Genomic DNA, 144,179 nt, shown 5'->3' on the forward strand with positions numbered 1-144,179 from the left:
TGAGAGCACAGATCAACCGATTGGAATGATTCATTTGATTTCTATTGATAAGGAGACCTGCTGATTATTTTTTGGCAAAGGCAGATCCAGCCGTTTAGAAGATACCGGACAAAAAGTGTCAAAAATGACAGTTTAGTTTTTGAGAGAACGGGGCGTCCGATTTAAATAATTCAAAAAACGTTTTATTTGTACAAAATATTTGTCTGTGTTTGTGTGTGTGTTCGGATACAAATTTTCTTCGATGTCTTCGGGAACACGGTTCAACCGATTTGAATGATTTAAAAAGCATTCGGTTCTTATTGATGAGGAAGCGTGCTGATTAGTTTTTGGCAAAGGCAGATCTAGCCTTTTCGAAGATACGGGGCCAAAAGTGCCAAAAACTCGGTTAACTCGGTTTTGAAGAGAACGGAGCGTCGGATTTCAATAATTTGAAAAACATTTTACTTGTATTGACAATATGAAGAACTGAATAAATTTTTGGAAAGGCAGGTCTAGCCGTTGTGAAGATCTAGTAAAAAAATGCTATTTGGCGGTTAAAAACTATCATTAGACATACGCACATCAAATTATTAGATATTTCATAGAGATTTTAATAATAGGTATAAATTTTGTTCACATTTCTATGGGTTTCGTGTCAATGTTTATTCGTTTACTGCGATACAGCGCTTACGCGCTTCAATTTGCCCTTCTCTAAAACAGCTATGCAGCGTCATTGTTATAAAAAAAAGTTCAAAGTTTAAAAAAATCAATATAAAAACAAAAAAATTTTTTCAAAAAAAAATTTATTTTCAAAAATTTCAAAATTCTCAAAAACCTATTTTTTTTTCAAATACTATTAATTTTTTTAAATATTTTATTGTATTTTAATTTCTCTACGGGAAGTTTCAGCAATTTGCATTAAGGCACGATGCCAGGCACCACTAGTTTATTATTACTGATCAGAAGTTGCAATAACCATGACCTTGTCGAAACAAATTAACATTACAATTTCGTTCATAATTTTCTGCAAGACAGGATTCTCTCTGTCAAACGGGTTGAGCGTCAATAACACAGTGACACAGAATGTCGCGGTAAGATAGGTTACGCATAACATGTGCCTGCGTAATATTGAATTGAGAGAGAGCTGGGAGTTTGAGTAAGCACAAGATTTTTAGAGATGTATTTTATTTTATAAGAATGAAGAATGCATTACAAAACCTTTATTTAATGAGATTTTTGTATTGTGTTTATAATTTTAATAACTGCTTCTTTAGATTCATCCATCAGTTTATTTTTGCATGCTACCTTTAAATACCAATTTATATAAAAATATAAATTATTTCACTATTTCAAAATTATAATATTAGTAAAAATGAATTAAACTAGTTATGCACGTCATTGTGTCTTAAGGCTAATTGCTAGAACTTTTCATACAGTAATTAAACATTTGAGGAATGAAAATAATTGTTAATCAATAAAAAAAATATTATTAAGTAATAACAATTATTGTAAATTTTTTCAAATAAGTTATTATAAATACTGTAATATTCATTATTCCTATTTCATAGACAGAAAATAAGAGCTTATAAATTAGACCACTACGATTATATATATGTTTACGAGAACTCAAACGATTTTGAATGAAGAATCTCATCTCATATGTCTAAGGGGGCGTCCATTAATCATTTTTTTAGGGAGAGGGGGGTGCTTGACAAAAAATCACAAAATATCACGTGGGGGGAGGGAGGGGTATAGTAGGATATCACGTGTATTTATTTTTAACTGTTTTTTTTAAATCAAACATTTTCAAAAAAAAAACACAATTTTTTTTCAAAAAAAAAATCACATATTTTACAGGTTTATCAGGTAACTAAAAGTACACGTGATGTTTGGTGGGGGAGGGGGGGGTAATTTTTAATATTACCATGTATCACCTAGGGGGACGGGGGGTCCAAAAATCCTTAAAAACTCGCTCACGTGATTAATGGACGCCTCCTAACGAAAGAATAATAAACTGAATTGCAACGATAACATCATTTGTTTCAAGCAAATAAGTGATCTTTAAAATGTTTGAATTTTAATACTTTATATTTTTTAGAATATTAAAATCCAAATCATTTTTGATATTTTAAATATTAAAAAATAAAGATAAATACTTAAATATCAAAAAAAAAATTTTTTTTGAAACCGCTAGCTATGCCTTCCTGATCAAAAACTGATCATTTCTACACATTTCATTTTCAACACAAGCAAAATGTTTTTTGAATCATTCTAATCGTATACTTCGTTCTTCAAAACTGCTATTTTTTTCTGAACATTTTTTCAAAATAATTACTTTATAACATTTCATAATACACTCATCTATAAAGTATTTTTGTAGTGGTAAAAAACTATCTAAAATTTAGTAACTTTGAAATCTTCTTCAAATATCAGCAAAAATTAAATAATATGCACTATTTCGCATTAACATAATATTTGTAAACTTGATGAAAGAACTAATTTCATTTAAAGAATAAAATTGTTAAAAAAATATGTGTCTACAATTTATATATACAAATATATTAATAAATTAATAAATATTTAAAAATCATGTATAAATTTATTAATTGTTAACATTTCGGATCTGTATACATTCTACCTAAAAATATAATATACTGAAAAATATCTAAATAAATGGATTACAATAATAAAATATATAAATGAAAGAATAAAAATATAGCATATAATAGAAAAAATAAAATTTTTAATAAATGTCGGTACTGAAAAAAATTATATATTTCTTTACCTAGTGACACTATAGAAGGAAACCTAGTGACTACAATTATTTTTTCTGATGAGATTATATTAGATATTTTTCTAATAGCGATATGAATATATATATATATATATATATATATATATATATATATATATGTAGCGGGTTGCCAACACGCATAGCGGCTTGTCAACACGCATCACATGTCTCTGGACAGATTGGCCCATATAGTGACAGCACTGAGAAAAACAAAAGGAAATTCAAGTGTCAGATCGGACACGGTTTTTGTTTCTCCCTAGTCGAACTTGCCAAAATGTATAATTTTCAAAACCTTTCTTTTTCTATTATAAATAAGAAAATACCAATCACATTTTATTAACGATAAATATGACAACACATAGTGTCGTGGATATTAATCATACATAAAATAAACCAAATATAAATAATATTTTATGGAATTTATCATTGTCTATCATTTTGGTATTTAATATGGACCACAACTTCCATATTACGCATAGCGGCTTGTCAACACGCATCACATGTCTCTGGACAGATTGGCCCATATAGTGACAGCACTGAGAAAAACAAAAGGAAATTCAAGTGTCAGATCGGACACGGTTTTTGTTTCTCCCTAGTCGAACTTGCCAAAATGTATAATTTTCAAAACCTTTCTTTTTCTATTATAAATAAGAAAATACCAATCACATTTTATTAACGATAAATATGACAACACATAGTGTCGTGGATATTAATCATACATAAAATAAACCAAATATAAATAATATTTTATGGAATTTATTATTACTACAATTTGGATAATATTGGTATTAATATGGAGGACTACTACACCTCCATATTTGATGTAGCGGGTTGCCAACACGCATAACGGCTTGTCAACACGCATCACATGTCTCTGGACAGATTGGCCCATATAGTGACAGCACTGAGAAAAACAAAAGGAAATTCAAGTGTCAGATCGGACACGGTTTTTGTTTCTCCCTAGTCGAACTTGCCAAAATGTATAATTTTCAAAACCTTTCTTTTCTATTATAAATAAGAAAATACCAATAACGTTTTATTAATGATCAGTATGACAACACATAGTGTCGTGGATATTAATCATATATAAAATAAACTAAATAGAAATAATATTTTATGGAATTTATTATTACTACAATTTGCACAATATTGGTATTAATTACGGAGCACCACTACACTTCTATATTTTGGTGACCCCGAGAGTGAACTAGTAACACACATACAAGAAGGTAAGAAGATCAAGACATATTTTGAAGTAGCACAAAAAAAAAAAAAAAATTGAAGTCTCAAGAATTACTAAGAAAAGAATTTTTAAAAATATAAATAATTATTATAAATGGCTCACAACCGCCATAACTAGAAGAACATTCTAATCCTACAACTGAGACTCCGACCACGCACTTCAAGATCAACAATAACACGTGCTCAATAAATCACTTATTATCATGGTAAATAAGTCGATAATAAGCACCATGGCAACAGACAGGGAGCAAACAATTTGGCAACCGCCACATACACTCAACCGCTAACTCACCAGCGAAGGGCCACATACACTCAACCGCTAACTCACCAGCGAAGGGCCACATACAATCAACCGCTAACTCACCAGCGAAGGGCCACATACAATCAACCGCTAACTCACCAGCGAAGGGCCACATACAATCAACCGCTAACTCACCAGCGAAGGGCCACATACAATCAACCGCTAACTCACCAGCGAAGGGCCACATACAATCAACCGCTAACTCACCAGCGAAGGGCCACATACAATCAACCGCTAACTCACCAGCGAAGGGCCACATACAATCAACCGCTAACTCACCAGCGAAGGGCCACATACAATCAACCGCTAACTCACCAGCGAAGTGTCAAATATACTCAGCCGCTAACTCACCAGCGAAGGGCCACATCTACTCAACCGCTAACTCACCAGCGAAGGGCCACGTAAGCAATCAACAAACTCAACAAGCCAACACGGCAATTTATCACACAATCTCAACCAAAAGAAATTTACAAGGAAGTTCAAGAATGGCAGTCAGAGATGCGAAACAATCTTTTTCATTAGGGCGGAGTGATGTAGCGGGTTGCCAACACGCATAGCGGCTTGTCAACACGCATCACATGTCTCTGGACAGATTGGCCCATATAGTGACAGCACTGAGAAAAACAAAAGGAAATTCAAGTGTCAGATCGGACACGGTTTTTGTTTCTCCCTAGTCGAACTTGCCAAAATGTATAATTTTCAAAACCTTTCTTTTTCTATTATAAATAAGAAAATACCAATCACATTTTATTAACGATAAATATGACAACACATAGTGTCGTGGATATTAATCATACATAAAATAAACCAAATATAAATAATATTTTATGGAATTTATTATTACTACAATTTGGATAATATTGGTATTAATATGGAGGACTACTACACCTCCATATATATTGTCTTGCGTTTCCATTATTTTAATAAATTCTATATCAGCCCTCCCACTGAAACGATAATCGAATCACTTGCATTTTCTTTGGATCTCCGCAACAGTCGTTCGGCTAGAAGCGAACGCGCATGTAAGGACGAAATAACAGGTTCTACTGCTGATTTCGACCTTACAAACAACAAATAGTAAATTGTCAGCGACGCAGAATATATTTCTAATGTCTAACATCAAAAACAAAATTTATTCGTCAACTAAAATGGTAATAAAATAAGTAGAAGGCGGTAGATATATCGATTGGTTTGTAATATTTACTGTCAGGTTTCGACAAATGCGAATTGACAAACACTAATAAAAATTGATATTTATGGACTTATTCTTGGTCACACAAGGAAAAAAACATACTGACTTCATTCAAAATGTTACTATAAGTGCAATAGTAAGGTGACCATATTTTTTAGGTCAAAACCGGGTGGGAAACTTGTAGTTGCGAAACAGGGGTACGGGGGAAGGGGGTAGCTAATTTCCGAAAAATTGAAAATGGAAGACGAAAAGTACTAATTTTCGTAAAATTGCAAATAAAAGTCTAAAACTCTCAATGTGAGGTGCTATTTTAACACCTTGGTATTTTGCATTCGAAAAGTTTCCCTTTCATAACCAATGAAATAACCTTATATGAAATATAAGCATACTCGTTGTTTACATATTTTTCAGATATTTGATGGATTACTGTAACTTTACTATCAAGTAATTGCAAAAATACAGTTTAAACCTATATTTTTTTAAAAAAAAAAACGGAAATATCCGGGACAAAAGAACAAAATCCGCGATAAACATTGTTTTTAGAAAAACCCAGAACACAAGGTGAAAATCCAGGACTGTCCCGGCCAAACCGAGACAAATGGTCACCTTAGTAATAGCTATTCTTGGTTAGTGATTTATGTTACATGATACTAACAAGGAAACTTCAGGTTTAACTTTTTTGATGAAACTTTTCATGGTGCTCGAGTTGATAGTCGAATCGAACACCTTAAAATATTATAGGCCTGTGAGAAGTAGTTGAATTATAAAAATTAATTAAAGCTTTGGAGATAACATTAAGCAGTTCAAAACAATAGGTACTAAAGCCGTGCACTTATAGATAAGTATGCCGTAAGTGTACCTAACGTTATGTTGACTTTTGGAGGTTAGTTTTCAGCAGTATCAAAATTTTAAATAAACGCTCGTATAAACACCATATGTAGTGTTTTTCGGCCATTTTGCGACTGCCAACACATTGAGAGACAAACTCAAGAAAATATGATTTATCAAACAAAACAAAAGAAAAAACAAATCTTGAACACCACTTAAGACTGATAACATAACATGACTAAGTTAGCCGAGAATAGGCCATAAATTTCATCTTATCGAATATGTTCGATTTTAAACTTTATATTTCAAAATTACATGAATAATAAATAAATAATTTACATTCATTTATAATTAAAGTCAACGATATTTTAATCCATCATAGATTGGCATATTTCAGCATAATGTCTTTCAACACATTTACTGACGTCGTTATAATTTTTATGATAGGTAATAAAATAGAAATGTTCAAATTCAGATGTTTTGAGAGTTTTATTTACGTAAGTTTGTAAAATGTAGATTTTATTAACTCGTTCGCATATCGGTCTGATAACGTTAGTTAATTTCAATTATTAGAAAATTGTGAACAATGTGAATTCGTTAATACAAAATATATGTGCAAACCATGGTGTATTATGTTCTGAGAATTCTTTGCATTTTTTTCTGTGAGTATTATTTTTATGTATATGCTTCTCTCACATTAATTGGATGACGTTTATAGATTGAATCTTAATCAAACAACTTAATTCAACTCAAAAATATTCCTAAATAGTCTTTTTATTGAAAAAATATATTACAAACTTGCTCTTGTTCTCCATTATGTTAATGATTGACGCAATAGCTAATGTTCAATGGTACACAATATTTTTTTTATGAAAGTCACGATGATATTTCGATCCTATTGCCACTAATGATTTTAGACATAACATTTATGGGAATATTATGATTACCTTGTTCTGCATACTGTAATTAACACTATGCTTTATATAAGCTATGTAATTTTCATAATTGTGGAATACATTAAACCTAAACCGAGTGCATGTGTAAAAGAACCTTGATCAAAAAAGTTCATTATGTATTAATAGGATTTTCCATCCATAGAAATTAACACACGCGCTTATATAAGGAGTTTCTGGTCATATTTTTTATGTCCTTTTTAAATAACTTTTGATGGAAAATAAAATTATTATCCCAAATTTGATCTAAGCCTAATAACTGAGTATATTCTGTTCTGGGTTTGCAAATAAGTGAATTATAAAATTTTCATATATTTATGATAATAACTGCCATAATGTGTAATGGTTTCGATTGAACGTATAGGTATTGTAAATTTATTACCCATAAGGTTCAAGTAAATTACATTCGTGTATGTTAAATTTATTGGTTTGAACTTTCGAATACATAATTTTATTTATATATTATTCTATGTCAATATGCTGTCGAAATAGTCATTATGATCCATAACGGTCAATTGTGGTTTTCAAATCGTATGCACATTTACGGATTGCTTAACTTTCTAAACGGAGTACCTAAAATATAAATTACCACTAATATATATATATATATATATATATATATATATATAACAGAGTGTCCCAGAACTCAACATCAAACCCAAACGTTGACTGTTACTATCATGAATACAATTAGAAAAAAAGTCATGCAATTTGTAAATTAGGGGCGTTTACGTTCAGGTTAAACTGTGGCGACATTTGGTTACTATGGTTTATTTTTATTTAATTAAACTCTGGATTCGTAACCCTAAATGTCATTTCTAGGACCACAGCCCAAATAATAACACAATTTCTCCAAGTTTTCTGGAATTAGGTCTATTTGTTAATCTATGAATTTAAAATTTCAAAAATTCTGACTTTAAAAGGCAATGCTTTGAAAAAAGTGTAATTAAGTACCTTGGTAAGTTTCAGTAAAAAAAGAGCAAAAAATAAAAACTTAAAAATAGCACAAAATTTGGTAAAAGATTTCACTTACAATCAGTTCAAATGATCCTGTCTTTCTCATTGAACTTGTGCAAATAAATTTAATTTGAACTGATTTTAAGCGATATAGATGTCACCACTACTTGACATCAGGCTGCCCGAAGCGGGTGTTGAACCTGGAACGTTCGAACTAACTACTAAATCCAATTTTATTTTTTCAATTATATTAATCTTGGTCGGTTATTAAGCAAGTTCGAATCGATTATTGAATTCCACAAGTGCATGTCGATTTAAATATCGCTTAGAGCTACGGATTACATGTTACAAATCAAGATGATTGTGCAATGTAAATTGTAAATAAATAATCTGAGTTCAATTCACAGAATATTGTACCCAGGCCATTGGAATTTATGCTAATGCATAAATCGGTAATATTGCCACTATTTACAAATTTTAATTGAATTTGTATCATATAAACTAAATCATTTGATATTTTAATACGTTGTACTTTGATTCAAGGTAGGTTGAGTTTATTGGGAAATATTAAATTTGATGAGTCAGAGGAGCATGGTAATGGAATAGGTGTAGTATATTTGAAAATTAAATTATATATGACAAATTACAAAAATAATGGTTATTAAAAATATTTGAATAAATATTATCAAGAACTATATGTATCCCACGATAATTCAATTTTCATGCGTTCATAAAATGTTGATGCACAAATTACTTATAAAATGCAATTTACACATTACGATTGATATTTGTCGATCCAATATTTGGAATTATTTTAGAAATATTAGTAATATTGTTATCAAAATATTTTATTTTCAGTAAACATCATATCGGAAATTAAGGTGCCTATAGTATTTCTACTAAAACAAATATTTCTTTCGTCATGTAGTGTTGAAAATTTAACTTTTTTTTTTGTCCGAGTGGGTGAGCAACCAATATATATCAGTAAGAAATTGATTTATTTAAAAAAAATTAAAATTTTTATAATTTGTAGAGAAATCTATTATAATTTAAGAAGCGTAGAGTGGATGATGATCGAATAGCATCAAATTGTCATACAATTACCATAGCATTTGAAATATCAATTATAATTCATTATATTTAAATTTGTATAAATTTTAACTCGTTTTTTTATTAAAGAAGTGGTTGTGAACTGAATCAAGCCAAAAGTACACGCCTTAAAGCATAGTTTAGAATAACCTTTTCATAACACGTCGAGGTCACCAATTTTCGTAAATTTATTTACTAAAAAATGAATAATCATATGAATGAATGAAAAATAAGGTGTCAAATACGCTACAAAACTCCTACTTTAGACAACCTGATATCATGAAGTAGGAATGACCATTTTTACTTGCCCGAAATTATCCCATTTCGGGCACTGCGGTGTGAAATGGCAATGAAAAATCTCTCACACTATTTTTCCCTGAATCGAGTTGGGGTTCAACTCAGTTCACGGACCTGACTCAGAGCAGTACTGCCCATTATTTTTATAAAAACCCATACTAAAATCCCATTTTATCTCGTATTTCAAAATTAGGTTGTAGAATAAATCAAACCAAAAGTACACATCACGCCGGGGTTACGAATTTTAGTAAATTTATTTATTAAATAATTATATGAATGTATAAAACACTTAAAAATCGATTACAAAGATTCCAATGTTATGACTTTTTTTTCTCTAAAAACCGACTTGATTTATGATCACCTGGTTTTGATTGGTGTTCAGAAAAAACAAATCTATTTGTTTAATATTTTCAAAATTTAACTATTCCAGAATATGTGTACGAGAGGATTTTTTAAAAATCTAAATTATTTCTGGAGATACAGCTGTTTGACCATAACAATCTCCTAATGTTTCCTTCCATTTATGAAACTTCAAACGCGTTTTTCTCAAAACCGTTTCTTTTTCAATCTGATGCCTACGATTTCTAGAGCTTTACTGAACCCATTTACTTGAAATTTTCAAAGAATCTTCTTTATAGACTGCTTTCTGATATAAACTAGACTCAACCCCAAATTTCAATGTCTACTGTTTAAAAAATCGAGAAACTCAAGAAAGTGATTTCAAGAACAGTTTTTTTTTCAAACAGTCGCCATTTTGCCAAATTTTTTTCTGTTTGTCCGTAGTATATAGTATATACCATAGCGGTAACATTCTAAATTAGTAATCATTTTTTTTATTTCGGATTATTAGGAGGGGTGCAATCGTAGGCACGGTGACGTATCATTTTTTTGGGACACTTCAGCAACTGCTAATTTTCAAAATTATTAACTTTTTTTTGTTTTTCTGTATTCTTGTAATTTTGATAAATTATAAATTACATATTTATAACAGCATTAAAAATATGTTTAATATTTAAAAACAATAATGTAATTAAAGTCATACTTCATATATGACATGATCGGTTTGTCATTGTAATTAGCATTTAGAAATGAACCTTCATGAGAGAAATGAAGTAATTGCTGATTAATAAATTTTATAATATTCGTTCACAAAGTGGATTATGTTAAACAACGCCTAAACAAATATTGTTCTCTAATGTAATTGTATTTGAAGAACTTCATGCAATTAAAATTAACATACATTCATTGACTGATGGTATTTTGTTACTTTTTCGCTGGTTGAAATTGATGAAGAGAAAGACAGTCAATATTAAAAATTTATAATATCTAGTACTTCTATTATCATTACCTTCATGTGTGGTCTAAATCATAAATGTTTTCATTGTCTCAAAGCGTCCACCCGAGTAGTCGATAAAATCTAAGGAGCCCGGGTTCGGTGTTATGAATATTGATGGTCTACTTAAGTGACTAGTTATAAGTTAGCAGACGCACGACGGCACTTGGATATTATAGACGCAAAATGTTATTTTTCTTTCGAATGTCCTTGCACATGCGGAATCTGTGATGATATGTACGCGTTCTGTTTCAGAATGGCTACGATAATACGGAGCGTTTGGGACGGATACCATGACCTCATGGACAACAAGAGCGACCAGCGGGTCAACGGCTGGCCCATGATGTCTTCGCCATTCCCTACGCTTTTTATATGCCTGAGCTACGCCTACTTCGTCAAGGTAAATGATAAAAGATTCAGAAATTAGATAAAGGATACGAAGATCTAACTCTGTTTTTATGCACCAATAGGAATTAGATCCATGTCATTCAACTGTATAAAAAATTGGCAGTCCTTCAAATGACTGCAAAAAAAAAATGGTCCCACAACTGTTCAGAAAGTTCAATATATTCTTTATTTTTGTTTTTTTCTTGATAATAAATATTACAAAAATATAACAGATTGCTAATTTTGTTCATAATCTTCTCCAAATACTTTATCATTTTTTTTAAATATAAATATTATTTAATCATGCTTCCCTAGTTAAACTTTTTGAAGAATTAGCTTTTTATGACATTACTGAATTTTCTTAATTTGATTTCAATAACTATTTTCTTGCATAATCCTTATCCTTTATCTATGTAGTCTGACCATTTGATCGCCTGTACAACCATTTTTTTTTTTAATTTTTTTTATTGCTATTTTATTAATTTAATTTTTTTACGGTTTTAAATGAGTATAACTTTAAACCTTGTGCCAGAATTTTGAGCTTGACTGGTGGTCAAATAGATTTTAATATGATAAACTTGATGATGAACATTGTATTTAATGTTCGAATGCTTTTTTTCAGCTCTTTTTTTAGAAGCGAAATTTGTGCAGCTACTATGATTATTATAAAATTACTGTCCTTTTAATATTAACTATGAATAAGCTTGACAAGAGCCTGAAATAATATCTATTATTATTGATTACGGCTTGCTTATGAATAAATAAATAAATAAATAAATAACAGTAATTTTAAATATTAATAGCTTTATTGATATATTTTTTGAATAATGATATTAATAATTTCTTTAATATATTCTTCTTTGTTTTTAACTGATGATTAATATAACAAAAATAGAATAAATTCAATATTATGTTTTAATGAAATTGCTAATTTTGTTTCACCATCTCTTCCAATTTTACTACCTTACAATTTTTTTGATATAAATTGATTATATTTAATGGCTCTATAATTATTGACAAACTTGAATAGCTCATTTAATACATTTTGGCTTCAATTGATAACTATAGCAGAACTAGATTTTTTTTTAAATAAAATATTTGCCAATTACAAAGGTGGTCTGAGAAGTTTGCGACTTATAGAAATTTTTTTTCTTTATTTTTTATCCATTGTAGAAAATTAATTAAGTAGTTGAACTTAAAAAATCACAATTATCAGATAAAGTCATTGTTCCTTCAGTTAATCGAAAATTAATAGATTCAATATTGGAAAATAACATTCTTTTATAACTTTATCATTTTCAATAAAAATTACATTAAAATTTTGAATCTAATGCAATTGCAGATTAATTGTTATTCACTCTTAATTTACTCAAAAATTAATATTGATTATATTGGCAAATACATTTTTCTATAATTTTATTATTTTTAATAAAAATTTCAAATTTAATGTGATTGCAGATTAATAGTAATTGTCTTTTAATTTACTCGAAATTTAAAATATTCAATATTACCAAATACCATTCTTCTATAATTTTATTATTTTTAATAAAATTAACATTAAAATTCCAAATGCATTATTTAACACTTCATAAAATTTATTGTACTGAAACTGAATTGTAATTTCAGGTTATTGGACCAAAACTAATGGAAAATCGCAAACCATTCCAACTTAAATATACACTTATAGTATACAATTTATTTCAAGTGATATTTAGTTGCTGGCTATTTTACGAGGTAAGTTATTAATTAATAATAATAGATTATTGACCAACTATAATACTTTATTGACTCGTATGATGAAAAAATTAAATAAATAAATAAATCAATTTTTCATAATATTAAAAACAACAAACCCAAAATTGGCTAATATAAATTTTTACTGAAATGACTCATAAAACCGGATTTTTGATGTGCCTCAATGGCAAAAAACTATCTACTTAATTTTTTTGAATAGCTCCTTTTTTAATAAAAAAAGTATTTATATTATTATTATCTTTTTTTTCAGAAACTATTAATAACAAAAAATAACAAATAATTAATAATTATAAACAACAAATAATTTTAATAAAAGTAAATCAAGTTAAAAAATCAATTTTACAATGAATATTAAAAATGAAAATGATAGTTATTTCAACTCTGCTGATGAATATTTTTGACAAAATACCAGATCAAGGTTATATACAGTGTTATCTCTGTAAAAATTGTCCCATGACATTTATACTCTGCATTAGATAAAAAAAGGGCATTGGACCTCTTAGCCGTCCAATTTTACACCACTTTTGTTGTGAATAAGACCAGGTGACAAATTTTTGAAAAACAGCTAAATTTCTACTATGATGAATTAGCTGAGAGTTGTACTGAACATAGTCAGATAGTTGTTTGTTTATAATTGCTCAAAGTCAAATTGAACCTTTGTGCCTCGCCCTACCCTATATGAAACCAAAATACTAAATCTATTTCTAATCTATCTATTAAAATAGTACAGACTGAGTTCTATAAAACAAACAATTGATAATTATTATAATTAGCCAAGTTAGTTTAATCCCTGACCAACGCAATTTTATCATTTAACCATCGACTCTAAATGCGTTTGAACTTTAAATTGCGCAGTGTTTCTCGTAATTAGAATCCGAATCGATTTTGTATAATTATTATGAGATTTGCATAGCGTTAACTTGACATTTTCTAACATGTATTTTCAATCAACAATTAGACTTGCATTGTTAATTGTTTTTCAACATTCGATGAGAATTCGCATTTAGGGCAGGATTAATCGATGCATTGTAACACTGTCCTTCGGGGAAAATAAATATTAAAATGCCATTTCTGTAATTGACTATTGTATGTTGTTTTTCTTTTATATGCAAATAAATTAACGTTAGCCTATTGGAAAAACTCGATCAATTTATTCGCATTTCTTTTATGATTTCAAGTTAGTTCATAATATTTGAGCCCATCCTGGTGTTAAATAACAGTTAAGGACAAAAGCTATCAGAATTGCAGAATTTTGCATATTTTTCAATTGTATCATGAAAATGCACAAATTAATTTTATTCTAAATTTTTGGTAATTTATATATTTTCTTCAATAAATAAAATTTCAATAAAAATATTTCCAACGTTGTATAATAGTATATAAAAAATAAAAACATTATTAGTGGCTAAATTCTCAAACTTGGTTAATAAAAAAAATTAAAATGAAAAAAATATTAACTAGCGGTGCATGGCATATCGCTCTGAAAATTGCTGGAATTTTCCATAGCGAAAATTAAATTTCTTTAAAAAGCTTCAAACATTTTCGAAAACTGAGAAATTTGGTTTTTGATAATTTTGAAATTTTTGAAAAAAATAGGACTTTTTACATTTTTTAATTTTTTTGAAAATTTTGAACTTTTTTCAAAATAAACGCGTTGCTGTTCTAGAGACAAAATATTGAAGCGCGTAAGCGCTGCGTAAGTCTAACGGATAAACATTGGTACAGAACCCATAGAATTGTAAACCCATAGAAATTTGTACTTATAATTTAAATCTCTATAAAATATCTGATAATTTGATGTGCATATTTCTAATGATCATTTTTGACCGCAAATGTTAATTTTTTTCACTATTTTATTGGATCTCCGAAACTGCTGGACTTGCCTTTCTCAAAACTAATCAGTACGTGTACCTATCAATAAGAGTTGAATGTTTTGTTTGAATCTTTAAAATCGGTTAATCCGTGTTCTAGAAATCGTCGACTAAAATTCGTATCCGCTCACGCATACACACATACAATCATACACATGTACGTACATCTATTATTGTTGAGGTATGCCAAATTGTTCAGAAACCTTTGAAACGTAAAGATATATAAAAAAATTATTTTCGATTTTTTTGCGATTACTATAACTGGTAATACGATTAGTTACAATAGTTTTAAACCGTGAGTCATCTACCATTTGCAAATTTTTTTCGATCCCAATTATTCTAATATTTCCAATGCGGTCCTGTTCGATTTAATAGTTCATGTTACTGATCATTAGTTAGTTTTTCGCGCCAATTGAATGGTATTAACTTTAGTTTTTTTCCTAATTATAATCTCTGTATTCAGGTCATGTTAACTAGAGATCAGTTTTTATCTGCCTACTAATAGAAATCCATATAGACAATTTGAAATATATTATTAGTGAGACAATCGTTTTAGGTATTTTGAAAATTATTTTCATTTGAGTTTAATCAATTCAGAATTTATAATTCATTAATAAAATAGTTTTTTTTTGCGTTTGTTTACGATTTGTGTGGAAAGATCAAGTTGTGGCCCACATGTACAACAAACATAAATAATTAATTCACTAATGGTTATTTATGAGTAAACACGCGCTCACATATTTGTATATTTATTTCTAATCATTTACATAAATAATTGCTACAGTTGATGATTATGATAAAAGTTTAAAAAAACATCAATAAACAAGTTAATGTAATATTATTAGTTTTTTGTAAGCTGGTACTTACATAAACTAACCTATTGTCAAAACAAATCATTTATGCATATTTTTGCAATTTTACACTTTGTATCATATATGATAATTTCACATCGGATAGGTAATTTTCTTGCATTAATGTATTTTATTTGTTTTTACATATTAATATATTAGGATATACTATAATAATAAAATGATAATAATAAAAATTATAATATAAATAAATTACAACAAGATTTTACCTGCCCCTTATAAAGAGAACTCTATTTTGCTTTTTTTTTAAATTGTACAGAAATTTAAAAAAATTGTGAACTTTAAAATTATATATTTATATATATATATATATATATACATTTAAGTATTTTTATAAAAAATAATTATTTTTGATTACATTTATAATTTTAATTGCATCAAAAGATTTAGTTGTTCATTCCTTTACAAAAATTCTATTTATCTGCCTATAAATATTATAAGTCTATATTTAGTACAGAGTATAAAAACAAATTTTTTTATACGATTATTTGACAAAAAATATTCAATTTATTTGTCATTAATGATGTTTTCAATAAATTTATGGAAATTATATAATCATCAGAGCACAGCAAAAAGTTACCTAAAATTATTTCTCGATTAACATGGAAGATTTTTAATAATTTTGTGTTGATGATTTGTTTATTATCAATGTAATGATATTTATTAAATACAAAGTACTAAAATACGTCGTACAATAAAATGAATTCAAAGAAAAACATAAAAAAGTTTAGTTATAATTTTTGTAATAATATTTTGAAGAAAATTTGAGCTCTCTTTTTTGTTTTGGAAGCACTTAGATATGTCAATTTAAATTTCAAAGAATAAACTGTTTTGTTGTCCATATAAATCAATAAAAATAAAGTACTTTGATTTAATATATAAATATTATTTTTTTAAAAACACATCAAAAAGCTCAGTTAAAATTTTTGTAATAATATTTTGAGGAAAATTTGAGCTCTTTTTTGTTTTAGGAGTACTTAGATATGTCAATTTAAAGAAAACAAGAATATTATTTTATAAATAGCTATTTAATTAAATTGCTTATAATTTGAATAAATAATATTCAAAGATTTGTAGAAATACTTTTGTCAGTCGTTTCTACATAATTTTTGAACAATCAGATAATTTCGACATAATAAACTGGCAATAAAGATTTTCTGAAATTATTAAATTTTTACTTGATCTAGCTGCCCTGAAGATTTATTGCACATCTTAATATCAAACTCAAGAATAACTTCATATATATAAAATATATAACTTCATACATATTAATAAGTTTAACAATTTTTTTATATCAGCTTCTACAATTGAAGAATCTCTCTAATTGCTGAATGCAGATAAATTTCTTTGTCCATATGGGACCTGCAATATATTTATTTAATTATCCATTACATTTTGTACACATATGTTCAAATTACGTTATTGTTACTAAATTTGTTGTTATTTAATAACAATAAACCCATTGTTGTTTTATTAAGCATTCATGTCTCATCTGATATCATTGAAGTCTGAAATGAACCATGTTTCATGAATAAAGACAGAAACACGTTTATCGAAATCTGGATACGAACGTAAAATATAAAAAGACGATTTAATAATAATTCTGCCGAAATCTTCCACAAGGACCGAGATGTAATCGCATTAAAAACTCGAGGAAATAAAAGTTCGTCGTAAATTTTGAACGTGCTTTTGCTCCGAAGCCAAATGGACAATGGTAAAAATTACCGGTTTTGAAATAACGAGGAATTAATTTATTTTTAAATATGTGCAATTATACAGGATGTTCCAGAACTTAACGCCAAACCGAAACGGCTTGTTCATTTTAACTAAAAAAAATATCTCACGTTGTTTGGAGATTGTGCAACCTAGACCGTTGGAGAAATTTTTACCATTTTTTGATTATTGTAGTTAATTTTTTACTACCGAAAACCTTTCAGTTCAATAGTTTTCCTATTTTCTATGATTAATTTTGCAATTCACTAATTTATATTTAAAATAGTTTAAAAGAAACCACGTGTAATACTGATGAAGTAACAATTTAACCTATTAAACCATAGGCTACAGATGTCGAAAAATGCATTTGAATACAATGAATAAATACTGATTTGAAGAATGCAATAGAAATTTTAAAGTCAAATGACTTAATTAATCGAAGGTTTTTATAAAATTTTCTATTAATTGGAATTGCATCAACAAGCGTTACATATCATTTCTAGTTGATAAAATGAAAAACAACAGTAGTCACAATAGATGGAAATTGCAGGTATAATAAAAATATCATATGTAAATAGTTAAGTTTAATTACTGAATAATTAATGGTAATAATGATAATATAATTGAGTATGTAATCTTAATAATAATAAAAAGATTTAGGTTTATCAAATATGGAGGATAAAATAAAGAATATAAACCGTGGAAAAAAGCAACTTTTTATCATGATGGCCATATTAATGAAACAAATAAGGTCGATTATAAAAATAATAAAAAACAAATATTAAATTATTGAAATTCCTTTTTTTTATTGTGGATATAATTTATACCTGTTCAATAGACATTAGGTAAATTGAATGATAGAAATTAACATCACAAAAGTTTATAGTTAAAATTGTTAACTTCTTTGACTTGCTATTGTTTTAACTTTTTTTTTTTTGTAATTTTGTTATTATTAAATTTTTGTAGATAAATATTTTAAATTATTCGGTTTTAATTTTACGGATATAAGGGCTACTAATGAGTATTCATAAGATAGTTTGCAATTTATATTGAAATGTGAAATATCATTAATTTAATGTATAGATAAGCTTTGTGTAAGTGGCATTTTGCTTTAAGAAAAGTTGAATAATCAGAGATTAAGAACTTCTCACATTGTGACTATAAAATTTTCGCTTTTTATTAAAAACTGATCAAATAAATTTTCAAATGATATTATAGAGATTCACAAGTCAACCACCGATCGTTGGCATCTAATAATTTAAGATGTTAGTTTATAATCAATTACGTTCGACCAAGTTGATCTTTACCAAAAACTTATCAGTATATTTCCAATTTTTCCAAAATTTTATAATGTTTGAATATGTGCCAGAATTTCTCTTTACAGCTCTTTATATCAAAATAAATCATCAGGAGCAATTGTCAAGTTCAAAGGAATTGATATTTATTATTGTATTGATATACATACTGCGTTATGTATGGACAACAAAGGATCAATAACAAATTTATGAAAAATAGGTGTAAGTGGCAACCTGTAAATTTCTTTAAAAATATAGATCTGAAATAGGATTTCAAGTGAAAATATACCTTACCAGGTATTGCTGAACTAAAATGCATCATCAATATTAGATTAATTTTTATAATAAAGATATATTCAATATAGGAGATATATTAAAAAGCTTTGCATTTAAGAAGTATCATTACAACCGATCCTAGAAATCAAAAGTTTAGATTTTTAGATTTTTAAAAAAAAAAAAATATTTTATTTTTAATAGCTGTCAGAATACAGTACAATCCTATAAGATATTTGCACATATTACACATATAAATTATTTTGATAAATATTATAATATATCGATAGTTGGGGAATCACTTCAATAATTCATTTCGATAACGATTGCTGTTCAAAATTTTAAAAAAATATGATAAAGTAAACGTTACGAGTTTTAGATACATCGTAGTAGTCATGTGGCTGGAAAATAAGAAACAATATTCAAATCGACTCGATTAATCCACGTGTTATGTCTAGACCGTGAAATTACGAAATGTCAAAGCACCAAAACATTAGAAAAAACATCGTCGATCGTAAAATTCATTCCACATTCAATGAAAGAGTCTTCTCTAAACTCTTAAAGGTACGCAAATCGTTTCTATTATATCTCTTACCAAGGTTCTACGCGAAGTTATCTCGCGGAATCGGAATTAACATGCAATCTGCAACGCGACCAGATAGAATTACCTGGCGACGTGTGCGCCGTACAGGTAATCAATAGTAAGTTATTCGAAAACGAGAAAAAAATCGAATAATTGTAAACATATGATGAGACGACGTCAGTCTACGATAGACTGACTTCTGAGTTGATCTCGTGTATTCGTGATACCTATTAAGTGCAATTATACGAGATCCGGGAGCTGTGCTGAATTGTGATATTAAAAATAGCACTCCGCTAAAATTTGCTTTTGAGTTATTTGTTATATAATCTACTGCTAAGACTCTTTCATGATCGATCCTAAATTTTTTCAGATTTTTTATAATTTATTTATTTGAATAGCAATCAGAACAATTCTTATCCAGAAAGTAATTCATTGGTTGTTAATTCTGTTATTAATTCAAATTATACACACTTCTAATTGTAAGTAGATACATTGAAGCAATTCACCAAGAGACTATTTTTACTTGAAATCATATTTTGGTCTACATTTTCAAGTTGAAATTGATATCACTAGTTCTTAATATCAAGCTGGCTCCTATATAGGAATACTGACAATAGCAACACTCTGCTCTAATTTTTTTCACGTTCTCGATTAAATAATTTTCTGTTCAGACTCTTAAGATAATTTACTTTTAACTGCATAAAAAGTATTCTCACTATTTTATTAGAAAACAGCTCAATGATTTTCTATATGATGAAGTTTGCACATACACCTAATCGTGATAAGATATTGATTTGGAATCATATTTTAAATCTATATTTCTAAATGTTAAGACTCATGCTGGTTTATAAGAATAGAGGGAAGTCTCCTAGTGGCGGATACCTAAGATTATTTATAAATAAATCAAAAAAAAATTACGAAATGTTCATTAAATTATGATTTATGTTAGATAACAAAGTTAGTAATCAAACTAAATTAACAAAACCGCAATCTTTGATAAAAAATAATTAATACTATCAATCAAACTTTGGTATCAAAAAATATTATTTTAAGCAGTGGCACCTAGTACCGGACATTTCAAAATAACCTGCATTGATCACATATGTAGCCATTTTCACATTCTGGAATGTCTGCACATGTGTCTTTGACGAATATTCTTAGATATTGCAAAAAAAGTCACTATTCATCCACCTTTTTGGCTGGGCCACACCGATGCTCTCCTATATAGGAATGCTGAAAATAACTACACTCTGCTCTAATTTCGGTTATATAACCTTCTGCTCAGACTTTCACTATTTTGTTAGAAAACAACTCAATGATTATCTATAGGATAAAATTTTCACATAAACCTAACGGTGATGAGATATTGCTCCTATTTTGACTTGGAATCATATTTTAAATCTATATTTCTGCGTGAAAATTGATATCACTATTGCTTGATATCAAGTTGGTTTGTTACATATAGTAATATTATTATTAATATCACTCTGCTCAAATTTTCTTCTTCGTTCTCTATTATATTGTCTCCTGCAAAGCATTTCGTATTTCATCTTCATTGCCCTTATTTTAGTAATTAATTTTAATTTATTTGAATGGTTATCGGAACTATTCCTAAAATATATTACAGCAATACTCTGAAAAGCTATTTACACTTTAAAATCATATTTTCAAAAATAATTTGACTACTGTTCGATATCAAGCTGGCTTCTTGCATGTAGCAATTATAATAGTAATATCACTCTGTTCCAATTTTATTCTCAGTTCTCTGTTACATAATGAACTGCCCAGCCTAGAATTTTAAGACTTTTTTTATTATTTTTTCCTAGATATACTTTATAATTTTAACTCTTTCCACTCGGATGCCGCCAAAATTCATATAAATCTCAAAATTAGCGAGAGGAAAGGGTTAATAGTTTTATCAGAACTATTCTGAGTGTTGTTTCAGAAGACAGCCTATGCTTATCTTTTCCTTTTGTGATAAATATTTACATACTTCTAATAGTGATGAATACATCAAAATTTAATATGCGGTACAAATAATAGCTATGCATTGAAATGAAATGGCTTTCTCCACAAAATAATTTTAACAAAGAGTTTATTATCAAGTAGCAGCTTTTACAAACTACTTCGTGACCACAGCAGAGCCTATAAATTACTGGCATGCTACTTTTATGATTAGTCTATTATAATGTAAATGAACAAAAACCGGTTGCAAACAAGTAGCTATCGAATTAATTAATTACAGACACGACTAACAATGAATTTGCCTTTGAGCATTTTACCATTATGCGTTGATGATGTTGCAAGAAGAGGATTATTAAAATCACCATAAATGCTATGGATGGCCAAAGTTGAAAATAATAAGAAATAAGTGAAGGTCGTAGTAGTAAATAGAAAAAAATAGAAAATATTTTTTTTATCAGTAAACATGTTTCTTAATTAGGCAATAATGAGTATTTTATAATGGAATGACAAGAGACACCTCAGGTTTACCCTTCTGGAAACTTGATAAAACTTTGCGTAGCGATAGAGTTGATAGTCAAACCGAACGTCTTAAAATATTATAGGCCTAGGAGAAGTGGTTCTGTTGTAAACATACCTCGATATTTTAAGGTACTCCTTAATTAAGACCATCAACTCTCTCATTTTGGGAAGTTTCATCGCAATTCCAACAGAGTAAACTTGAGGTGGTTCTGGTAAGCGTTTTAAATTAATTATTATGTTATTGCATATTACAATATCTTCAGATAATATATTATACTTGCTCTATTCCCAGAACTAATTTCATTGTCATTCGAAATCTTTCTACTACATTTTTGTCCACTGTTTTTCATATTATTTTTAAATTTTGAGTAAAATTGTTATCAACCGTCACACTATTTGTAGCATTGACCATGCTGTGAAAATGTGCTCTTTGCATTCAGTTTCGTTCTATACTTACTTATTGCATCAATTTGCATTAATCACTGTTAGTGATGACTCCGTCGCAGTTAAATGTACAAAGGAAATGTCTTTGTCAATAGGAATTAGAATATAACATTATTTATATTGATGAACAAAAGTATCGTAGTTTGATTTAATTAATATACATGCACAGAAATGATATACTCTGATATTAGGCTTTAGATTCAATAATTTTAATTTTCTCATAAAAAGCGATTTGAATGCTTTGTAAAGATATTTTGCACAATCTCTCATATCTCAGTCAATTTATTGAATTCAAATGCAAAAAAAAAATTGGTACGTATGTACTTATTTTCATATTAACAGCAATCAGGCTTATGTCCAATAATTTCCAATAATTTCAATGGTGACATAAAGCGTTTTTTGAATATTTTGTTTCTTATAAATAGCAATCAGAACTAAATAGCTATAGGTAACCATTTAGAAAGTATACCTATCGATATTTGGTATATTATTATTATTAGAATTTTTCTATATTTTTTCAATTTGATGTCATAGAAGAGTTTTGTCACTTGAAAACATATAGAGATCGGTATTTCCAAGTAAAATCTGATATTGCTACTGCATGATATCAGGTTGGCCGTGGTGGTTATCGAACCTGGAACCCTATAGCTGAAAATCTATAAAAACTTTTACGTCTGAATAAATTAAATAATTTTTCTTGTCTATATCTTGTAATCAGTTGAATTTTACTAATTCTATTTCGTATCAAATTGAAATTTAATTGAAACCATTAAAATTTTTACATTAGAATAAAAAAGTATAATAAAGTCATCATTAAAAATGAAAAATATGATTATTCACTGATTGTTTAATTAGTAACTAAAAATATGAATATTTTGATTTTAAAAATCATGCAAAAGCTTGATCCCCATAAGTTATAAAACTAAAATATCAACAATGAATCTTCAATAAAAAATATAGTTTTCAATTTGAATATTATAATTTTATTGATTCTCTATACTTTTTTACATAAAAGTCATGATGTAACTTATTGCAAAATAAATTATTCAGATATAAATTTCAATACCACTTTAATACAAACGCAAATTATGTGAACTTCATCAAAAAATAGCAATGAGAGTTCACATTGCATTTCTTCCATGATTTTTTTCTCATCTACACATTAATATATTTATGTGTAAATTGAAAATATTATTAACTTCGATTTGATTTGATTTATGACAAAACTGCTTCATACAAGTATTATCCAACTAACCAGAAAAACTAGTTAATAACTATAAAATGGTTCATAAAATTTATGAACATGATGTTCCGGAGAATTAAAAAAATATAATAAAATATGCGTACGAATACATGTGAATAATTTAAATCAATTTCTTTCAACTTGAAAGTCAGATAAACAAATAGTACATAATAAGCAATAAGTTTTAGAAATACATATTTAATACATGTATATTTTTATGCAAAATCAGAAGTAAAATTTTATTTCAATGAATTTAATTTGAAGAAATTAGTAATATTCAGTACATTGTTTTTGCATTCACATATATCTTTTATATTACATGTTTGAGTTTGACTTCAAATATCTTCTCTATTGAGAAATTTATTATTTTTAAATGTAGCTTTATTAAAAATGTTTTATATTATGTTTGCATAAAAGTAATAATAATAAAACCAATGTTAACTTGGAACTATCGTGTAATACTCTACCATTTGCAATTAAATTGCATCAGAAATGCGCTCGTTCGAAGAATAATAATCTGAAACTTGTTATTAGTATGTAACGATGTCAATTGAAATAACTTATGCAAGTTTCTTTTGTTCTTGTACCTAAAACCAATAATGCATCGACTTTTATATATAGAAATATGCTAATTTACATCACCTAAATTTTAAATTTAACGCATAAGATATGATTAAAGCTGATTTATTACAAAAAAACTACACCAACAAACATTTAGAAACAGTTAAGATAAATTATTATAGTGACAGGTGATTCCCCAAATTCCAAAACCTGTTCTTGAATCGGTAAAAAAAAGTTTAAAACAATGTGAGCAAACTCGTAAACTTGCTATTTTTTTTAAAAAAAAATTAACATCGATTTTGATGCCATGTTAATATTTTAATTCACCTGTATTGATTATACTAGTATAATCTAGTTTCTGCTAATCATTCTTTGTGTATAAAAAGTTACTCCAAATGTTAGCAGATGAAATTTCATTAAATATCAAAGTTGTTTTTATGAGAGATTTATAATTTATACATTTAATGCTTTAAGGTCAGTATAAGTTTGCAAAAACTGACCTAAAATATCGACCTGTCACAGATCATTGAAATAGAAAAACTCATTGACCTTGTTAAGAGTTAATTATTCCTTTTATTTATTTTATTGTCGTGTCGTGCGTTTCTTTTAGTTTCGTAAAAAAATTTCATATTTCAGGCATAGTAATTGACATTTTTAATTATAAGCTTAAAGGTTCATGGGTAAAATGTTCCACTACTGATATCTCAAAAACAAGTAGAGTTAAGAATTTTTAACAACAATATTTGAAAGTAGAGAGAAAAAGATACATAACCAGCCATCACCTTGATTCGACGTTGCTTTATAATGAAAGTATTTTTAATTTTTTTAAATTATTAGATGGATGCCCAAAAACATTTTATTATATATCTTTCACCATCTGAAAAAACCTCAAGCTTTATATATATTATTATATATTAATTGTTATCACTATTATTTTATAATAATATTATTTTACATTATCATTATTTTATTATTGTTTCAGTATAATACGCCAATACGTCCACTTGCTTCATAGTTTTACATATTATTAACAAATCAAACATTCAAATCAATAATCGTTACATAGTCGTTCGTTAGATGTCGCTAGAGTGCATATAGTTTCTAATACTCGCTGCGTAGTCCTGAACTAATTTAGTTACACGCGAATTTTTCGAAGCTTTATTTAAAACAAAAGAATTAAAATTAATTCTTATGCTCTAAGTTTGTAGCAGAACAACAGTGGAGTGTGGCCGTAGCTCAATATCTCTACAAAGAAAGAGATAAAATGGATGCACCTCCCCTTAAAACCTGTTTGTTCTGCTCCAGCAAAAAATAAACAAAAGAGCTAATTTTTTGGCAAGCCTTGTCGAAAAAAAGACGAGGCTGAAAAGAGTAGTAGTAGAAAGTAGTAGCGCCTAGGGGGCAGGCCCATGAGTTGAGTTAAACTCCAACACCAACTGCACGATATCAAGTACAGATCGAGGATCGAACTTAAGACCTCTTTGAATACATCATGCATATTTAATATCAATATTTTTAGAATATGTTATAAATATCCGGGTGCTTGTGGTGCTCTGGTTTTGCAACCACAAGGTTCTGCAATCAAAATCTGCATAAAATATTAAGCAGTAGTAATATCCTTTCATAATTATAAATAAAAATCAATTCAATAAAAATATGAACCAACAATAAGAGAAAATAGCTTTTCCCTCTACTCTTGTACTTAAATAAATATTGGGGTATTTATAACGTGGTGACAAGTTTTCTGGCCTAGCAATCATAAGGATCTAAGATCAAAATCCACTTTGCAACCTAATATCAAGCAGGAGTAATAAAAAAATATAAATATCGGGGTATCTGTAACTCGGTAACAGGGTCCCTGGCCTGGCAACTATAAGGATCTATAATCAAAATCCACTTCGCAACTTAATATCAAGCAGGAGTAGTATAAAAATATAAATCAGTAGCTTTTTCTGTGTATCATAATTAAAGTTATGTCTTAATTTGCAGTATGTAGGTATAATAATAGGTCAGAAAAGAAACCAACATGTAAAAACTGTTTAGATTAATGATTAGTTTGACAAGTGATTCCCCAAAACCAGTTTCTGGGTCTGGCTCGAAATGAGTAAAAAAAAGTTTAAAACCATGGGAACAAACTCGTAAGTTTGCAAATTAAAAAAAAAGAAATAAATATTTTTGGAATTGATCCATGTCTTTATCATGGAGTAAATTTTTTACACAATTATTCAATATCTTCATGAAATAGACAGATGGTAGTTTAAAACATATATATTTATATTTATTTTTATTTATATTTATTTATATTTAAACAACACAATTGTTCAATTATAGATATTATATGGTACATAACTTAAATTAATAGATAATAGTACATACAATATAAAAATGAAATATAATTTAAACAAATAAATGTTCACTTAAAATCTTATTCTAATTTTTACAGAATAATTTACTAAAAGGTATAACTCAAATACTCATCAATAGAGTAAAACACTTGCTCTTGTTCTCATATAATGCTGATCATTTCATCAATTTTCACATTTTTAGTTGTTATTATTGCAAAAATACTAATTTATAAATAATTATAAAAATTAAATCACGTGTTAAAACGAACAAATGAATTACTAAATATTTTTATAAAATAGAGAAATTGTGATAAAATCAAATAAAAAATATTAATAATATGTCATATGAAATATATGTCATAACAATCAATATAATATGCAATTCAGCAGCAGTTTTCTCGATTAATTTTTGATCATGAATTTTGCAATAGTAAGGGAGACTGGGAGCGGTTGTGCCACTTTTTTTGATCAGCTATAATTTTGTTAATTTTTTAGTTAGCTGGGCAAAAAGAGAATTAATGGTACAGAATAATGGAAACTTTTCAAACTTGACAATTGTCACTACCGTACCCGGTCAGGAAAGACTAATACAATATGACTAATTCAAATTGAAAATTATATTAGGCAATAAAACTGTACTATGTCTAATTTATGGCATCTAATAACCATATGTAAAATCTAACAATGAAATTGATATTTTGTAATAGAATCATATAAAAATAAATTATGTACAACTGAATCATGCTTTCCATATATTTTACTGTGAATTGCAATCTAACAGTTTCCTTAATTAATTTTCAGTCATGTGCTTCCGGATGGCTGACGACCTACAGCTTCCGATGTCAGCCAGTCGATTATTCGAGGTCGCCCGAAGCCATGCGGGTAAGTTGCGAAATCCAACGGAGATGGAGAAAAGTTTGATAGATAATCAATTTTTTAATTTTTATATAGTGCAATTGAATATTTGAAGTGATATCAATGCTGCGGACATATTGACAAAAGATGTTTTTTCAAAATTAGCTATAAAGTTAAATTAGGTTACGAAAAGGTTACGTCCAAGTTGCATCTGGGTACGTCGATGCAACGTAGTCGATATTTTTTTAAATATGATTTTTATTTTTATTTTTCAACTTCATATAATTACAATCTGCCTTTAAATTACATTCAGTATTTTTGGTGACAATTGCGTAAATATGATATTTTAAAATGCTACCCAGTGGTAGTCATTATACGTTTGAAAATGGATGAGATAAAATTACAGAACAATAATAATAACTTTACATGATATGTTATTTACTAAATCTAAAAGGTTAGTTCTTTTGCTAGTTTGTTAGTCTTCTGGGTATATTTGATAAGAGCAAGTTTTTGGTCTTCTGGGTATATTTGATGAGAGCAAGTTTTTGGCGAGTTGGAGACGATCTTCTAGTCTGGTTTTGTACTTAGATGCATGTCTTTTAGTTTCTTCTCCTATCGTGAACATATTAGAGTCCTGATGGATCAGCCAATTTGGGACATACTTTGGCGCCTCTAGTATTCTTTTAATAATTTTATTTCGTGATCTTTAAAATTAAATGTCAATTCTTAGAGCAAGGTTCAAACTCCTACAAGCCAATGCCAGAAAAAATTGCACTTTTTTCTTTTTATAAATATATGCCCGTGGTCATTCATTTCGTATCATACAATAGCTTTTACAATTTTTAAATCGGTGCAGCGGTTTTTTGAGAAAATTTGGACAAAATTTTGGCTCTCATATACATATAGGGTTTAATGTAACAGCGGTAAGTAGTAACAGGCGTTTTTCAATGTGATATTTTTTTATCTCGATTGGACATGTAAACCTTCTTGCACAATATTGTCATAGCTACGCAGTGCTTGCATAGTATTAATTGCAATTACATGTAGTTTACGTGGATTTATGATAAAAAATTTTGTTTTTATATAATTGGTATAAATTTTACTACCAATTTTTGTAAAATAGTGGGATATTTTTATATATAAATTATTTTATTTTTGTACCAAATAGTAATTATGACTACATTAAAATTATACATTTTACATTGTAGTCTTATCAAAAAACTATTAATTGATTTACTCAAAGGCAGACATCACTTAATGCATAATTTTATTTACATAAGAATAATAAATCACTTAACTGTTTCTACGAATTTTTAAACTAATTAATTTTTAAACTTAATTTTAAATTTAGCATGAAATCCATTACTAATCTTTGCAAAAAGTGAGATCTTTGGGCATGCAAAATACATTGTTTTTACCAAACAGTAATTATGATCGCTTTAAAATTATACCTGTTACATTGTAGTTTTAATAAAAAATGATTAATTAATCAAGTCAAATGCATTTAATAATTACATAAAAATAATCAGTCGTTTAACTATGAATTTTATTATTTCTATGAATTTTCAAACCCGCGCAATTAAGATTTTGATTAAATCTGGAAGTCCATCGACGTAAAAAAGTATTACATAAATATTTGCGGTTACAATATAATTACTATGCGGTCTTATTATTTATAGTACTTAAACAAAATTTATGTTTTTTCCGGGTTTATTAGATTCTGTGGGGGGACAATATATTTACATTTATGGCTACAAGTAATGATATATGCTTTTTAGTAGAATTAATGGCTTATATACAATTATAAAGTTAAATGTAATTAATATGGAACATCTGATGGCAGAAAATGAATACACCTGTATAATACACTCTTCAGTATAAAACAGTAATTTATTATAATAAATACTGATGTTGAGAAATTCAGAAATACAATATTGATTGCTATGAGCTGGACAGTACAATAATATTTTTTTACAAAAACAATCGTTTTGTCAACACAAGCAGACAGTTTTTTGAATTATTTAAATCGGATGCTTATTTCTCTCAAACACTGCCATTTTGGCTCCGTATATCCGAAACGGCTGGACCTGCCTTTGCCAACAACTAATCACCACTTCTCACCATTATTACAAATTGAATGCTTTTTGGATCGTTCCGTTCTTTGAAAACTCGATTTCTATTTTCTGCATTATGTGCTCCGTAACTGCACATCTCTCTAACAATAGGAATCGAATGTTTTTGGAGCTATTCAAATCGGTTGATTCGTGCGCCCGAAAACGTGGACAAAAAATTGTATCTATACATACATGCATACAAACACATTAATTTTTTCTAAGGTATGCCAAAATGTTCAGAAACTTTCAATGAAAAATGTTCAATTTCGATTTTTGGTCGCTACCCTACGGGAAGTTAATTAAGATATTTACATATCAAAATTAGTCGATTATAATTACGCAAACTGAAATTTTATAATAGATCAATTATATATAACCTGTCAAAAATGACGCACCTGCACAGTTCTGTTTACTGCGTCGGGAAAGTAGCTATTACAATATCATGAAGGACGATTTACATGTCCAATCGGGACATAAATATTCTATTATCTTTCAAGATCATATTAACCCTTTCTACTCGCGAATTCCGGAATTTGTATGTACTTTGCCGCCGGAGCGTGTAAAAAAACATACATAAACTATATAACGACATGTATCTGTCACACAATAATGACTGTTCAATAAATTCTTTTGCATTTGTAATACGTTATGTTAATTACCTTAGTTTTTACTATTTTATTATAATAGTGATAAATTTTTTTGTCAACTTATGAAATGCAATACTTGATTGTAAACACTCACTCTAAACCGGATTATCTAACCGGCATTCCAGATGTACTGAGAATAAATAATCTATGACATCATCACTATATTTTTTATGATTACTGTAATAAAATTAATTAATTAAAAAATCGACAAATAAACAAATATAATATAACATATCGCTGTTTTTTCTATTTACGCCAAATCGGTATCTGATGTTCTACTTTATTTACATCCAAAATCATTTCGAATTCATTCAAGTACGCATTAATAATTCATAAGGCGGAGTTATCTTATTTAATGACAACTTTATATTTATAATAGCGGAACGTTATTTAGAAGATCCGATTAATTTTATTCAATGTGGAATTTTTTGCAAAAACTAGTGGAAAATTTTACGCGAGGATTATGAATTATTTATAAAAGTACACGTGCACTGGCCAGATCATTGATATAAAATATTGGTATAAACAAGTCTAATAGTAAATCGATTTTTTCACGTATTTTGTTAGAAATGTGTCTGTCATCAAAAGATCATAGTAGTAAAAAAAATGTATCTAACAATGTGTACTTTGTCTCTTAATAACGGCCTAGTAATAAACGAGATCTATAATAGTGATGGTGCAAATTTTGAAAGATGATCATAAATCATGGTGAAAGGCTTGTGAATTATTATTACCACTTTTGAGATCATAATTATGAGGGAAACAAAGAGGTTGAAAAATATAATATATTAATAAAGTCTAATAATGGGGATCTTCAGTTAGTCTGCTGATGGCACACATATTCTTTTGTAAAAAGTGTTATTTAAGTTGGAATGTGATTTGTGATATATATTTATATAAACATAACAATTTTATTATTTTATTACATGATGTAGTGTACATATTATATCTTCATACCATGGATTGTTGTTCATCTCAGGATTTGCAAAACTGAATAAAAAATAAGTCAAAACCAAGTGTAACACTATTTTTACATATGACTACACCAAATTCACAATTATACATTATATTTATATTAGGGTGGTCCTCAATATGGGTATTTTCCTATTTTTCTGTTTCCAGGTGCTCAAATCCTTCCAAATTGATGAAAAAAATTACCTGGAAGTTTTAGCTCTTAACTTTTTAAGTTAGTCCGCACTTCAACCAAAGTGGATGCAACATGGATAAAATTCTATTTGTTTTTTTAGAATTGAACAAGTGAATCAAAATTTTGATAATAATATTGTATTTCCTTATTTTGATCATAAATAAAAATATTACAACAAAAAAATTATATATTTTATAAAATAAGTATTTACTTAGGAAGAAGAATCAAAACGTTTTGGTTGGAGTGTGGACTATTTTATAGTTAATATTATGAGCTCAAACTTTCAGATTTTTTTTATCAATTTGGAAGCATTTGGAAATTATATTGTTTATGTGTCAGAAAGTTAGTAACTTAAGTAAATCAAAAATCCACAGAAATAATTATAAATCTATACATACATATTAATGTTATTGATTTTTGCAGATGGTGCATGGCTGTTGGTGGTACTACTTCTCGAAGTTCACGGAGTTTTTCGATACGGTAAAATTTTCTTACTAAATTTAATCTTTATATTCAATATTATTGACCTAGAATATATCGTAAATTATTTATTATGTATGATTTTTTTTACAAATAATCAAAGTAAATGATGTATCATACAATATATAACACATAAGACATGACCAAATAAAAAACGTGGTAATTAAAAATACAAATTTATTATAATGATACGTTTTAATCAATATCAAGACCATCATTAAGTGAAAAACAAAAAGGTAAAGATCACAGAATTACAAAATTTGATAATTTGATGATTTATAAAACTATTACTTACAGAATATATTTTTAAACTTTTACTAAATAAATAACATAGTCCAAGCAATAAATAATTTAAACATTGAAAATCTGTTTTTTTCTATTGGATAATAAGTAATTATTGTTGAAATTTGGAAATTTAGTTGACAAGGTAGTCAACTAACTAAAAGTCGTAATGGTTTTCAATGATTTTATAAAATGGATTTTGGTTGAAATATTTTCTAGTTTTTTTAAATTCACTATGTTGTTTTCTATGAATTATTCTCTGTTATTATGACAAATATACAACTTTTTTTTAATTTTCTGATTGTTACCTCTTATTTTTTTCCACTGAATGATGCTGATCTTGATATAGAACAAAACGTATGAATTCAATAAATTAGGTATAGATTCAGTAATAAATATTTTATTTTCTAATTTTTTAAATTAATTTTTCAGATTTTCTTCGTTTTGCGTAAGAAAAACAAACATGTGTCGACACTCCACGTTATTCATCACGGATGTATGCCAATGTCCGTCTGGTTTGGCGTCAAATTCACTCCAGGTAATTTAATTTTAAATTAAAATTAAGCAAAAAAAAAATAATTAAGAAAGAATAAAAAGTAGTGAATAACTTAAGATTAATTATATGATCATGATCATCCTAGACAAACTTTGTTAAATGATATACTTTGGGTACTCAAAATATGGTCTTTGAAATACTGAAATACGAAAAACAAGCAAAGTTACCTTTAATATATTGGTAAAAAATAAATTGAAGGAAAAGAAATACAAATAGTCAATATTTTAGGCACGTTTTCATGATTGTGATCACCTAAGAATTTTTATTAAATCATCCTTTTTGTTAAAGGATATACTTCTGGTAATCACAAGGTCTTTGAAATACTCGTAACTCAAGCAGATTAAGCTTTAAAAATATATTTGTAAAATAGGTTAAAGGAAAAAAATACAAATAGTCAATATTTTATGCACGATTTTATGATTATGATCACCCGAGAATTTTTGTTAAATTATCCTTTTTGTTAATGGATAAACTTCTGGTACTCAAAATAAGGTCTTTGAAATACTTGTAATTCAAGCAGAATTAGCTTTAAAAATATATAAGTAAAAAATAGGTTAAAGGAAAAGAAATACAAATAATCAATATTTTAGGCACGATTTCATGATTCTGATCATCCAAGAATTTTTTTGTTCAGTTTTATACTTTTATTTCAAATATCAGCTTTGAAATTCTAGTAATTCATGTAGAGATAGTAGTTGCTTTTAAATATATTGGAAAAGTTGAAATTTTTATGAAATAACTAATATGACTTAGAAGCCCACGAGATCAACAATAAATATGCAAACCATTGTATCCTTGATAATTATTAGACAAAAAAATACATAATATTATATACAAAAATATTTTACTGATAAACTTGCAAATCTCGGTTAAACTTACAATATAACTGTCTTATAGTATAGATAGTCAAAGTAAAACATTTTTAATTTTAATAGAATGAGTAAAATCGAAAATAAAAAAAATAATAAATAAAAATGAATGAGTCGTCGAATACAAAAAAAAAAAATAACCAAAAATGTAATGAGTAATAATGGTATTTTGATACTCTACATAACTTAAACAATATTATATATTAAATTTTACAGTTTAATTATTATTTATTTTACTTACTCATTTCATTTATTATTAATTAATTCAATTTTCCTTTATATAACTGCATAATTCAATGCAGAATTTCAACTTTTTAGAACTTGAATTTAAATTTATTCCTCAAGATTTAGTAAAAGATATTCTAACTTTTTTTTAGAAGGGATATGATTTTCTATTTACAAATAACTTTTTACACTTTTAGTTACATAGTAAAATGTTTTGTCCCTAATTCTTTTACCATGCTCTGGAATTTTAGTACTACACCTGTTCTATTTAAATCCAGTATTATTATATAGAATTTCTCAGAATAAAATTTTCTAGCAACAAATCTAGGTTATTTTTTAATTGCTTTACAGAAATGCCAAAGCAAGTTTAATAATATGATATACATTTATACAAATCAAGAACAATGAGTTTGCAACAAGAAACTAGTTTTCCTTATGTACACGTCAGGTGTATAAATATTTCCAATGATTTGCATACGTAAAAGATCTTAAGATACTCGTTATATTAGTTTATTTCTTTAATGATATTTTAATTATTAAATGATCTCATGTAAATGATAATTTATATTGATCCTTAATTCCTTAGATTATTGTATACTTGAAAAGTGTAAATTATATAAAAAAAGGTTGACAGAATTATAATCACTCTCCATCACATCATACATAAAATTTTTGATTTGATGTTTCTCAGAACCATTTACTACGTTTTGGGATACTTTGGAGATTTTTCAAATTTTATGTAAAATAATGGGAAACTTATAAGATTCCTATTTAACTTGTTTTTGTTGGTGGTGGTCAATTTCCTTCTCGATTATGAGGATTGATATAAATCTTAGATAAAAAAAAATCAATAAACAAATGACATTTTAGGTGGTCACAGCACCTTTTTTGGCTTCTTGAATACTTTCGTCCACATTATCATGTATTCTTACTACTTGCTTGCCGCACTTGGACCTCAGTACCAGAAATACTTGTGGTGGAAGAAATACCTGACTGGTCTTCAAATGGTAAGAAAATAATATATATTTATAAAATGATTATATTTTTTATTTACCATCATACCTGTTCGTCCAATAACTGGATTGGCATTCGATTTAGACATTCTAAAAACTACCAAAAATTTGCTGATGTTCCTAATGGAATAGATGCAGATATTAAAGAAAAAACAATTATTTCTTTATTTGAATAATTCTGCGATGCACAATAGTAAATAAATCAATTATCCACGTGAAAATATAATTAATTCAAATGTTTTAAATAATGCATATTTCTGTTTATATGCTATATATAAATTTTATTAATGGTTCTGTTTTTATTGCTCGCTCGGTATATTTAAATTGTATGTTTCATTCGATGACGTAAATTATATGGATGCGGTTCTATCAAGTTCTCATATCTACACGCAATATTATTATAATATTCTTAAGTTTGAAATCTATAATCGATTGACAGAAAATAATTTCAATTACAAAAAAGCGGCTCGGGCGATGTTTGTCAAAAGATTCCCAACTGATATATTTAGCACAATTTCTGAAGTTTCAAAACTGGTTCAAAATTTTTGATGAAAATGTGAACCATTGGCTTTGAATTTGTGGAATCGATGCAACCACTTCTGTATAATGTCGATAAAAGGTCAAATTTTGGCTCACATACATACATACAATCTTATCTACCATTTTGGCCAAACTATCCTTAACTAATATGTTTCGAACAGTTTTTGAATTTTCAAAATTGGTTCAGAATTTTGAATGAAAAGGTGAACCATTGGCTTTAAATTTTTGGAATCGATGCAGACATTTTTGCGAAAACATCGAAAAAAGGTTAAATTTTGGCTCACATACATGTATACAATCTTTTTACAATTTGAGCCAAACTCGTCCTAACTGATATCTTTTGAACAGTTTTGGAATTTTCAAAATTGACTCAAGATTTTTGGTGAAAATATAAACCAATGACTTTAAATTTTTGGAATCGATGCAACCATTTCTGCAAAACGTCGATAAAAAATTGAACTTTTACTCGCAAATTGGAGTACATGTAGTATACAAATTTGTACCAATTTGGACAAAAATAATACTTACCATTAGTAAATGGAATTTTTTTGGCGAAAACGTAAACTTCTTCGGGAAGTTAATAATGATATTTCTAAACATACTACAATGTTTAAATATTTAAAACCATTTTACCGTGATGTAGTATTCCATAGGTCGTTTACAATATCATGCCAAATTTGTAAGTTTTATTTTAACGCTAAAACAACTATTAGATCAAGCTATTAAACAAACGCATTTGAGATCATCTGCAGATTCTATATCCATTATTTTACTTGATGTTATCTTCTATTTAATTAAACTTTAATGATATAATCTTGCGTTATTACATAATTATACTACGCCGATGTTACTTGATGCGTAACTTCGTCGATTTTGAAATTGTAGAATAAGATTTTAGAATTAAAACATAAATTAGATTAGAGTCATGAACTTCGAATCAGAGATACGAGGTTTGATACCCGCTTCGGACAACCTGATGTCAAGCAGGAGCGACATCGGTTGCAAAATGAAAATAGGCTTACCGTATTAATAAAAATTCATCAGGCTTCCAATCTTAAGTGGAAATTTGGTGTCATACTGCTTGAAATCAAGTTGGCCGATATTGGTATCAAACCCGAGACTAGTGTTTCATAGTATACATTTATAAGTATAAGTGTATCATAAGTATACATTCTTTACCACGATTGGCTCAGTTAAATTATTTAAGTGCCGAGAATCATATGACTAAAAAAATAATGTTGTTTCAGGTACAATTCGTCCTGGTTATGATCCACGCCTTCCAGCTGTTGTTCATTGAATGTAATTACCCACGTGCCTTCGTCTGGTGGATCGGCATGCATGCAGTCATGTTCTACTTCCTATTCTCTGATTTCTACAAACAGACTTACAACAAGAAAGAAAGAAGAGAAGTAAGTTTTTCCATCAATCATAATAATCATTGTATATAAAAAACAATTTTTCTTGACAAAGTTCCATTCAGTGAGAAAGATCACAACAATAGAGTCATAACAAATAGTACTGTTTCTATCTCATGTATCAAAAATCGTTGATCACCCAAATGAGTTACTAGACCAACACTCAATTCTCAATGTTTCTGCTAAAAGAACATTACAATGATCAATTTTCAATTAGTTTTCGTTCAATTTTAATCATAATGTTCCTCTTGCAGGCGATGAAATTAAATGCCGAAAAGTACCAAAGCAATTCGACGGCAGTCCACGAAGCCAACAATAAGGAAGCTATATTGAATAACACAGAAAACTCTTTTGGAACGCGGAAGAGGCTTTAACATCGTTTCCAAAATTTGTGTTCATTCATCATTCAAAAATTTTATACAAAAAAATATTTAATAAGAGCAATTCGACGACTTTTTAATGCGCTAACATCGTGATCACTAACTGATCTATCCAAAGTGCATAGAACAATCACCAATAACAATTTGGTAAATCATTTTTTTAAATCATTTGTCATAAGAACTAAATTAAATTTATAAATTATATATTTTTTAATACTGAAACGCATTCAATATTATCAACTATGTACTCGGCATTATTTTTGTAATGTTTATTGAATGCGCCTTTGAATGTTGTAATAACTATAAATTAAATAATAGGTTTTAATTGATAATGGAGATAGTGGAGGATATGTTATTAGGTTAAAGTATGTTTTGTATAAAATATTTTAATAATTAAGATATGTATTTGTACACATATATAAGGATATTCGCCGTAAAAATAAATGCATTTACACTTTTTATACATCTACCAAAATAGTGTAGATGGCATGTTAAATTTTAAATATAAATTATATGATGATAGATTAAATCAAATTGTACACATATAAATATAGATAATAAAATTTAATTATGTAAAAAAAAAATTGTTTACTAAGAATTCTGCATCAATCTAGCATGTGCATGTGTATTGATTCATTTAGATTTTTATATTTTTTACATGAGATGATAAATAGTAAATTTTTATCTAAACTTATGGAGTGAAAACTTATAAAAGCCCATATATTAACTTATCGAGTGGTGACTAAAATAAATAAATATTTATATTATTTTATCTTTGGTTTGAAAAGTTCGTCGTTATCATTAATGGTTTCGTTAGAAGATATGTAAATATGTTTTATAAGAAACTGAGTCTACAGGTGGTAGCACGTGTTATACAATTTTATATACATACATTTTGATTATACAGCCTCGAAATATTTTATTGGATACACGTGGTGTAATTTAGTTCTTCGGTCTTAGTTCTTCTGTCACGATTGTTATGATGCAACTAGTGTTCTTCTAGGTTGCAAATATTTGTTCACAAGATTTAATGATTAAATGATAATTGGCTACAATTGTAAATGAATTGATAATTCATCAACTCTGTTCAAAGATCAAACAATTCTGTTGTGTTAGTAGATAAAATTTTCTTATTAGGCACAAACCCAAATTTTAAATGCTGTTTGTTGAGATGTACTTGTAGTAATTGTTTGAAATAGCCTCTTGGATTAATTAATTAGTAAATGATGATTATTAGTGCATTTAAGTATTAAATGTGGTTTTTAACCTTTTTTGCCTCGCGCCTCCTCGTTCTAATAAGAAAAATTGACGCGCCCCCATTTTATAATAATACTCAATTGATATCAATCTACAAATTATTATGCAATATTATGTTAAATATTGTTGTCATCTTCTATTTGCCCATTGCTGATCTTTGCAAATTTGTTTTTTAACCAATCACAGACCTTCTTTTCCACATTCAGTTATGTGGTTTTCAATATTATTCTCTTTCAAACATTTCATACACATTATTGAGTCAACACATTCATTTACAATTTTATAATTTTAACTTTACCAGTCTATTGGAATGTTTTTATTTCTAATATTTTTCCAAATATTTACCCAATTTAACTCTTCTCTTTCTTTCTTATTAAAGTATAGAGAACATATAGAGAATTCATGCAATTTAAAAGCAATTGGCAGCATTCCACTTAAAAATCCAAATATTTTTAAATAAACTAGCAAAATAAAATGAAACTGTTGTGAGTGCAAATTTTAAATTGCGCGCGAGCATTTTGTTTCCCCATTACCACGTCAGGATCGCCTCAAGCGCACCAAGTGACAGTGTAATAAAGTTGCTGTTGTAATAATGCAAATTGCGTCGTAAAGATTACAATGTTTATAATTGCATTAGTATTGTCAACAAAATATAATGTTTTATACTTATAATGATAAATTGAGATAATATGTATTTTAATTACAAACGATATTGTTTAATTGCTGATAAAGATATTGAAAACTTGAGAACTAATTAGAGCTTAATTATCTGACCTGAAGTATGTCCTGAGCTTTTAAGCTTTTTTGGCATTTCATAAACAAAGAAAATGTCGAACATGGCAACACCATCAATATGGTGGATCAGCTGTTTGTCAGCAAACACAGTGTAAATCTTGATTTAGAGTTTTCAATTACATAAATTTTAGGTAGTTTAGCCATGTATGAAATAATATGGGTTCTATTGCTTCTGTTTTACAATGGTACTGTACAGAGTGTAGTTCCATAAACCCGACAGAAAGCTTAAAGTGTGTGAAATGTGGAATACCAAGGAAATCATTAAGCACTCATGACAGTGATAGAATTTATAAACAAACTAGAGACGTGACTGATACTAATATTAAACTTATAGAAAAGGAGAAGGATGATAATGCTGCACGTTACAATCATTGCCTTAATAAAAATGAGTATGTCATATCATTTAGCATTTAACAAATTCAATCCAAGCTGTAACAAATTGATCATTTTTTTCCTAAAGCCATTCTATAGCAAAATACCTAATTTCTTGCTCCTATTTTGGATCCCTTCAATTGACAAAATGAAAAAACAAATTTTTAGCAGCGATAGCTATATTAAACACTTTTTCTAAGTCTACGGTTGCTGTGTAATATTTTATACAATATTAATTTTAATAGAACTGGTTTTAGCAGTCAAATTGTCTTGCATTACACTACACTGTGTAGATTTGTTTTTCTACATTTACCACAATAGTCATGATTTTCTACATTTACCACCATAGTCATGAAACATTTGTAACTTTAGTGCCATTTAATGAAGAGTGTACTTTCAAAGGTAACACTTTTTAACATATATATCATTTAAATGCATTCCAAATTCAATTTATTATTAAAACTGCCAGAAACCTAAATATTATTTGTAAAGGATAAGTCACATGTTATCGGCTTTGTAAGTAATATTACAATTACATGCATCACGATTGCTGTGTAATATCTTATACAGTATTAATTTTAATCGATCTGATTTTTATGGTTGTCTTGCTTATTATAAATAATATATTTTCTTTCATTACACTATACTCTTTTTTCACTATTTTTCATTGATTTCTTTTTCTATATTTACCACAAAACCATAGTCACGAAACATTTGTAACTTTAGTGCCATTTAATAAAGAGTGTTCTTTCAAAGATAACACTTTTTACTCATAATACTTTGTAACATATATACCATTTAAATGCATTCCAAATTCACTTTGTTTTCAAAATTGCCAAAAACCTTATTTGTAGAGGATAAGTCACATGTTATCGGCTTTGTTAGTAATATTCCAATTTTATATGTAGCTAAATGTATTATATTCAAGTTTGTCCTTGAACTAATAAGTTTTCATAAATGACACCAGGCAGATTTTGGTTCTCTCACAGATATTTTTTCTTCTGATTAGGATTATAATATAAATTACTAGTAACAGATACATTTTCTATGTGCAGTGCACAAAATACAATAAATATGAACAAAATAAGAAACTCTTAAAATAAATGAAATAAATAACTTAAAATAATTGATCTTTTAGTTTTCATGTGTATAGTATTCTGCTTGACGTTAAATGCTAGTTTTAGAGTTAATATTATATTGCAGGGACATTTGTTTCGAAATAATTATTAATTATTAATCTAATTTTTTTTTGTTATTACAAGACAATACATCGTTTTGTGTACTAAATTGTGTTTCAAATTCCTCTATTAAGTTTCTTTATTATTTATTTTCAGTTTATTTCCTTCACATACTACAATTGTTAATATTTCTTTATATCTTTACAGCTATGGACGAGTATCATGTAAAAAATGCGCAAAATTCATTGAATCTGTAGGAGAAAATCTGACCAGAGCAACATGGCCTTCTTCAACAAACAAATCCAACAATAGTATTCCTCGTTGTCAAAGTGCTCCAAGTCTTAATCATAGTTGGAGATGCCAAAAATGCAATTTAATTAATAAATCAGTAACTTGGAAGTGCACGGTATGTGACCATGTGAGCATCCATGCTCCCGTTTACAAAGTAACTCCACCTAATGAATGCCAATGTGGCAGTATCATAGACCAATGTACTAGTTGCCAGCATTCCAATGTCAGATGTTCTAAATGTTTGATAATGGTAAAGGCATGCAAATATTCATATTGTTCACAGTTGTGTCATGGTTGTAGTAGATTTAGCCAAATTTGTACACCCGATGAATCGCTCATCATCAATCCTTCTAGTCTATACGCAACAAGTCTGACTTCTAATGGTGAAATTAATGTATCGAATCATGGATTTGTACAGCTGCCACCGCTCCAACATTCTTTGTCGACATACGACGTTGAAAGTAGGAATGATTTACGGAATAAATTGCCAGAATCACCTAAAAAAATACCTCATCAATCAAAAGTTATCCGATCTTATTCCAATGGTTCAGTTGTGAATGAACCTGAAATTGATAGTAAAATAAAAAACTTAGCATTGTCAAATTTACTCGGGGATCCTGTGCGCCCTTCGAGCTTGCTTTTAACTCACAATGAAACACATACCACAAGTAATATCAAAGACCAAGATTTTAGATTGCCAATAACTAAATATAAGATAGAAAAAGATTGTAATAAACAGATGGACGCAGGGTATACTTCATGGGTTTGTCACAAATGCACCTTACAGAATTCTCACAGTCGAAATGTTTGTGAAGTTTGTGAAGCACCACGCAAATATGGTTCTTGGATAGTTAATAAAAGAATGTCGATTGCTACATTAGATAGATCTCGATTCTCGCGAGAAGGCACTAGTAGCAATATTCCTCACAATGGTGGCGTCATGGTAACGGTTCACGACTGGGCTCAACCCGAAGCGACACCTTGTAAAAAATTATCTAGTAACTCAGGTAATCCTTTTTCTCGCGATCACATCAGTTTGGAAGACATTGCTTCTATCACTAGTCCAGGTGTACAAAAGTCACCTAGCATTGTGTTGCCTTTGTCGCCGCAGGTTAGACCTGGGACTAATAATAAATTCGTTACTCATGAACATGTTTATCAAAATTCAGCATGTGCAAAGAATAATTTTAATCTACCAAACCGCCAAATTTTTCCCGACGATTCAACTTACAGAAAGAATTTGCCGAGTTTGCCAAATATACCAAATAATAATGCAGTAGATAAGCCTGAACCAATATATGCAATTCCAAATAAACTAAAGCACAAACAAACCAAATTACCACAGCACAATGTTAAAATTCGAACTTCTTTTATTGGTAGTGCGGAAACTGATTCGTCGACAAATCTGAAAGAATGCACTAAAAGTTCAGCAGAAGAAAATAAGGCTCAGCTCATGCTATGCGCATGTGATCCTTCCATTGGAAATGAAAGTAACGCTTCATCATCAAATCATAATGATGCAAACACTAGCCAAATAACAAATTATTTTCGGGTCAATGCGGCCGACGACTGTAGAGTTAAAAATATTCCAAGGAAAAAATCACAAATGACTGAACCTATTGAAAGTGTCTTTAAAACTAAGTAAGTATAAAAATTACTATGCAATTTACGTAATATTCCTAATTCTTTTAATTGTTTTTATTGCTGTAATATTGGTAACATTATAAACTAGTTGTAAGTAGCATTATGCCTTACGGCAAATTGCACTGATTTCCATTCAGCTATTTAGGTAAAATATTCAACTGTTTATTAACTTTCCATAGGGCAAGTTATAGTAATCGCAAATGAAAATTTTTATATATCTTTACTAGGGTTTATACAAAAACCGACATTTCAGAAAACCGGTTTTCGAATTTTAATTTTACTAAAAAACCGGTTTTAACCGGTTTTCGAATTTTATATAAAAAATAAATTTTGCCAAAATTTCTGTAATTTTGTGTAATTCAGAGCAGTATTTGACTGAATTTATTTATTGTTCAATTTTATGGATAGTAAACAAAGTTATTTTAATTTTAATTAGTAGAACTAAAAAATAATAGTTTATCTTGATTAAATAACTTTGAAAATAATTATTCGTTATTCATGCGTCATTTTCACATAAGAATGAAATGATAGTGAAAGGAAATTTTTCGAATAAATAATAATAAATATTAAATAAAAAAAATTATTAGATTAAAATAAAATAAAAAAATATTAGATACATACTTGTTAATAAATAAATATATATATATATATAAAATAAATTGCTGTTACATACTTGTTAATATCAATTATAGTTTTAAAAACAATTAAGCTAAACTCGGGTATTGTCTGTTCCAAGAAATTTTAATTAATTTAAATATTCTAATTGTTTTTTTTTTGTTTAATAAAATATGATTTCAAAAAAATGAGAACGTTTATCGAATTGCTACTTAGACGTGTTCTTTGTTTACTCACAAAATTTCCTGAAATAGAAAATACTCTCATACTTGCGATCAAATTATGCTTAATTGTTTTTAAAGCCAGGTATAATAATTCTAAGTTTTTTGTTCTTTGTGGCTTCTAGGGTTTAAAACTCTTTTTTTTAAGTTAGAGTAGAGGAAGTCACTTCTTCAAGAAGAAGTCACACTGATTTAAATTAATATATACACTGGTATAAAAATCTAAATTAATATATACAAAACCTTTCTGGAAACAATTGCAGACTGATAAGATATGAAATCCTATTGAACCAATATGATTTCAAGGATCAAAACGCTTTTATCTATATTTTATATTTGGTTATATTTGTCTTTTTCTACATATACAGTAAAAACCGACTTTTTTCGATAAAAAAACCGGTTTTTGAATTCCATAATTTTTGCCAAAAAACCGGTTTTTAAAACCGGTTTTTGAAAACCGACAAACCCTAATCTTTACGTTTCAGAGGTTTCTGATCATTTTGGCATACCTTAGAAAAAATGGATGTATGTGTCGGTGTGTGTGTGTGTGCGGATACAAATTTTCGTCGACGATTTCGAGAATACGGATCAACGGGAAGTTGATAATATTTATTTGCAATATTTTTTTATGTCTATCACTTATTTCAGTTCAATGGATAAAAGCGAAGTAGTAATTGATAAAAGAATGTGGACCTGCACAAAATGTTCATTCGCCTATAACCCCCTGTGGAGAGAAAACTGTGATATTTGTAAATTAGCTAGATCTCAGCCATCACTCACACAGCCAAGTCTGATTACTGTTAAAGATGGACAAGTAGACAACATTATTACTGTTCTAAATAGGTAATGCTTTTGCACCTCGTTTTATAAATTCTATACACCATAACTGGAACCTAATGAAAATAATCTTCCAGGGATAGTGTTAGGTATGTACCTGGTAAAATGAATGAGGGTGATATTGCAAATGGCAATACAGCTACTAACGATGTACCAATAGCAACTTTCGAGCAAGATGAGGATTTGACTGGTATGATAATTATTGAGTTCTTAAAGTTAAGTTGCATTTGCTTAATGAACTTTAAGATTTAGAGATTTTTCATTATAGTTGAAAATGATGGATCAGATAAAACTTGGACCTGCAAAAAATGTACTCTTGTTAATTCTGGTGTAGCCATTGCCTGTGTTGTTTGTGGAGGCTCAAAGCTTCGAAGTATTACTACTGTGGAAGATATGACTTTGAGGAAAGGGGAATTTTGGTAAGAAACACATATACACACAGTATGTATGTGTGTGCGTGGTTTAAAGCAATCATTCCCAATCTTATTTCAACTAAAGCTTCCATTTCCATAAAAAGTATTTTCCAGCGTCCCTCAGATTTTTTTTTTTTATTTTAGTAGCAATTTAATGAAATATAAATATTATTATATCTGCAAGAAGAGGAATTAATGAGTAAGAAACCAATTTTGATGGATTGCACTATTTTAATAAATCATAAAACATCTCTGACAAAATTCAGTGGTGTACTAATTTTCTTGGACCACAAGTCCGAGTATTAAATTATCAAGACTTATTATATTTGTAATAAAATATAATATGATGAACTGATTAATTGATATGATCACTATGACTTGGTCAAATTCTGACCAGTCTATAGCATTTTATATGTTTTTTTATGATTTATGGTTTATTCACTAAAATAATGATTGAATTAATGAAAATTAGCCGCTTCAGTCTTCATATTCTCTACAAGATTGTTAAATTATTGTACATAATTGTGTTTTTATCAAGCAAATATAGAAATAGATACTAACAACAATTCACATCATAATACATACTATATACATACTATATACTGACTTTCAAGGGTTTTTAAAAATTACATAATAATAATCTATTGTAAAAAATTATATAAATCTAAAGTCTAATATTAAATACTACTTATTCTCCTAGAGAATAACAATACATTCGAATAATAATATTTTTATACACATGCAATAAGTACGATGCAATAAGTCGATGAAACACTCTAGAAGAAAAATGTGCAGCAATTTTATACATATGCATACATTATGTTAATAAACTTCCATTCACTATTTCGATGCACATTTTTCTTCTAAAGTATTGCATCGACTTCTGATTGAAAATTAGTTTTTCACCTCTACATATGTACTCTGCAAACATGCAAGCAAAAACTCCGCAATCATAACCATTCATTTGTTGAGGTATATCCTTTACTGTTTCTTTCTTCCATTTGCTAGTATCCAGTATTACCTTCTTTTTATCCCATGACTCCTGTTTTAAATAACTCTCAACTATATCGAGAACACCTTTATTGGGACCACCCATGCTGTCATAATACTTTATTGTGTTATCTCGGAAATCAATAATTACCATGCACCAATGATTTCCATTGACATGAACTGGAATAAGCATTAAGCTGAAAGAGAATATATCCACTTTCCTAGTCCATCTACGAACGGAACTGTAACCACGAGTTCTAAGATTTAATAGAAAAAAGGTTTCCATGGCGTGCACCTTCAGATTTCCTGGTTCAGCTCCTCTTTGTGTTAATAGCTTCATATAGAAGTTTATAACATTATCATTTAACCAATTTGAGCCCATCAGTGAATCAATACAAGCGCTAGTGATGTTGTAACCAAATTTTTGAATGAGGTGTTCATGGGACGTAGACTGCATAGCTTAACTGATTTTTATACTTCCTCACTATTCAATACTGATAAGGTTGAAACACACCTTATTTGGACGTTTCCGCCTTATTCCGCTGTTCTTTAAAGCCAATCCAATTGATAATTTCATTACATAATCATTTTTATTACTAAGGCTTTGAGGTCGCACTTTTTCATAATTAACTTAAAACGCCTTTGGCATCACACTTGCTTATTTTAGGTTATGTATTTGTTCCTTCCAATAAATCCTGGACAAATTGTTATTAGGTCAATTTGTTAATCTAGGTTATGTATCCTGGCAATACATCTTTCCTTATAAAAATTATATTTTCAAAAGCCCCATTAGTATCCTCTTCTCTTGATAGTTTCAGAATCAATTTTCTTGCATTTTTTTAAATAATACTACTACTATAATTGTCAATATATTATTTCTCTTTAGTTAAATTCACACTCAGCACTTGTCACATGTGTGTGACTTTTAATGAGAATACAGTAAACAATGATTTCGCGTAAATTATTCGCATCATTTAAATTTGAATTTTTCAAAATCTAATCTAAATTTCGACTTTTACTGCAAACAGATGCTGACTTAACTGCCAATTTTCTTCTTTGCACAATTCTATGATTGTATGTAGAGTTCTATGATTTTTTTGTTTTTAACATCCTGAAGAAGTTTTTGTTTGCGCGAGAGAATCCAATTTGCTAATTTCATGTTTTCTCGACGTTTCAAGCAATTCTAAATCGAATGAGACCAAATTTGGTAAAAGTATGTGTTTGTATGTGAGTAGATTTTTGACTTTGCGTCGACGGTTTTAAAGACGGTCTAACCGATTTTAAAAATTCAAAAGCCATAAAGTAACTCGGTGAGAATTTAGTTTATAAATTTTTGCATGATGATAGTTAGCAAAAAGGTGTAACATTTTTTGACCACAAATCAAAATCGTTCGAAATATTGGTTGGGAATCATACTGATTAGTTCTTTTTAATATCGGATTAAAAAAATTTGACAATTTTTGTGAAACTTTTTTTGATCATAGAGATCATTGTCTTGAAGAACATACTAAAATATTACGGCTCTACAACAAGTCGATTAATTTTAAAAATTCATCAAAGTTTGAAAAAATGATCAGCGTTTATTTGCGTTTGTTAAATTTAGACCTTTCAATATTTATAAAATTCAATATTTTATTTAAATATATTTAACAGCAATTGTAACTAGTGGTTCATGGCATCGTGCCTTAAGGCAAATTGCTGAAACTTTCCGTACCAAAAATACTAGATGTGCATGGCATCGTGCCTTAAGGTAAATTGCTGGAACTTTTCGTACCACAATTAAATATTCGAGCAAAAAATTAATATTCCATAAACTTTGATCAATGATTAATAACAATTGTTTTGAATGTTTTCAAATAGATAATTTTAATAAGTATATATTTATTCGTTTATATAATACACAGTGACGATCTTATCACACGAAACATTTGAAAATGTTTACATTAAGAAAGAATGCTGAATGATATATGCTGAGGATAGATTTCTTACGATTAGATTAACGCATGTAAAATATATACAGTTTTAAACTGAATTATAAATTTAAAATTTATATCAAAAGTAAAAAGTAAAGTAAAACTTTGTATATTTTTGAAAATTTTGAAAAAACAAATTTTCAGAAGATTTTGAAATTTGTTTGAACCGTAAAATAAGGGAACTTTAAAAATTAAAAATCTTGGTGCGGAACCCCAAAAATTGTAACAAAATTTGTTTTTATTATTAAAATATCTGATCGTTTGATGTGAATACGTCTAATGATCATTTTAGACCGCCAAATATCATTTTTTTTTAATTTTATCTCTGTATCTCCGAAACCGCTAGACCTGTCTACCCAATAATTTAACCAATTCATCGTTTCGTCAATACAAATAATTTTAGTTTTTTGTATCATTCGAATCGGGTGCTTGGTTCTCTCAAAAACTGAATTACCGTTTTCGGCACTTTTTGACCCGTATCTTCGAAACGACTAAACCTGTCTTTACCAAAACTAATCAGCACGTATTCTCGTCTATAGGAATCAAATGTTTTTTGAATTATTCAAATCGGTTGATTCTTGCGCCCGAAATCGTGGACGAAAAATTGTATCCAAACATACGCACACTCACACACACATACACATACATTCATTTTTTCTAAGGTATGCCAAAATGTTCAGAAACCTTCAAAACGTGAAGATATGCAAAAATTTTCAGGAAGTTAAAAATATTTTTTAAGATATATTCAATATAAAGATGAATTCTTAAAAACTGTGATTACACATTTTATTAAAGTCATGACTATTGATTGTTATCCTCACATTTATCTACTTCAATTCACATTGGTTCTTATTAAAAAAAAATCTGTGAGCATATCACTGTTAAAAATAAATTTTATTATATTTTGCTAATTGCTATTAATATTTTTAGGTCGTGTTTTCAATGCACACTCAAAAATCCTCTGTCGACAATGACGTGCCTCGCCTGCAAGACGGTGAAGAGAGGTTGCGAATTACCTGAGAGCGCGGCGCCTCAGCGTCCTTTACCTCAACAGCAACTGAACCAGCAGCCGCAAGTAGTGCAGAGTAACCAGGCCCTGGCTGTTCCGCACAACCCGCGGATGGCACGTAGCCCGTCTCCTAGACACGGCTCGTCAAGCTCTGGTGCAATCCCAAAGGTAAAAAAATGAAGAAAAACTACTAGCATTCGGAAAATTAGGGTAATACTAGTATTAGGGTGGTGGTACTTTGAAAACAATGTATTTATTTGTGTGATGACCCATAGGAAGACATGAATATATACTTGTCTATAGGCCACCGTAAAAGATCATTGTATATAATATATCTTTTTGTTATATTAGGTTCACTAATTTGGTTTTGTCGTTTTACAATGTGAGTGATTAAATCTTTGAACTTTGGTAAAAACCGGAAGCAAGGTTGTACAACTAAAATCAAAAAATTGTTTATTATATAAAATGATTTTTTATATAATTTTTAAATTCTATTATTTTATATAGGATTTTTTTTTAATATACATATTTTTGTATAACACACTTAGAGTAATTTATGTAATATATATATATATATATATATATATATATATATATATATATATATATATATATATATATATATATATATATAGTCTAATATAATATGCCATATCCGTGTTTCGTGGTGTTCCATTAATTCATAGTAATTAATCAATCTATTTGCCTCCAATTGAAAAATTACTTTTATAACTAGTCTCCTAATTTACAAATTAAAATCTAAAAATTTTTTGGGACTATAATCAAATACTGCAAAGAAATTTATTTCGCATGTAAAAGAAATGTATCTCAATTTTTGATTCACTAATTTTTTCTAAAATAGTGTTTACTTATTACAACATCCATGGATTCATCAGACAATTATCTATTTTTATTTTGTAAATTATTATTGGTAATTTTGTAAATTATTAATTTGTTTTTTTTTTAATTAAATTATTATTGGTTGCGCAAGTAACAGGTAAATACTCGATACTGTTTATTAAAATTTAATTATCTATATTCATTAATATTTCAAACATATAAAATTTTTATGTTTTACGAACATACTACGACACAATGTTCTAGAAGGCAGTCAGAAAATTATTTGACTAGCTTTTTTGAAATAAATTCATGTTTCAAATGGTTTGATATTCCTAAAAACTGGTTACTGTATGAAATATGATAATAGAAATTTATGCATAACAGATAGAGAGTTAATTTGTTAAATCCAAATTTAGTTAATTTTCTTATGAGTGAAGTTAGGTGGTAGTAGCTGTACTCAAAAGTCGACTTCTCGCCTCATAAAAATCCTTTTTTTTTTTTTATAGAGACATAGTACAGGAGTGATGTCTCATAATCAAAACAGAAACCGATATTCAAGGCATTTAAACATGGCCAATAATGAACCCGCTCAACAAGAAACATCACCAGTACAAACATCTCATTCTTCAAACCACATTGCCTCTTATAGCAGCCAAAGCAGTTTTCCATCGGTATGGTTTTCAATTAATAATTACATATACCTTCAACGAAATTTTAATTACTTTAAAATTATAGAGTTCTATTGCTCATAAATCTGGTTGGCAATGTCCACAATGCACATATGAAAATAATATGGCATCTGTTGCTTGTGAGATGTGCCAATGCTCAAGAACCACCAATAATATGGAAGTTGAATTATTACAAGATAAGGGTGAATCATCTCAAGTTATTCCAAGTGGTCTTATTCGGCAAGAAAGTAAATTAATGGAAAATTTAAGGCAGATTGAAGAAGAACAAGCACTACCCAAATGGGAACGTATTATAAGATATTGTATAGGGGTGAGTTTGATATTTTTATTTGAAATTAAGAGCCCCTTGTTTTACAAATTATTTTCAGAATAATGAACAATTTGTGGATGATTCATTTCCACCTGCAACTAAGTCTTTGTATTACAATGCAAATGAAGTGAGGGATAATCATGTTGTCCAATGGAGAAGACCTCATGAAATTGCAAGTGATCATTCTGGGCTCAATTGGGTTGTTTTCCGTAAACCATTGCCATCAGATATTTCTCAAGGTAATTATAAATAATAATATTTTATTATTATTATAATAGTTTATTATTATTTTCATTAATATCCTTCAAAGGTGTTTTGGGCAACTGTTGGCTATTGAGTGCATTAGCTGTGCTTGCAGAACGCGATGATTTGGTGAGAGAAGTTCTTGTAACAAAAGAGTTCTGTCCCCAAGGTGCGTACCAAGTACGACTTTGTAAAGATGGTAGATGGACTACAGTTCTTGTAGATGATTTATTGCCTTGCGACAAACGAGGTCATCTTGTTTATTCACAGGTAAAAAATATTTGATTGTTGATGAAAACATTTTTCAGACATCCATTGATTCACATCAATACTTAATAACAATTGTTATTTAGGCAAAGCGGAAACAATTGTGGGTACCTTTGATTGAAAAGGCTGTGGCTAAAATACATGGATGTTTTGAAGCTTTAGTCTCAGGTCGTGCTATCGAAGGTCTTGCTACATTAACAGGAGCACCTTGTGAAAGTATTCCTTTACAGCCAACATCTCTTCCTACACCTAGTGAAGATGAGTTGGATAAAGATCTCATTTGGGCGCAGTTGTTGTCTTCTAGACTTGCAATGTTCCTTATGGGCGCTTCTTGTGGCGGCGGTAATATGAAGGTATGTATGATGAGAAAAAGATGCAATAAATTATTTTGATAATATGTACTCAATGGTAATTTACGATAGGTTGACGAAGAGGAATACCAACGCAAAGGTCTGCGTCCACGTCACGCGTACTCTGTTCTGGACGTACGTGATGTGAACCAGGCTAGGCTGCTTCGTTTGCGCAACCCATGGGGTCATTACAGTTGGCGCGGGGACTGGTCTGATGATTCGCCGCTCTGGACGCCTGAATTAAGAGCGTCGTTAATGCCTCATGGCGCGTCGGATGGTGTGTTCTGGATATCTTTCGAGGATGTGCTAAAGTGAGTTATATGTAGATTATAATAATATTTTGTTAATTAATTCTAATAATTCATAATTATATAAAACAGACATCTTTCTGTATGAATATTTTGATATGGTTAACGCGAATCTTGTTCATTCTATCGTCAAATCTTTATTTTTACAACTCCATTTTAAATTGATAATTTTAACAGATTTCTAAATACTATAATAAGGATCATGCATTAATTTTACAATTTTATGAGAATTATATCTCTCAAAATACTTTGTAATTTGATTTTCCACTCTTTTTCAGATACTTCGATTGCATAGATATTTGCAAAGTGCGTTCGGGCTGGAATGAAGTCCGTTTACGCGGCACTCTACCTCCATTATGTTCATTGAATCATATTTCTTGTGTTTTGCTGACTGTTCTAGAACCAACTGAATCAGAATTCACACTTTTCCAAGAAGGTCAAAGGTAAATTCAAAATATTTATTATATATATTTTGAACGTTTCAAAATAATGCTTATCATGATTTACTAATAATTAACGTTATATTTTATATCAACTATAATAGTTTTAATAATCTATAATTATTAAAAATATAGCAAAAGCTTCTTATTCGGTGTGTGATATGTTTCATAAATATGCTAGGAATACTGAAACCATGAACGGTATTACCTAATCATTTCTATGGGATTATGATCTCATACAATTTATATATGATATAGGTTACCTATAATTTTAGTTGATACGCTCGTAGATGATACAATAAAATAAAAAAAACATATAAAAGAAATAATTTAATTGAAATTTTTTCACTTACTTGAAGTACTTTTTTTTTTTTGAAAGTCTTAAAAACTCCTCTAATTTCAACTGAAACGCAGCAGTCATGTTATGTTTTTGCTTCTAAAATATAAATTATTATGAATAAATATTTATAGCGAAATTATTAACATGCATTAATTGCTAACTATTTAAATAATTATCACAAATTTTAACGCTTTGTGAAGCTTCTTCTTAAATAGGCAATTAATTTAACCTTTTCTTTGAGTTGGTTTAAGTCAAACCATCATCTTTTTGAGCAATTTCTGAATGTTACTTTATACTGTTTTATTCGGTATATCTGGTTTGAACCTATTTTCAAAAACATCGTTGTCGATGTAATTAAACAATATGCTATAGGTAATGTTATAATATATTCTTTTTGACTTTTTTTATTAATTCATTTTATGTGTTTTATTTTTATTGTTTAGTTATTAGATCTGTGAATAAAGAAACTTTTTGCCACATATATAGGAACTGACGGTATTTTTTAAATTCCCGAATAGTAAAATCGCAAATAAGTAGCTTACACTGCATAATTTAATAATCGACCAATTAATTGATAGTTTTAACCATAATATTTACTGTACGTTGTTGAATTTTTTTTATGATTACTGATATAATTTCTAGGAATTCGGAAAAGTCGCAAAGATCGCAACTGGATTTATGTGTCGTTGTATTTCGTATTCGGTCGCCTGCTCAACTGGAAGTTGGACGACTTGTTGAACATAGCAAACGCCAGGTGAGGATTAACATAATTTTATAATTACCTTATAATGATTATAAAATTAACTTGACTTACTTATTGAATGTTTCCCAGGTTCGTGGCTTCGTCGGTTGTCACAAGATGTTGGAGCGAGATTTGTATATGCTGGTTTGCTTAGCATTTAACCATTGGCATACTGGCATTGAGAATCCTTCGAACTATCCACGTTGCGTCCTTGCCATTCACAGTTCCAAGAGGTTGCTGGTGGAACAAATTACCCCGCCTCCTTTTGTACTGGCTGACGCTATTATAAGCCTTACTCTCGCCAAAGGCCAAAGACACGAAGGCCGAGAAGGAATGACGGCATACTACCTCACAAAGGTAATAATATTTTGTGAATCTCAATTTTACCTTGATGAACACCTAACGTGGTTTTAATAATATTCAGAAAATTATCGAACGTGAATTACTAGGAATAACGTTGTTATCTACGCAATCTTAAATATTAATAATAAATAAAAATATAATATATTAACATAATTATGAAATATTGTATTTTAATTGATGCAAAAACGTATTAGCAACAATAGTCAATTCTTTTATTGCATTTGTTTAATTATTCATATAAATTAATTAAATAAAACACTTCGCGTGTTCGAATATTATCATCGTACTTTGTAAATGCGCTTCTTTATTAAGTATACTAGATTTTTTTTATAACTATATTTTATGTCTATTGCAGGGATGGGCTGGTCTCGTAGTAATGGTTGAAAATAGGCACGAGAATAAATGGATTCATGTAAAATGTGATTGCCAAGAAAGTTACAACGTGGTTTCTACTCGTGGCGAACTCAAGACTGTTGACTCTGTGCCGCCTTTGCAAAGGTAATTAATTCAACTTTTATCATTTTACTTGAAAAATTTAATTTTGTTCTCAAAAATTTGCGCGCTTTCTTTATGTACGTATGATTTCTAATTTGATGCACTTGAAAAAAATTGGAACTACAATAGCTTTGCGTAGAAAGTTTAATGAAGCTGAAAACTGATAGTGCAATTCGTTGTATCACAACTCCAGTGATGCATATTATTTTATTTATTCAATGAATTTTATACAAGAGTTCAGATATTTATATGAAAAAGTAAATTACTATTCCAACTGTTTTCTTCATAGTAACTATGCACACACATTAAAAAAAAAGTTATCGAGAAAAATCTAGTAATTATTTATACACGTCTTTGGATTCTGGTAAAATTTATTTGGTATGTTTGATAATGGTCTATTTCTAAACCAATCTTTGAAAATTGATATAGTACAAATAAATAAATAGTTCATAATAATGTAAATGAATGAATGAGAAAAAATGAGAAAAAACGAGGCGTTATTTATCCATGTTTTTAGTTTTGGAAAGAAATTATATTTAATAAATAAATTAATGAACTATTTTTTAGTCAAACTCGCAAAAATCTATATAGTACAATTAAATAAATAATTCTTAATAAAATAAATAAATATGGTACAAGAATTACCATTCTGTCTGTTTCCTCATTATAGTCTCTTGGTCAAAGAATTAGATTAGAAAAAAGCGAGTTATTTATCCATTAAATACTTTTTACTATGGTACAAGAATTACCATAAACCTCTCGGTTAAACAATGAGATCATGAATGAAATATTAAGAAAAAAACGAGTGTCTTTTGTTTTGGATAAAATTGATTTTATATTTAATAAACTAATATACTATTTTTATACGAACTTGCAAAAGTTTATATACTACAAATAAATAAATAATTCGTAATAAAGTGAATAAATAAATATGGCACATACATTGCTAACCCGTATAAGTATTTTCCCATTATACTTTCTGATTAAAAAATTGAGAAAAATTGACTAATTATTTAAACTTTTTTTTGGTTTAGGATTAAATTTATTTCATGTTTATTAAATTAATGGACTTATTTTTATATCAACTTGCGAAAATTCAGATAGCAGCAATAAATAGTTAATTCGTCTACTCGTAAATGAATTACCATTTTAAAACTGTTAGTTTTGGACGAAATGTACTTTATGTTTAAGGGGGTATTCTAGTGTATAGCGATGAATTTTAGGTCATTTTTAAAGTGTCGTAAAAGAAAGCCATGAGTGTTTTTACTATCCATTTTTTTACCACTTGTTTATTAATATTATTAAAATGCAAAATAAAAATTAAAAAATAAAAAAGTTGAAAATTGTAAAAACTGGCAGTTGATGAAGTGGGTGGTCTCCAAAAATTGGCACCTCAGTCTTGACATGATTTCAGCCCTCCTAGCCATCGGAAATGCAAAAAATAAAAAGATTATTAATCTACAACGATGTCGCAATCGCCCAAACTAGCGATGAGTAAACATTTTTTTTTACAAATTGGCGACTGTTTGAAAAAAGTGTCCTTTTTACTGTTTTTTGAGTTTCTCGAATTTTTTAAAAATAGTAAAAATTGGAATTTGGGGATAATCCTAGTTCGGGCTATAGATAGGTCTATAAACAAGACTCTCTGAACATTTCAAGTGAATCGGTCGATTAAAACTTGAGAAATCGTGTCAACAGTAGTGAAAAAGTCTATTCTGAGAAAAACGCATTTAAAGTTTGCGTGAAGCCAAATCAGTATGGAGACCGAGTAAGTAAAATGCCTATATCTCTGAAAATAATACAAATTTTCAAAAATCTTCTCGTACCCATATTCTTAGTTAAACTTTGAAAATATGGAATAAAAAAATTGATTTTTTTGAATTTCTACACTAGAATACCCCCTTAATTTGGTATGTAGAGCTTTTCCATAAATATTTCTTTATTCAATTTTATGGTTGTGCTTGAAATGCTGTTATTAATATTTTGATTTAATTTAGTTTTGCTAATTAAGCGAATTTAATTAAAAATCAATATTTTAACAATTCAATAATGATTTTATTTGACATCAATATTTTTGAGACACTTTTTTGTTTTTGTATAAAAAGTCATAGCACCTTTAATCTAAATTGTAGCTAATTTTCTCCAGACTATGTTGTCATATTCCAATTTGTTCTCCTTTGTCTTTTTATAAAATTTCGAGGACATCGTCGTAATGATCGCTTTTTCTCTTGCATATGTGCAATTGCCTTAATTTCTTAATAATTTTATCGACGTTCATTTGCGAATAATATTTAAGCAATTTGCATATCCAAGTACGTCATTCATATAAATGAAGGAGTTGCGTTAACCTTGTGACCCGCAGACAAGTGATCATCGTGCTGACGCAGCTCGAAGGCAGCGGAGGTTTCTCGATAGCCCATCGTCTGACGCACCGTCTGGCCAACAGCCAGGGTCTGCACGATTGGGGTCCAGGTGGAGCGACCCATTGCCCGCCATTGGATCACCAGGTTCACGGGCTGCACGCGCCGAGACTCATCACGTGATAACCATTAGCTGTCAGCCAACAACCAGTCACTATCACCGTTTTAAGGATTGTATTTACGTTTTTAGTACTCGGATGAATGGTAATATTAGGATAGGAAATTGTGGTTTATTGAAGAGTTTTTAATTTGTCGCATCAACTTTATCGCCAAAAATTATCTATTAGTCTTGTCATTTTGATACTTTCATTCGGCCGCAAATTTGATGATATTTGATTACCCGTTACACCAAATGTATGTTAATAAAATTTTATTATTATTCGTAAGTGCTAGGTAAGGAAGTAATGTTATATCAGGAACTCAACTTTCGAAGTTATTTTGGTTATGAAATTTCGTATAATTTTTGTTTCAAAAGCCACGAATTTTAGTGCGAGGTGTGTGTGCATGTGATCTAGATATGCATTCCGTCACAACATTGCTTGGTACTATTTATTTTTATTTTGGTTGAAAATTCAGTGATTTATATGATATTATTATTGAGTTATAACTCATTAAGGGGCACAATTAGTGTAACCGCCCAAAAAAAGGTGATTTTTGGGAATTTATATTAAAAAAAACTACTTATCAATCATTTCATAATTTTAGGAATATATTTATACATGTACAAATCAAAAATTGACGAAATGACTGCGTTTTTTTAAAAAAAGTCGAATTGTACCCAAAATTTTGGTCGTTTTTGGACTGCCAAAATTCGATTTTTGATCCGATCAAAAAAATCGATAGTTCATGTAAAAAAAAATTGGTAGTGATTGGATCATTTGTTTTTTAGTAATCGCTGCAGCAAATTCGGAAAATGTTTCGAGAAAAACGCGTTTAAAGATTAAATGATCGTTATACTATATACTATATATATATATACTCTTTAAATGGCTGTAACTCAAAAACTATTCAAGATATCGATTTAAAATTTTGGTATGTTATTTTTAAAGGTATAACCTATCGAAATATGAAAACATTGAAAATTCGATTTTTTGAAAATTTCACACTAGTTGTGCCCCTTAAGCATTTTATTAAGTTTACAAATTATCATCAGTTTTAACTGCTCATCTTCTACTCTTCTGTAGGTATCAATAAGCTTATAATATTTATTTTATTTTAAAAATACGTAAATTAGAACATTGTATTGAACAGATCTCGACTTATGAAACAAAAGATAAATTATAAAAATTAATTGACAATATTCATAATGGATAACAATGAAAGGCCATTAAAAATATTTTAATTTTTTGGTAGCTTTTTACGACTCTGGCGTACCGACTGATTTTTTTCACTTTCTACTATTAATTGCTTAAATTACATAATTTTTAGATAAGACGTTTTAAATCTTTATTTCGTAGTAAGTCCTGATTATTCATTACCGTATTTTCATCCTGCTTCGTTTTTATTACCATTATCATCATCATTACCATTTATTACTGCAGATTCTTCACCATCAATACATGAATTAGATTGTATTATTAAGGGGCACAACTGGTGTAACCGCCTAAAAAAAGGTGATTTTTGGGAGTTTATATTAAAAAAAAAAACTTTATCAATAATTTCAAAATTTTAAGAATATATTTTCACACGTTTTAAAAATACATAGTAAAATTTTTGAAGAAAAAAATTAAGTATTTTTTAAGTTATCGTCGATATCCAACGGCGCGAAAAAAAAGCCCTTCACTGCTGGAATGTTTCCGGCCTTCTACGTGGATGAAATATAATAAAAAATCTCGATAAACTAGATAATATTGTCTGTAAAATGAACTACGATAAAGAAAAAAAAAACAAAAATTGACAAAATGACAAATAATTAAAAAAAGTGGAATTTTATCCAAAATTATGGTTGTTTTTGGACTGCCAAAATTCGATTTTTGATCCGATCAAAAAATTGATAGTTCATTTTACGGAGAACTATATATAGAACATGTAAAAAAAATTGATAGTGATCGGATCATTTTTTTTTAGTAATCGCTGCAGCAAATTCGCAAAATGCTGTTTTGAGAAAAACGCGTTTAAAGATAAAATGATCGTTATACTATATATACTCTTTAAATGGCTGTGACTCAAAAACTATTTAAGATATCGATTTAAAATTTTGGTATGTTATTTTTAAAGGTATAACCTATCGAAATATGGAAAAAATAAAAATTCGATTTTTTGAAAATTTCACACTAGTTGTGCCCCTTAAAATTTTGGAGCCTATTCTCCGAGAAAATGAAATGTTATGTTAACGTTATATTACAGGTCTATCTTCATATACATTGGTAGTAACAACTGGTAGTAAAAAGCTATATATTTCCTGTGCGATTAGGAGTATTACACATTAAACCTAACCTACAAAACGCACAAAGTCAAATAACAATTCCATCATTACTGCATCTTTCTCACAGCAAATACATAGGTTTTTGACAGTTTGTTACTACCTGTTCATACGAAGATAGGCTCGTAATATGGCGTTGCCATAATATTTTTATTTTATCGAAGATTTGGCTCCTTTATTTTCACCTGAAATTTTATTTGTATTTTGATCATTATATAATTACTCACTACCGTAGTTTCATTATTACTTTATAATGCGAAAATCAGCTGCTCAAAAGCATCGATTTTAGATTCTATAAGCTTGTTGCATAATTAAAACATTCATTTACTAGTTTATAAAGATAGTTATTTTAATAATAGAGTATTTACTCAGCTCTTTAACAATGTGATAAAATAATTCAGTGTTCACGACGTTTCCTGAATAGAGGTAAATATTTGCATACTGCTTTAAACTAACAAGATTTGTCTCAATTGCAATTCGTATTGTGACTTGGATAATCAATTTGGAAACTAACTGAATTTTACTCTGTACCGTGTTAAAACTCTCCTGAAGTACATTATGGATAATGCACAAATACACTCCCATGGAGAATAAACAGAACGGTTGTCAAACATTTTTTTGCAATGATTTACCATTTTTTCTGAAAGATATTACAAATATTTTATATATACGAAATTTTTTAGGGCACTACGTCAAATAAAAAAAGGAAAGTACTTTATAGAATCTTTATTTTCAAATGTTTCCACATACCATCTTCAGTGGTAAATTTTAACCTGGTGTAAATCTAATTAGTTTGTGATACATTCACAATAAGCGCAACTTTAATAACTCTTGTCAATTTAAAAAAATAATTTTTGATCGAATATTCTTACAAAATCACATAAGGTAGTATGTCGAAATGTTTAAGAAAAATGAAGATTGTATAAATTATTATTTATTATTTGATGTACTGCCCTGAAGAACTTCATACCCAAATTACTAACATTTCAATTAATATGATTTTTTTTTATCAATTGTTTATCGAATTGGAAAATGCCGCTAGCTTTCAATACACGATGTAAATACAATTGTTTGATTAATTGTATATTTGTACAGTAATACACAAAACTAAACTACAAAAAATATTAAAATCGGATTTATGAATTTAATCGGTTTTTGATGTTCTATACGCAATAGGTTTATTTTGTAAAATCTGACTAAACTCGGTATGTAATATATGGATCATGTTGGTTTTAGAATGGGATATAATAACACAATTACTCTAAAACAGAATTATTTTATGCCATAAGTAAAAAAATCGTAATAATCATTTTAATTTTTTTGGCAATCAGCGTACATTTGTATGGTATCTTGTAATCGATCCAATTCTATTCCGTGAATAATTTTGTAATATTAAACAGAAAAGTGATTGACATTTTCCTTTTTTTTCAAGCATTATTTAGAAATCCTGAACCGATTTTAAAAATTGAAAAACTGTTCGAAACGTATAGTTACAGAAAGATATATAGGTTTTTGGTAAAGGTTGGTCGGGCAGTTAATTATCAAACTATCAAACTACTTATATTCACTTTCAACAACTGCTGAATCTTTTTTTTATTTATTTTATTGGCCTCGCTTACTCGAGCATTTAGCCATCTACATTATTCTATACAATCATATATTCTATACAATCTTTAATTTCATACTATCTTCTTCTTCATATAATCCTATTCTTTCTATACTTCTTAACTTATCTTCATTCTTCTTTTTTCTTCTTTGCTATCTTCTCATTTCTTTACTTCAATTCACTTTAATTCTAATTCTCTAATTTTTATACATTCTGATTATTTTACATACACAATTTTAATTGCAATTCATAATTCTAAATTTATTACTTAATATTTTTCAATGTTGCCGAAAATTTGAACTCAGAACCTCCAACTTTTGCCTTTCCAACAAACTTCTCCGAAAACTTCTGATTTTTGGAGGAAACCATAATTTTCCGAAACGATGCCGGACTATCAGACATTCCGGACGGTTGGGTTGCAGACTATTGAACTTCTATAATATTCAATGATTTTCATATTTAAAAATCTCGAAAGTTCTCTCGTCAGCATCCCATTTATCGTCGATTTTGAAGAAATTACGTCTAATGAATAAACGTACATAAATTATTTTTGCCGTCATCATAAAACCCATAATGGAGTTTTATAATTCTGAAACCGGATTAAATGTAATAGCTTTTAAGAAGATTCAGACCAACAATACCCTGTTTTATTTTATATGCCGTAGACTAGCCGCATTCGTTCTGTTTCTAAATGAATAATAAACAATAGGTCTCCATAATTATGTAAATTGACCAGATTCAAAATTCAAATTGTTTATGTTTTACAAATGCTGATATGTCGCGATTTTAAACGCGCACAGTCTGGGCTATAATCGAATCGGTGCGTATTAAACGATATATTTTCATATAAAGAATCAAAGTTTTCTAATTTGGTTCGGCGTTATCGGAATTGCTAAAGCTATTCTGATCGCTTCGGAACATGGAAAGTATTGAACTATTTTAATATGCTTAAAAGCTCAAATACGTGATTGGATCTTTTATACACGGAACAGTTTTAAATATTAGTGCTAACTTTCTGGAGATTATGTTTTTCATTTTATTTTGGTTTTTGTAACTGTTAAAATAAATAAATATAACTTCTAGTTAATACTCTAGTTGAGCCTGACATACAAGTTCTCTATTATTCTAAACGTAACTTCCTATACGTTACATTTGAGAGTTGAATAATTGGTTTCTCAATAAATTGGTGTTCCATTTTCGTTGAATTAAAAAAAATCGTTCATTTAATCCAAAAATATTAAGTTTTTTTATTTGTTTAATTAACAACGTTTTGTAATTTGATACGTTTTATCATGTTTTTTTTTCTCAGATTTTTTTTAATAACTATTTTCAATTTATAACTTGGTAATAAGGAGTACTTTGGTCACAGGGTGTTTAGAAACTTTTAGAAGAATGGATTATATATTTTATGTAACACATTTTTTTTGGAAATCTAAAGAATTAGTAATCTAAGTAAATAATTAAGAAGGAAAAAATTCTGGGTAAATATTTTTTGCTTCTCATTTCCTAAATTGTGCAACTAGGTATTGCTAAATTTTCATCTGTATTTATCTGGTTTATTATTTACGAAGTTTATATTCATCAATTTTTCCATATCTATTTTTTGATTTGTTAAATTTATTTTTTTATTTTAATTAAAACCCTAGAAAATCAGTTGTTTGCAATTTGAATATTGCTCCAAACGTGCGATAAATAATAATTTGTTCTAATTAGAATTGAATTGTTTTGAAAACTTTTTGGGGAAATTTATCTGGTTTATTCTTTATTTACGAAGTTTATATCCATCAATTTTTCCATATCTATTTTTTGATTTGTTAAATTTATTTTTTTATTTTAATTAAAACCCTAGAAAATCAGTTGTTTGCAATTTGAATATTGCTCCAAACGTGCGATAAATAATAATTTGTTCTAATTAGAATTGAATTGTTTTGAAAACTTTTTGGGGAAATGTCCAGGAAAAATGAAACAGCGAATTATATACACACGCATTCTATTTAATAGTTAATATTTTTTTTAAACAAAATTAAAATCTATTACTACCTTGTGTGATCGTTTATTAAGACATATTCTAAATCCATTTTGCTACAATTGCTACTTTTTCATAAATCTTTTCAATAATATGTTTTTTCATCTATTCTCATTTTATCAATAATATGTTTCTTCATCAACCAAATAAAAATCAGTTGGTTTGAAAAAATTTATTTATATATAAATTCAAGGCTAATTTTTTTAAACTTTGATTTTAATTTTTCGAGAGAACGAGAACGTCTGCAGAATTATGTACAGATTGCATTTGCATTTTTTCAATGATTATGAATTTCTCTACTCTTAAAATTTATTTTTAACAAATATATATTAAGTAATATTCGAAATGTGCGCGTTAAGTTTTACTTTGACTGTAGTTTCTAACTAGGCGGTAAATATAAATTTTAAGTTTAAATTTATGAGAAAGTGATACAACCTTCTTGATATCTTGGTTTTATTTTAAATACATAGCGTAATTGTTTTGAAATTTTACTAAACTTACGTTTTTTGTGATTGAATTGACATTTTAATATAATTATTTTCAAGATCTTATAAAAATATTAAATTATACAAAAAATACTCAAAAAATTAAAATATATATTTTCATTAATAACACGAAATATGGTATGATTGTAACGATGGTATATGTAAATATGTGGTGATTGCCCAGGAATATATGCTCAATATTATAATTTCTTTATTTTTATTTAAATATAAAGCGAATTTGGTTAATTTTTTGTTAACGTATTAGTACCAATGATGTGACAGTATTTTATTATTACCTAGATACATAAGGACAAGCTATATGGCTTAATAAAATTATAGTGTTCAGTTAGTAGTACACAATAATAATATTAGTATATATAATTAAGGATAAAAAAAATTATATATATATATATATATATATATATATTTATATATATATATATATATATATATATAAATTTATGAACACACTACACTCTTCTGTGCGTTATCTTTATTTAATAAAATTGAAAATTACTATTGAAATTTCAATTTTACTAAATAAAGTAAATCCAGAAAAGTCTGCATATATATATATATATATATATATATATATATATATATATATATATACTTTTAAAATTTGCGTGCTTGTAACCTCTAAAAAAATATTTTTCATACAAACATGTCTTAATAGTATAATGAAAATTATAAATCATTCCTTTAGTCAATTCTAAGTACATTGCACGAACAAATGTTATTTGTTATTTGTTTTTTGAATAATTGAGTGTGTTTTGTTCATTTCAAAATTAATTTAAATATTCTAAGTTCGTTGTATGATAAGACCTTGATAGCTAAAATATGTTAATTTTGAAATAGTGTACTCGTTATACATGACAAATATTAATTTTTTAATTAAGGAAAAAATATTACGAATTGCGTTTCTAATTTTAATATCTGAATATTACTAATTGCGCTTCTAATTTTAATATCTGATTTCGTTTGTCGTTTTTTTTTGATTTTTTATAAAAATATTACGTTTTGCGCTTTAAAATATAATATCGGATTTTTTTCGTTGTGCTGGTTTTTTACATTTTATTTTAATTCGAAAGCAGTTGTAAATCATTAGCACATTCGACAATTGCCATTGTTGTTCTATACAAAATAAAAAATGCGCTACTCAATATTCTTTGTAGTAACTAAAATCAAAATCTGTTTTATGTTAATTCAACAGGCCATATGTAATGAATTCATCGAATTGGGCATAATTACATTTTAACGGTTTAATTATTCAATGCTTTTTTGTAGTTTGATCTCAGGTCCAAAAGATTTAAATTTATCGAGGTTTTTCTATTAAACAGTTTAATTAAAATATATACAAAACCGATGGTTTTTGTGTATTTTTTTATCCTTTACGATATTTTTGCACGTTTGTCTGCTAATGATTTCACATTTAGTGTTAAGTACATTGTGTGCCATTTGCTGAATGAGTACAATTACCTTTATCTTTGGGTAGAAACCCTATAAACGAACTGCATAAATGATACCAAATTAGTGTTTATATTTTTTTTATTATATAAAAATTATTTGTTATTTATATAGTGTAGGTTAAGTTTTAAACAAAAAAGGTTGTTTTTATTTAAATCAATTTTTGTTGTTATTTAATTGATGCAAGGTGTAAAATGTGATGTAAAACATAGAAATAAGGATAGTAGTCTACTATGATGTCGTCATTTTTTTTATTACAGCAATATATAATTTTTAAACAGCCCCAAATATAAATACTTGGTTATATACAAAAAAATAACCATTACGAAATGCGAAACATTTATTTTCCACATTTGCGAAACGTGAACCAAACAGTAACTTCAAAATTTTGATTTGTTACTTTAACATTTTTTTAAATTATTTTTTAAATTATAAACATGAACCAAGCAGTAACTTAAAAATTTCGATTTGTTACTTTAAATTTTTTTTTTAAATTATATTTAAATTATAAACATGACCTAAGCAGTAACTTCAAAATTTTTATTTGTTACTTTAACATTTTTTAAAAATTAATATTTAAATTATAAAAATGACCCAAGCAGTAACTTCAAAATTTCGATTTGTTACTTTAACATTTTTCTTTTAAATTATTATTTAAATTATAAACATGAACCAAGCAGTAACTTTAAAATTTCGAGTTGTTACTTTAACATTTTTTTTAAATTATTATTTTAATTATAAACATGAACCAAGCAGTAACTTCAAAATTTTGACTAGTTACTTTAACATTTTTTTAAATTATTTTAGGACTCTTCAAATTCACTTTAGTTTGTATTGTTTAATAATATGCAATTTTCGTGATTGATTTCATAAATTCTTAATTGCATTGAAATTTTTTGAAATGGTTTTTGAAAAAGTGTCAAAAAATAATGACATTATTGTCATTACTTGTCTACAAATTTTATTTAATAGTTTATAAATCTTCCAACAAATTCTAAATTTTGTTTGAATCAGGGTTTTGTAAATTTTTCTACATATTTTTATCAATATTTTCAATATGATTTTTTCAATTAACGGAATAAACATGAGCTGGTTTGAAAATATATAAATCTATCATTCTAAGTTTGTATGGAGAAAATTACGTAAAGATCCAACTTCTTGATTTTTTATTTTTTGTCAAAAATACATGAACTAGTATTTGCAAAGCGCGTTCTAAATTTTACGGTAGTAATTTTTAATTGGGCGGAAAATATGATTTTTTATTTAAATTATAAATTTGCGTTTTATAAAGGTTTTGGTTATCCTGATCTACTTTGTTGTCAGCATCATTTTCTCTATTGCGGTATATAACTTTTTAAGAACCCGAATTATAAATATTTTGCTGGTATGTATAAAAATTTCTATTTTGCACAACGTACACAAAATATTACATTGAAGAAAACATCAATTTTAAAAATAAATTTTTATTAGTTACTTTAAATTTTCTTTAACTATTTTGAAAATTATTAAATCTAGAGTCTGGTTTTATAATATGCAATTAAAAATTTAAATCGTTTGAAGCTTAGTTAAGACCTTCGAAATTTTTCAAAATAGAAATAAATGAACGCCAGTCCTATAATTCTGTTTTTTTGGACTTGAAGTTTTTTTTCTTTTATGGCGTAGTTTCATGTTTTTTTATGTATCATTATTTCAATTTAACATCACAGTTTTGCACTTTGAAATCATTATCTGACTGAATTAATGCAGTTTTTTGTTTTGCGTGTTATGTACCTTATCGTATTTGTAACTTTTGTTATTCTCGTACTACCGAATGAAAGGTTTCTCAAACAAATCATTTGCTATTTTTCAACCGTAAATATTGCCAAATAAAAAACTATCATACTTTTCAAATTTATGTGTCCAATTTTCTAACTACTATAGCCCCTGTAGCATATAGAAAAATTCGCATATACCACATATTCGTATTTATTAATACGAAAGTCAAGGATATATATTTTATACAACCTTGCATAGGAAAGATACGAATACGAATATATTTGAATAAAATTTATGCAATATTCAAAAATAATCGTTACTTGACATGTCGAAATTGCGAAAGGTAGATTTTAACTCAAAATTAGAAAACAATAATAAATATTTATAATATGTTATAAATTTACTAATAGCCGATAGTTTTTGAGAAACCCGCACTGATTTTATATTTTTTGTGATATTATTTATTGTATGAAATTAGTTACGAATCTAATAGTATTCATAAGTATGTATATAAATTGAATGAATGATTTTGCAATCATGAATGCAAAAATATAGAAAAAACATGTAAATATTTTCGGTTTTTGTGATGATATGCATTCCATTTTCAATAATATTTGACAATGGATCTTTTAAAGATCATCAATGTCGTACATATGGAGACGACTTATTATAATAATAATATAAAATTGTATTTTCATTCTGATTGTGTACAAATCAACAGTATTGATATTGTTTGAATAAATTCATGTATATATTATATGTGATCTTATTGTCTTTCTAAAATGATGATTTGAATATTGTGTGTCATTTCTTTTAGGCGTATGCATATTTTAATTTAGGATGATATTCGAGAATTTTGTAAGGTTTGCACATTTGCACTTAACTGAAACCCTAAAGGCCTACGAAAAGGGCCTAATTATAAAAAATATTAAAATTCAGAATAATTATAATTTGAAAAGTTACTAAATCTCAATTCTTATTTATTAAACCGATTTAATTACATATGTTGGAAAGTTAATGCCAAATGCCACCTAGTTACACCTAGTTAGTATTATAGGCCTACGAATAGTGGCCTAATTATAAAAAAATATTGCAATTCAGAATAATCAATTCTTATTTATTAAACTAAATCTCAATTCTTATTTATTAAACCGATTTAATTACAAATATTGGAAACTTAATGCCTAATGCCACTTACACCTTAGTATTATAGGCCTACGAAAAGTGGCCTAATTATAAAAAACTATTAATATGCAGAATAACCAAATTTGAAAAGTTACTAAATCTCAATTCTTATTTAATAAACCGATTCAATTACAAATTTTGGAGAGTTAATGCCAAATGCCACTTATACCTAGAGTTATATTTTACAACAGATCCTTGAATAATCAAGTGAAAAGGGATACGATGTAGTATTACCATTAAACGTGATTGTAAACTTTCATAGTAGGTCGTAAGTGTAGTACTATCAATGAACGTAGTATAATCAATGAACTTGATTGTACTATCATAGTACGAAGTAGTATTAACAATGAACGTGATAGTACTATCATAGTACGTAGTACTATGTCGTAGTACGATGTAGTATTATCAATGAACGTGATCGTACAATCATACTACGTTGTAGTAAGTCGTAGTATGAAGTAGTACTATCAATGAACGAGATTGTACTATCGTAGTAAGTCTTAGTATGTCGCGTAAAATGTCGTAGTAAGTCGTAGTACAATGCAGTACTATCAAAGGACGTGACTGTACTATCGTAGCACGTCGTAGTAAGTCGTAGTACGATAAATTTTATCAATGACCGTGATTCTACTATCGAGGTACGTCGTAGTAAGTCGTAGTACGATGCAGTATTTTCAACGAACGTGATTGTACTATCGTAGTGTGTCTAAGTATATCGTAGTACGTCGTAGTAACATGTAGTTTTATCAGTGAACGTGTATGTACTATTGTAGCACGTCGTAATAAGTCGTAGTACGATGCAGTATTTTCAATGAACATGATAGTACTATCATAATACGTAGTACTATGTTGTAGTACGATGTAGTATTATCAATGAACGTGATTGTACAATCATATTTTGTTGTAGTAAGTCGTAGTATGAAGTAGTACTATCAATGGACGAGGGTGTACTATCGTAGTAAGTCCTAGGATGTCGCGTAATATGTCGTAGTATGTCGTAGTACGATGCATTTTGCAATGAACGTGATTGTACTATCGTAGTATGCGTAGTAAGTCGTAGTACGATGCAGTATTTAATGAACGTGATTGTACTATCGTAGTACGTTGTAGTACGTCATAGTACGATGCAGTATAATCAAAGAATGTGATTGTACTATCATAGCACGTCGTACTAAGTCGTAGTACGTCTTAGTAAGAAGTAGTATTATCAATGGGCGTGATTGTACTATCATACAACGTCGTAGTACGCTTAGTACGATGCAGTATTTTCAATAAATGTGATTGTTCTATCGTAGTACGTCTAAGTATGTCGTAGTAAGTCGTAGTAAGTTGTAGTACGAAGTAGTATTATCAATGAACGTGATTGTACTATAGTAGTAGGTTGTAGTACGAAGTAGTATTATCAATAAACACGATTGTACTATCGTAGTACGTTTAAGTATGTCGTAGTAAGAACTAGTATTATCAATGAACGTGATTGCACTATCGTAGTACGTTGCAGTAACTCGTAGTACGATGTAGAATTATCAATGAACGTGATTGTACTATCGTAGTACGTTTTAGTATGTTGCACTACGTCGTAGCATGCCGTAGTACAATGTAGTATAACTAATGAACGTAAATGTACCATCATAGTATGTTGTAGTAAGTCTTAGTACAATGTAGTATTATCAATAAACGTGATTCTATTATTAAAATATGTAGTAGTATGTTGTAGTACGATGTGGTATTACAAATGTACGTGATTTTACTATCATAGTACGACGTAGTCAGTCGTAGTAGGATGTGGTATTATTGAAGAACGTGAGTATATTTCCATAGTTTTATCATTATAGATTGGATCAGAAATACACAAATAACTACAGATTTTCTATTTGGGGTGTACTGAGTGCACACTTAATTATTAAAATAACTGCTTAATTATTAAAATAGTCTTTTTTATCTAGCGATTTTGGATACAAAGTAAAATTTATATTTATTACACCAATTTAACTTTTGTATTCTCATGATATCGTATCGATGAGTGATCATATAGGTTGAATGATATGATATGGAAATGTATATGCGTGCTTTCTCAAATGCCACGGAAATGTGTATAGAGTAACTGCCGGAAACTCCTGAGAAGCAGCGATTTTACGAGATTAATATTGGCCCTTTTATGAATTCCATGCCCTCAACATTTTCGAATTACCTAAAGCCAACAGCATTTTCTAGTTTATCCCTTTCACCGCCTGCACGTAGAACGCGTCTTGCCCTCGGATACGGCTTCCGCAGGTGCTTAAGAGGTGTGATCATCTTTTCTGATGTTCAAATTTATTATATTCTTCGGGCCTAAGATTTGGCAATATGTAGAGAATGATGAGCGAAAATGATTTTTTGGAGGAAATATTATGTCGTAACGAAATATGTATATTTTAATGGGGATGACAGATTGAGATTTTTGAATTGTTTTTATGGCGCATGGTAAAAGGGTTGTCTTTTTGATATGGAAATTTGCTGAACCATTTTTGTGTTTATGGCGAAAAAAATTTATAATGAACATATTTGAAATTTGTGCTGCTTAATTAGAGCTAATTTGCACTGTGGGTCTTTAGATTTTTGAAGTTGCGTTGTTTTGAGTTTGTGTGAAGAGGAGCTTGACAAGTAAATTGATAACTTCGTACAACCAAGGATTATCTAATTGTTTACTCACAATCAGTGAATTATCTTAAACAACGCCTGAACAAATATTGTTTTCGCAACTTCACTCATCATGTAATAATTGTGTTTGAAGAACTTCATGTAATTAAAATTAACATACATTCATCGACTGATGCACTGATGGTATTTTTTTTACTTTTTTGCTGGCGATATAATCTTATTCTTTAAACAGCTGTAATATCTGTTTTGCCTAAAAAATATTTTGCATTTCAATAACTTCAAAGATTTATAGAAACTACGAATAATATAGAATTTATTTCAATAAACTCATGTTTCATACACGGCGCAAATGCTGCATTTGTTCTATTATTTTTATTATAATTATTTACGGGGGACAGGGTAAATTTTTTTTCTGATTCAGGCATTTTTCATTAAATCAAGGTTTGTACTACGATGTAACTTTAAAAAGTTTATTTATCTATGCCGATTTCCTTGTTGATATCGGTACGCATACAACGTTGAGGCCGGTACGCATACAACGACAGATCTCTATTCACTTACGCGACGACTAATCATAATCGACCCGTATAGAAATGATATCATCGAGAGCGAATAACGAATCATTTGCACTCGACTCTTATCTTATCTGCCGTAACGCACTTCCGTTGCATTCGTACGGATTTACATAATAAATAAATAAAGCCGACTTAAAGTGATTAATTTTAATCTTATTTTTGTACATGATTTGAATAGTTTTTGTTTTAAATGTAACAAAAATTTATTTCATTTTTGTTTCCTAAATCTTTACTTTGCTCAATATTTTTTTTAAAAATGTAGGTTTTTTATGAACTTGGAACCTTACATTTTTACTTGCTTTGCTATAAAAATATTAATTCATTTCGCGTTTTGTTTTTTTTAGAAAGGTAAATTCCTAAATACATCTGTACATAAATATAAAAATGCATTTATACATGTATTCTTTTGTACCAAAATAATTACATCGAATACATACAAATATAAAAGAAAATTTACATTTTTGATAAATATACTACATTTGATATATACATATACAAATATATACATATACATTTAATATACTACATAAATGAATGATCATAAAGTCACATTTATTTATTTATAATTGATTGTGATCAATGATAATATGGGGACTACATTACGTTCAGTTTCTTAATTTTGAATTTATATTATTAAAAAAAACTACTACATAATTGACTGCTGAATATTTTTTGTTCTGTGGCATAACCTAATTTTATGTTTAAGAAATCATATTTTTAATCTTTAAAAGTCGATTTTTCTTCTGGCAAATAACAGTATAAGTAGTTATATTATAATATTCAATATTTCAATATAAAATTTGACAAACGATTTTATATGACAAACATTGTTTCACATTTGTCGGATAATGTGCAAATGACAGACTACGAGTAAAGAAAGGAAAAAACTCAATAAAAACTTTGCAGACGTAGACCTCTTTGTATATTTTATAATTTAATCTTTCCTCTGCCAATATGCAAAACATGTAATCATTATGCGTTAAATTAGAATTATTTGTTTTTCATTTCATTTGTTTCAGTTTTGTTTTATTTTGAATGTGAATGCGTCTTCTTCGCGAATGCTTTTCCACTCTTTATCTTTAAGTAAAATATGTTTATTCAAGTGAAAATATAACAAACTTTACGATATTACTATCATTTATTAAATTATTACATCATTACAGTTTATATTTTTCTTTTTGATCTAATATAACAAAGAATAGTGATAACAGCTAATTTCCAGCTCATAAAATACAAAATTGTACCATAAGCACACATATGATAATTTAAATATATTATTTACATGCAACGTTTATGTGATGAAAAGTGCATTGTAGATGAGTTATTAAAAATGCAAAGTTAATGAGTTCAAAGTACTATATAAATGTAAATGACATGTCGGATTTTAGTATGGTAATTAGAACCAAAGTTATAAAACTAACGGTTTCTTTATTGGCTCATTAAAGGCGAAAAACTATTTTGGTCGATAATTTGGTTTGACAAAAATATTCAAAACTTTTTGGTAATAAAACGTTACTTCAAATACAAACGTAAAAAATGTGATAATCAAAATAATACATTATTTCAAATACTTTTGTATACGTTATGTGTTTTTATTTTTTTAACAATGTATTGATATTTCTCTATCTTTTTTCGGTAGTTTTGAATAGGATATAAAGTATGTTTTTCATATTTTAAGCTGTAAATGAAAAAAAATGTGACTTTTCTATCAAAATCTTTTCTATCAAAATGTGTGTAAAAATTTATGTTGGTCTTAAGAAATTTTAACAAAAAATCATTTTTTGGTCGCCTTATAAATGATCCGTATTGATCTGTGATGATTGAAAAATCACAAAATTTCATAATTTTTACAATTTGTATAATGCATTTAATCTTTTTGACAACATTTCAACAAAACCTTGTTTTTTGGTAGGGAATAATTTGTCAGATGTGAAAAAAATAATATTTGTTACTTTTGATTTCATGGGTTTTACTATTTTCCAAAATTCCCATTTTCGACTTTATTGTCTTTATATACAAACATATTATTACTAATATGATTTTATTCATGCAACTTAGTTTATGAAGTAAAACTTCTTTAGGCGCGACTAGGATGTAAATCCGTACAAATGCAACGGAAGTGCGTTACGGCAGATAAGATAAGATAAGAGTCAAGTGCCAAAAATTCGTCATTCGCTCTAGATGATATCATTTCTATACGGATCGATTGTAATTAGTCATCGCGTATGTGAATAGAGATCTGTCGTTGTATGCTTACCGGCGCCAACGTTGTATGCGTACCGATATCAACGAGGAAATCGGCACAGATAAATAAACATTTTGAAGTTACATCGTAGTACAAATCTTGATTTGATGAAAAATGCCTGAATCAGAAGAATATTTTACCCTGTCCCCTGTAAATAATTACAATGAAAATAATAAAACAAATGCAGCAAGTTCATTGAAATAATTTCTATACTATTCGTAGTTTCTATATATCTTTGAAGTTATTAAAATGGAAAATAGTTTTTAGGCATAACAGATATTAAGCTGTTCAAAGAATGAGATTATATCGCCAGCGAAAATGTAACAAAAATACAAGCTGTCAATGAATGTATGTTAATTTTAATTACATGAAGTTCTTAAAATTGTATTACATGATGAGTGAAGTTGCGAAAATAATATTTGTTTAGGCGTTGTTTAACATAATCCACTGTGTGAACGAATATTATAGATGTTATTAATCAGCAATTACTTAATTTCTCTAATGAAGGTTTATTTCAAAATGCTAATTACAATGACAAACCGATCATGTCGTATTTGAAGTATGACATTAATTACATTAATTACATTAATGTTTTAAAATGTTATGTAAACGTTACGCGCACTCTTTTTTTATTTATCAGTGTACACAAATAGGTACAAATAACAAAATTACATTAACAGGTAGTCGTACAAAGTATTTATTCAACTTTTCATTTGTTGTTTTTGGGTAAATTTCAAACTTTCGTTTTTCCTTTCTCTATAAAAAACAAAAGTGCGAGTTTTAAATCAATTACTTCAATATTCGATAATGGCTCGTGGGAATTATAAATAATTATTTTCTCCATCATTATATGCCGTGGTAAAGTTTTGATAGTGTCACTCGGATATCCATTATTTATTTAAAACTTTCATGTTCGAGTACATCAGAGTGTGGCTTTAAAGCATAACTTTAACTTTTACAACCTGCCGCATTACAGTTATTTCCTCGCACACGAAATGGAAAATATTTTCCGCAAACATTAATGTGACAAATGCAATGTTGCACAATATAATAACCAAAACAGTGCGAGAATAAAATTATGCCATAATTCCACGCTTTTGTGTCAAAGTTTTAAAATTGAATCTGACCGGGTAGAATAAATTAATGTGCTGCATAGAGTAAAAAATAGAGTAATGTAAAAGACCATCTTGTTTATTAAACTAATTTGTCATTTTGTAATTTTTTTCTGATGGTATTACTATAGTTATCTATAGAATATAAGACTCATAAAGTGGCTGGCGAACTTTTAATGGAACTGGCCATTTAAGCACTTTAGTATATTTCTTTCAAAGGATTTTTTGAAATCGACTAATTTTGAAAATTTAACAAATCTAAATTTATAGTTTGAAGAATAGTTTTAATTCTAGAAAACTTAGGCCAATTGTGTTTATTATTTTTGGCTGGTGTCATAGAAATGTAATTCACGGTTACAGTTTTAGAATTTAAACGAGCAAAATTCAATAAAAATCTACCACAAGAACAGAGAATTTGTCAAATTTTGAGCGTAGATGTAGGTTTTAGTTAAAAAAAAGCTCTTAATTTTCAAATTGCATGATGAAAAAAAATTTCCGTTGGGTAAGTTGTAGTATATCGCAAAAAATCGAAAATGAAAATGTTTACATATTTTTACGTTTCAGAGGTTTCTGAATGTTTTAGCATACCTTAGAAAAAATTGATATGTGTGTATCTATGTGCAGATATAAATTTTTGTTGACGATTTCGTGAGCACGGATCAACCGATGTGAATGATTAAAAAAACATTCGATTCCTATTAAAGGGGAGACATGCTGAAAGTGGCAATAATAAAAAATGGCAATTCGGTTTATCACAAAAAACGCAATGTCGATTTGAATGATTCATAAAATATTTCACTTGTATTGATGCATTGATGGGATAAATAATTTATTAAATTTTTAGTAAGGCAGATGCAGTCTTTTCTAGTGGTTTCAAAATTATCAATTTTACAATTTTCAGAAAATTCTTATTATTCCAACAAAAAATATAAAAGAAATTCAAAATTTTCAAAAAACTCTATTATTTTTTAAAAATTTCAAAAAATCAAATTTTTGAAAGTTTTTAATTTTTTTTTTAATTTGAATTTTTTGTACGGGATGTTCCAGCAATTGCCTCAATACACGATGCCATGCACCACTAGTTATAATTTTCTTTCACTTCGGCTTTGACGTTGAGTTCTGGGACACCCTGTATTTTTATATAAATTTTTTATTATTTTTCAAGAAAACTTAAAAAAGTCCTTGCGTTGGTATCTATAAGTACTAACGGGGCTTAATTTTTACATGGGCGGACATGTTTTTAAATTTTGCAAATTTTATGCAAATTTGTTTAAAACATATTCATTACTATATATCATTTAAAAGCAGTCGAAATGCTGAAAAATATGATATACACAATATAATACAACACAAAGCAAAATATTTTTTAAAAGATAATTGTTTTCATCAAATCTAGTTTTTCAAGTTGCATTTTAATCTTTTTTACGGTGAACATAATTTTAAGGTTTTTTGAAAGCTTCTTACAAAACAATTACAACAAAGATGTAAAAACGAGGATAAAACATTTATATATATATATATATATATATATATATTAAATTTTTTTTATCTAATTTTGATGTTGAAATATGTGATATTCAGTTTTCAGGGCAACAATGTGTCGAAACGTATGGAAAAAATAAAAATGTTTTAAAGTCATACAAATTTTTTAATTGATGTTTAATGGAAGCCCTGAAAACTGAATATCATATATATATATATATATATATATATATATATATATATACACACATTCAGATATATAATTTTCCTGTTGTATCCTTAAGGGACCAAAACTATAGTGAAAACTTCATCAAAAATCAAGGACAAGGTAATTACAAAACGAATTCCCAGCATCATTCCGTTTCTGATCTTGGGAATTCTTCTACGCCTAGGTTGCTATTCGCGATGGAATTTAAAAATAAAATCTCATATGTGAGCTTTCGATTCACATGTAATTCTGAAATGTAACTAGTAATATATGGAATTGTGTTTTATAGCAAAATCTTGTAACTTCCCGTTCTACAAAGAAATATTTAAATTACATTTGAGTGAAACACGTGAGTGTTATCACACTCCTTTAAAATTTTGAAATCTTGAAAAAACGTACATGTACATTTTTGATTTATTTGAAGAGTTTGAAATTCGATCTCTTTGATTTTTTTTAATGCAACTGTGAGTTTGTTTGTTTCAATCTTTGTTTTTTTACATTCATATTTTTTGTGTCCTATTTTTTTAATATTGATTTCAAGTAGAGAAGTTATAGGAGTTTGTTAAATACAGAAACTTACAGGACTGTAATATACTTCCATACATGAAATTACTTTTACCTACGCTCTTCAATCCTTCCATGTGTGTATTTTACATATTTGCTGATATTGAAAGTTTTCATATTATCTCGCTATATCGAACGTCTTATGCAAACATCTATCAAGCTTTAGATATAATAACAATTTAACTTCTTTGTTGTCAAAGTTGTTGTAAATTCGAAAAGTTTAATGTTAAAGACGATAAGCGTCATTTTATGCTTCGTAGAAAAATCATAAGGTTAAAAACTTTTGTTAGTGCAAAGTGCGAGTTTATTTATGCGCAATTACTTATGACGTATATTATATATCGCTGAATATTTGTAAACAATGATAAAGGAGACTAACTAAATTACTGCCACAAATTAAAAAAAAAAGTTGAAGAAAAATTTTAAAACTACAAGTTTTCATAATTTTGAATTATTGATTTTTAGTGTTTTAGTATTTTCCAAATTTCCGATTTTCGACATTATTGTTTTTATATATGTATTTATATATATTAACAAAAAGAGACTAACTAAATTACTGATACAAATTTAAAAGAAAATGTGAAGAGCTAGTTTATATTGATTTAAATGAATGAATTTAAAATTTTTGATGAATTTTAAATCAATACATTTTTGGAAATATTTATAACAGAAAGCGAAGTTGTTGTTTATATTATATAAAGAAGAAGAACCAAATAAATCATTACTGCAAATGTTACATTACAAATTTTTAAAAATGTTTTATGTTTATATGATTATATTGTGAAAATTTTAAAACATACAAATTTTCAAACATTTTTGATGTTTATTTGATATAGTAATTTATTGGCCCATGGTGTTAATTCAAAAATCAATACATTTCTGGAAAAAGTTATAACAGAAAGTTGTTGTTAATAATTATATAAGAAAGAAGAACCAAACAAATCACTGCAGCAAGTTTTACTTTACAAATTTTATGTTTATTTGATGATATTGTACTTTTAGGAAATTTGATCTGCAGCAATACATGTTCTTAATAAAGATCTATTTAATAGCAGCAATGCAAATAAGAAATTTTTTTGATCAGGAATATCCAAAAAGGTGGATTCGACGATCGAGCGCTATTACTATCAGGATAATTGTTTTAATTTGGGCTTTCTCAAAGAGAAAGTTTATTCAGCCCATTCCAGTTCCAATAAATCAACACTAAACTAGGCCAAGATTATTTTTGCTTATTTGTGTAGAATTCGATAAAAATGGCGTCAATATCTCCGTCAAAATATGTCCACAATCCATATCTGATCAATTTACAGTGAAATTATAAATTTACCAAGGAATATATCAATCTGATAAAAATATAATGTTCTAACTTTGCAGAAAAATTAATATAAATCAACGGCTTAGTATTTGGCAAGATCAGTATTATAATTTTTTTTTTAAATTAATGGATTATGTAGTTTAATTTTTTATACAAATTTTGAAGACATTAGAAATTGAGAAACAAATATTTATTAGGAGCTACTGCTTTTAATTTGAATATGAAAATGTAGAATTCCAACTTTGCAGAAAAATTAATATAGCTGATAATCATCGGCTTTGTATTTGATAAGATCAGTATGATTAAAGCTTTTAAATAAATGGAATATGCATTTTTGTAACCATTTTTTTATAGAAATTTTAGAGATAGTTGGAATTGAGAAATTGATATGGAAATATAGTAGTAAATCTGCAAACTTTGCAGAAAAATTATTATTGATAATCAACGGCTTACTAAAATTTCTCAAATAATTTCTATTTGCTTCTCGACAACCAAATTTCATATCGTAATTGAGTAGTGAAATCCAGTTATGACATATCATAGTGTTACAAGCATATGTTTCCAAATCTAAATTTAGGTGTAATTAATTGGTAATTAATTCCGTAAATAACACGCAGTGACTTGCAATTGATCAATCATACGTCAATAACATTTTTCGGTAATTAAATGAGAAGGACACACTCGTATTAGGATTCTATTTCCTTGGACGTCTTTGGGGGTTCTCGCGTCCATACATCGGACACGTGTACGCGCCTCGTGACGCTACTCACTGTTTTAATGATGACACTGATGAATATTCAATGCATAAGCATTTACCATTCCGCTAATGTCATTGTGAGTATATTCAATGGTAATTTCAAATGTTCCATTGGTTGCGTAAAATATATAACATGCATTTATATTTTGAGTGGCCGTTTTTTACTTCTTCAATATCGTAAGCCGCATTACCGGTATCACTACTAGTCTGCGGATCGCACCGGTCGGCCGTAACCAAGAACTGAAAAGACAAGACCGAGCAGTGCGAGATGGCTCTCTTGCTGCGAATGGCCTGGGATGGCTGGAATTACCTGCACGAAGAAATGGCCGGTGAGTGGATTAATCGGATACTGGATTTTAAGGGATTAAGTGCAAAAAATAATGGATACATGCAGCGGATAGTGAAAAATTGTGCCAGAGATTCTCGTAAAAAGTGATAGTCGGTCAGAGCAATACTTCGAAATTGCAGTTTTTTTTTATTGAACAAGTGTATAAACATGAGAGTGCACAGAAACTGATATTTGCTCTTGCTACCCTTCACAAATCTAAATACCAAAAAACCTAAAATATTTTCATGCAGTGCAATTTCACCAAACCTTTATTACAAGTATACTTCACCTCCCCGTTTTCCTTTAATCTTTGTTAAAAACAAACTAATTTTCTATAATTTAGCGATAAATTTGCATTACCCAATGTATCTTATCAACATTTGTAGTGACAAACACAACGACACCAGGTCTACGTGATAAAATTTTATCACAGTCTTAATTAGTTCCTTCAAGGGCACTAAAGTTGTATTTTATTTTGCAGATCCGCGGACGTCAGAATGGCCGTTTATTGGAAGTTTATTTGGCATCGTAGGCATTTTGTCAGTATATCTATTATTTATTTTAAAATATGGCCCAGCCTACATGAAGGACAGGCAACCTTTCAAATTAGAAACTATTATGATGGTTTATGATCTAGTGCAAGTAGTCATATGCTTTTACATTTCTGCACAGGTAAATATAAATGAAGTATAATGTAAGAGTTATGATAATAATAAATAGTAGTCTGCTTGAAGGCAGGTCTATGGTATGAGAGCACCACAAATCAATGATTCCCTTTTCCTACCCTGTTTATTATCTCCTTTACCATTTTATTATCATTAATCACTGTTATGAATTTTCCTTTTCAAACATCTGTTTTCAGGCTTCCTGATCCTGTACTTTGGCTTTCTGTTTCCTGTATTTTCTCGTCTAGTCATTATAGTAAGTTCACCTCGGAATTCGAGATACCCAGCTGTAAGTATGTAAATACTTGTATATTGGCACCTTAAAGTTGTCTCAAAACCTACATATAGTATTGACATCCTACCATATGTAGGGTTTTGAGACAACTTTAGGGTGTCAATATACAAGTATTTACATACTTGCTGCTGGGTATCTCGAATTCCGAGATTCTTACCTAATTTAAGCTTGAATGACTGGACTATTTTGTGCAACAACCATTTGATTTCTTTTTTTTCCCAATCCTGTCAGTCTTTTTATTCTACCTTCCACGTCGTCTATAAGACACTCCTTTAGCAGAATGAATCTGATCCAGTTTTTTTTCCTTTCCAGGATCATGCTCAGTAAAGTCCATCCTTTGCCCACTCTTCTCAGGACAACAGAAGATTGGGCTCAGAATGGACTCTACCGAGCATGATCCTGAAAAGAAAAGGAAACTGGATTCTGCAAGAAAAGTATCTTATACGCGACGTGGAAGTATGCGATCATTCATTTGTTACCTTTTTTCAAAACAATTATATTATTATATGTCTTTTTCCAGTCTTTACGATTAACGTACCTCAATGGATATAGTTTCGCCTGCCAGCCAGTTGACTACTCCGATGACCCTGTCTCTTTGCAAATTGCATGGTTGACTTGGTTGTACTTCTTTACAAAGATCATGGATCTCTTCGACACAGTACGTACGATTCGATTATCTCCAGTTTAATTTAGTTTCAGTTTTATAGCTTTTGAATTTAACTTTATTCTCCCTGTTCTTAGGTTTTCTTCGTTCTGAGGAAGAAACAAAATCAAGTTACTTTCTTGCATTTATACCATCACACTGGAATGGTGTTCTTGGCATGGTTGGGTGTTAAATTCTTACCAGGTAATAATTAATAATAAACTTTTATTTTTAATAGCTTTTAATTTGAAACAACGTACAAAACTTCTGGGACGTGAATTTTGTTTATAATTTTTTACTAACTAAAAATTAATTTATTAATATACCTATTTAATATATTCTAAAGTAGTGCGAAGCGTTTAATTCTTTTTTTTTGAGGTAAATATTGAATTTTATTCGAGTATATCACATAATATTTTTACACTATTTATTATTCATATATTCCATCTGCAACATCAATTCTCAAAATTTATAATATATTTTTCCAATCTGAATATAGGGAATTTTTTTTATCATAATTTTTAGATTGTATTTTACTGAGTTTGCTTTAAAAAAGTTTTTCTTATAGACACGGTGATCATGAATGTTATTTTTTCTACAGATAATTTTAGTTTTTTAAAGATAAATTCCGTTCTTAAAGAAAAAAAAGTTTTAAGAAAATATTCTAATTGTGGGATCTAGGATTAACTTATAATCGTTTATGGCATATAAACCCTTTCTTTAATTTTAATATTTTTGGGATTTTCTTGAATTTTACATATAGCCGGACTGGTGAATATTGCCTTTTCTATAATTATTGTTTTGTTTTGTGGTTATATAATTTTGCGGTAATTGCTATAATAATCTACACATTTACTTTTGTTGTTATCAGGAAAATTGCATATAATTACTTTCAACTAGTCAAGTAAAAAATACTTTATTTAAATTTTACATATAGTTGTCACAGGGTGTCTCAGAACTCAACGTCAAACTGGGGGATTGTAACTATCATGAAAAATAATTAGAAAAAAATAATTTTAAAATTATGGCTATTTTTTGGTTATTGTGGTTAATTTTCATTATTTTTGTTAATTCTAACTTTAAAACATGTACCATTTTGCCATCTTGATTGAATGCGCGAATTTTTAACGGAACTTTCCAAGTCACTTTAGTATTAATTTAGGACAAATTTTGAAAATTAAACAAATAGTCTTAATTTAAGAAAACTTGGGGCACTTGTGTTATTATTTTTGACCAAATATGGTCATAGTTTCACTAAAGCTTTAGGATGTGTGATGTACTTGAAAGCTCTTAACTTTCAAAATGCTTGGGATAGTTTTAATGATCAATATTTTCACCCTGGGACACCTTGTATTCGTATATCCCTATATATTTAGCAGTTTTCATAAAATTTATTTCAAATATTTATTCACTATTTTTTATAGTTTTTTGTTTTTAATGAATTTTATAAAATTTGAAAACAGTCCTAATTTTAGAAATATTAGGGCACTTGTGCTGTATTTTTGTCCAAATATGGTCACAGTTTCATTAATGTTCTAGGGTGTATTTAATAGCTCATAATTTTCAAATTGCTTGGGATAAATTTAATGATCACAACCAACATTTTCACCCTGTACTCATATATGCTCATATATTTAGTAATTGTTTTGATAAAATTTATTTTAAATATATTTTATAGATTTTTATTTTCAATGAATTTTATAAAAATTACAATTTAAATTATGATGCAATCGTCAAAAAGATCAATATTTGAGATCGTGCGTAGTCAGTATAAAGTGATATAAAAATTTAACGATGATTAAAATGCTGAAATGGATGGAAATTTTTATCTTAAACGTTGCTACTAAATTTTATGTTTGCGAGTTTATTGTATTATAAATTTACTATTCTGTTATAGTTTTTGATTCTTAACACATTTTACAAAATTTTATCAGGTAACTAATTGATGATGCAATTGGCAAACGGTGATACTGCGAATGGATATTTGGGCACGTTCATAGTTAGTGCAAAGAGATATAAAATATAAAACTTAACGAATATTAAAAGGATGAAAATGTTTATCTCAGAACTTCGCTATTAAATTTAATGTCCGCGAGTTTTCTTTGAAACGTTTCAAAGGCGATCCGAATAATGATGTAATTAGCGCACTAATGTAACAGTGGAGCGCGAGGTGAAAACTAAGGAAAATGTTTGGAATTTTATTCTGTTACGTTTATTTTTAGGAAATAAAATACTATGCATGACGAACTATAGTTCATTTTCTCTCATTGCAATTTTTTTTTATTACAGGCGGGCACGGAATGGCTATCTGCGTCGTGAATTGTTTCGTGCATTCAGTGATGTACTTCTACTATTTCTTAACTGCAATGAAACCCGAACTAAAGAGCAACCCATGGTGGAAAAAGTACATTACGCAAATGCAGCTGGTAAGTAGTGAGCTTTTCCTAAAAAAAATTACTCTGAACGCACGCAACTTTGTTTGTGGAACAATATTGTGCTTGTTTTGTGTGTAAAAACTTCATCTAATTAACATATTGTGGGGATTCGAAAGGATGATGGTTTTATTTGTTACCGAACTTCGGAAAACACCAGAAAAAAGTTAAAAACAAGTTAATTGGAGAAAAATTGCCTGCATGTGAATAATCGGTTGAAATCAATAAGGAAATATAACATTTTTTGTCTACTGAAAATTATATTCTGAGTAAATTTTTTGGAAATATTTCGAAACAAATGAATAATAAATATTACATCTACGTTGTTCAATTCCAAAAGCATTTTTGACAAATGATGTTTGTTATATTTTTTAGACCCTAAATTTTTAACATTGCAAATACGAATTGCGTTTTTTTCACCTTTTATAAAATTTGGTCAGAAAAGTTATTGATTAATTTATATTATGCGTTTGTTAACCAAAAAGTTAAAAAATTGTGCATTCTCCTCGTGGCTGTAGCAGAACTTCTACAAACGTTCATATTCAGTATTTTTTAACAAAATAATATAAAGTTTATAATGCATTTTTAATGAAAAATTTAGAAATTTAACATTATATTCGTGTCTGTATTAAAACTTTTGATAATGATTTTTTTAACAAAATTATAGAATGTTTATTATGCTTTTTTGTAAACCAAAATTTAAGAAAATTATCATCCTCCGTGTGGTGTAGTAGAACTTATACAAACGTTCAGTATAAAATGAAATTTTTTAAAAAAATAATATTTTTATAAATGCATCAAAGAATTTTTTTTTCAAAATTTCTGGAAAATTCTATTTCTTATGTCACACATATATGACTGACATGACCCTTTATTGATTATTTTATTATATTAAAGCTTTTTTTCTCCCAGCCGTGTCAGACGTATGACTTATGTAGATATTTTTAGCGTCAGACATATATGACTGACGTGACGATTAACGTGTTAAACAATAACAATAGAAATGGTAGAAATAACAGAAATATATAGAAATTAATTATTAGAGACGTATGTTGGGATTAATTGACATTTTTGGATGGCTAACATTTGAATTAGTTTTTTTTTAGAATATTAGTTTATTGTTCACTTTTTAAAATTTCGTAGTTTTTATTATTCTTTTACAATAATCACTTGATCTGGTAATAAAATCCATAACACAGCGTTGAATTATATTTTTATAGCAATTTTGGATGGCTAATATTTGAATTCGTTTTTTTTTTTAGAAAATTTGTTTATTGCTTACGTTTTAGCGGTGAAAAAATCTATAACATTGTGCTGAATTAAATTTTTATAACAATTTTTGATGGCTAATATTTAGGTTCATTTTTTTCAGAAAATTTGTTCATTGCTCACTTTTTCACAGTTTCGTAGATTTTATTGTCTTTAAAAATCATTTGATTTGGTAAAAAAAAAATCCATAACATAGTGCTGAATTATATTTTCATAGCAATTTTGGCTGGCTTATATTTGAATTCGTTTTTTTTTTAGAAATTTTGATACTTGCTAACTTTTCAAAATTTCGTAGATTTTATTGTATTTTTTTTCAAAAATTTCTTGATCTGGTAATAAAATCCATATCCCAATGCTGAATTATATTTTTACAGCAATTTTCGATGGCTAATATTTGAGTTCGTTTTATTGAAAAAAAATGTCTTCATTACTCTTTACCGTTTCGTAGAATTTATTATCTTTTTTTAAAAAATTGCTAGATCTGGTTAAAAAAAGTTATGAGATATATTTTTATGTGAAATTTTTTAGAAAATTTGTTTATTGCTCACTTTTTAAAGTTTTGTAGATTTTATTGTCTTTTTTCAAAAATTACTTGATCTGGTAATAAAATCTATAACACAGTGATGAATTTTATTTTTATAGCAATTTTGGATGGCTAATACTTGAGTTCGTTTTTTTTTTAGAAAATCTGGTCATTTTTCAATGTTTACTAGATGTTAGTCTTCTTTCCAAAAATTGTTTAATTGGGTAAAAAAACTATATCGTTATTTTTATTTAAAGAAAATAAATGTTCTTAATAACCAAACATCATAAATAGAATGAAGTTAAAGTGTAACTTCTTGTGTGTGCAGTTAGATTTCAGAAAATTTAATTTTTGGAATTTTCTAAAAAAAAAACATGATTTTTTTGTCTTGTGTACAAATTCTGTTTCTAATTTTCTTATTGTGGCATCAAAGGGATAACGGTTATGATTGCTTACAACTGATGAATTCATTTATCATCTTTGAATAATCTCGCCGAACTTCGGTCAACATTACAACGCGTTCGAAAATTAAAAATGGCAAAAGCGCTAAAATACAAGTTAATTAAAGCAGTTGTATTAAATCAAGCAGAAGCAGTTTATTCAGGCGTACCTAGGTCGTGGTCTTTCCATTAAAAAAGTAAAGAATGAAATAAACTTTTTGTTTGCATTGCGTTATAACGTCTTACTTATTCAACAACGGAGAAGATTCTATCTCTTTACATTTTCTCTCGTACTTCAGAAATCGCGAAAATAATAATAAGTGTTTTTCGTGATGCGATAATGTATTCGGACGGCATTAAGTGAAATTTGTCAACCAGGAACGATTTTAATGTGTCATTCCTAATGAAATAAATTAAAAGCTATTTTAATAAATCTTTACTTTATATTCAAATATTTCCAAGAAAGTCTAATTTTCATTGTTGTGTTTTATGGTAATTTATTTAGAAGCTTTTTAATTTCACGTATTAGCATATGCACTTGAGTGATTTATATTATAATTAGAAAATTAGTCGTAGTCTAGTATTGTTCTTGAAATTCCTAATTACCATTAGCTGAACTTCGAAATACATGCAAATAACCTCCTGGTGATTATATAGAAATTCAACTGGCATAATCATCACTGGATATTTATAATTATAATTTAAAATTAATTGAAGTTCATCAAACCAGTGACAAGATATAAAAACTGACTTCACTTGATAAATTTTTGTGCATCACGTCTGTCTTGATATTGGGTTTAACGTCAAACGATGCTATTGTTTTCATTTTTCATAAACTAAAAGATCACCTGAACTCTCACCTTAAAAATAATAAGAATAATGCACAATTGAATAATGAATAACAATAAGTTGGCCTTTGGACTGCCCATGACTATTGGCTCGTTTTGTAATTGTTTTGTAGAAACAGCTATACCTTTACTCCGTACTTTACACACACACACACACACACACACATATGTATATATATATATATATATATATATATATATATAATCATTTAGGCAACCAATAAGAACCAGTAGAACGAAAATAATAATCAAATATGTAAATATTTAAGTGTACTAGTTTCGACACTGTTAGTAGGAGAAAATTAATAACAAAAACGCAATTATTGTTGAACATAGTTTTTTTTGTATTTAACACGTTGATTTTTATGTCAGTCATATGTGCCTGACACCAAAAAGTTTTGCATGACCCATGTCAGACTCATATGTCTGACATTTGCAGTTTCAAAAACTTGGTCCATCAGTAATAAATCCAAAATAAAAAAGTTTTAATGTAGAGTCATGTTAGTCTTATATGTGTGGCATAAAAAATATTGTTTTTCCAGAAATCCCGACAAAAATTTTTTTTTTGATACATTAAGATTCCTTGATACATTTGTGACTAAATTATCTAATAAAGTTATCATTGCTCATGTGCATTTCTTCCTGATATTTTTGTGACGATTAACGTTAAATAAAGTACTATGAAAAACAATAATTAAAAACTAAAAGCTCTAACGATTTATTGTTAAAACGGAATCATTTTCAAAAAAAAAAGTTTTTTGTTTTTAAATAAATTTCCTCAAAAAAAAAACAATAAATATAAACAAAAAACTCTATTTGTTGATAGTGTTTCTGTATTCAATTAATTTTCATCAATTGACTATTTAACAGCCAATATTCAACAGAGAAATCCACACATGCAACAGACAAAAAAAAGAATTGTTTATTCTAAATTAACATGTTTTTATTAACAAGCTTTTATTACCTAAAAATGTAAAATTTTGGTTTAAAACAATAGTTTATTTTTAATTTTATTTTTCCTGGCGAATAATGATGAGACATATTTTGTTCTCAAAACTGTAAAATTTGAAATACGTGAGAAAAATGGTCCATCACTCATATCTGAGAAACCAGTAAAGTTAGGAATTTTTTAATAACAATATTTGAAAGTAGAGGACCTGTTATCCCCCTGGTTGTGTCATTTTACTCCGCTTATGGTGTAAAAATGACCTGGTAACAAATTCTTGGAAAACAGTAAAAACACATTTCTACAATAATGAATTAGCTAGTTTTACTGAATATAGTCAGATAGTTGTTTGTCTGATGTGTGTTATTTGTTGTGATAGAATTGGTTTGGTTTTCTCAATATAATTTTTCAACGTCAAATTGGACCTTTGTGGCCCACCCTACCTTGTAAAGTATATTCTATTATTGTTACTTATTGTGTGTTGATTAATAAAATAATATCTTTTAACGACGAACGCAAAAACTAATATAATTTTTTTGTCAGACGTATTATCACTAACATTTATTTCTTACAAATAAAATAAATTCATATTCAGATGTCGTTTCTTCCGCTAATGTTTTTATTAGCCTTTTATTTATTTAGTAGTCCGTAATCTGTCAAATATACTTTGAGCTTTTTAAATCGGATTAAGATTTTCTCGGAAAACGTGAATGCAAAATTATATCTTTAAACTCTTAATTACGAGAAACCAGCTCGTTTGATTTTACCTTAAAACCGGTTTATTCATAATAGTTAACTATAATTTAAATACTTATAAAAATATGTTATTTAAAAAGAGAATCGTCTTTACTAAAATTAATTCAAAACGATTTCCACTATCTTTTGAACGTTTTTTTTATTTGTCCATATTGCCAGAGACAGTAGAATTTTGTATTATGGGGTGTACGAAAATTAATTATGTAAATAAGAATACACTGCATTTTATATTTTTGCACTTACTTTATGTCATAAGTTAGAGACGTTTCGAGACCGTGATTTATTTATTATCTGCGTAAAATTAACAAAAAATTTAAACACATTTTATAAATCAACGATTGGTAAATAAGTTTAATTCTAAATTGTATTAGATTAATCTCAATCACTTTTGTCATAAAGTTTGATGCCGTACTGGAATACTCATATAATTTGTTACTCCCAACATTTTTTGAACTACAAGTGACGAGGTCTCAATTACATTTATTTACTTTAAAATTTAATTTTAGAAAAAAATAATTTTCTTGAGAAAACTTACCTAATGCATTTCTAAATTATCTTTAAAATAATTTCAATAATTGCATTTGGTAATAATTAGATTTTCTCAGAAAGTTTTCTTTGGGGACTACCAACTGGTCAAATTTAGTAACTGCAACAAATAGACAGATCAAATATTGAAGTATGAAGCTTTAACTCTTTTCACTCGCGAATTGCGGCGGCTTCCGAGTGGAAAGGTTTAATTTTGAAGGTGTTTCAACAAATTTGTACCACAAATTATACATTAACGTTTTTTACTATTTTTTAGTTACCGTAGAGTCAGTTATAGTAATCGCAAAAAATCGAAAATAAAAATTCTTGTACTTACTTACGTTTTAAAGGTTTCTGAACATTTTGGCATATCTTAGACAAAATTGATGTATGTGTGTGCGCGCGTGTGTGTGTGTTCGGATACAAATTTTTGTCGACGATGTCGGGAATACGGATCAACTGATTCGGATAATTCAAAAAAATCGATTCGTATTAACAAGGAGATGTGCTGATTAGTTTTTTCCAAAGGCAAGTCAAGCCGTTCAAAAGATACGGGGCAAATAGAGCCAAAAATGGTAATTCAGTTTTTGAGGGAACAGAGCGTCCGATTTGAATAATTGAAAAAACATTTTATTCGTATTGACAAAATAAAGTACCGTTTAAATATTCGCGACGGTAGGTCTAGCGATTTCGGAGATCGAGTGAAAAAAGTAAAAAAAAATGCTATTTGGCGGTCAAAAATGATTATTAGACATACGCACATCGCATTATCAGATATTTTACAGAGATTTTAATAATAAGTATGAACTTTGTTTATATTCCTATGGGTTCCGTACCAATGTTTCTCCTCTATTACAGCCATACAGCGCGATTGCTTTGAAAAAATTTTGAAATATTCAAATATAAAATTTTACAAAAATGCCAAATTTTTTAAAAACTTCAAAATTCTCAAAAATCTTTTGTTTTTCAAAGTTTTCAAAAAATTCTAAAATCTTTTGCAAAAAATTAAATTTTTGGTTCGGGAAGTTCCAGCAATTTTCCTCAAGGCACGATGCCATGCACGCTTTAATAATTGCTTTCGATTTCGATTACTATTTGCGACATCCCTGTTTCCTTCGAACCGCAAAGGCCTCGTAAGACCCGCGAACATCACCTAAGACCTCAGACAATGCACCTCGGCAAGCGTCCGTTGTCTCAATCATTACAGACGCCCCCTGGCACTGGGTCGCGTGTAGGTCAAATTTGTGAAACCGTTTTAAATATCAAATATCAGGTAAAATTCTAAAATGCATCACTCGTCACGTTTATCCCAGTCATCTATGCAAAATTGCCACCTCTGAACTTTTACCTTATTATTAACGACTCGTTATTGTTCACAGCGTCATAGATCAAAATTTAATGCTCTGAGGGCTTTTTAATTGATGGCTTAGTTGGTAGAAAATTTCATTAAAATGTGCAGCAGATTTTCCTACTCGTTCAAGTTTTGTATTGGATTTAATTATGAACTATTATATCGGAAGCGTAACGTAGTCATTAAGGAAATGTTTTTCCGTGTAAAGGAAAATATCCTTTCATTTTAATAACGGGATAATGATATTTTTATTTTATGGCCAGGAAAGAAATATAATAGAATTTATTGAAAAGAAATATCAATATAAAATAAATAAAATATATATATATATATATATATATATATATATATATATATATATATTAGGGTGGTCCTTAATATGGACATTTTTGAATTTCTTTGCTCCCAAAGGCTCAAACAGTTCCAAATTGATAAAAAACAACTCTCTAAAAGTTTTAGCTCTTCTTATTGTCTTTTAGATAGAGCGCAATTCAATCAAAGATTTATATGGAAATAGTATGAAAATTTTTTCAAAAATTTTGCAGAGCGTCGAATTTTCAATAAAAAATGACACGAATTTTCACTTTTAATTCATTTGTCGCTTAGTTATACCTAAAAAAATTTTTTTTAATTTTCAAAATTTTTGCCATGCCATTTCCATACAAAGTTTGATTGAATTGCGCACTATCTAAAAGTTAATATTAAGAGCTAAAACTTTCAGAGAATTGTTTTTTATCAATTTGGAACCATTTAAGCCTTTGGGAGCAAGGAAATTTGAAAATGTCCATATTAAGGATCATCATAAGTATAATAAATTTAAATTAATAAAAAGTAATAATAATTAAAATTACATTTTATTAGGTAGTGTCTCTTAGTGCATACCAACAATATTTATCAACAAATATTAATTTTCTATATTTTTTTTTTATAATAGTTACGTTTTGTTAAAACAATAGACTATCATTCTATATACTACAAGTAACGAGATCTCAATTACGCTTATTTACTTTCAAATTTAATTTTAGACGAATTCAATTTTCTTGGAACAAACTTACCTAATGCAATTTTAATTTACAAATCATTTCTGCATTGCATTTGATTATAATTACATTTTCTCTTGTGGAAATCTACGGACCACGTTCACTGCAAAAATCCACAGAAAATATAAACAGTGATTTTTGCGAGAGGGCAATCTAGAAATCAACCACTATGTTTTTATGTGTAGACTATACAAAGTAGATATGTATATCTAATAGTATTGGCGTATATATGTTGCAGCAATGCCCACGAAAGGCGAGAGATTTACCTCTAGTGATAATTTGATATCATACTGCTTGATATCAAGCTGGGCGAGGTTGGAATCGAATCTGAGACTAATTTTGCTGGCCTTTGTTTATTGCCATTTTACCACACTTAAGTACTAAAATATATAGTTATAATTTTAACTAGTGGTGCATGGCATCGTGCCTTAAGGCAAATTGCTGGAACTTCACGTAACGAAAATTAGAATTTAAAAAAAAAACATTAAAATTTTTTGTAAACTGAAAAAAATTAGATTTTTTAAAATTTTGAAATGATTTTTTTAAAAAATTTGATTTTTTTTATACTTTGAACTTTTTTGAAAATTTTGAACTTTTTGTCAAAGCAATCGTGCTGCGTGGCTGTGTTAGGGGAGAAATATAAATAAGCGCGTAAGCGCCGCCTTGCTGTCTAACGGATAATCATTGGTACGGAGTCCATAGAAATGTAAACAAAATTCATACTTATTATTAAAATCTCTATAAAATGTCTGATAATTTGATGTGCATATCTCTAATGATCATTTTTGGCCGCCAAATGATTTTTTTTTAGTTTTTTCACTCGATCTCTGAAACTGCTAGACCAGTCTTCGCAAAAATTCAATTGTCAATACAAATAAAATGTTTTTTTGAATTAATCAAATCGGACGCTCCGTTCTCTCAAAACCTGATTTATCATTCTTAGGTCTTTTTGCCCCGTATCTTCGAAACGGCTAGCCTTTGTCAAAAACTAACCATCACGTCTCTTTATCAATACGAATCGAATGTTGTTAATTATTGAAATCGGTTGAGCTGTGTTCTCGAAATCGTCGACGAAAATTTGTATCCGCATACACATCCATTTTTTCTAAGGTATGCCAAAATGTTCAGGAACCTCTGAAACGTAAATATATACATATGAAAAATTCATTTTAAATTTTTTTGCGATTACAATAACTTACTCTACAGAAAGTTAAATATTTTCTTAACAAACGAGTGATAATTGTTTCCTAAGTTTCAACTTTACATTTGATAATAGTTCTCATGAAACTATGATAGTTAATAGTGGTTTGTTACGGGAACAAGTTCGGAGATATGAATATAGTATTAAAACCGTCTACTAGTTGTTGCTAATTACCCTTGCACTCGTGAAATAATTGGTTTAAGACAACTCGAACTCATTAACATTTGTTATTAAAAGTTATTTTCTAGATAGCTGCCGAGAATTATTCGAGGAAGTTCCTAATATTGATGTACATGCAGTGCATGTTTCGCAATTTCGCTACGTGTTGGTTTTGCATATTAGTTTGATTTCATTTTGATTTATTTTAGTGAAGTCGGAAATAATTACTTATTTTAAATTAAGAATCACTGGTTTTCCTTTACGTTTTGCTGATATTTTAGCTAGCAATACTATCGTATATATGGTTATCTACAAATGCGGCGATTTTTTTGTCGTTTGACATAGTTGTTAGTGAACCTATTATCATTTATTTTCTTGTACATAAAATTTTCATATAATTTATTTTCGAATGTTTCTAACAATGATTGTGTCAACATGTTATTACTTAATACAGGGTAGGGCGGCGCGGGGCACAAAGGTGCAATTTGACTTTCAGTACATATACTGTCCAAACCAAATGAACTACATCATAACATATAATATGATCAAATAAACAACTACCATACTACGTTCACTAAAATTCCCAGTTAATTCCAAATTAAAGAAATTTATTTTTTACTATTTGTATAGAATTTGTTATCTGTTCTTTTTTACCCCATAGGCGGGGTAAAATGGAATAGCCAGGAAGCAAACAGATCCAATGCCTTATTCTTAATTTAAAAAATTACGAAATAATAGCTACAATACTCAACCGATACTCAATAGACATATTTTTGACCAAGATGACACTGTATATAACCTTGATCTCGCATTTCGTCAGAAATATTTATCAGCAGAGTTAGAATAACGATTTAATTTATATTTTGTAAAATTGTTTTTTTTTAACTGAATTTACACTTTTATTTACAATTTTTCATTGTTTACACCTTTGCCAGGGTAAATGTTTAGTTAGTAAGCTAATATTGATGTTATATAAAATCATCTGTTGAATCTGACTTAAAATTAACAACACATCATATAAAACAATTACATAACGTATACATAAAAATTAAATTAGTCTCGTAAACTAAATAACAGTACTCATAACCAAGAAAACTAACAAAGAAAGATAGAATATTTTCAAACACTACCGTTTATCTCTTGATAGCAACGTTGCTTTGTTTAAGGTGATGGCTGGTTATACATCTTTTGCCCTCTACTTTCAAATATTGTTGATAAAAAAAATCCTAACTTTGTTTTTGAGATATTGGAGGTGGACCTTGTCACCCGCGGATCTTTAGGCCTCGCTCTACCCAATATTTTTTTCTTATTTTACATTTGTGCAATCGTATTTTTTTCTTCATATACATTGAATCTTGATTGTATTTTCTAGTTGGATATTTATCATAAAAATAGTTATTAAAAGCATGTAATAACATGATAGTTATAGCTTGAGAATACACTTAACTTTCCTTAATATTTAATAAATTATTGAGAAAAATGAGTGTTTCAGCGTAATTCCAGCTACTTTGAATTTTATTTTATATTATATTTTAATCTATATTTCTAATTCGATTTAAAAAAGCTTTCACAATTATTTATAATAAAATTTATATCAAATTTAACTCCGAGACGTTTTCCTGGAAACCGCGTTAGATATTATAAAACAAATCGCAATTTTTTTCGACTTTTTTTTTCGAATAAAAGTATATTGCACTTTACAAATTTATATGCACATAAAAAATTATTCATAAAGTTTGTTAAGTCAAAACTGTAAAGTTCTATTTGTTACGGCAGACAAATGAGTAATGATGCAGACATTAGAATATTCTAAAAAGTAAGAAGAAAGAAGTGCAAAAAATAAATTATCATAATACCGTATAATTTTGGGTCTTGGCGCATAATTTTGTTTCCCGAATCTCGTATTTTCGTACAGTCCTTGAAATTATTAAGTATCGAAAAATAAGAAATTCGACGTGTTTTTTTTTAATATTGAACTTCTTTAAATGAATAATTCAGAACTTCGAAACTATATTCAGCAATTTTTGCCACGTACCAAAGTCAATTTGATTAAACTCTCATTTATTATTCGCACTTCCTTGTGATAAATTAACACTCATAATCTATTATATTTTGAGCAGTCTGATGTCAAGTAGTAGTGACATCGAGTTTTACTTGAAAATATCGATAGCAACCGGCATTGCTGCAACAAAAACAAAATAATCAGTATTACAGAAATTGTAATAATAAATTCATCACAAAGAAATAGATTAATCATTTAAGTTGCCATATATAAAAGGCCACAGAAATTCAGGGTTCAGAAATGAGGACAACAGCTCATAGGACTCGTTTAGTTTTGATTGTTGTTAAATATAAATAGAACAAACAAATAATCTTTTATATATACTGGAAATGCAATCAGTTTTTTTAATAATAAAGCAAGAAATCTTCTCTGTAAGATAAAACTAGAGCAAATGGTTTATTTGGATTTTTCGGAAGCCCTACATAGGGTCTGGACTTAATCTGGTACTTGACCGTGCTCAATTTACCGAAAATTTAAACGATGTTAATCAGAAATGGTTAATGGTTCGAAAAACTTTTATGCTAGTCAATATTTTACCTTTTTTACATCCAGGTTATAAAATAGATGCAGAAACATATATACACTTTTATTACTTATTTAAAAAAATAAGTTGGCTGGATACAAATCGAATTAAAATTAACAAAAGACTTGAAGAAGAGTCGTATTTATGAAAAAACTATATATTTGTAAAATTAAATATAACCAACTGTAATGGTGAGCTGCGTGATACAAACTATTTATTACTTCAAAATCATTTCAGAAGTTTTTTGTATTTTTATCATTTTTTTTTTGCCTTGCATTTTGTATCTAATTATTGTCTAAGTTGTAATTGTCTACTCAGGGATTTGATACTTCGGACAGCTTATCAAGCATCTTATTATATCAAGCAGTATGATATGAAATTTCCGCCAGAGATTATAGATCTCAAATAGTGAAATTTGCTTCACGTGGGCATTGCTGCAACACGCATACGCCAACACTATCAGATATAGAAATCAGTTATCGAAATTATGTTGTTGACCGCTGGGTTGCCCAATCAAGAAAAAATGATAGATTAGGATGTACGATAGTTCGGATCGCTGCTAAAAAGTCCTATATCAGCTTCAACTAAAAGTTTAATTTAGTCCGGAGTACGATTCCAATCTCGGCCAGCGATATCAAGCAGTATGATATAAAATTTTTGCTAGAGGTTATAGATCTCAAATAGTGAAATTTGCCTTTTGTGGGCATTGCTGCAACGCGCATACGGCGACACTATCAGATATACAAATCGGTTGACGAAATCGAGTAGTTGACCGATGGGTTGCCCTATCAAGAATAAATGATAGATTAGGATGTACGATAATTCTGATTGCTGCTAAAAAGTCCTATATCAAGCAGTATGATATAAAATTTTCACTAGAGGTTATAGATCTCAAATAATGAAAATCGCCTTTTGTGGGCATTGCTGCAACACGCATATGCCAACACTATCAGATATACAAATCGGTTGACGAAATTCAGTGGTTGAACGCTGGGTTGCCCAATCAAGAAAGAATGATAGATTAGAATGTACGATAGTTCTGATTGCTGCTAAAAAGTCCTATATCAAGCAGTATGATATAAAATTTTTACTAGTGGTTATAGATCTCAAATAATGAAAATCGCCTTTCATGGGCATTGCTGCAACACGCATACGCCAACACTATTATTTACACAAATCGGTTGACGAAGTCGAGTGGTTGCCCGATGGGTTGCCCTATCAAGAAAAAATGATAGATTGGGGTGTACGATAGTTTTATATCTGCTTCAGATGAAAGCTTACCCACGTTTGACTATTTTAGAAGCATCGATATGCAAAAATATAAAACGCAAAATTTTCAAGTTTATGTACGCCATTCATATGCGTTGTGTTCAATATATCATAAATTGTATATATGACAAAAGGAGAATAGATAGTCGAAATGACAGAACGTGTACCGCGAAAAAATTGATATCCGTAACAAATTATAGGTTTGACATAAAAAATGGACACTATAAATAATAAAGTCGGAACAACGATATAGGTTATTTACGTTTTTGAAACTTTTAACACATTATACATGGGTTCATGATAGGAAAATATATAGGTTAATTAAAAATTGAAACACGACTGAAATCTGCATGGAGAAATTTAAACCGTTTGGTAAATACCATTAATACCAATTCATATATAGGAAATTTTTTGTAAAATCTATTTTTTTAGAATTATTCCAAAAAAATATACCTACGTTTTGTGTGTACTGATTCTGACAAAAATACCATCTCTCTATTAATGGGAAAATGTTTTTGTCATTAGTTGAAGCCTCAGTTGCATGTTCGGTTACGTAAAAAAACATACATTATGCATTTACATCATGCCACTAATGCTGCATCCATTAGCGATGCTATTTGTTCTAATAATAATAATAGTAATCAAAATCGTGTTAATCCGTATGAATGACAATTTTCGGCGTTCATTATGACATGTATGTCATAACTAAAAATATTTTTTGTAAGCCGAAATAGCGTTTTGCAGTTGACCTAGCCGGTTGCTAATCAAAAACGCCTCGGGCTGTTCATATGAATATTTTTTAACACGTGTAGCGAATTTTGTTAATTAATTTATGCGATGTATCTTTATTATATGTGAGATTTATAGTGTTGTGTTGTTTATTTATATTTTAATTAACCATATCAGCCCATAAAAATAATATACTATAAGTAATACACCGTATCTAATTTTATATTACAAGCACACCTGTACATTCCTTCATGAGTTTTGTTTTATTTACAATAAAATTTTTGCTGAACAACGTGCCCATCTATCTTATTTTTTGAATATTTAATTGCTCTAAATGGATCAATATTTAAAATCGCATAGATTTTTTTTATCCAAAATATTACGATCGGTATCATGGCAGAATAATGCTCAAATTCATTATTCATTATTAAATGCTAAGTTATATAAATTAGAGAATTTGTAGTTAATTTTGTGATGAATTTACTAGATGTCGACTAAAGACAGTTGTAAATTATTTGGGGAAAAAAAATTGTGATGAAATATTATGTTTGGTTTTGTATGGTGTTGATTGTCAATTTGTAGTTATTGGTTAAAGTTATATTCGTTAAATTATTACTGATGATAAAATAAATACTATGATAATAAATGAAGATAAATAATTAATAAAAAAAAACTGTGACTAACTTATATCACCTGTCTGTGCTAATATGAACTCATCTTAATGTCTGTGTGATTGCATTAACATAGGTATAAATCAATCTCGCCAATAATTGTTATTCAAATTAAAATTCAAGAACAATTGTTTGTTTTCTTCGTTTGATTGTGTGATCTATAGACATACTACACCTACATCGAAGAAATTCATAACTGAAAAAAAATATTATGAGAAAATTGTGGATCATTATGTAAAAAAATAATCATTATGGTACTGAAGTGTCAATGGTAGTACTTTTTTGGTCAAGTGCAATAATTTGTTCATTTATGACCGATGTACATCCTAATTTCAAAAATTACTTTGACTAACTTGTTTCATCTGTGTGCACAAATATTCTCTCATCTTAATGCTGTTGTGATTAAAAATCAAATTAAAATGCAAGGAAAATTGTTCTCTTTGTTTGACTTTATGCCCTATAGACATGGTACACATACAGTGATCTTAAAACATAATTTTATTTATGTTATTAGAATTTGCAGAAATTCATAATTGAAAAAAATTATCATGAGAAAATTGTGGATCATTACGTAAAAAAATAATTTTGGTACTGAAGTAACAATGGTAGTGTTTTTTTTGTTTACATACAATAATTTGTTGATTTATCTCCGATGTATATCTAATTTTCAAAAATTGTATCATCTGTAACTAACTTGTATCATCTGTCTGCACAAATATTCACTCATCTTAATACTGGTGTGTTTTGCAATAACATAGGTATACATCAATTGCATCATTGTAACTTCATTATTTGCATTGATGGTTTTCTTTCTTTGATTATATACCCTATAAACATGGTACACTTTCAATGACATTGATACATGAAATCATCTTAACCAATAAAAGTTATGTAATTGGAACTAATATAAATAATTTACATTGCAATTTAGTTTTTAGCTCCAATTTCTGATCTGTATAAATAATCAGTCATCTTATAGCTGGTGTGATTGCAATATTATAGATATAAATTAATCTCGTCATTGTAAAATCCTCATTCAAAACCGCATTGCTTGTTCTCTTTCCTTGATTTTACATCTTATGGACATGGTACACCTCCAATAACATTGAATCATGAAATCACCAATAAAAGTCATGTAATTGGATCTAACAGTTCATATTAGTATTTGGTACTTTGTTTGATGGCATGGACATAGTACACTTTCAGTGACATTAAAACATACAATTATCTTCACCAAAAAAAATCCTGTAATTAGACCTCACAATTTACATCACTATTTGGCTAATTGTTTGATGGCATGGACATGGTACACTTCTCGTGATAAAATGTTAGAACATACAATCATCTTCATCAATTGAAGTCTTGTAATCGGAACTACCTATTTACATTACAATTTGGTTTTTAGTTCCAATTTCTGATGATGACATTACACTTCGGTCAATTGGCTATCCAGCCAGCTTGCGGTTACCCGGCATTTACTGCGGCCGCCTTCGTCCCACAGAACTTCTTCATGCTGATGCTGTTCTCCGACTTTTACTACCGGGCCTATATTAAAAGGAAGCCGGACAAACAAGCCTAACAGTACATTCGATACCTTCTACCCGCCCATATGTTCCTTCCCTGAATCCCCAATCTATCCCTTTACGATCACCGCCCAGCGGCCCACCGAGATGGGGGTTGTCCAGATCGTGAGAGGCCACTGTGCGGCAACAGCAATACGACGCACATTGTGTCGCAATTGTACACCGATGTATTAGGTACAAATTAATCACGTATGAAGAGAATTAACTGGAAAAGTAAAACACTTATATGAAAAACACGCGGTGCGAGAGAAACGACCACTTGATTTGTCTTGTGGTCGTCTCCGATATGCTTTTTAGTGTTAGTATTTTCTACTAGATTATATTTTGTTTGTAATTATGTTTTTATATTATCGTATGTATTGTTTATACTTATTGTTTTTATTTGTTTATTTCATCTTCTTGCATTTTCAGTATCGGCATCCTTTTCATACTCTTAAGATCATGAATAAAGTATTTAGTGGACGTATTTATTAACTCTTTTATTTATTGATTATTAATTATTTTATATCTCTAATGCTTAATAACTTGTGCTGTGGCGTTGATGAATGATGAATAATAATTAACTTTCCGTAGGGTAAGTTATAGTAATCGTCCAAAAATCTAGAATGAAAATTTTGCGTAAATTCATGTTTCAGAAGTTTTTACATACCTTAGAAAAAATTGATGTGTGTTTGTGTATGGCTGTATGTATCTATTCTGATTTTTGTCGACGTTTTTGGAAGCACCGGTCAACCGTATTGAATTTTTCAAAAAGCATTCGATTCCTATTAAAAAGGAGACGTGCTGATTAGTTTTTGGCAAAAGTTGGTCCAGCCGTTTCGGAGATACAAAGCAAAAAGTGCATAAAATTTCAATCAAGTTTGTGAGAGAACGGAGCATCCGATTTGAATGATTCAAAAAATATTCCACTTGTATTGATGTAGTGAAAAAGTGATTAAGTTTTAGCGATGAAGGCAGGTCCAGTAGTTTCGAAAATCCAGTAAAAAAAGTTAAAAAAAATGCCATTTGGCGGTTGAAAATTCGATATTTTGTAATATTAATCGATCGATATAAATGGGTATCAAAAATATTAAAGAAATTTCAAAGCTTTCAAAACAAAATTTAGATTAAAAAAAATGCAGTATTTTTAATAAAGGAAGTTTCAAATTTTCAAAAAATTCCTAAATTCACAAAAAATCTAATTTTTTTTTTGGCTTTTAAACCGATATAAATGGGTATCAAAAATATTTTAAACATTGCTTTTAAACATTTTAAATTACAGTACTGGAAGTTCTAGCAATTTGCCTTAAGGCACTATGCCATGCAGTATAGTTTAAATTACAGTTGTATAAAACGTAGACTCCTACTGTCTAGGTTGCTTTTTTCCCACAATTATCTGAATATTGTAAGTTAAAACTTAGAAATTTTTAGGCCACTCCTTCTAACTCTGTGAATGTCTAGTACATCGTAGTAAATAAATGTAGTAGATTCAGTATAAATATATAAATATTTTAGGTTGGATCAAATAATTCGGTATTTATAATAAAAGATACTAAATGTACATATGAATGACAAGGTATGAAGAGCAAGCAAAATTTAGTGTTTTTGCATTTGCATTGCAAATTGCAAGCATTTTAACTACCTAAAATGAGCTAGAAAGTAAAACTTGATGCCTAGATTTTTCTGGGCTGCTTCTACTAATTTCATTAATATCTACTAGGTTATATAAATGCACTAGATTCTGAATAAATTGATCGATAAATTAGGTTGTAGTATAATTGTGAAATGCGTGGTATAGCCAGCATTTTGATTGATCCTTGATCTCCTTTTGCTTTTTATAAATACTAAAATTTTTCATTAAAACACAACTATACAGTACTACGGAATTTTTATTTAGAAAACATATAAACTTTTTTTATATAATACAGATATATCTATAAGATTATATGACATTGCGTAAAGTTTTTCATATTTAGGATAGCTATCATAGGGGTTTGAGTTGAGGTATATCAGTAGAGAGGTATGTGTTAGAACACACATTTTACGGGCAGTTTCATCTGCAAGTCACTGGGACGCTCCGAGCAGTCTCTGAAGAGATTAAATGACAACGATGACTATGCAACGGCCTGGTGTTTCTGCTTTTACGGTAAACGATAAAGAAATACCGGCAGAACTTCTAGGCGGTTGCATCCTCCTCTGCCGTGTTGTGATTTCGAACACGTGAGAGAAATCAGGAACACATGGTGGTACTTTGCTCGTATCATCAGCATTAACGGTGGAGATTGATCGGCGCGCGTCCAGGCGACGTGAGATGAAGGTGCTTCTGTTTAGAGTTTTCGAAATTAGAATTTGGGGCAGGGTTCTTAGACTTCAGGGGCCTTTGGCAAATGGTCTCCGAAGGCGCGGAAACCGTTGGAATCGGCAACGTAGCTGACGGAGTAGACGACACCGTCTGGTCCGGTGTAGGAGTATGAACCGTGCATCACTTGTTCTTCGTTCTCAGTTCCGACATTTTCCAAGTGGCCACTTTGTTCCATTTTGATTTGATTTCCGGTTTCATATCTGAAGATAATAGAGATACACATTAGATAATGGAAATTTTAACATGAAGGAGACTAATGTTGCCATGTAAGTCATATGTGTCTAACGCTAAGTAGTTCTACATGAGCCATGTTAGACATATATGCCTGACATAAGCAACTTGGTACAAAGAGAAAGAAATTTTTAATATAGCGCCATGTCAGTCAGTTATTATGTGACATAAAAAAAAGTATTTTTCGAGGGATTTTGTCAATTTGTTTTTATACACAAAGGTTCTTTGGTACAATTTTTACTAAATTATCTAAATAAGTTACCATGGCTCATGTGATTTTTTTTATAATATTAACGTAGCGATTGAATATAATATATTCTGGTAGTTTGCCTGAATGCATATTCTAAATTTGGTTAATTTCTAGAGTTGAATTTATGTACTTTTCGATGGTATTTTATATATGTGTGACATAAAAAAGTGTTTTTTAAGAACTTTGGCAAAAAAATTTTTCTTAGATACATTAAGTTCTCGTGTTACATTTTTATCTAAATTATCTAATAAAGTTACCATGGCCAATGTGAAATTTTTAATAATATAAACATGGCGATTAACGTGTTAAATATAATATATATATTCTGGTAGTCTGTCTGAAGGCATATTCTAGATTGATTAATTTTTTTAGATTGTTTATTATTTTAGTTAATACTCTAAGTATTGGGAATAGATTTAAAGTATTTATTTGTTTTTTTTTTTTAATTATATTTTTATTGATAATGATTAGAAAATGTTACAATATTTTGTGTAAAAAATACTTGCTGGCTCATAGAGCAGTACAACTTCTGCTGGGCAAAAGGATTAAATTAGGTTCTTATGGTTTATATTAAGGGATGAAATCAATAATTTTAGTATTTGTTGATAATTATAAGATATATATTAGATGGTTAATTACTCTAATTTGAAAGATTGTAGCTACTAAGTTTTATCGTCTTGTCGGTATATGATCAACATTATAAAAAAAATCTCTTTCTATATATAAATATGTAAAAAATTCTCTTGTCATGATGTTTTAACATATATTTTTCGTTCCCTTGAGTAGTAAGGGTTGGCAACTCTTAAGTTTTTTTTGGTTTTTGGAGCAATTTCTTTTATTTTACTTTTTTATAATTCATAATTAAAACACCCATACTGCCCTGAATTTTTACTCCTTTACCTCAAACTCCTATTTCGCAATAGTCATTTTAGTAATCGAATAATTTTTCATCCCGCTTTCTGTCAATAAATTTTTTGACATAATTCAGATAGTTCATATTGATTAATTTTATGGAAAAGCTTAAATTCTAAAAACCATTTTTTTTTAATTTCGGAGTTTTTTTATTTTTATTTTTTAATGCGGAATTCAAAAATACATAGAACTATATCATTATGAAGAAACTGTGGTTCATTTTGTAAAAAAAAAACAGCCAACATGACTCATGAATATATTGTTAAACCCGTGGGCAAAATTTAATAGTACATCGTTTATTTAATACATCGTTAACAATAATATTTAATTTAAAAGCAATTTCGCACTGATTTAACTTCTGACATAAATATTTTTTCTTTTTAAAACATTTAACTTAATACCCAACGTAATTGTAAACTCCTTATTAGTCATCGATAATGTATTTAAATTTTTTAATTATATGCAAAGCTATATAACATGATTGGAATTATGTGTGTCAATTAACCGAATCGAAGATAATAAAAATACAATTTTAATATGCATTTTATAATGAGATATAGAAAGAATATACACACTGTGTCTGTATATTTTTTTCGGAAAAAACGTAAAGCGTTTATAAAACATTTTTACTTTGCACGAAGAGTAGGTGTATTATTATTCCATTAAATTAATAATTTTATTTTATGTATGATGAAGCATTGTATGAATTATTTTTGCTTCAAAAAGCCTTGAGCGTTCGAAAATACTAAAGGATAAAGTTTAACAATGATGTTGCAGAATGAAATGTGTGGGCGAAATGGTATTCTATGCAACAAGTCGAAGTATGCAGTTTTCAATTTGTTTATGTTGGGTATTCAAATATAGTTCAAGGTAAATAAACGGTAATTGATCATTATGAATTCAGTAACTGACGAGTCGAACTCGTTGACACTAATTAAAAAAAATGAATTAGAAATGAAAATAAGTTACCTGTACTTTTCTATGTTACTGTTCATTTTTATACATACAATATTTGTGAAGCTAAATTTAAAGTTGATAATTATGTTTGATTAATAAATTTTATAAAGATCATTAATTTGTAGTAAGGAATATACAGAGGCATTCCACTATTCCTTTCCTTCTTGATAATGTTACGCAATCGATTCCCAACTAAAAAACATTCCGGAAACTAGCATCATCAATATTAATTTCAGTTTTAAAAGTAGAAATGTCAAAAACTGCTTCGAATGTTATCAAACAAATCAATGACCGTGCCAAGACAATAATATAACGTCTTCATTTCTCGGAGCATCTCGAAGACTTAATTCATATAAAGTGAGAGTTTTGACAAACTACTTAATTATGTCGTGACGTACCAAATTGATATAGTAGAAAGTTTTTTTTATTCTACATTGATATAACAATTCTAATAAATCACCTGATTTTATATTTTAATGGTCAGTCGAAATCTGTGATAATTTTCTAACTGACGTAAGAGAAAGCTCCAAATTTTGTAATAAATTTGTTTGTGTGTTGTGCAATCAATAAAATTACATATTTACTAATTACATCAAACTATTAGCTAAAAGTGAAACATTTGGCATAAATCAATATCCCTATTCTCTAAAAATTTTTTTCTCAATGTGTATAAAATGTGACAATTTAGCTTTGATTAACAAACACAAACGACAAATGAAACAAATTAATCTCGACTGATTTTCAGGAATAATCGTATTTAAAATTAATAACACTGTGGTTATTTTATTAAATTTCGCAATTACACAAAAAGCAAGTGCTTATTTCATTTGTAATTAATTGCAGCTTATACATCATTTTCAATATATATTGTAAAGGTAACGCGTTTGATAAACTGTTCATGGAAATATAATTTTGGTTTGTGCATATTAATTTTAAAGCATTTATTTAAAAACTGAGAAACAATAAGAATAATTAATGGAAAAAACTCAATAATGATGACTACAATAATGTTACTTTTAATATGTCGAACGATGTTTGATTGATTTTGTTTTAAACTCGTATAATGTGTAGTCATGAACTCTAAAACATAATTGCGAAAACAAAATTTAGATGGTTCTATAATATTTTAGGGGGTTTATTTTGACTATTAACCCTATGAATAATCTTGATTGTTTGTAAGTTGATATTTAAATATATATATTTATTGAAAATGTTGCTCCATCGAAAGCCCAAGCTATGGTTTCTTCGACAAAGTTTCTTGAAATGATTCATAAAATCAAAATCGCCGTATTTTGACCAAAACATTTTAGCAGCCAATTATATATGCATATAATTCTTTTATACAGATGTATGAATGGTAACTCCTTTTACATGATTATTCGAATTTTGATAAATCTTTTTGAAGCTTATTAAGGAAAATTTTAAGGATTTAAATGATTATAAAAATATAGTAATGTTGTAGAAATAAAAGAAAAAAATTGCAAAAAAACAATATCATTATTTGACATTGAAAATATTTTGATAAAACTATCACCTGCCAGAAATGTCATTTTATTTGAAAATTGTATTTTGGTTGAATATTGGAGTTTTGAATTGTAGACATGGGTACAGGACAACATCTTGTCAGGTCATCTAGTATATATATATATATATATATATATATATATATATATAAAGTTCAATACATTTCATAATACCACACGATTACACTAATCTCAATTGCTGTATTACTACTCTTAATCCATAATCGGCTCTAATTAAGGTTAAACAGTTTCAGTTTACTATAAAGTCAACATGTCAATTATTTTCTCATATACTTTTTATAAATCCATTAATTATTGCTATCAATTTCAATTACCAATACATTGTAATTGAAGAAGTAGTTTTCTAAATATCAAATGCGTAATATACAGTCATTAGTGGAAATATTTAATCTAATCTCTCGGTAGCATTTAGAATATTTCTACTAACTAGCTTTAAACTAATAAATAAATACTAACATAAATGTCAAAGTTCTAGTTCAATCAAGAGTAAAACCAGTAAATCTGCATTTGCAAATGTCATTTTATATAATATCGATCTTGAATTTTGCAATGAAATGATATTTTAATTTATTTATGAGTTTCGTGAAATCCGATACGCAGAATGATATAAATGTTAGCTGTTTCAAATTTGTACTTGGAAATACGTAGTTGGAAATTCTATTGAATATATAATTGAGCAGGACGAGTTTGAATACCAAGTTAAAAAGCCTATTTATTCCTACCTATTTTTTAAAAAATTATCAATAATATGGCAAAAACCTCAATATTGTTAATTTAGCTTTAGTTTATTTACTATTTATAAGTAGTCATTGATTTTATAAATTATTATTACAAGTTTGTTTCTTGATTTTTTGCAAATTTTAAAACGTTTGGCCTTCAGAAGAATACAGTCTTCTGATAACATGAATTTAAAATGATAAATTATATACCATAAATTTTTATGAGAATAGTACTGTTTTAATGAAAACTTGTGTAATAAAAACTATTTCTATCATTAATGCTTGATCATTTTATGAGATACCAGTTTCGGACGCTACCCTGTACTTGTATTTTCTAGTTGTGACAGATTTTTAATATACTTGATATAATCTATTTTCACTACTGCTTGATATTAAGGTGATCATGGCGGGTAGCGAACCTAGATCCAGGGATTGCTAATTTCACTTTTCTTAATATTTTTGCAGCAATGCCCTCGAATAGCAATTTTCACTTGATATCAATTTTTTATATCTAAATCTCTAGTGAAAATCTGATGTCACCCCCTAGACATTATGGTATCCAATGTGGGTATCGAACCCGGAACCAGTAGTTGCTAATTTGGATTTTTTATTATTTTCACAGCAATGCCCTCGAAAGGTAATGTTTATATAATGAATTAAACTAATTAAAGCTCAAGACACTTATTCTATTGCATTCAATTCGAATCTACATAATTGTAATCCAGGTATCAGCAATGATGCATAAAAATCTAACAGCCCGCTGAGTTCTACGACTGAAACACCCTTATATTTTGTGTAATATTTTCCAAGATACTGTGGCGATATCAAGCAGGCTGGTTTTTATTTGTAAAAAACAATTGGACATGTCATGTATATTTTTGATATCGAAATATTTTTACAGTTAATAAATTTATATTTTTTTATTATGTTGGGAGTTTCTAATTAAATATATTATCATAATCATTACTACTCCCACATTGGTGACTCACGACGATGGAGATGAAGATAAAGGAGTTTTATTTTTCGAAGATTTAAGAAAAAATGATTTTGACGCAGCACCATAATCACTGGTCTTCAGTGACGACCTATAAGGTATGTCCAGTCCAATCCATCATAGTTAACGCACTTACTATCTGGATCAGACTTCCGAGGTTACTCATTTGGTATACCCAGACCTCAGTTTTTTTTTTTTTTTGCTGACAGAAAAAATAATTTGGAGCCTGAACTTTTCATTGGAATGCAATTTAACCTCTCTTTCTCTGTTAACTCAACAAATCGTCTTATAATGCTACCTCCCATTATCGGTGACAACGACGAGTCAAAACAAAATTTGATATAATTTATTGGATTTCACAATTCTGGACTCTTATGTCAAAGAAACCAATGATCCTGATTTGGATAAAGAGCCAACTTCGATCTCTGATCGGAACTCATCAGATACGAATGCAACGCTTGCAGAAATGGAAACTGTACCCATAAATTATGCATTCTAAACATTAAGTAATTCTGATATAACTAATACCAATTAGATGGAGGCTGAATCTTAGAAGTTCACCGACATCGAGGTCCAGGAAATTTTCCACATGTTTTGCATTAATCAGAACCTTATGCAGAATATGGAGTTGATGGCAGGTCAAATCACCACATACGGTGGATCTGCTGACGAAACATGGAAATTTGTAATTAACCAGTATTACAACACTGGTCTGCTATAATCTGCTTTCCCACCACATTTTTATAACGTGTTTTCCTGTGTTTTTTTTTTAAAACTGTGAGATCAACACTGGGCAGGGAGTGTGTGGCGATATCAAGCAGGCTGGTTTTTATTTGTAAAAAACAATTGGACATGTCATGTATATTTTTGATATCGAAATATTTTTACAGTTAATAAATTTATATTTTTTTATTATGTTGGGAGTTTCTAATTAAATATATTATCATAATCATTACTACTCCCACAATACTTTCGAGAACTATCTGCTAAAACAGCAAAAAATTTCAAAAATTGTCATTATGAAGAACTATTAATTTCTCGCTGAATTTGAAGTTGAAATGTGCAGTCATTTCTCCGGCGGCCGATGAGATCGTGTTAAGCGGGTCGCGCACACTCGACTAGATTTATTTCGCGCCAGACTAGAATTTCAATTATCGCGATGGAGCAAATAAAGAAAGATTAACTCTCAACGGCGCTCCTAGGGCTGTCAAGAATCGTTGATATCAAGAATCGAGTGCCTAGCCTTTGGTCAGAATTTGGATTCCAAAACTGAGTTTGCAGAAGGACTAAAGGACAGCTTTAATAGTCGTTGAATATAATAATGATAGGAGGAGGTAATCACCAAGTTGGTTCACAGACGTCAACTGTCGTTACCTTTTCACATGGATGGGGTTTGGAACGGGTTCCGAATCATTGACTTTTCTGGCTTGTGGCTACCGAGTTGGTGATATAGTGCTTTATTTGAATCTAGTTTTTTTCTCTTTGAAATATTACTTAAATGAACATTACGTAAGGATCGATTAACAAAAATAAAAACTGGGATACAAATCAATTAATTTGCTAACCCTTCGCTACCGAGCTGGCCGTGAAATACTACTACCTAAATCTACATTACTAAAGAAAAGAATACTTGGACATATGTGCTCAGAAGCACACCACGAAAAAATCTAATTATTAAAAATAAGAACTATAAGCTGTATATAAAAATTGAAGAATTTATTGTACAGCGGTTATCTATCAACATTATTTTATGAGAGAAAGTTATATTATTAAAATAGTATACATTAAATCGTACTCAGGTATTAGCGGAAACAAAATTTCTGATAAATTAGCTAAACAGGCAACAGAATATGGATCAACTTTGCATATGGCAAGATATAACGAAAATAAAACGATTTGGCAAAATTATCAAAAAATGGAGTGATTCATATGTGACAAGAGTTCGCTATTACAGAGAAATCAGCCCATATGGTAAAAGAATATGGCAAGGAAAGCACAAATTTTCAGGGAGAACGATAGCATCATTAACTAGGTTCAGATTAAGTCATGGCAGCTTCCCATTACATCTGTAACGACTAGAAAAAGACATAAAAAATCATTTTGAAAAAAATGCACGTACGAAACTCAACAATTTAACTACAATACCTAGAAATGTCAAATTCTATAATATTTTTATTAATTGTAATTTTCTTTTTAATATTATTTTTATTCAATAAACAGAACTTAGGAGTCCTACAAACTGTTGGGCTGATTTGACTTAATAATAGTTGGTTCTACAGATGGAAACCCAAACTGTTGTCCTATCTCTGCGTGATTAATTATTTTTACAAATTTAATTATTCTGTAATAGGGCGAGTATTTATTGATCCAGCAATGCCGGATCAGAAAAACATTTTTACTTCAAAGCATATTGATATTTCTAAGTGAATACAGTTGACAACAGGCTACTCGAAGCGGGATCGAACCTGACGGACTTCTGATACTGGTCGAATCGTTCTAAAAACTCATCTACGAGCGAACCAAATTAGGATGCAGATGCAATTTTTGTACTTTTATGTGGCTATATTACAATTAAATCATTTCTATAAGTTTCGTACAATCAACTAGGAGACGGATTACCACTGGGTGACCTTTCGACCTTCTTCCCTAATATAATTATCCATCAAAATTACTGAATGTTGTTTCATCTTTATAACGACAGATTGTAGTTTATGAAAGCAAATAAAAAGGTGGCTATATTATTATTAGAGCCTAAATAAAATAAAATAAAAAAAGTAAAATAAAAAAAGTAAAATAAAAATGAGAATTTGGGTTCCAATCATTGTCTTCGCTAGCCCTTCGCTACCGTGTCGGCGGTCCGGTGCATTTTGCATCGGATGCATTATTATTGTGTAACTCGGCGATGTTTGCATTCGCTCTTCTGGTTGTCCGTTCGTTTGTTGGTGACATTTCGAAAACTTGTATTGTATTTGGCTCATCTTATGCGGGCGATGCGATGAGACGCGGTTCGCCCGCAGCGATTATGTATGCTCTCGCCGAATGAATTAATCTTGTTGCTCTGCTCGACCGTACAACAGACGCGGCGTGGTACTGAAACTTTGTCAAGGTCCAATTTCGTAAGACATTAAACGGCAAAGGTCGAATACCTACGGTCACTTACATGATCTCATGTAATATTTATTCAACTTAATATTTTGCGTGGAAGATGTATTCTTTTTAAAAATGACTCATATTTCGCGGTGATAGAGAGAAATTTCTTGCATGTACTCAGTTGCTGTAAGTAAATATTTTTAATGTCGTCGGATGTAAAGAGGTCAAGTCCGATCTTATGATAATGATAATTCATTAGGTCTGTTGAATGCAAAATTTTGCTCGCAAAAATTTTAAGAGGTGCTATTCATTTGCAATTACACCAAACAAAAGTGTGTTGTTTAAATATTTTGTTAATGCTTGTAATATGACTCTCAAATATTGTGAAATTTTGCTAAAAAGTTAAAATTTATTGGTATTTGTTATCGACCAAATTAAAAAAATATTATTATTTATGACCATATGTATTAAATAATTACGAAAACATTCAAATCATTTTGGAACTAATTTAACGAAAATTAAATTCTCAATAAAATTCTGCGATATTATGCAAATCAGATACAAAATTAAAATTCTACACTTGTTTACCCTATTCATAAAAATCTATCATTTAATTATGTTATGAGAATTTCATAAAAATCTTTAGAAACGTTTTCAAAATTTGTTATATGTAATACAGTAGAACCTTGTTTATTCGGACCTCAGTTTTTCAGACGGATTCGCGATTATCCGGACTAATAACCGCGACTATTATGTATGTAAATACTTACAATTCGTATTTTTGTTGATATCTATGTATGTATTTGTTATTTTTAATAAATATACAACATTATTCTTCATACATTCGATTATCCTGATTTTTGATTATCCAAATGCCCATCTACAACAATTAGTCCGGTTAATCGAGTTTCTACTGTATTAAAATTTTATAATGTTTGTTGAACTGTTCCTGGAATGAATTGCTTATGCATGTGGAATGTGTTAACAAAAATCGTGTTTTTTTGTGGTTTTTATTTTTTACTCGTTTTTTAATATGGAACTAACAAAAAATTTTTAATCCTGTTCAAATGAGCGAAATTTTATTGTAACCTGCCGGAAAAACTTTAGTGCGTTTTTTTAAAAGAGGGACTTTTAAAATCTTGAGACCAATTCCATCAATTTTGAAAATATTAAATTCATAGTTTAACAAATACTCTTAATTCTAGAAAACTTATAGCAATTGTGTTGTTTTAGGTTATGGTTCTAGAAAACTTAACTACAATAACTAAGAAATGGTCACAGTTTATCCAAAGCTCTAGAAAGTACTTAAAAGCTTACAATTTTCAAATTATATGAGATAATTTGTTAATTTGCTATTTTTTTCATGTTTGTTATAATCTATACCCTCAACATGTATGGGTTTGACGTTGAATTCTGGGACACCCAAAATATACATCATTAAAATATTTATTGATTAATTATGATTATTTTCAAATAGATAAAATGACTTTATTAATATTAGATCGTGATAATCGCAAAAACGTGTAGAAACTGCAAAATTTTAATTCCTATTAATTTTCAATTAAATCAAAGGCAGGCACGTTATTAAACATTTCATGACATATATGAATCTCGCGGTTCAAAAGTGTATTTTAAAAAGTCTGTCATTATAAATTGATACAATCACGAAGGGAAAAATAAATTCATTACTGATAATTAGTATAGCTAAATTGTGCAAGTTTTAATATTTGTATATATGTGAAACCTACATCTATAGATGTCATCAAATTCAACGACCTTACGATGTAATATTACATAATTTTGTTAAAAAGTTTTGTGAATTATTACGCCCCGTTTTTGGGCCGCCAAGAAGTTCTCATAGATAATCGCTTTTTCCTTCCACGCGCACGATGGGACATTTTCGTGAGATTTCTGATTGAGATAGCAACAAATAGCAAAACATAATTTATATCTGGGAAATAAATCTAAGCGAAAAATATACGATCATGACGCTCGGTTTACATGAATTTATATCCATCTTGACAGAATGGCGTTTAAATTGGAAAATATATTGCTTGTGACGACGTCGTTCCTTACAGATTCATTAAACGATGCACTGAAATTAAGTAGTAATATTTATAAAGTAAATGCACGTGATGGCAATAAGGTACTAGAAATATTCAAGTCGTTTTAATCACATGTGCATTTATTTATACTTGATAATAAATGTCAGGTTTGATTGTTATCTTGAGATTCAACAGATTTTTAAATATCATCAGTACTCGATTTGAAGTCAACATTCACTATTTGATTTGATTAGGTTTCTGATCCAAACAAACGCTTTTTATTAATATGTTCATATTTATAGGTGTTTTGTACTATTCATACTTATCATAAAAAATTAACATACATTTGTGATTTGTGAATTTACTGATTAATCGACTTTTGTGATGAGCCAATAGAATTGTAGATTTCTCAAAAATCTAATTTTTTCATGGATATAGTAGCAAGAGATTTGCCCTTGCAACCACAGGAGTTTAGGTTCAATTCCTACTTAAAATAATTTGGTATCAGGCACTAGTGATATCAGTTTATACTTGAAAAGGTTGGTTTGATTGGTGAAATCAAAATAATAAAATTGGGTCCAATTGATTAAAATTTAAACCCATCGGAAAAGTGACAATGAATATATTTTTTTGGTTTGTTAGGTCTAAAATACCCATCAATACGAACATAAGCACTTTTCCAATTTTTGTTCATTATATTACTAATTTTTATTATTTTGCCTTAAAGCTTAATGACAGACCAAGTATTGATATATAAAGTTACACAGTTACATGTTTAATATTTCAGTCAAATTTTTGTCATTTTTCCAATTTTCAAAAAAAAATAGAAATTTGGAATAACATTGGAAATAAGCCTATATTAATACTGAACTTTTTATAAATAAACCTGAATTTTTCAAATGTTTTTAAAAAATATTTGATTTTTGGATTTTTCGATTTGGATGTTTTTGCTTTACAATAAAGAACAGAATATTTTCAATCCTTAAAGTAGATAAATGTCTATATATTCCCATGAGAGATTTTACTAAACTTCGAAAAATGCATTGAATTTTAATAAAAATAATACTATTGTGTCCAAGTGAGAGCAGTCGCAGCTGCATCTTTATACTGAGACTACCATAAAGGGCCATAAGAGCATTAGGTCCATATAGAGGAGTACAACAGCAGCGGTTTACGAAAGCCATTTTTGTTAAGTGTTTGATACTATACTGAATTGTGTCATTACGACAGAGATATGAGCATAATTCCATTCAATGGACTATTCCAGCATTTGTGCGGAAAATGTGAAATACATACAACACGCCCACACATCGCCCTGTACTCGTATCGCACCGCCGGAAAACCAAATGGTGCTCGATGCTCTGATAAACTGTAAATAAATCATCCCGCAAGTATCCTTAATAATATCGTACGGTGCCAATGTGTCATTTTGAGGTTGTTTACTTGAATAAATAGATGATCAAAATAGGCCAACATATACTGAAACCAGTAATTTTCACGACAGAATCAATTAAGCGTAGCAATTATTTGCCTGGTGAAAATAAATAAATTTTGAAGATCAAAAACATACTCTAAATGAATGTATCAGACGTAGTAAATAGTTTTTTCATTTACTATAAAATTTTTTAAGTTTGTGGAAATTTGGTGTCATTTACTGGTGCTTTACAACAAGCTCGCTTCCTTTATTTATTGTACCAAGAACTATTTATTGCAATAAGATTCTCAATAAGTAATTATAGTGAGATAATCAAAACCAAGGCAATATTTATGTTCGGACGTATTTTTATAAATTATCGATTTGGCAGAAATTTGAAAAAAAAACTGCAGAAGAACGATATGATACTACTTATACAATTTTATATAACGTATTTTCGTATTATTATATTGGCTATGAAGGTGACAATCTTCATGGCATTGATCTTTTACACAGGATGATTGCTGGTAGAGAGGGTAGCGCAGAGTTTTAATAGGACTAATGGTTCACTTTAAAAAGTAAAGTTCGTAAAACAACATGTGTAATAAATAATAAATAAATATGTTTTTTTTTTCATTATAACTTAGTGAAAAATCGGTGATTGTAATAATAACTGCAACAAATATTTAATATACAAACCTGAGTTTATCGAAAGAAAGTTTTAAAAATGCTATAACTACGTGATGTACATAAATACAATTTAATTTAGTTTTAGGTAAAAATATATAAAATTGTGAAGATCAAAAACAGGCTATTTAGATCTGACAAAAAAAAAAATAGGAAAAAAATATGTATTAGACGTAGCAAGTAGATTTTCAATTGAATTATGATTGGAGCATTTAGATAGTTTTAGTTAATTATTTTACTACTAATTTATTTATGAACAATACGATTTAATGGCAAGTGATTCTGTATCAATTATCACCCACAAAGGAATTTGTTTTTTTCAAAAGATATTTTATAAATTATCGATTCAACAAAATCTTAAAAGAAAAACGATATGATACTAATTATGCAATTTTAAATAATTTAGAAGAGGTACTTCAGAAGAAAATATTACACAGTGTACATAGCGTATCAAGTATTATGCTTTTGGAAAAAAGAGTACCCCTTTCCACTCGGATGCTGCCGCTCCGGCGGAAAATGCATATAAGTCTCGCACTTCGCGAGTGAAAAGGGTTAGAAAGACTGAAAAGTTTCTTGAGTATCCTTTCGCATTTGTATCATAAAATCTCAATTGTTTTGACCGTGTAAGAAAAATTCTAAATATTGCTCAAAATTATACAGAAAATATTTTATTATCCAAATACATTAGCTGCAGCATTGTATGACGTCATACACCTTTTTAGGCCCAAAAGAATAAAACCTATAGAATTAACTCAATCAAAAAATCTTAAGATTAATTATACTGTTTGTTCGATCCCATCTTTAGTCAGCTTGGTATCAAGCAGTACGATATCAAAGTTTTACTTGATTTACTTTTTAAATATTTACTTTAATAATAATAATTGGATTGCCAATATAATGTCAAGTGAGAATAACCATTTGAGGGCATTGCTGTATGAAAGATATGAGGTGTAAAAATACTGTTAATTAGCATTACCATATCAGACTTATTTTATCCGTAAATTGGCTCTTCTGTTGCAGTTGATTACATTGAACTACTAATACGTGGTCAATATTTATATTTATAAACTAATTTTGCTTATAAATTTAGTTGCATCCTAAGAAAAACTATATGTATAATATGTATGTGACTAAATGCTTAGCTGCGGAAAAATAACTGTATCTATTTTTTTTAAATTTAGAAAATTGGTTAATTTTTTTCAATCTAGAAAATTGGTTATCATAGATATGGAGCATCATCATATTTATAGAATCCATCCTTAGACATATGGTTACTTAAAATATTAAAGGCTATTAGGTGACCATATTTTTTTAAGCTTTTAATCAGGACAACAATGTTTAGTTATGGACGGCGGGTCCTTAAAATAACAAATGCTATTTAATTAAATAAAAAAATATTAATATCTACTTAGTAATTTTTGAAAACCTGTAATAAGAGATCTATAATAAATCCGGAACAAATATTGCTTTTAGAAAAACCCAGTACACAAGATGGAAATCCCCGGGACATACTGCCTTTACCTCAGAGGTAAAGGCACTTCAAAATCGATTATTTCAAATTTAAAATAGATGGGGTTATGAAATAAAATTTCAAGTGATTTGAATCATCAAATCGTACCTTCAAAAATCGGTTTGTGTCTGCACAAATAATTTTATTACCATCGAATAGATGCGGCATTGTATACCTGTAGTTTGCCGCATTCACCTGCCGACGCAATGGCATTGCCTATTGACATTGCATGTTATGTAATGTTATTTTCTAGAATATTGCAGAAGAGTTTGGATTGTCTGTTGTGACAAACGACTGCTACCTATATCAAATGCCAATGCTAATCGGACATTGCAGAGTGAATGCAATGCAGACGCACCTACTATCAAATGGAATAGGAATAAATGCATTCGGAGCCGAACAATAATGGTAAATATAAATCGAAGTAGTTTTGCCGCGGCGGCTAAATCACGTTCCGTTCGAAACAATATGTCAGAGAAATATATCAGATGCATGAAAGTGAAACGACATTCCGGAGATGCCCAGTTTTATTAAGAATTCAGTAATATTGCTTTCAGGAGTCAGCCGTCAGACAATTTTGGGGGACGCAGACGGAGTAGTTGGGTGTATAGTTGACATCGACCGATATACGTTAATTCATTGTATGTACTTGTTAGTATTTTTAATCGAACAAATAAGAATTTACGTCAAATTTACTATTATACCCAGACGTCCAATCACTCGATTGTCATTCGATTTAGACATTCCAAGTACTACCAAAAATTTGCTGATGTTCCATAATGGAATAGATATAGCAGATATTGGATTTCTTTTTTTATTCTTATTTAAATTACGATCTGTCTTATAATTAAAGCGCATTCAGTAAGGACTTACAATTCAGGATTTAAGGATCTTATAATTAAAAGTCATTGGTAAGTTTTCTAATTAATGAAAGGTTTTATCATACCATGGTGAAACGCACTTCAAAAAATAAGATCCATTAATATTGCTAACGTAAATAAATTAAATACTCAAATATTGTATTATTTTAATGCGATGTTTGTCGATGTGTATTATTTAGATAGTTAACAGTTCGAACATTACTTACTTTTTGTATAAGTCTTGTTTACTAAAATATTTTAATTAAAATTTTATTTAGCGAATAATTTACTTCTTTTAAAATCTCTTTTTTTAAAAATCAAGTATCTCAGGAAAATCCATTGACTACAAAATATAAAAAAAATAACATAATATATAGAATAATAATAAATTCATAAAATGCTCACTTGTATTTTTATAGTCATGAAGTATAAAGGTTAACCGACATAATTACATATTAATTTTTTTTTCTTAATTATCTGACAGTATTTTTTATGAGTATATTTATTTTAATTTTTCACGTAAAAATTGCAAAAATTAGTAAATTTCATCTATTAATTTCATATTTAAGCATTATTATTAAGCATTATTAACTTCGTGATTGCATAATAAACTTCTGCATTGATAATTTTTATTATTATTGATTACGACCAGCCATTAGGAATAAATAAATGAATATAATCAAATATATATAAGTACGTGATAATTTGATTTTTATAATATCATGAAGTTGTGCGATTTATATTAAAAAATAAAAAAATAATATCAAAAATACAATTAATTTATCATCATTGTAAATGAGAGATTGATATGCTTTTCGGTACGTGGGTCTAAATTTATCAGAACGTAAATATTTAAGAAGAATGTTTATGAATTGTAAAGGGGAATTGCAATAACAATAGCAATTAATTTTCGAGTTACGCACTTATTTTATTATTTAGTCTATCTTACATTATAATTAAACGATATCTATATTATTTTGCACTACGATATCTATGTTATTTTGCATTGCTTATCACAACTTTCTAAATACAAATAAGTATTTAGAAAAATAATTCTGTGAAAAAATTGAGTTATGTAATTTAATTATAACAGCAAAATATTTTTTTTCCATTTTGCAATAGAATTGGTGCTTTTATAAGAGAACATTACAATCCACTTTTTTTATTAACTCGTCCAAAAATTATCTATTTTTTTAGAAATCGATTTGTAGTAATTTAATCATTCTATGTTTATTTAAATTAATAATATTTATATGTACTAATATATTTTATTTTAAAAAATGCGTTAAAAAACGTTAAAAATATATAGCATAAAGGTAGTTTCCAATGTAATAAAAATTTCTATATCCCTTTATCAATGTATTGAAAAATTCTATATTTCTTATCGAGCATCAGCTTAAAGAACCGTCAAATTCTTATATCGGTCCATTAAGCCGTGCTGAAACCACAAATTAAATAATTTTATTTATTTTATAATTCTAGACTTACTCGAAGTGGAAGCTGCCGTCATCTTGTTGTTCGTTGACGAGTTTCAAGATTGGGGCCTGGCTTTCATCCTGGCCGGAGTAACGGGGAGCAGCAAGGTTTGCTCCACCTGAGAAAGAGGCGGTGCGTGGTGGGACGAATCCTTTGCGGAGCAGGCTGACGTCAGCGACGGCTACGGCCAAAACGGCGGCTAAGACCAAAACCTGGGAAAAGGTAAGATATTTACATTACTGTTTTTTTCTCATTTTTCTACTTATTTATATATTAAAATGAATGTATGCCATATTGCCAGTCCTTCTGTGCTTGCTTTATATGCATTCCAAAACTATACATTAAATCGCTGTGATAGTTTGGGAAAATGTTATATTACCTAAATGTTCGTCAAGTAGCCAGAAATAACGTCACGAAAGATTAATTTTAATACTATGTTTATACTTCCTATGTTTTATAGTAAAAAACACAGAAAACTTGAAAAAAAACCTGATTAAAAGTAGGTGTAGTAGTAAGGCTGGTACTAATTTCACCCGTGATTTTTGTTAATAGTCCAGTCATTATATTACATTTACCTTGGAATTTGAGATACCAGCTTTAAGTCTGTAAATACTGTATATTGACACCCCAAAAGTTGTCGCTAAACCTACATATGGTACTTACATCCTATAATATGTAGATTCTGAGACAACACGCTGTCAATATACAGTATTTACAGACATACAGATGGGTAATTCGAATTCTGAGATTTTTACCTAATTTAAGCTTAAATAAATGACTGGAGAATAAGAAAAATTCTCGTTCGAATTTAGCTGTAATTCTCAGTGTTCATTCATTATGAAGTTAGGAATCTGCTGCTAAAATTTTACGCATCTGGACACATACGTTTTCGAGTTATACGACTTCAAAGTTTTGAAAAAAAAAACAATAACTAACGAAAAAAGTTGAATATTTTTGTTGATTGGGAGGCAAAGGTTGAATATTTTTGGTGATTGGGAGGCACTTAGGGGGTCTAGGACGTTCGGACAAAAACTTAAATGTACATAAAACAGCCAGAAATAACGTCAAGAAAAATTCATTATCAGAAAATAAGCCTAATCAAAAGAACTTATTTGTTACCCTATCTCCAGGAAGGGATAAATTCAATTTCTGAGTTTTGATTGAAACTTTGAAGATTAATTTATTTTTTTGTGAATTTTTTAATTTTTTGTTTTATAATACGTGTGTAAAAATACATATAACCCTAATTTTTCGCCCTCTTATTACAAATCTCTATTTCATTAAAATTATTATACTACATAATCTTTCATCTCGAACGTTTTTGGCTGAATTTTGATTGAGATTTTATTACGCGTTATCCAACTTCAATAATTATTTTTTAATTTATGTATTGAATCAATTTACTAATTTTTTTTATAACGATTGATTGAAAAATACTTGCAACCCCCGATTTTAACCTTGCTGCCACTACTCATAATTTTTGTATCTGCCAGAAATTTAATTCCTTAGAAAACGATGCTCATTGGGATATTTAACTCGCTGATGCTTCTAATACACCTCATTTTTATCTTGATAACTATTTATAACAAAGCTGTATTTTTATCCAAATAAGCTAGTTAGTTAAAAGCTAGTCAATAATTTTGAAGTTCTTGAAATATAACATACAAATTGTTTCTTATCTGCTTATTCTGCAGTAATTTTTGATGGTTGATATAATTGCAAGTAAGTGCAAGTACTCATATTTCTTAATTTTTTTTTGAAAATTCTAAAATTTTATGCATCTCAAAATGTGTGGTTTTCAATATTCAAGTGGCTCATTATCTGTCAATATTGATAATAAAAGTATATTTTGTGCAAATATGCACTTCAAGTACTATTTAGCTATGGGTATATTTTTAATTTAACTTTGTTTAATTTAACAAGTTCACATATTACAATAAAATATATAATCAATATTGTACAAAACTGCCATATCTGCAAATTATGTCAGTTATTTAATAAATGAATATTCAGTCGTTTATAAATTTCATGCATTTGTGTAAATACGTAGTACTATTTGATCATTGACGTTTTATGTCAGTTTGACAATTTTGAAATAATATGTAATTAATTTTTAGTATGTATAATTAAATTTGTCTAATCAGCACTTTGTCAAAAATAGTAATTACACTTTGCAATTGTTTCCTCATATTTCTAATTTTGTAAATTTTCGTTTACTGTGCATATGACTTTTGGAGAATTTTAATAAACGTATGTTTTTACATTATTTCCACAAATTCTAGATGTATTCGGGCTTGTTTTTCGGTCACGTTTTAAATTAAATAACTTAAATTACTGAATTAAAAAGTCGGGTGCACGACTGTTGCTTCGGGCGTCTCGCGAAAGGCCAATGGTTCATTTCTCATATAATTTTACGTATTCTTGTAAATGTTTCGTATTGTGCAATTTGAAATTTATAATATTTCGGATTTGTATATACATATCTGTACAGGAGAAATATAATTGAATCTATGGGAGTTGATATACGAGTTTAAAGATTTAAGGTACTAGTAATAATCGGAGTAGGTTACTTGGTCGATAAGAAACTGCTATGAAACCCTTACGTAACATCTACGTGTATTCAGATGTTTTTGAAACTACGTAAATTATATATTTATATATATATATATATATATAATATAATATATATATATATATATATATATATATATATATATGATATATTATTTTTAATTTATATGAAAATATTTTTTCTGAATGCTTTAGGCAAAATTACATGTTCCAAACAGAACATGTATAATCATTTCTCATTATACGAATTTGTACACACATCTTTCAAAATTAACAATTATAAAATATAAATAATTTTACCAAAAAACCCACGTACTAGACATTATTTCCAAGTTAAAATAGACCACCTCAAAAATGGATTTGAATGTTTTTGTTTTATGCAACTTATTCATATAAGTTCATAAGTTTTTATCTTAGTTATATTATATTTGATATATTTTTTAAATAGTCCATATTTTTTATGAATATTATGCAAAAATTGGCTAAATTGATCTTCAGTATAAATAAGTATAAAAATGAATATAATATTCAAATTACATTTTTAGTACTATTCATATTTGTCGGTTAAAAATTTAAATGTACAATTTTTTAGAATTTTATGATATTTTTTATTTAACTATTCATTATGAAGAAACAGCTGATTAGTTTTGTTTTTTTTTTAAATTATTTAATATAATAAATGGCTAAATTGATATTACGATCATATAAGTAAAAAAATAATATAAAATAATAATTTTTAAATTACATTTTTAGTAAAATTCATATTTGTCATTTCATTTTTCACAATTTTGTAAGATATTTTTAATTGTTTATTACGAAGAAGCGACAGAATGATCAACTATTAACTAATAAATTTTTAAAACTCATGTTTTAGCATTGTCATAATGAAATTTTATAAAACTCTGTTTGTATTCGCCACCATGAAATGAATTTTTCTAACAATTTACATTTATAATAATTACAAATATTTATTATAGCTGAATTGAAGGTAAAATAATGTACTATAAATATAAAAAAAATTAAATTACGTATTTAGTAATAATTTTTTTTATATTATATATAATAATATTTTATTTGAAAAATTCTCAGATATATAGTTATTTATAGTATATCTTATAATTTAGTTATGCTGTTGATTTGCTGATTTTTTTTAAAAATGTTTGAATTTAAAAAAAAAAAAACAATTAAAAAATAAATACACGTGATATCTTACCACACCCCTCCCTCCCCCACGTGATATTTCGTGATTTTTTATCAAACCCTCCCTCCCCCTAAAAACCTCACGTGATTAATGGTCACCCCCTTATGAAGAGCGATCCGGGTTGATCAACTTGCAAAATAATTTAATGGGTCCCATTATTGAAATTCATGAAATATCTATATAATTTTTGGGATCGGTTTCGAAGAATGTCTTGGAAAAGCATTATTTACTTTCCAATATTTACACATAATATAAAAGACGTGCTAGACGATTCAGTATGACTTGATATGTCGAGAAAATTTAAAAGTAGCAAATTGCATTTACTGGCACATATATAACTTCTGCATAGTGTTTTTGGAAAAAAGTCTTTCAACGTCTAGGAAATATAAAATTAGAGAATTGAATCTATGGGCAAAATTTTTACTTCTCATTCGCGATTTATGAAAAAAAAACTTGTGGATAACTACAATTCAGAATGACCCATAACGCCAAAAAATGTAAATTTAGCCAATGAGATTTACTAGGGAAATAATAGCTTCTGATTCAGAATTCTGACAAAAATTGAATGGATGCTACGAATAAATAAATCCGATTTAGTATGAATTGTAACATCGATGAAACATAAAATAAGCGAATGGGATTTGTTGGTGACATTGGAGCGTTAAAAAAATGTATGGATGCAATAAATAAATAACCATGATTCTGCCATGTATCTTTTTCCATGACTCATCACTTTAAGTGGGTGTAGTAATTTTAATCTTCAAAAGTATTCAGTTTCTCAATTTCTGTTATACAAAGAGCTATTTTTTTCTTCGTCAAAGGTGTTAGTACAATAGTTACGCACTATTGTACTTGTACGAAGAGCCAGAAGATCTGCCCAGAGGAGGCATTGTTCCATTATCATGTCGAAAATCATAACTTACTTCTCTCTATAGATTTTACGTAATCGGTTACGGTAGCATGAATATTGTGCAAATGAGGAGGAGAAAAAACGTTTTGCATTTTACACAACAATAGCCCACTTGATCCCTGAGATTTAACCACGTTTATTTTTGTCCGGAGCGCGCCTTCAATGAACTGGAAACAATCTACGTTGTCATAAAGTTTTATACGTCCTTCGAAGAAATTTGCATCCCAGATTTCATTTAGCAATTTCAATATCTTATGAATTTGATTTTACTTGCTGCACTTTATAAATTATTAACGCGATTAAAATTTAATTAAACCGAAATTGAAAACTGAATATAATAATTATCTTTCAAATGGTATTAAATGTACCAGGGATACCCAAACAGTAGATAAATGACTTCTGAATAATTAATTTATATACCTCACTTAAATATTTCGATACTTGAAATATGTGTTTCATTTTATAGAAATATGAAGAGAAACTTTCACAATTTTGTCTTAATCGATAAATTGTTGTTATGAACTTCCGAATTTCATTTTTTAACTTCCCGTAGGGTAAGTTATAGTAATCGCAAAAAAATCGAAAATGAAATTTTTTGCATATCTTCACGTTTCAGATGATTCTAAACATTTTAACATACCTTTGAAAAAATTAATGTATGTGTGTGTGTGCGGATACAAATTTTCGTCTTCTATTTTGGAAACAAGGATCAACTAATTTGAATATTGAAAAAAAAATCAATTCGTATTGATGAGGAGACGTGCTGATTAGTTTTCGGCAAAAGCAGGTCTAGCCGTTTCAAAGATACGGGGCAAAAGGAGCCAGAAATAGTAATTCAGTTTTTGAAAGAACGGAGCGTCCGATATCAATATTTTTCTTCTCTAAAACAGCCGATTGCTTTAAAAAAAGTTCAAATATTACAGAAAATTTCAAAGTATAAAAATAAATTGCGAAATACAAAAAAATTGTGATTTTTCAAAAAAGTCAATTTTTTCAAAAATTTCAGAATTTTCAAAAATAAGTTTTCAAGAAATTTCAAAGGTTTTTTAAAGATTTTAATTTTTGGTACGGAAAGTTTAAGCAATTTGCCTTATCGCACGATGCCATGGCACCACTAGTTAAAATATTTAAAATCAGTATTTAAAATATATAAAAACCAGTACGTAAAATATTTAATTTTACATATCAGTTACCAGTAACCATTTCTACTGGAATAATTATTAAAATTAATTGTGTTCGACTTTATTGCATGACTTTGAATTTTGATGGTGATTATCGTCAGACAAAAATTATTTTTAACTGTATTCAGTAAAACTTTTTTACTTTGAAGATTTGAAAAGGGTGTATTATATTATTTAGTAAAACTTTTTGACTTTGAAGATTTGAGAAAGGAGTATTAAAAATTAGTCGAATATTATAATATTTAGTAGTATGGGCGACATAAAATAGAGATGGTAGATAAAAAATCACGCGGTTTTTGTCTAATTTGTTTTATTAATAATTTAAAAAGCTATTTATAAAATATAAAAAAAAAATTATAGTTTTACTGAAGTGGTGACTATGACATAAAATTGAATTTTGAATGCGATGCAAAATTGTACGACTGTGCAAGGTTCCAATCTTTTAGCTTAAATATGCATATTGAACATTAATTTACAATAATACTAATTTTTGAAAAATACATTTTTTATGTGTGAAACGCCTGATCGCACAGCAAATACATAGCTTTTGAACAGTTCTTACTACCATTCATACCAACATAGACCCATTATATTTCTATTTTATCTGAGAATAGAGTTATAAATAAAATAACTGAGATCAAAGTGTTGTAAGATTTGCAATTATAAATGTTGTGAAACACCAAAAATGAATTAGAAAATTAGATTCGACTCAAACAGAAAACCGTTGAACTATGAAAAAGCATTCGCATGTAAGTTTTTATTTTCACATCATTACCATGTTACACAACTGCGCTCTTTCCAATGGGAAAACTGAAAAGTTCGCTGAAAAGGCGTTTATATTTTACACGTATGCGCCATGCAAGCTTTTAGCAATAATAAATTGCACACTTAACTTGATACATCACAGCGCAATGTTAATCAGCGTTCGCCAAGCGCTGAAAAATGCACGTTTCGGTTTAATAAAAACTCCAGGAATAATTCATATGAAGTTTTTGTTCAAAAATCTAGTACAGCTGTCGGAATTAAATGGACAGACGAAATGAATTGCTCTACAACTCATATAATTTATACCAAATTTTTCAAGGCAGAAAAAGAAATCTTTTATATAGAATCTCAGCATTTCTAAACTAAGTGCTTTGACATACAATCTTATATCAGGAGTAATTTGAAAAGAAGTGAATTTAATTAATTTATTTGCATAAAAACCAGAATCAGTCAAGCACAGCTTGACTAAATACTCTCAATTTAAATAACTAGTTACGAATTTTATATGATGTTACAAAGTCATAACTTTCAAAAAAGGACCATCTGAAGCAGTAATTGCATCTTCAGCAATAAATTCAAAAAAATAAATAGGATGTATATATATTAGGATATAATCTTTATATTTTTAATTTAATTGTAGGTGATTTAAAAATTAAATCTAATTAATTTGTAGTATAAAAACCAGAACCAGTCAAGCAGAGCTTGACTAAATAATCTCAATTTAAATAACTAGTTATAAATTTTATATGATTACAAAATCATAACTTTCATAAAAGGATTATCTGATTATTTTTGTTTAACTCCCAACAAAAATTCAATAATAAAATTTTACCAATAATGTTAGGATACTGATTGTAATTGCATCTTCAGAAATAAATTAAAAAAAATTAGGATGGTTCGAAACTACTTGTGTTCCATCTTTAGGGCAGCTGTCTAAAACTTGTTGTATAGTATGGTAAATATTATCAAATCAGCAAAAAATAGAATTAGGAACGAGAAATGTATAATATTTTTTAGTTAATTTAGCAGTCTCTGCTCATTGTTTTTTGTCGAGATCGTTAAAAGTTAATTTTCTTTAGTTGATTGACTTAAATTACGACTTTTACTTAATGCGTAAACAACATTGACATAATTGAATTGAATTAATTTATTTTAAAAAATTTATTTGTTTCATTAAAACATATGTCTATGTATTCATAATCATATTTTATTGAATTAATGGGTTTGTATACTTGTTATTAAACTTTGAATAAAAAAATCTATTTTCTATAATTTAAATCTTACAACTGTGAATAAAATTATTAAAATGACTCAATTGCGCAAAAAGCACTTTACGCATTTTGGTACATAATTGACTAAAAAAAATCTTTTATAGATGGTATCTTTTAATATGTTATGTTTTGTTTATAATGTCAAACAAAAATGAGCACACTAAACAAAATTATATGTAATTAACTTAAAAGCACTATGAATTTATATAATTGTAGAAATGCCAAATAAGGATGATTTATAATTGCCAATAAATTATTTACGTATTTAAATCTACAATTTCGACATTTATGTGCTAGATAATATAAGAACTGAATTTTTTTTCTCTGCCTTGTAAATAATGCCTGTAAAGTAATTTATCTCGGTTCGACGAAATATTTTTAATAGCTTAGTCGAACACCAGAAAAAATAACACAAATTTAAAATATAGAAAATAAATAAAAAAAATAACAATTTTGTTTTAAATTTGAACTGAAATTTGTGTTATTATTATTCCTGGTGTGATATTGTAAAACATAAAAAAATTGCTGAATGATGACACACAACAGTGTCGAAACGTATAAATAAATATTTTATTATTTATTGTTTTTTTATTTATTTTTTATTGCCTGAGAATCAACATTCAAGAATATATATGTATATATAGTATTGGATATATATTAAGGTAATATATAATATATGAAAAATAGTATAGCTCTAAAAAGAACTTGCGCGGGGTTTGTACCCTCGAACAAAAACGCAAAAATGGACCTCTAGTAATCTAAATCTACTATTATGCCAAATTTTATCAAAATCAGAGACGATCTATGCACGGATTATCCTTATAAGTTAAAAAAGCAAAAGAGTCTCGATTTTTTTCAACCTTCAATAGTATTACTCTGTTAGTTCGAGTTGCAATAATAATAACGATGAATGTAAGATGAAAGATGTAAGAATACGATGGATTTGGTAATAGTCTCGGAGAATAGCATTTCACGTTATTGCAAGAGAACTCGCTCTGACATTGGTATGACGAGAGACGACATTTCTTCCTTTCGCTCCGATATATAATAATATAACATAATATAATGTAGAAGGCGTCGCGATGCCGCCGCCGTTGCCGCCACCGCACCGAGAATCTGATTACTACTACGCAATTGTAAAAGAATTTAAACATTTCATTCCGAGATTCTCGACGGATATTACAACAATGATATGAGAATTACGATATCTTTTATTTCGTTTAAAAATTTACTATTCACTAATGTGAAATACCAGAAAGATTATGAAGATGTACTAGACTAAGAGTCGGTGGTCGGATGACAGTATGTATTTGACGACACCTGAGATTCTGTACATCGATTCCTCTATACCTATCCTACATGAGATGGGGACTGACTAAGCCCAAAGTGGCGGACACATCTACTGCGTAGCTGGAAAAGGTACCTTTTTTTCGCCCATCTTCGAACAATTTGACGACGACTGCCGTTTTGAAAATTTGAAAATATAATATTATTACTATCGGAAAATACCAATGGCAGACGATTATGGCGCGGTTAACATGGTGGCAGACGATTTTTGATGTCTGCCATTTACATATTTTATTCCTCATAGTATCAAAAGCTTATATTTATCACTTTGAGTTTTAATCACAGAAAATTTAGGATTACGGGAAGTTAATAAATAATTACTATTTTACATTTCCCAGTTGGATTCGATCCCAACATTGGTTGGCTTGGTGTAAAAGCAGCTCGATAATTAGATTTTTGAGAAATTTCAAATTTAAGAAAAAATATAACTTCTTTGAAAAAAAAATTTTTTTTTGTATTTTGAAATAGTTTGGAAATTTTTAACTATTTTTCAAAGCAATCGCACTGCTTTAGTTGCATAGAGTCGCCGTCTAACAGGCAAACGATGTTACGGAACCCATAGAAATATGAACAAAATTGATACACATAATTAAAATTTCCATAAAATATCCGATAATTTGATTTGCGTATGTCTAATGATCGTTTCTGACCGCCAAATGGCCTTTTTTACTTTTTTACTAGATGTCCGAAACCGTTAGATCTGCCTTCCAAAAAATTTGATCAGTTCTTGATTTTGTCGATCAAGTAGAAAAAAAATTTTTTTTTTTGAATTAAAATTGGACTCTCCGCTTTCTTAAAAACATCGTTTCTTAAAGGAAAAAGTGCAAACTGTAATATGTTAGGAAAAAGTAAAATACATGTAAAATGTAACAAAATCGTAAAATTTAAGACTAGTTCTTACATAAGAAACGATGATTGCTTTTTACAACGTGAGCCTACTATTGTTAAACAAGAAATACAGAAATACAGTAGGTTAACAGAAATACCTGCAAGAAATATTTATGATAGCAGTAAGAGTTTATAATGGTAATTGTTTATTATATTCAAAAATACATATTTCGATTACAATTTTTAAGTTTGTTGTTAAACATAATAAATAAATTGCATCGCATTTATATTAAATAATGTAGCTATTCCGTAAAACCACTAACCCACGATATACTCATATTTAAAACATAACTTTTAAATTAATTTTTTCCCATCGACCGTCCATTATTCTATCGTTTTTAACTAGCAAAAGCGCAACGCTTGAATATTCGATTAATATTCAACCATATATATTTATCATCAGTTCAAATATCCAAACGAGCTTTTAATAAGATTTTTTCTATCTTTTTATTACAATCTTGTCACAGCGTATGTGGCTAATCAATATTAGATGGCATTTTCTGTTACAAGTGCAGAAAACATCCTGAAATCCCGCAACATTAACATTGTTAAAAATTTCATATGCAATTTCTCGACTCGGCAGCCACTACAAAGTTTTCATATGCAAATCTCGAATTATATGAAAAAAAGCTGTTGTACACTTTTTGTTAGCTGCGCTGTTTGCTGGAATTTAGATTAACCATTCGCAGAGCAATTTAATAGCGTTTGAATTCATTATGAACATTCTCTCGATAAATGGGAATCAAATTTCTCATGATCCTTTGAACATGAAAAATATACTTTATATATAAAAAGCAAGAATCTTTTTGATTATAAATTCGATTAAGTAATTTTCTGAATTTCATAATCGGTTCGATGATGAGTTATTTTTAATGTCCCTAGAGGTAAAAAGTTGAAGGGAAAATAATTAAAAGCGTTCCCACGCACTGTTAAGAAATTAATTACCAGTTAAAATAGATCATGATTTTTCTTAGATATTTTTTTATATAATCTTAATTCGAGTAATTTTATTTCGATCTGAGACTGATATATATATACTTTGGGAAAAGGTCAATGATTCTATGAAATCTGAAGGGTGTGATGAAACTTCGTTGTAAATTCAAGGGTTGAATTATTTAAATGTATTTACTTGTCAAATAACAGATTTGCATTTTTATATAGAATGCTTGTATTTAATAAAATTAAAACGTTTTTATTCATTATATATGGTATTTGCAAAATATGTACTCACTTTTTATTTTGGTAGTTTGAAGAAGGGAGTGATATAGTACATCGTTTAAAATACAAGGGTTAAAATATTGAAATTTTTTCATTTGAAAAAAAAAATTAACAGATTTGCATTTTCATGCAGAATTCCATTGCTTAAAAATAAACCTTTTCTTATCGTGCTGGTTGGTTGGTTGCTAAATAAGTATTAATTTTTTATTATTAACTTCCCGTAGTGTAAGTTATAATAATCGCAAAAAAATCGATATGAAAATATTTATATATCTTTATGATTCAAAGGTTTCTGAACATTTTAGCATGCCTTAGAAAAAAATATGTATGTGTGTGTGTGCGGATACAAATTTTCGTCGACAATTTCGGGAACACCGATCAACCGATTTGAATAATTCAAAAAACATTCGATTCGTATTGATAAGGAGACGTGTTGATTAGTTTTTGGCATAAACAGGTCTAGCCGTTCCCAGGATACGGGGCAAAAAGTGCCGAAAATGGTAACTCAGTTTTTAAGAGAACGGAGTGTCCGATTTTAATAATTCAAAAAACATTTTACTTGTATTGACAAGATGAAGAACTGATTAAGTTTTTGGAAAGGCAGGTGCAGCGGTTATGAATTTTCAATAAAAATAAGTTAAACAAATGTCATTTGGCGGTCAGAAATGTTTATTTTTGACCGAATATTTTATAGAGATTTTAATCATGTGTACACATTTTGTGTAATTTTTTTTTGGGTTCCGTACCTAGATTTTTAATTACAGTACGGGAAGTTCCAGCAATTTGTCTTAAGGAACGATGCAATGCACTCCACTAGTTTTAAAAGTGTTTTCAGAAATTTGATATCGTACTGCTTGATATCGAGCTGGCCGAGGTTGGAATCGAACTTATTATGTACTAGTACATAATAGTATAGTGTATGTAAATGTGAGTATAAAGCCACAAATAAACGATTCATGCTTTACTATATTCTTTATAAATTGGCTCAATTTCTTTTAATAAATTCATCAAAACGGTTCATTCAGGAACCGTCGTTTTTATCAGGAATCTGAAGCGCACAATTTAAATGAAATTATCATAATTTCTATTGTTTGAAATACTTAAAATTCAAAACCTAAAAATAGGAATAACAAAAACAGAAAAAAACAAAAAGAGGCATTTATCGCGCGGGGTAATCGTTTCTTTTCATCGGCGGCGCTTCTTTTATGGCTCCACCGTAATACCGATGCTCTTGCGAAACAGATTCATCGCGTAACTTATTGTTATAAAAGGTTACTATTACAAAAATTAATGGCTCCTCATTCAACTTAAAGCATCCAGTCGATTGTTGAACCTAGCTTTTGTGAATTTCATGTTTGATATATTAAAATTGCAAATTTCGACGGACGCAGAATCGAAGTTAGAAAAGATGGGCATATGTAGAACCAAGGCGTGCCATGATTTAAAACTACAAATATATGATTACTGGTTGAATATTAATTGAAGAATTCCAATTGAAAATCAGAACGCGTCTTATTTATAGTGGTGCTTATTTATGTCATAGAACGTTTTGATTATAATACGTTCTGATTGAGTAGGTAAATGTATATGTATATATTATTGATAAATATAATTGTTCGTTTTGATTATAGTACATGCTGACTGAGTGGATATAACATATAATGATTAACTTCCCGTAGTGTAAGTTATAGTAATCGTCCAAAAATCGAAAATGAAAATTTTTGCATATCTTTACCTTTCAAAGGTTTCTGAACATTTTGGCATACTTTAGAAAAAATGGATGTATGTGCTTGTGTGTTTATGTATATTTGGATGCAATTTTTGGTCCACGATTTCGGGCGCATGGATCAACCGATTTGAATGATTCAGAAAGCATTCGATTTCTATTGATAGGGAGACATGGTGATTAGTTTTTGCCAGACAGGTCCGTTTCGTAGATACGGAGCAAAAAGTGCAGAAAATAGACATCGAGTTTTTGAGAGAACGGAATATCCGATTTGAATGATTTAAAAAATATTCAATTTGCAATGATTGGGAGAAGTTCTGATTAGTTTGACTGAGGCAGGTCAAGCCATTTCGTGTGTAATAAATGGCAGTGTTTGACAGAACTAAATTCGATTTCAAACTTTCAATTTTAATGATTTAAAAACTTTCTGCTCGTGTTGACTAAACAATTGGTTTTGAGAAAATAATTATTTAATTTTTTTTTTCAAAAAAATTTTTTTTTGTATATCGAAAATAATTTACGTTTTAATTGGAATTCTGGCTAAAGTTCTGAAGCTCACTTATAGACTTTCAATAAATAATTCTAACTTTGCAATTCAGTTTATATAATTTTTATAAATATTAGACAATGACCTTCATTTTAAGTCCGATCAATTGAGGTAAATAAACGTCGTCGTCGAAATTATAAGCTCTCATATTTTGTCTATAAAATATGAATAACGAAAGTTACGGTAATTATAATAATCTACCTGAAATAATTTATTTTTGAGCGGAAAACCGCTTTATTTTCAAAAAGAGAGTACAACTTGAGCTTTCGTTGCGTTATCAGTTATTTTACTGAATATGAAAAAAAAAAATTAAAAAGAAAGTTTCTTATGAATGACTGATTGATAAACTAGTGCAGCAATATTGGAATTTTATATACAGATTCTTAATAAAAAATGATATCGTTTATTAGAAGATATTAACTGTATAAAACAATCCTTAATCTATTTCCTGATGCAATAATGACAAATATTTAAAATAAAATAAAAATAATTATTCTTATTTATTGACAGTTATCAGAAGCAACCTATAAAATTCATTAGTTTACATTGGATATATACTTTTGATCTATATTTTCAATTTAACATCAAGAAAACTATTGCATGATATCCCATGCCTTGTAGATGTTTTTTACCCGTGGAACTTTAAGCCTCACTCTACCCTTCATATGTAATATATATATATATATATATATATATATAAACAGGAGTGGTTGACCGCTGGGTTGCCTTCTCAAAAAAAAAACTATTAAAAGAATTTGCGATAGCAAACACTGGGCTGTGCTTGTAATAATTTGAATTATGTAGGTTTTACATGAAAAAATAATCATATTGTAATTATAAAAAATTTAAATTAATTAAAAACAACTGTGATGTGAATTATATTATATACAAAAGTTTTTCCTCGTGTGTCATTATCGTAGGTCTGATACAATTTCATGGGAGTCTATACCGAATCGGAATTATTAATTATGCTTTACCGGGTGGTTTTATAATTACAGTAATACATCGTTTGAATAATGCAACAACACATTGCCGAATTGGACTAATTGGATTCGGCAAATTGAATATTTCGTTTGTGAGCAAAAGCACTATGAGGCACATATGGTGCAGATGGCACAGATTCATTCGGGCCGTTTATTAGAATAACTGCCAGCGATATAATAGTGTTGGCCGTGTTTGATTGCTTTTATAATTTCTGTTGTTATGAGAATACGATTCTTGTTTAATTCAAGTGAACTTTAACTTTGATGAAATACAAATGCAAATTATAATAGCCGTGTGTAAATTAAGTGATATGGGACTGCTTTCCGTATACTTTATGCTCGTTGAATTGTATTATGACTGAAAACTAGAACTTTGATCTTTTACATGTATGTCGACTCACATAATAAAACCATTCATAATACATACAAATATATACGATTATGGTAATATACACATTTAAAACGTAACCGATCAGTTTTACGTAAATTATAAAAATTATTTTGATTTCTATTAATTTTATTAATTGGCATATTAAACCAATTGTCAATAGAATTTTGCTTTAAAGCAAGCTGCACGAACTTGGTAAAAAAATAGCTATTTAAACAAAATTCACAATCATTTATTTCAAAAATAGTTTTTGCTTTCACTAATAACTAATCAATGTGATATTCTTTTAATGCAAATATTCTTATTATATCTGTAATTAGATAAATTAAATTCCATACTTCATTCAACAAATTTAATTCTATTTTGTGTTTTAATAATGAACGTCAACGGTAATCAACGCATACAAAACTAAACTGGCTCATCATTTCAAATTTTGATATTTTTTATATTTCAACCACTTATCTTAGACTTATATAATTTTAGTATGTTATTTAGACCTATTGCCATCAAAGTTTCATAAAAACGATTTTTTTTTTAATAATTACGAAGAAACATCCTGGCTAATCAAACTAATCAACAGGGTATCCAACTGATTTTATCCAATTTTTTTTTCTAAATTTTCAAATTGATCAAGAATTTCTTGCAAAAAGTTGACGAAGTTTTTTGAACTTTTCTGCAAAACTAATCAAATTGTATGTGTAACAGCCACAAACAGCACTAATAATTATTTCTTTCATTAGTTCGAACTAAATAATTCACTAAATATATTACTATATATATAATATGTTACATTGGAGAACCATCCGAGACAACTTGCTTCAATAGTCTTTAAAATTAAATAACATATTTTGTGCATTATTGGTGTTTTAAGTGATAAGTTTATTAAAATTGTGCACACTAATAATTAATAAACTTTTGTGGGTTTACATAAAACTAAATATAAAAGGAAAACAATTGCATTTTAAAATTAACTGATGTAACTTTCTTGAACTATTTTTACATATATATACCTCACATCAAAAATAAAAACAACTCTATATATATTCAACGGAAAAGTACAATTAAAATAATTAAAACAACAATTACAATAAAATTAATTTTTGTTTTTAGTTATTACGTCAATTATATATAATTAATATGCTAGTGAAAATTCACCATTTTATTGAAATTTATTCATCGGAATATCTTTTGTATCTCGTGTCTATTATTTTAATCGAATTTTAATGAAATGTTCTATTTAACAAATAACAAATTTAATTTAGTTTTTCGACGATTTAATTAAATGATTATCATGTTCGGAGTGATTATATATATATATATATATATATATATATATATATATATAATAGTTTTGCATGTATAAATAAAATTTTGTTAGAGGGCATATAACTTCAAGTTGAAAAAAAAATAAAAACATTTTATTTTTCGAGACATTTTACTACACATAATTTTATGGTATCATCATTAGTCTATATGAATGATTTTGAAAATTCATTAATGATAAAAAATTAGTTCACACGAAATTGGCACACAACTCTAAAACTGTTAGATTGATTGTTGTCAGAAGTTGCAATAATTTTTAATAATATTTTTGAAAACTGACTATTCTATGAATGAGTAAAAAAACACAAGTTATGTAGAGTCTGTGCATGTAATTTAATATATATATATTAAATTATCTTCTTACAAACGTTACATTTATTATATTTTATTGTGTATGGTGTTATTTTTAATTTTGTTGTTGAGACATTGGGAAAATTTCAATCATATTAGAGAAAATCAAAAAATTTTCAAAATCAATTATGATTAAGTAACAATATTTAATTCACAATCACTGACAGATATAGTATTTAGTGCCAATATTGTTCTTCACATTACTTGTTATTTATATAGTTTGAGCCTAATTTCAAACTTATTCATATCCACTGATCATGATATATCATTGTTTGTCGAAACGTCTACGAAAATAAATAGTTTTTAAATCTTGAATAAAATAAATAAAATTATTTTAAATTCTGTTGTGTACTTTTATGTAAATTATGCATGTGTAAGGTGACCAAGGGAGAGTCCCGGATTTTCCCTTGTATCCCGGGTAGAACAACTGTTTATGGAAATAGAATTTTATACAAGGCACAAGAGTGCGAAAAATATTTAGATCGAAAAATATATAATATAATCTAATATCATATATAAAAAAGTATTAAATATAATCAAACAATAAAGTTCTTACTACAAGTCCGCAATTCTGATCAAAAAAGATTCATTTATAAAACTGTTTCTTATTGTATCTTTAAATAGCATTTATTGGGGAAAAATATGGTCACCTTATGCATGTGTCGTATTATTTTTGCGTCATTAATTATGCGATCGCTTTTTAACGCAGCGCAAATTAAAAAAGCGTAGCCGCCGGCGCAGGGTCGTAGCGTCGAGGCATAATTGTTTAGTACGTGATAACACCCGCACTTTCACACCAAGCCGTCGTTATCAATACACGATTGCATAATAAACACTTTTAACACATCCTAAAAGCTACAGAAGCGCGTACTCCTATTGCACACGAACGGACGACAGTGGCGTAGTATTTTATCTTAAGATGACAATCTGAATAACTTTACTTACGAATTTCATCGCGATGATTTGATTAATCGAGAGTTTAAAAACAAACTGAACACTTGTGACGGTGTCTTCTTAGTCGGATGGTATCTAACTGATGAGTTCGATCATCATCCTTCATTATATATATATGCTGTTGGGAGTCGGCACGGCACTCCCACATAATCGTCTCCGAAGTGTGTTCACGCGTGTGATATAACGCGCGGGGGGACGTCGGCCGCGGACGTACGCAAGAAAAAAAATGTAACCAAGAAGATCCGCGCCCAGTGGCGTAACTAGAGGGTGACATGGGTGACAAAATGCCACGGGCCCCCGTTACATGGGGGGCTCAGGTCAAATGGCCACGTGTTAAGACATATTTTTTCATTGCACCTGAATGTTTTATTTTACTTGCAAAGTAAAATAAACTAGTGGTGCATGGCATCGTGTCTTAAGGCAAATTGCTGGAACTTTCCGTACCGAAAATTAAAATTCTTAAAAGCTTTAAAAATTTTGGAAAACGTTGAAAAAAAAATAGATTTTTGTGAATTTTGAAATTTTTGAAAGAATTCTTCGATTTTTTTAATATTTTCAAAATTTAGATTTTTTATGTGCAAAGCAACTAGGCGAATTAAAAAGATACATAAATTTCTTGAACTTTACAGAGAAAGATACAATTTTGAAAAGGTTTGCGAAGTTCAGCCGGAAAGTTTGTACAAAGGAATAGTTCATCTAATATTATATGCTACATTGCTATTACTAGTGGTGCATGGCGTGTCTTTAAGCAAATTTAAATAAAAGAGAATTTCAAAAAAGTCATTTTTTTAAAAAATTAAAAAAAAAATTAAATTTTGAAAACGATGAAGAGAAAGATTTTTGAGAATTTTGAAATTTTTTAAAAAAATTGACTTCTTAGATTTTTTCTTTCATATTTTAATTTATTTTTTAAATTCAGATTTTTGTTTTCAAAGCAACTAGAAAAGTTCAAAAAATACATAATTTTCTAAAACCTTGCAGAAAAAGCTAAAACACAATTTGGAAGAGCTTTGCAAAGTTGAGCCGGAAAGTTTGTATAAAGGGATAGTTTATCTAATATTATGCTACATTGCTACATCATTAAGGCACTAGTGGTGCATGGATTGCCTTTAATCAAATTGCTGGAACTTTCCGTACCGAAATTTAAAATTCTTAAAAAAAATTAATTTTTTTTTGAAAATGATGCAAAAATAGATTTTTGAGAATATTGAAATTTTTGAAAAAAATGACTTTCATATTTTTATTTTTATATTTTTAATTTTTTTTAATTTAGATTTTTGTTTTCAAAGCACTAGAAGAATTAAAAAAATACATAATTTTCTGAAACCTTACAGAAAAAGCTAGAACACATTTTAGAAGAGATTTGAAGAGTTTGGATAAAATTTGAGCAGGAAAGTTTATGTAATATAAATGCCACATTGCTATATCATTATTATTGTACTAATTGAAATTGCATTTACTTTTCGATGAATAAAATAGATTCAAATTTCAGTATTTTTTGGATTTGAAAATTTTAATTCGCAGGCTCTATTAAAAAAGCTTGAAAAATCGTTGAGATATAAAAAAAATCATATCTGAATTGGCCAACAAAATTCTCAGTTCACATTTTTCTCATTTTTCGTTTATTAGATACTATTATGATTTATTATCATTAACTAAGTTATAGTAATCGCAAAAAAATCGAATTTGACAGCTTTTATATATCTTTACGTTTAAAAGATTTCTGAACAGTTTGGAATACCTTAGAAAAAATGGATGTATGTGTGCATGTTTGTACGTATGTATGTATGTGTGCATGTGTATGTATGTACGGATACAATTTTTTGCCAACGTTCGCGAGAGCACAGATCGATTCCTATTGATGGGAAAATGTGCTGATTAGTTTTTCACATTGGCAGGTCCAGAAGTTGTCCGAAGATACGTGACAAAAAGTGCCAAAAACGGTAAATCAGTTTTTAAGAGAACGGAGCGTCCGATTTTAATAATTTAAGAAACATTTTACTTATATTGACAAGATGAAGAATTGATCAAATTTTCATAAAGGCAGGCCTAGCGGAGATCTAATTAAAAAAGTAAAAAAAAAGCCATTTGGCGGTTAATAATGCTCATTAGACATATGATGCACATAAGATATTTTATAGAGATTTTATTAATAAGTTTAAAATTTATTTACATTTCTATGGGTTCCGTACCAATGTTAAACTTGGACGCTTACGCGGCGCTTACGAGTTTTGAACTTTTTCTCTAAAACAGCCATGGAGCACAATTGTTTTGCAAAAAAGTTTAAAATTTTCAAAAAAATTCAACGTACTAAAAAAATCAGATTTTTCAAAAATGTTTTTTTTTTGATTTTCAAAATTCTCAAAAATCTATTTTTTTCAAAATTTTCAAAAAAAACTCAATTCTATCATAAAAATTTTGATTTTCAGTGTGGAAAGTTTCTGCAATTTGCCATAAGGCACGATGCATGGCACCACTCGTTAAAAATAAATGAGTAAAGTGTTAATGAGTAAAGGTATTAAATTTTAATGTAAGGGCCCCACCAAAAAATTTGCAACGAACTTCAGGTGTGGTATAGTTACGCCACTGTCCGTGCCGATCAGCAAGATCGTTGATGAGAACAAACGAGAGCGAAATTGAATACCGGCCGACGCCTCTTGCTTTTGCCTCTCATCGGTCAAGCGCTTCGCACACCCGAAAACACCATAATCGTTTCAAGGATTCCAGCTTTTTGTTTTTTATGTCTTCGTTTCGTTTTTCGTGCGATTGCTATTACGGCGGACTGTTTGCGCTTTTTTTTGGCCCAGAGACCGATACAGATATGTCAGTCGGTATATGGATCGCACGTTGAACGCTTCGGTAGCGATTTACTCGAAACTGACTTAGGGGAAGGGTAGAGTAGGGCTTAAAGGTCCGAGGGTAAAAAGGTCCACCACCAATATTTCAAAGAATAGTGAAGTTAGAAATTTTCTAACAAAAATATTTGAAAGTAGAGGTAAAAAGATGTATAACCAGCCGTCACCATGATTCTTACAAAGTCGCTATCAGGAGAAAAACTACAATGTCTGAAAATCCTTAACAAAAGTATTTTTTATTGTTAATTTGTTTTCAAATAATATATACCTCTAATAAAATATAGCTGAATGTACTTTGTATAGTTTGCTATGATAAATAAATAAAAAAAAATATTGTAAGCCCTGTGGTTTGGTTTGCAAGACCTTATTTTAAGATTTAAGTATACGTTATTTAATTGTTTTATAAGATGAGTTGTTATTTTTAAGTTAAATTTAACAGTTTTTTATATAAGCTCTTTAAAAGCTTACATGTGGGTAGGATATAAAGGATCATCTGAGCTTTTACTCTGGCAAAGGTGTAAACAATATTTAAAAAAAAACTAAATTAAGTTTAAAAAACGATTTTACAAAATATAAGCTATAATAATAGGTGTTCCAACTCTGTTGGCGAAATACCAGATCAAGGTCATATACAGTGTCATCTCTATAAAAAACGTACCCCTGAAATTTATATTTGACATTGATTGAACAATGTAGCTATTATTTCGTAAAATCCTTTAAAATTAAAAATAAGACTATGGACCTGTTTTATTGGATATCCGAAACCGCTAGGCTTGCCTTTCCAAAAACTGAATTACCATTTTTGGCACTTTTTGTCCCGTATCTTTAAAACGGCTGGACCTGCCTCTGCTAAAAACTAATCATTACCATATTTGCATTGGTTTAATAATATAGCTATTATTTCGTAAAATCCCTTTAAAATTAAAAATAAGACATTGGACCTTTTTGCGCCCTGGCTGTCCATTTTATTCCGCTTATGGGATAAAAAGGACCAAGTACACATTTTTGATAAACAGCAAAAAAACACATTTTTACAAAGATAATTTAGCTAGGAGTTTTACTGGAGATAGTTGTTTGGTTGATATGTGTTATTTGTTGTGATACAGTTGGTTTAGTTTTTACAATATAATTGCTCAAAGTCAAATTGGAACTTAGTGCCTCGCCCTATTCTAAACATTGCAGGGTTCGAATTTTGCTTTGTAGTTTGCAAAATGTACTGAAAATTGCTAATAGTTTCATGACTGTCTACAGGAGAATTTTGTTTTAGCCAGGAAATTAGATTTGCATTTTTTATGAACTGAATCGTTCAACACCAAAATTGGAAAAAATTTCTGAATGTGTAAGTCTGCGAGTCATATTTTGATCTTATGTCGACAATTTGACAAAAACTGCTGCACCGATTTCAAAAATTTTATAGCCGTTCGATGTAACTCAAATTTGCAAATAGAGCTTAACATTCTAAGGTCTATGGCTTAAATTCTTGGAATTTTTCTTCAGTTATTATATTGTAGCAACAATTGAAAATTGAATTTGGCATCGTATGCTTTCTTAAAAAATCTTGAACAGAGTTTTAAAATAATTAGAAACTGTTTGAAATATTTTTAGTTGATTTTATATTGGCAATTTTGATGAAACTTTGTAGGTTGATAGAGCTTATCTTAACGAACATTCTTTAAATGTTATGTGTCTTCGAAATGTGTCTGATTTATTTATAAAAAAAGTCATTAAAGTTTAGAATAATGGACTTTTATGATTTCAAAATTGTATCGTCACAATTTTAAAAGTTGCTCCATCTGAATTCGTATTGATTAAGTCGATTGTTTTTATATATGGGAAAGTTTTTGCAACTTGCCTTAAAATACGACTTACAACTATTTTGTGAATTTAATTTGTGTCATTAATATAATTTGTAATAATAACAGTTGTTCCACAAAGGTGACTTTACCTTCTGCAACTAGTCTTTAACATCTGCAACGCAATACGATATCTAATTCTCATTTAGTAACTTATTTTTTTAAATTTTTAAAACGTTATTCATGCTTTTATTTGTTTAGTACCCGAAATGGAGTAAAGTGCACATGTGAAATGATATATTATGGACTTTTAACGTCAGTACTAGCTTATATTGCATCTGAAATAATGAATAGCATTGCCCAAAGAGATTTATAGCTTCTTCAGAAGGAACTTACGATGTGTGTTCAAAAAGTTACGGAATTACTAATAATTAAATTTCGCGGGTCTGGAGTGTCTGATTGTCAAAATTTTTTTTTTATTGTGTTGGTATACATGCCCCTAAAGTATGATGAAATTTTCAGCTATATTCACTGTTTACTTTGTCTGTGGTAGTCGCTAAAGGTTCGACGTGTTTTTCTGAGCTCGGCGATTTTTACAATGGAAGAATTGAAAAGTCAAAGAATTTGTATTAAATTTTGCGTAAAAAATGAAATAAAGTGTTGCAAAGTGCAAAAATTCACCAGATATGGCTCCGTGTGACTTTTTCCTATTCCCAAAGTTGAAGAGACCCATGAAAGGAAGGCGGTTTTCCTCGATTGAAGAAAATCGCTGAGAGTGCTCAAGGACATATCAAAAAGTGAATATCAAGGGTGCTTCGAAAATTGGAAAAAACGCTGGCATAAGTGTATTATATCTGGGGGGGACTACTTTGAAGGGGACCACATTAATGTAGACGAATAAATAAATATTTTTTTGAAAAAACGAAAATTCCGAAAACTTTTTGAACAGACTTCGTATATGGTGTTGAAGCAAAGGAAAACTAGTGGGGTGGGTGGCATCGTGCCTTAAGGCAAATTGCTGGAACTTCCCGTACCGTAACTAAATGTTCGAAGAATACTGAATGTTTTCAAATAGTTTATTATAAATATTGTAACATTGTCTTATATTTATAAGAATTATATAAACTGAATTGCAAAGTTGAAATTATTTGTTTCAACAAAAAACTAAAAAAAAAAAAAAAATCGAACAAAAATTTTTTTTTCCAAAATTAATTATTTTGTTAAGACAAGCAGAAAGTTTATTGAATCATTCAAATCGGACGCTTAGTTCTCTCAAAAACTGCCATTTTTTACATATTTAGCTCCGTATCTTCGAAATGGTTGGGCCTGCCTTTTCCAAAAACTAATAAACACTTCTCCCAATCATTACTAATTGAATGTTTTTTAGATCATTCAAATCGGATACTCCGTTCTCTCAAAAATTCATTTTCTATTTTCCGCACTCTTTGCTCCGTATCTCCGAAACGGCTGGACCTGCCTTGCCAAAAACTAATCAGCTCTTTTTCCTATCAATAGGAATCGAATGTTTTTTAAACCATTCAAATCGGTTGATCCGTGCGCCCTAAAACGTGACTGGAAATTTGTATCCACACATACATACACACACACACACACACATACACACACACACACATCCATTTTTTCTGAGGTATGCCAAAATGTTCAGAAACCTTCAAAACGTCGAGAAATGTAAAAATTTTCAATTCCGATTTTCGGCCCATTACAATAACTTACCCTACGGGAAGTTAAAAATAGTTTAGAAAATGATCGAAGATTATTACCATATTAGTAGTCATGGTTCAGAAATTTATGAAGATTCATTTTTTTATTAAACTCTTTAAAAACTATGAGCTATTATGAGACACCTGGCAATTTGTATGACATAAGAAAAAGAATGAAAATGAGAAGATCAGAAATACAAATATACCCATTGAAGAATAATTTTGAGTTATTTCCACTTACATTAATTGAATTTTTAATTGAAACCTGATTATAAAACTTTTAGCATATAAAATGGATTATATATATATATATATATATATATATATATATATATATATGATTGAAGGGCAAAGTCGATATTCCACATAATGTGATTTATTGTTTATGTCCATGAATTATTGGCTCCTTATTGGTATTCATATGAAGCAATTCAATGAAGTAGTTTACTTCAATTGCAGATTTCAGAAGTTCTACTAATAACATTTCACTTTGTCGGCGATCTAAGTTCGACACAAAATTATATGCAATTGCTGGAATTGTTTTTGACAAGCATCTGTTCTATGGCATCAAAGTTAGCATAGAGTTTGTAATTTGCTACAATGTCAATAATGGCAATTTATATGCAAATGCTACTAGAGCTATAAGTTTGTTAGATATATTAGATTAGATGATTGATTATGCAGATATCTGAAAGTGTTGGATTTTATGCAAAATAGTTGGATCGATTCGACGCAATTGCTATTATGCATAGTGGAAGGAACCGTGTGTAACTTCAGTGTTATTTCTAAATATTGGTTTTGGGAAAAACGGCTGAACTGATTTTGATGTTGTGGAAACATTAGTGAGTGATAAAACACCAAAGTGCAAAAACACTAGTTTTTCTTTTTTATATTATTCAACAGCAATCAGAAGATTGCTGGTTGGTTGTAAACTATTAGAAGTTATATTTAAAACTATTAGAAGTTATAACTTTAGTTATGTATTACGCGAGTACAAAGAAGTGATGGTCAGTTCTTGGGGTTACATACAGTTAGAAGGCCGAAAAGGCGATTTTTTGAGATTTTTTTCTGAAAAAACTATATATACAAAAATTTATACACATATAAAGACATCTTTTAATTATATTTTAAAAATAATTGCAAGCAAAAATAATCATTTTAAAAAAGTTATAGCACGTTTTGCAGTTTTTCTATCTCTGAAGTAAATAATCTGAAATTAAAACAAAAACAAGGAGATTTTACTAAAGTAATGATAAATGTAGTAATTAATCAAAGAAATAAGCAAAATAATATTTTTTGACAAAATGGCGGCTTGTTGAATAAAAATCATTTTTTCGCCGAAATTTTGACCTTAAATCTATCTTTTCTTTGAGTTTTCTGTCATTCTGAAACGGTTGTAAAAAACTCCATTTAGAGCAAAATAGTATTTAACATATGCATATGCCTTAACAGAGATTTTAATAAAATACGTGTATTTTCCCAACTTTTCAATTTTGTGTAATAATGTTGATTTTATATTGATCCAAGATTTAGCTGAACTCGTAATGTTTTATTTCATTTGAATTTTTAATTATCTTACTATCTTTTACATATTATATCATTTTAGTATTAATTATTTTAGTATCTTGCTTTCATAGTTCTAATTTTTTGTATTCATGGCTACAGCATTGCTAATAATTTAAAATAAATTATAAATTAATTCAATACACATTTTTAATCCAAAACAACATTTTTGCCTGCACATTTTCAATCAGATTTGAATAATTTTGGAACTATCTAAATTTTTAGTTTTTCATCGAAATGTATCATATTTCAACATACATACACAGAGCACAATCATTCATTTTTTGAAGTATGCCAAAATAATAAAAAAACTTGAAACTGATTTCCAACATTTTTTAATTCTAATATCTCACTTTACGCCAAAATTAATTAGCTAATGAAATAGTTATTAATTCTGATACCAGAACATTTTATATCTCCTATTTCATGTATAACTACTATAAATGACATCACAAAGTTCCATCGACAATAAATTAAGAGATGTTATAAAACAAAGTTCATTAAAACTATGCCCCATTTAACGACTACTGTAATTTCCGTCGTTCTATGCGTTTTTTATAGTCAGTAATTAAAACTGTGTTTATATAAATAAATTATGAGTTAAATTAAATTATAGTTTTATTTTTTAAATAATTTGATGACTTTTTAATTTCTCTTTCATAATTGGACAGCAATTAGAACTATAAGTTGTTGTGATGTACATTCTTCAACCTGGTGATCAATTAGATTACCAATATTAGATCAATTTGCCTCTAAAAGTAATTTAAGTATTTATTTA

At 28.6% G+C, this 144,179-nt stretch overlaps 4 protein-coding genes across 4 annotated transcripts; 3 read left to right on the plus strand and 1 right to left on the minus strand.

The window, feature by feature from the left end:
- Nucleotides 1–11,220: 11,220 nt before the first annotated feature.
- Nucleotides 11,221–37,649, plus strand: LOC113378790 (elongation of very long chain fatty acids protein AAEL008004). Its single transcript, XM_026619382.1, has 8 exons — nt 11,221–11,365; nt 12,979–13,086; nt 27,590–27,670; nt 31,975–32,031; nt 32,746–32,851; nt 34,834–34,970; nt 36,764–36,925; nt 37,186–37,649. The coding sequence occupies exons 1-8, from the start codon at nt 11,222–11,224 to the stop codon at nt 37,303–37,305; spliced, it is 915 nt and encodes a 304-aa protein (XP_026475167.1). The 5' UTR covers nt 11,221; the 3' UTR covers nt 37,306–37,649.
- Nucleotides 37,650–39,427: 1,778 nt separating this feature from the next.
- On the plus strand, nt 39,428–57,328 carry LOC113377585 (calpain-D-like). The gene is made up of 17 exons (XM_026617950.1): nt 39,428–39,752; nt 41,121–42,845; nt 44,333–44,527; nt 44,599–44,711; nt 44,790–44,940; nt 48,828–49,074; nt 50,253–50,417; nt 50,482–50,745; nt 50,804–50,984; nt 51,056–51,258; nt 51,342–51,608; nt 51,678–51,916; nt 52,192–52,356; nt 53,336–53,447; nt 53,526–53,792; nt 54,154–54,296; nt 56,656–57,328. The coding sequence occupies exons 1-17, from the start codon at nt 39,520–39,522 to the stop codon at nt 56,834–56,836; spliced, it is 4,851 nt and encodes a 1,616-aa protein (XP_026473735.1). The 5' UTR covers nt 39,428–39,519; the 3' UTR covers nt 56,837–57,328.
- A 21,405-nt stretch (nt 57,329–78,733) lies between these two features.
- Nucleotides 78,734–99,285, plus strand: LOC113377554 (elongation of very long chain fatty acids protein 7-like). The gene is made up of 6 exons (XM_026617914.1): nt 78,734–78,886; nt 79,367–79,557; nt 80,366–80,503; nt 80,587–80,692; nt 82,778–82,914; nt 98,638–99,285. The coding sequence occupies exons 1-6, from the start codon at nt 78,826–78,828 to the stop codon at nt 98,809–98,811; spliced, it is 807 nt and encodes a 268-aa protein (XP_026473699.1). The 5' UTR covers nt 78,734–78,825; the 3' UTR covers nt 98,812–99,285.
- A 1,844-nt stretch (nt 99,286–101,129) lies between these two features.
- LOC113376578 (cuticle protein CP14.6-like) lies at nt 101,130–135,544 on the minus strand. The gene is made up of 3 exons (XM_026616545.1): nt 135,461–135,544; nt 117,858–118,057; nt 101,130–101,356 (listed from the first exon to the last, which is right to left on the minus strand). Exons 1-3 carry the CDS (start codon nt 135,467–135,469, stop codon nt 101,158–101,160), a joined length of 408 nt encoding a protein of 135 aa, XP_026472330.1. The 5' UTR covers nt 135,470–135,544; the 3' UTR covers nt 101,130–101,157.
- Nucleotides 135,545–144,179: the final 8,635 nt, after the last annotated feature.

Source organism: Ctenocephalides felis, unplaced genomic scaffold (genome assembly GCF_003426905.1).
Source record: "Ctenocephalides felis isolate EL2017-DRISC unplaced genomic scaffold, ASM342690v1 CF-g0.4_SCAFFOLD_01886, whole genome shotgun sequence".
Lineage (NCBI taxonomy): Eukaryota > Metazoa > Arthropoda > Insecta > Siphonaptera > Pulicidae > Ctenocephalides > Ctenocephalides felis.

Excerpts from the sequence above, each read along its gene's own strand:
- LOC113377554 (XM_026617914.1), top strand. The coding sequence starts at position 78,826 with ATGGCTCTCTTGCTGCGAATGGCCTGGGATGGCTGGAATTACCTGCAC. Across the intron at positions 79,558-80,365 it reads GCTTTTACATTTCTGCACAG|TCTTTACGATTAACGTACCT; the intron begins GTAAATATAAAT and ends GTCTTTTTCCAG. Across the intron at positions 82,915-98,637 it reads ACATTACGCAAATGCAGCTG|TTCCAATTTCTGATGATGAC; the intron begins GTAAGTAGTGAG and ends TTTGGTTTTTAG.
- LOC113378790 (XM_026619382.1), top strand. The coding sequence starts at position 11,222 with ATGGCTACGATAATACGGAGCGTTTGGGACGGATACCATGACCTCATG. Across the intron at positions 13,087-27,589 it reads GTTGCTGGCTATTTTACGAG|TCATGTGCTTCCGGATGGCT; the intron begins GTAAGTTATTAA and ends ATTAATTTTCAG. Across the intron at positions 32,032-32,745 it reads TCACGGAGTTTTTCGATACG|ATTTTCTTCGTTTTGCGTAA; the intron begins GTAAAATTTTCT and ends TTAATTTTTCAG.
- LOC113377585 (XM_026617950.1), top strand. The coding sequence starts at position 39,520 with ATGGGTTCTATTGCTTCTGTTTTACAATGGTACTGTACAGAGTGTAGT. Across the intron at positions 44,712-44,789 it reads GCAAGATGAGGATTTGACTG|TTGAAAATGATGGATCAGAT; the intron begins GTATGATAATTA and ends TTTTCATTATAG. Across the intron at positions 49,075-50,252 it reads GCTCTGGTGCAATCCCAAAG|AGACATAGTACAGGAGTGAT; the intron begins GTAAAAAAATGA and ends TTTTTTTTATAG.
- LOC113376578 (XM_026616545.1), bottom strand. Across the intron at positions 101,357-117,857 it reads GACGGCAGCTTCCACTTCGA|ATATGAAACCGGAAATCAAA; the intron begins GTAAGTCTAGAA and ends TATTATCTTCAG.